At 49.0% G+C, this 134187-nt stretch overlaps 7 protein-coding genes and 1 long non-coding RNA gene across 14 annotated transcripts; 4 read left to right on the forward strand and 4 right to left on the reverse strand.

Moving 5' to 3' along the window:
• Window positions 1-16888: 16888 nt before the first annotated feature.
• Window positions 16889-18413, reverse strand: HOXB13 (homeobox B13). Its single transcript, XM_037411559.1, has 2 exons — window positions 17933-18413; window positions 16889-17145 (listed from the first exon to the last, which is right to left on the reverse strand). The coding sequence occupies exons 1-2, from the start codon at window positions 18411-18413 to the stop codon at window positions 16889-16891; spliced, it is 738 nt and encodes a 245-aa protein (XP_037267456.1).
• Window positions 18414-42418: 24005 nt separating this feature from the next.
• On the forward strand, window positions 42419-50112 carry LOC119158791. Its single transcript, XR_005107960.1, has 2 exons — window positions 42419-42628; window positions 46814-50112. It is a non-coding gene; the product is annotated as an uncharacterized LOC119158791 (long non-coding RNA).
• CALCOCO2 (calcium binding and coiled-coil domain 2) lies at window positions 49370-62707 on the reverse strand. 3 transcript variants are annotated; one of them, XM_037411138.1, is made up of 14 exons: window positions 62089-62707; window positions 61613-61729; window positions 61090-61133; window positions 59060-59248; window positions 58607-58709; window positions 57803-57936; window positions 56941-57078; window positions 56348-56475; window positions 56146-56236; window positions 55233-55355; window positions 52632-52727; window positions 51809-51947; window positions 51362-51399; window positions 49370-50852 (listed from the first exon to the last, which is right to left on the reverse strand). In XM_037411138.1, the coding sequence occupies exons 4-14, from the start codon at window positions 59237-59239 to the stop codon at window positions 50676-50678; spliced, it is 1347 nt and encodes a 448-aa protein (XP_037267035.1). In that variant the 5' UTR covers window positions 59240-59248; window positions 61090-61133; window positions 61613-61729; window positions 62089-62707; the 3' UTR covers window positions 49370-50675. The 3 variants fall into 3 exon arrangements, with proteins under 3 accessions (XP_037267035.1, XP_037267034.1, XP_037267036.1); XM_037411137.1 differs by lacking the exon at window positions 61090-61133 and having other exon boundaries at window positions 62089-62705; XM_037411139.1 differs by lacking the exons at window positions 61090-61133; window positions 61613-61729 and having other exon boundaries at window positions 62089-62706.
• Window positions 62708-62935: 228 nt separating this feature from the next.
• Window positions 62936-65583, forward strand: ATP5MC1 (ATP synthase membrane subunit c locus 1). Of its 2 annotated transcripts, none has more exons than XM_037411141.1 (5): window positions 62936-63033; window positions 63586-63634; window positions 64222-64299; window positions 64586-64761; window positions 65347-65583. In XM_037411141.1, the coding sequence occupies exons 2-5, from the start codon at window positions 63596-63598 to the stop codon at window positions 65459-65461; spliced, it is 408 nt and encodes a 135-aa protein (XP_037267038.1). In that variant the 5' UTR covers window positions 62936-63033; window positions 63586-63595; the 3' UTR covers window positions 65462-65583. The 2 variants fall into 2 exon arrangements, with proteins under 2 accessions (XP_037267038.1, XP_037267037.1); XM_037411140.1 differs by having other exon boundaries at window positions 62977-63084.
• Window positions 65584-67188: 1605 nt separating this feature from the next.
• On the forward strand, window positions 67189-79377 carry UBE2Z (ubiquitin conjugating enzyme E2 Z). 4 transcript variants are annotated; one of them, XR_005107987.1, is made up of 8 exons: window positions 67189-67612; window positions 69406-69478; window positions 71263-71450; window positions 73394-73505; window positions 74104-74216; window positions 74759-74849; window positions 76677-77057; window positions 79188-79377. XR_005107987.1 is itself a non-coding variant. In XM_037411213.1 (7 exons), exons 1-7 carry the CDS (start codon window positions 67290-67292, stop codon window positions 76845-76847), a joined length of 1071 nt encoding a protein of 356 aa, XP_037267110.1. In that variant the 5' UTR covers window positions 67189-67289; the 3' UTR covers window positions 76848-78193. The 4 variants fall into 4 exon arrangements, 1 of the variants encoding a protein (XP_037267110.1); XR_005107985.1 differs by lacking the exon at window positions 79188-79377 and adding an exon at window positions 77205-78193; XR_005107986.1 differs by lacking the exon at window positions 79188-79377 and adding an exon at window positions 77402-78193.
• A 103-nt stretch (window positions 79378-79480) lies between these two features.
• Window positions 79481-83837, reverse strand: SNF8 (SNF8 subunit of ESCRT-II). Its single transcript, XM_037411214.1, has 8 exons — window positions 83743-83837; window positions 83189-83239; window positions 82492-82630; window positions 82001-82105; window positions 81199-81271; window positions 80407-80548; window positions 80166-80240; window positions 79481-79727 (listed from the first exon to the last, which is right to left on the reverse strand). Exons 1-8 carry the CDS (start codon window positions 83794-83796, stop codon window positions 79590-79592), a joined length of 777 nt encoding a protein of 258 aa, XP_037267111.1. The 5' UTR covers window positions 83797-83837; the 3' UTR covers window positions 79481-79589.
• A 963-nt stretch (window positions 83838-84800) lies between these two features.
• Window positions 84801-89901, reverse strand: LOC119158831 (gastric inhibitory polypeptide). The gene is made up of 5 exons (XM_037411216.1): window positions 89831-89901; window positions 88634-88780; window positions 88181-88312; window positions 85927-86019; window positions 84801-84949 (listed from the first exon to the last, which is right to left on the reverse strand). Exons 1-5 carry the CDS (start codon window positions 89899-89901, stop codon window positions 84940-84942), a joined length of 453 nt encoding a protein of 150 aa, XP_037267113.1. The 3' UTR covers window positions 84801-84939.
• Window positions 89902-102362: 12461 nt separating this feature from the next.
• IGF2BP1 (insulin like growth factor 2 mRNA binding protein 1) lies at window positions 102363-131822 on the forward strand. Its single transcript, XM_037411284.1, has 15 exons — window positions 102363-102746; window positions 103829-103889; window positions 124394-124442; window positions 124954-125005; window positions 125789-125852; window positions 127507-127788; window positions 128464-128598; window positions 128841-128963; window positions 129427-129562; window positions 129658-129780; window positions 130098-130214; window positions 130403-130477; window positions 130746-130877; window positions 131069-131182; window positions 131598-131822. Exons 1-15 carry the CDS (start codon window positions 102572-102574, stop codon window positions 131688-131690), a joined length of 1731 nt encoding a protein of 576 aa, XP_037267181.1. The 5' UTR covers window positions 102363-102571; the 3' UTR covers window positions 131691-131822.
• The last annotated feature ends 2365 nt before the right edge of the window (window positions 131823-134187 follow it).

A 134187-nucleotide genomic window follows, 5' to 3' on the forward strand; every position in this document is an offset into this window, starting at 1 on the left:
CTGGGCAAAGTCCCATCTTAGCCATCACCCAGAGAGCTATAAAGAGGAAAGGGGTAGATCAAGCAAGCTGATGAGTGTTTTATGCAATGCAATAAATCCAATGTCCAGAGCAGCTCTCTAATTCAAACTTCTCTTTCAATTTTCTTTTTAAAGAAACAATTCTTTCAAAAATAAAAGAGAATCATAACAATATAATCCAGTAATATTATAACAATATAATCCATGTGCACCTAATTTTGTCACTGTTATTAATAAAAAGAACTGTGGTAGCTACGTGAGGCCAAACTCTATTGGGGACTTGCAAAAGGATTGCAAAGTAGGAAAAAAAGAAATTCCAATGACTTTTAATTTTTCCCCCAGTTCAAACCCTTTGCGAACACTGAGTGGTGAATCTCTGCAAGTAACACAGCAATCTCTCCTTTTCTGTCTAAGTGCAATGAGTCCTTGCAGATCTTTGGATACCTACTAGTCTAAAGAAGTAAAGTCTAAAGATAAATTTCAGAGCATTGCCCAAATAATATGCAGAAAAGGAGGCAAGACTAAAGTGTATCATGTTCTTTGATTTCATGGTGGACAGGACAAGAAATGATGGGTTTAGATTGCAGCCACGAAAACTGGTATTACACATTTTCAAAGATTTTGTATTTGCAAGGAGCAGAAAGGATGGATTTAGAGTCTGAAGGTGGTGGGAGATCTCTGACGCTGGGTGGATACATGTCACTGATAACACGGTAAAACCATCTGAGCTCATGTGGCAAGCTGAGCCTGGGGCTCCAATCTTACGCAGAGGGTAACGAGACTCATTCTTACCACTCTCACCTCCTGTTTTCCTTGCAGAACATCTTTATTGGCCTCCGATCCGATAAGCCAGGAGCAGCTGATTAGTAGATTACAGACCAGCCCTGGCCTGTCCCCACTTCCCCTCCTGCTTCTGGCCTTTGGATCCCAGGTCTGCTCTCCAAAAGTACAAGATGAAACCTGTCTGGAGGAAGCAGGAGGCAGCACTTGGCTGCACGAGTCCTGCCATCTGTGCACAGTTTTGGCTTATCTGCACAGATCAGGGAAAATGAGAGATGAAGCAGGGTCCAGAGAATCATGAAACACTGATCTGAGAGTTGCTAGCAATTCAGCTCTGTTTGGATCACTGGTGTTCAGAGACATTTTGGGAGCAAGAAGAAAGCATGCAGCCAACATTTTTGAAGGATTCTGGGCACTCCCCTCAAATGGCAGGTGCTCAGCCAGAAAAAATGACTCCAGTTTAACACACACCAGAACAAATATGATGTCTCCAACTCAGAGGGGCAGAGCTTAAAGGAACAATCAAACCGAGATGCTTTGAAAAGACAGAAACAAGTGTAATACGGAAGCAAAGGCAAACTAATGAAAGTCAGAATGAATTTATGAGGCACCTTAATGAAACACGTGGACACACAGAAGATGAATCCATGATGTTTAAGCTTTTAAGTCTGCAGATAGTATGGAAATCACATGATTGGAAAGGTAATAAATTTCCTAGCAAATGGACAAGATCATATTTGCACAGAGAAAACCTTTGCCCAAAGCAAGTGTGTGTGGTTAGTGAAAGCTTCAATTAGGCTATTTAATGCCAGTTGCACAACTGTCTTGTTCAAAGACTTGTACTATGTTCTGTCAAAGGCTGCACCCCTTACAGGGTAACATTTATGGATTAAAGTCGAGCAGCTTTGCTCTGCCCAACAGATGGGTCTTGTTGCTTTGAGGAAAAAGATCACAAGGAAAATGATAGACAAATCATGTCCAACTCCATACTCATAGTGACAGAACATATATAATAAATGTTACTTTTTACTTAATTACCCAGAAAATGCTCAGACAATACAGGGGCTGCAAGCGGGACATGGAACAGCTGCGCGGTGATCAGAAGCCGTCAGCATTTATTAGCCGTCCTGCAGCAGCCCCCCTGCCCAGCTGCGGAGCAGAACCCCACCGCAGTGCTAGGCAGGCACGACGTGAGACCCCCCCCAGGGCTAGCAGGACTGGCAGCCCGGGGACCCCTCCCCAGCAGGCACCGGGCTGGGCTGCCACAGCCCCCTGCCCTCGGGGCCGCCCTTGAACCCGGGGCCGGCAGCACCGCGGAGAGCTCCGCGCCCCCGACGGGGCGGGCCGGGGGCTTCGGGGGACACATGGGCTTCCATGTATGTACACACACCTACACGTTGGGTGTCTATACGGAGGCATCGTTCCCTCTGGGCGTTGACATCCACAGGTTCCCTGAACGAGGGTTCGGCGCGGCCGCTCCACCACAGAGCTCCTGCCGCCCCGTCAAGCAGGGCTTGGATTCTACCTTTCTCACGAGCTTTGGGGCTTCTCCTTTCCCAAGTCAGTCCTCTGAAAGGAGCCCAGGCTTCTCCTTTCCCAAGTCAGTCCTCTGAAAGGAGCCCACCGGCTGGGTCCGACCCCCCTCTCTGCGACAGGCAGCGGACGCTAACGATGGGTATGATCAGCAAGAGCTCTACTGGTTGTGCATCCTCATCGGTCTACAGCTGGGAAGGGTCCTCCCAGGTCTGTGTATGGCCACGCTCTCCTGAAGGAGCACAGAGGTTAAGGAAACCTAGTTAGTCGGGCTGGTATTTTGCTTTTCTTCCCTGCATTTATTTATTTGTAGCTGTGCATGCAGCTGCGCAAAGTCACTGTGCAACAAGTCAGAAACATCACTGATTTAAATTCCAGGAGTAAAGTAACCCCTCCTGGCTGAATTACAAGAGTCAAGTAAACCAAATAATAACAAAAATTATTCAAACGCCTTCAGCGGTATTTAACACAGAGGGACAGAAAAAATAACTTCTTGCAGCAGAGGGGAAAAAATTTTGGAATACAGTAGTAAAATAAAGTACAATAAAGGTAGCAGAGTGCTGCCAGGTATTTGTGCTTTCTACAAGCTGATCAGGTGCTTTGCAAATGGGCAGGACGAGCGAACTGGAGCTTGGGCAGCCCCTGTGCGCGGCCCGGGCGGCTCCGCTCCCCTGCGCTGTCTTTAAAATACATTTTCTTGCAGCCAAGACCTGAAAAACGGCGAGTGTCTTTGTTTGCCAGCCCAAGAGATGCGCAAGGAAAATTACCAAAGAAACGGTGGTTTTGTGCAGGGAAGACAGGGCGCTTTTTTGTTTTATTTTGTTTGTCGTGGCTATAATCACAACTTTCTGCAAAACAGAAAGCGAGGATGGTGCGAGGTGGCAGCAGGAGCGGTTACAGGGCAAAAGGAACCCGGATCCTCCCCACCTTTCCCTCACCAGCGGCGACAGCGACCTTCTTTTCCCTTTACTTGGGAAACCTGGGGCTGCAGGACATTTCTTATCTTCAGTTACAACTTTCTATTATCATTAAACTTCGTGTATCCGATTCACTTTCCTCTTCTTCAGTCAGGCAGCGAGCAAAGAAAAGCCTTATGCAGACAGAGAAACCGGTATGGATAATTTAATTGACATATAACCGCAAACAGAGATAAATATAAATTTGTAGCCTAAAAACTCGGTGTCCAGATGTAGGGAGAGTTTATTTCTGATTCTGGAAGAGTAACGGTGAATGTGGGTGTGAGTAAGTGCAATATTTTGTACAGCCTAAATGGTTAATACTAGCACGAATATTTTTTACAGAAATATTTTCAAGGTTGAAACTTGCATTTTGTAAAATCGTTACCCCAGGAGAATGCTATTATGTTCAAAATGCTGCCTCGTTATTTGCTATGTGTGTAGGGGAAAAAAATACCAAAATAAAACGAAAATAAACAAACAAAAAAGAGGCTTTTACAGAACTTTTGCAAATGTGCGGTGGCGATGGGGCCGCAGGACGCGGGGAGCCGGGCTGGCGCGCGTAGCCCTGGGACACGGGTTTTAAGGATTTGCGGCAAAACCGCACTTGGAGCTTTGGCTTACGGGTTTTGGGTTGGGGGTTATGTATGTAGAGTTGCCGTTGTCCAAAATAAATGAAAATCGGCATAATCTGAGAGTTTCGCTGTTAGACTAAATTCGATGGTTTTTGGTTTTGGGTTTTTTTTTGTTTGTTTGTGGGTTTGGGGTTTTTGGTGGGGTTTTTTTTGGTTGGGTTTTTTTTTTTTTCCGCTGCATTGATTAGTTTATTCAAAAAGAAAATGAAATTGGGTAGTTTCTGTGCTTCTAAACGTCAACACCACCAACTGCCCGGGTTGTTTGGGCGGTGGGAGAAGGCTGGTTCGCACCCCACGTTTGCTGGGTGCACTCCACCCCCACGCTGCGGGATCCCCGCTAAACCCTTGTCCTGGGGGCAGGAGCCCTGCCCGCCGCCCCGCTCGGCCCCGGCCCCGTCGGGGCTGCACCGGAGCCCCTTCCCCGCCCCCCCCTCCCAGCCGGGGGACCCCCTCAGCCCCTTCCCGGCAGCTTTTTCTTCCCCCAGGTTATTTTACCCGCAGCCAGTAGGTGCGGAGCCCCGACGGGGCCCCCGCTGCCTCCCTGCCCGTCGGTGCAGGGATGTGGCTTTGCCATCGGAACCCTCGGCCAGGGGAAGGAGACCTGGAGGCGGGATTTGCCGGGATTACCCGGGATATCAATCTCGGCCCAGAGCTCCCGGGGGAATCCGGGGCTCCCAGCGGCAAACCGGGCTGCACCCACCACCCTCGGGGGCAGGGCCTGGCATTATTTCATTTATTAATCAATCATCCCCAACCCCTTTCCCTCTCTCCCTGGCTCCTTTCACAGGAAATGCCCCCCCGTTTTTTCCATTCCACGTTTTCCCTGCGCGGCCGCGGAGCCGAGGTTGGGGCGAGGGGGGGGAGTGGGTGAGGGCGGTGAGGATTTACGATCCGGCCCGTTGGAAACTGAAGCACCGGGATTTACTGTAAAACGTCGCGGCGTCCTTTCCCGGAGGGGACTTGAGGCGAGAAAGTCTGAGAATGTCACTTAGCCAGAGTTTGTCGCCAAGAAAACGTGCTCTTGTTCGGGCGGCGATAAATTTCCCTCTGGCACGGAGCAAATTGAACCGCGGCGGGGGGGGGGGGGGAGAGGCCGAGGAGGGTTCACTGCTGCAGCCCTGCAGCCCCTCAGTTCTTGGCAGCTTTATCCCTGGGGGCCAGATCCAGCGCCGCACACCCCCCACCCCCCACCCCACCCCCCGCCCAGCCCCCGGTAATAGGACTGCTGTAGTGCTGTGAACCCCCCGGTTTTGTCAGCCCCTGCAGCCACGGGCCCTCTGATGGGGAAGGGATCCTAATTTCTATCCAAGGCATTGTTGGATTGAGTTATGCTTCCCGAGAGGTGAGACGAGCCAAACACACACAAGCACCCCCACTCAGGGCATGGAGGGGGCACGGGCATTTGGGGTGGGCTTGGATGGACTTGGCCCCACGCATCATCGTGGGCTCCATCGTGTAGAGGAGCACAGTGCCTTCTGCTCTCAGTGGAGGGTTTGATGGTGAAGTGAGCAGTGAGGGTGAGAAATGCTCCAGCAAGGCAGAGATTCACAGGAACATAAGGGGAGAGAGAAGAGAAACTAGTGTCCACAAATCCCCTCAAATAATTTAACCATCTCACTTCTTGTCCCACTTGCATTTGACATTTGCAGCAAAAGGAAAAGTAAAAAAAAAAAAAAAAAAAGAAAAAGAAGGAGGAAAAGGGGTAACTTCCAGTGACTGTGGTGTGTTCTTTTATTTTTTAAGACCAAACAGGGAGCCAGGAATAAAAAACACCCACCAGATCTGGTGTGCAGAGATCCCTAATTCCTAATTAATTTCTTCTTCCTCCCATGCAGGCCCATTCTTGGAGGTGGCCAGACGCACAAGTGGTGACATGAAGCCCCCAAGGAGCTGGAGGCTGGGGCTGGCAGAGCTGTGCCCACTGCCTCTGCACTGCTCAGCACCAGCGATGCAGCTCTGCTCAGGGCAAGGGCTGCGGGGAGCAAAGCCAGAGACACTCTGCTCTAATTCCTGCGGCAGAGATGGGAATAAAGTGCTTTTCTCATAGAGTCTCATAGAAATCCCACTTATTAAAGCAATCCTGGTCTGCAGGGTTTGGCTGAGGTCTGTGTTGCTGCTCAGGCGTCGGTGACCTTGCCCCACATCAGCCTGGCGAGCCAAGAAGAGCTGGGGTCAAACTGGCCTTTTCCTCTCAAAGCCTGACATGGGTTTGAGAGTGCTGAATTTTGGAGACTGGTTAAAGGGAATGATTAAACGAGGTTTACATTTTGGGAGAGAGCAGCCCTCTGACTGTCCTCCAGACTCCTGGTGGCCCGGTCCATCGTGCAGCCGTTCGTGCTCCAGCCAGTGTGGCCCTAATGCCTCCGTTCACACAGCATCTCTCCAGCCTTTTTCTGAACTCCGCTGTCGGCCAGGCGGGAGGACCCCACGGGTTTGCCAGATTTCACAGGGCTTCTGGGCTGCTGCTGGCAGACCAGCTTGATGCTAGGCAGATTTTGGAGGATTTCTCTGCATCTTAGACTGTAAATGACATTGGCCCTTATATAGCAAAGATCCACAGAGATCTCTGCATCCTTTACAATGGCTGTAAGAGGTGGAAATAGAATTAGAGATGATGGTAAAACCAGAAGTACAACTCAAACCTCTAAAGTCCCAGGGTAGTACCCCAGCCACTGGGCTCTTGGGTCTTCTGAAATACATTAATTTCTTTACAGCAGAAGCCGTAAACCAAATGCAAACCAAATCTTGGGATTTTTATTTAAAGCACTCAGTCTTGGGCTTTGAATTCATGCTGAGAACAGAGACGAGCCAGCATTTATTTTTGTCTTTGAGAAATCCTAGTCCTGAATGTTCCTCTTTTCTTCTAAAAGTTGGGTGGGGAAGAACCAGCTTGATTCTGGGAAGGATTTTGATAAAGAATAGCTACACTCAAATTAAAACCCTCCAATTATTTTATCAATGAGATTTTCTAATTCAACTATTCTACCTCTTTGTACAATTTTTGGAACACAGAAGAAGGTAGCAGCAGCGGTGGGATGTGACAAATACCAAAAGCCTTGAGCGCGTTTCCAGTTCTGCTCCATACATATCGCATTGTTTCATGTGTCTGTGTAACCCTAGGTTTAGTGGAATGTGCCTGAATGATGGTTGAGCACAGATGTAGGAAAAGACTGCCAAAAGCACTCCAAGAAAGGACATGGGACTGGCAATAAATAGAGCTGCATCAGCAGGAATGGAGGCTATGAGCCCTGGAATCTCATTCCAGATTTCACATCCTCTACGGACTGATGATGGGGAACTTGGGAGAGGGAGAGGAAACTGGGTGGCTGGTGTCCCAACACCAGCAGCTCAGGCATAGGGTCAGCAGTAGATTTAGCAACAACAACAACAAAAGAGCAAGTGGGAAATCAGAAGTAAAAAAAATGAGGGTGGTTCACTGTTTTGCATTGAAAAATGCTGTCTTAAACCACTGATTTACAGTGATGGAAGCTTGGCCCAGGGCACAGAAAGCACCATGCAGATGGGTAAGGAGAATGGCAATTCCCAGGTGCCGGCTGTCCACGATGCAGCCAAATTCAGACTGAAGGGGTACAGCAGAACAAGCGTAACCGTAAGGTGAATTGCTCTCACACTTGATGGTAAGCTATCCAGACTGGGGGACTAATAGGGCCCAGAGAAGGGCTTGTTATGCCTGACTCTCCCTTTCCTCTCAGAACTGGGGCTGTGCAAGGCTGTAGGAATGAGCTTTGTCCTTTTTTTCATTTGCACTAAGCTGAGTCACTGTGGAGGAAAAGCCCATTTGTTAATGAGAACAAAGTGATTAAGTTGAGACCAGAATCTCTCTGGTTGCCAGTTAAAACACACCCCGATTTCCCTGAGGTTCCTCTAAAAGCCACAGCTGAGATTCCCAGCCTTGGGAGCCCTATCAGTCCCCTCCTCGACTGCCAGCGGAGCTGAGGGCAGCAGCCTGCTTGGCTCCAACCGTGCCCAGCCCATCTGGCCAGCCAGGCCAGTGCCTGGGTCTCTGCCCAGGTGCCACAGCCAGATGCTGCAATGGGCTGTGCAGGGTGCACATAAACACCCCCCACCCTGCATCACCTGCCCAGACTGCAGACAGAGCTATAAGGTACCATAAAGCTTAAGATGTGTGATTTTGATGTAAACATTTTATTTAGATGCTGGTTCTTTGGTCTGCGCAGGAGACTCTACCCGGGACACCTTCACTGCTGTGTGCAGACCTTTATCTCTGAAAACCCTCCTAAATGATGAGCACTTGGGATTAAGGAGTGAGCGAGTTCGTGAAAATAGGAATAGAAAAACAAGGGTCTTTATCAGACACGGCAACATACATTAACCAGGGATTCCCATAAAAATACCACCGACCTTCCTCTGCTTGTGAAAGTCTTACCTCTGAGGAGCTGCTGCGACACCACAGTGCTTGCTCCCCCATTAACACAAAAGCACTTTTTATTTTAATGTCGTGGGGAGGAAGGTCCCAGGGCTAGGCAAGGAAGGTCCCAGAGCTGGGCTACCACACTGCTGTGGGGGGCTGGAGGTGAGAAAATTGTTTCTGTTGGTTCTGGAAAAATATACTGAAGCTATTTCAGTGCTAAGTGCCGGTGCCTGACTGCTTGGAGGGAGAAATAGGAACAAAGTAATCGTTTAAAGCCATCTATATAAGGCTCAGGTCTTTTCAGGAAAATAATCTGAGATCCGGGATAGGCTGATATGGCTAAAAAGAAGGGAAATGTCAATATTTGAAAGTATGTTCAAGAAATACAGAGATGTTAAGCACTGTTTTATCATCTGGGGGGAGATAGATGGTCGTTGCAAAAAGGGTGAGCCTTCAAATGACAGGAAACTCACCCCAACCTGCCATGTAATTCACCAGAGGAATTTTAACAAGAAGCACCTGCCTGTCTCTTCTAGCTCAGCACTGGCCTTTATGGCTTTACACACATTGTTAAATTTAATCAAGCACATCAGTTTATATATTGTTTCTAATGATTAAACTCTGCTGCTGGTTTTTTACATATTGGTGAAGGTACTAAGGTATATTAAATTTTTTTAAAAAATCAATCAGCCAAAAACGTGAGAGCTGTTTGCATGCCGTGCCCTGAGTTGGGAACTTGTACATTCTCGGCACCAGCACCCAAGAGCTCCTGCAAACTCTTGAGGAATATCACAGGCGAGAAATGATGAGATGGTAAAGGCATTTGACTTAACTGATGTGTGCTCGGTGACTCTGTGACACTGGTAGAAGCATTAGCCCAGCAAATGGTCCTCATGGGTAGCCCAGTGCAGTGGCTTGTGCTGCTGGAGGACTGGTACACAGTGGGTTGCCATGTGTTTGCCACAATGCATCTCAAATTCAGAGGTGAGGAAATATTTTGCCCTAAGAAACATTCTCCAGGGTTAAAAAATAAGCATCCAAAAAATGGGAGGAAGTTAGTTAGGGGAAGGAAGGACAGTCAGGGCTTGGAAATCCCCAGCACTAAGAGGAGGTCGCAGACCACACGGCACATTTGAGGGCACTGGACTTGCTGCCTGAGTACTCTGCACATAGCTGGCTCGTGCGTAGTAGGTCCCAGCACGTCCCAAATGCATCAGACTCACTGACCTCCGTGGAGTTAATCTATTCCTACTTCCCTTTGTTCCCTATTTCTGGGTGTCAAAAAAATGTGACCAAATTCTTTTTCTCCCATCAAGGCAAAATTTCTTGCTGGATGAAGAGAACAAGTTGTGAAGCCATGAATTCCCACTTCTTTCTCAACTGTCTGGCTCAGCCGCATCTTCACAGGCCCACAGGGACCATTTCTGGGCACACATATGAAAGAACACCAAAGCACATACTACTTTAGCCTGTTGCAGGTCACGAATTTCTTGTGCATCTGAAAGACATTGTCTTAATAGGCCACTGCTTGCACAGGACAGATGGAGAGAAGGGAGAGAAACCCACTGGAGGAGCAGGAGTCTCGCTGTGGAAGGAAGCAACAGCTCCATCCCCAGTAGATCTGCAACATCAGGTCGGTGTTTCAGCAGCATTGACTAAGGGATATTGTGGAAGGACACGCAGGAGAAGCCATAATAAGGTGACATAAAATAGCAGCTCATGCTGTAGGAAGGCTCTGCTTCATTCCTCACAAATGTGCATGAAACGATGCTCCCAGTTTCCTCTGCACTAAACTTGAGGAGATTGCTTTGAACTTTAATGCATGCAATGGACTGCACAATCTTCTGGTGCACTTTTAGGGGAATTGCTATTGATTTATATCAACATCAGACCAGGAGCTGGAGAGAGAGATGGGGAGAGGTGCTGCACTCAGGCACTGCTGCAGAAGGAAAGGCTCATCCTCATCCTCATGGCTGGCTGTGCTGGGCAAGGCTGAGCGAGCTGCACCTAGGCACAGCTCCCAGCTTTTTGGGGCAGGTTTAGATTTTCTGCCCTGGATAAAAGCTGGAAGCTGTTGTTCTCAGAGCTCACAACACTGACTGAGCCCCTGTGCTTGCAAGCATTACACTGTGCAGGAAAAATGGCATTTAACATAATTTAGTTATGTCCCACTTCCTGCCTCTCCCGTTTCATGTGGTAAACTGCTAAAAACCAAAATATGTGAGAAAAGAATATGGTTCTTTTTTTTCCAAGACAGCCAATGCAATACTGATGTTTCTGATAAACTTTATAAAAAGTGTGTTCCTGGCTTTGTGTGTGGATGTGAGTGTATATGCAGGTACCTGAGCCCATGACTGCTAAGGCAAAAGGAAATTTATAGCACTTCATTAATTTGGGGGGGACAGGAACAAGATGAAAGCACATGGCTATTTTAATAGATTAAGGACAATTATTTTGCAAGAAGAGATTTCTTCCAACTAGCCTTTTCCTGGTGGGATTTTCCAAGCCAGAAATATTTTCCTCCTTTCCCTCATCTGCTAAAAGCCCTTCAGGTGAGCCATGACCATCCCAGCACCCTCAGTTATTTACACCCACAGATACCATGACCATTGCAGCTGCATGCGGTGCAAGGAGGACAACCTTGGGAGTCCCGTGTCCCACAGGATGCTTGAAAGCGGCCTGGTTTTAAGCCAGATTAAGCTCCTGTGTCTCATTCACCCACTCAAAGTTGTCACTGAAGTATCCTGCTAAACTGAGATTTTAATGAAGAAATGAAGCCATGAGTGCAGGTGACTTTTATTTTTCATAAATGATTGTGTGCTGCTGAAATGTATGCATACAAACACAGACCTGCTTCTGCTTCCATCCCTCTCATTTCCATCCCTCTCCAGCACTTCAGTGCATTTCAGTGGGAAGCAGATATGAAAATCCGCCCCCTCATTTTCCTTTTTCGGCAGCTTAGCATCACTGCAAGCTCCGTACAGCTCCTCTTGTGCAGGCTTGGGTCTGACCCTGACCTTCCCACATCTCATTCCCTTTCACTTTGGATATCCTTGCCCGTACCTGGTTTCTGGGTTGCAGACCCAGAACAGGTCCCTGATGGTTTCAGGGCTGTGCAGGGGTGGGTTGGGGTTGGAGATGAATTTTAGTGAATCGAGTCTTTTTGCTGTTCTGATAAATGCTCCCTGGAAGGTGACCCAGGTGGGACCTGGGTTTCTTCTGCCCACTGCACACACCAAGTGTTCTGTCCCTCAGTGCCCTCAGCATCCTCGCTAGCCTCATACCTATGCATCAGTCAGGAGTTAATGGCATTAAACCACAACACATCCTTTAATTCAGTTGCTTTATACAGCTAAGGATAAGCACCACTGGGATTTTCTTTCCCTTCTCTGTGCAACACACACCCCCCCACACCCATAGCCTCATAATAACTGACATACTGATTTCCACGTATTTTTCTTCATTAGGTAGTACCCTTCCTGTGGCCGTACAGAGGCTTCCTTACTTGCTTATAAAAATTAAAAGCAAGTGGTTGTAGCCTGAAAAAATAAAAATTAAAAAAAAAAAAGAAAAAGAAAAAGAAAAAAAGTCTGGTTTAGCCTTGGGTGTACCCTACAGGTACTATAAAAAATCTGTGAGGCTGCAAATTGCTCGAGGGGACGAGGGCTCTTGCAAGGTGAGCTCGGGTGCAGCCAGGGCTTCCCTCTCTCGGTGGAATTGTTCTTTAAAAGTGATTTTTCCTTTCTTCCGTCCCCGGGGCCGCCGCCGCTCCCGATGGGACGGGTCTGGCGTTCCGGGTGTAACCTCAGCTGGAGCAAACGTTTGCGGGACCGGAGAAATCGGGTTTTCCCCCTGGTTTCTCAGCCAGGCTCTGGTTTCTCCTTCTGCTCGACGAAGAGCAGGAGAAATCGCCTCTTTCTTGCACTTTCTTGCACGCAAATTGATGCCGAAGCGGGTGCTGGAGGCTGAGGGATGCGGCGAAATGTAAATGGGCAGCCCTGGGTTTCTGGTCGTTCCTTTATCGTCCTTTAAGGGGAAAAAAAAAGAAAAAAGAAGTGTTTAGCGTCAGAATAAAGGCAAAATGATGCTTGAAAGGAATTGAAAAGAGTCCCTTTTCCTCCGTCTTTTGGTTGCAACAGAAAATAGCAGACGGATCTATAATGCGGATATTTCACAGTTTACAGTGGACATTAACATTCAACACACGGTTCTCTGCAGCAGGGATGAAATGGGTTTGAGTGCGAATGAACGAAAACCCATTAGAAACCCATGACTGTATTAAATTTCAGCTCGGAAAATTGAAATATTTCTCACTTGGACGCTTACTTCTGTAGATTGGAGCAAAAACTCCAACGGAAAAGGCGCTTTGGTTGCTCTTTAGGGAATATTTCATCCCAGTGGCACTTCCAGAGTGGCATGAGACCCATCAGTGGCGAGGCTACTTGCAAACAATAAACCTGTTTAATCTTTTTTTTTTAAAATAATTTTATAAAAAGCAATTAAGCCATCTAGCAGAGAAAGATAACATTGTTTCGGGTGGAAAATTAATTATAGTTTGCCTTTGGACAAAGTGTAACACTGTAATATAGCAAAAGGGCATTTCCCTGACAGTGCTTGAAAGTAACGAATTTAGGTTTAAATTTATTGGATGTAACTACAGTGAGGAGTTTTCCTGTCTTGTTTAGAGGTCTGAAATCACATAGTGATGTACAGCAGCACACACACTGCAAGATCACATCGGCTTAGGGTTTGAAAAAATAATGATTAAAAAGATTTAAAGGAAGAGAGGGAGCGAGGCAGAGCTCCCTTTTGTATTGTATTTTTTGACTCCGATTAGGAAACAAATGGATGTAGGATGTAAAAAAATGTACCTTTGATTCTGCTGAAGAAGAAGCAGGGAAAGACAGAGCAGTCTGAGGTCCCTGTTAATGACATCCCGTCAAGACGCTTGTAAGACCCAAGAATGTTTACAACGTGGGCTCAAGTTCAATGACAAAATCCTTTGAAGGGGAAAGGGGAAGAAAAAAAAAAGCAGCCCAGACACTTTGTGCAGTGGGCATGAACTTGAACAAAAGAAAGGAGTCAAAGGCTGGGAAAGCGGGGGAGGCATGAAGGAAGGGCTCGGAGAGGTGTTCGCACTGCGCCTGTTGCTGCCTTCCTTAAGTTAGTAGGTGGATCTTTGGTAGATTTTAATTCGGTTTAGGGGGAAAAACAAAGGTGGGAAAAAAAAGAAAGAAGAGAAGAGAAGAGAAGAGAAGAGAAGAGAAGAGAAGAGAAGAGAAGAGAAGAGAAGAGAAGAGAAGAGAAGAGAAGAGAAGAGAAGAGAAGAGAAGAGAAGAGAAGAGAAGAGAAGAGAAGAGAAGAGAAGAGAAGAGAAGAGAGGAGAAGAGAAGAGAAGAGAGGAGAAGAGAGGAGGGGTGCCAATGCCACCTCGGTGCAGGGCGGCTGGCAGATGAAAGTGCCACTCCAGTGACCGTTTTAAACTCAATTTTCTTACCAAAACCACCCCAAAGCGCCCACCCAACCGCCCAGCCGGGACCTCCCAGGGCTGCCCTGCCCCAGGTTTGGGGCTGCTCTACCCCAGGTTTGGGGTTACCCTACCCCAGGTTTGGGGCTGCTCTGCCCCAGGTTTTCTGAGTTTCAAGTTCAACGGCAAAGGGAGGGGGCGGGACCCTTCACCTGGCCCGGCGCCCCCCGGCAGCGGCTCCTTCCCGGCGTTTTACGAGGATGTCAGGCCGTTCTCGCCCTTTGCTGGGGCCGCCGTGTGAAGGTTTTACAGCTCTCCCCGAGACTCGCCTCCTCCCCTTCCCATCTGCATTTTCCGCTTCGGATTCGGGGCTGGAGCTGAGGACAGGGATTGGGGGCGGGGGACGGGGCTTGGTGGTGGTGGTGTCATGTCTCCCAGTTTCAGCCCGGTTTCCCACTGGGGCGGGTGCACCTAAGTGGGCTGGAGGTGTCTGGGGGTTTCCAGCCGTTCCAGTGTGGGTTTGTGGACATTGGGGAAAGACGTCGGGGGGGAAAAAGGATGGGGAGGAAAAAAAAAAAAAAAGATCTCACTAAAAGGATTAACCCTTAAGGTGCCACAGAGGGGAGCTTTAAGAGGAGCGTCCCTTTCCAAACCTGTAAACAGACCGGGTTTATTTTGAAGTCGGTCTCAGACACGGGCCATGGGACACCACAACCGGATTTTTTTAAATTTTATTGGATTATTTCTTTTTCTTTGGGGGACATCCGAGGGGCTACCTCCTGCCGGGTAAAGCTGCTTCTGCTTTACAGCCTCTACAGCCACACAGGAATCGGGGCGAGGAGGTTCACTAGTGGTAATACAAGGGGACAGAAAAGCAGATTTTGAGGTTTTCATCCATCCGCCTGTTCGGGAAAGCCGGACAAACATTCCCAGGCGCCTTCCAGCGCGGGAGGGATGACAGGGCCGGCCGGTGCCGCCGCGATCCTCCCCTCGAGCTAAAAACTAAGAAAATAAACCCGAAATGGTTCAAGGCCCAGTAATTCGGAGCAGGATCCGGATGAGGAAGAGCAAAGTGTCACCGGTTCCTGCACGACAGCGCTGCCACCCAGCTGCGGGGCGACCCATCACCGCTGCCAGAGGCCGGACGAGCATTATAGACGGGCACGGGAACCTAAAGCCCGCCCTGGGTCCGCACACGCGGGGCTGCGCGGTTTCCTACGCGCTTCTGCGTCAACACGGTCCATATCGCCCCTTTTGGGGGGGGGACCGGAGCGGCCGTCGGGTGTCGCAGAGCCTCCCCGCAGCCCCGACGGCTCTCCCCTCCTGGGGCGGGGTTTATTGCGTCTGCCCCGCCTCCCCTGCTTACGTCACCGCTCGGAACGTTCACTCCGAGCGCCATTGGCTGTTCCTCTCCCGAAGCTTCTGGCGTCACGCGTGACGTCACGGGCGAGTGTCGCCCGCCCCGACGGGGAAAGGCTGCACCCCGGGGTGCCACCGGCACCTCCTGCAAAGCGCCGGGCGAAAATATCTGGGGAAAACGGGGAAAAACAGGGGAAAATCCGGGGGGAGAGCGCCTGGCTGTGCTCCGCCCCCCCGGGAACCCGCCTGCAGCCAAAGCCTCAAGTATTTAAATCCATCATTAAAGAAGAACCAAATCACTGTGTAAACCCATCGTCACTGAGGGCGCGCTGCGCTGAACTCTTCGGGTTCCTAAACGCAAAGGCAGAAAAAGGAGGCAGGTTTGGGTTGTGGAAGGGTGGGGGTCATTGGCCCTTCGAGGGGCTTTTTCAACCCGACGTTGCTGCTCCGCGTTGCAGAGCCCTCTGCGAGCCGCAGCCTCGAAACACGGAGAAATTAAACAAAGACAGGGCGTGCGTGGGGTCTGCGCTTCCCGGAGCCACAAATAACCCGAAAAGAGCGGAGAAAAACGCCCGCTGGAGTATATTGACTTTCACCCTATTTATTCTGCTGAAAAGGATGTCGGCGTTTCTTAGTAGTAACCAAGCTCATTTAGTATTACACGGGGATTACTCAGCACATGCTACGGAGCGTCTCGCTATAATTCTGTATTAGTAGGAGAAGGAAAATATGTGTACAAATACACGTCGATTAGCACAAACGAAAGCGCGTATGGAATTATACGAATTGCATTTACCTGTATCAAAATATAGGCATGAACAGACATATAAGTATGTAGAAATGTAAGTATGCAAACACGTGTATATACACCTTTATCTGAGTATATATTTATATCCACACATCCAGTACTATATAGCATGTATACGTGCATACTTTTGGGTAGCTGGGTATATATAAACACACGAACACAAATATCGTATATGACAAAAGGTAAAATATTGCTAAATATGTGTTTCTGCATACGTATATGTATATTTTATATATAACCGAGCAAAGAAAAAAGTAGTACGTGCCTTCATAAATGTGTGCCTACGGGTATACATCTGTCATACGCATATATACTGTACATTCACGCAAACCCACGCGTTTATGCAAACAATTCACGTGTGTTTCTATATAACACACCCGGACTTTATTTATTTTCCCTTGGACGCGCATTTTGATACTTCTGCCTCAATTAAGGAGATTTTTTTTCCTGCTAGAAGTACGGCTGCTTGTTTCTAAAGACCAAATTCCCTGTGACCCGCCCCTCCCTCCCGCACCCCCGGACAGCCCCACTCCCGCCGCACGCAGGCGAGCCGGGAGTTACGTATTGGGGTTTAATTAATGCAATTAGACCAGTTTTTCTTCTTTTTTTTTTTTTTCCAAAGCGCTCTGAGAAGGCTGTTCAAACCGAAGTGGTGGGAGACGGTGGAACACGACGTGGCAGCGGCGTTGTAAGGCAAGAGTAAACTGTACAGGGTCCTCTGCGTGCAAAGCGGGCAGGGATGGGGCACCTCGCCAGCTCGCCCCCCGTTGGGGGGATGTCTCACCCCGCCGGAGCAGCGAGGAGCGGTGCCCAGAGCCCTGCGCTGCCCGACGGCGGGGACGGCTCAGCCGCTGACGGTGCCGGAGCACGGCCCCCCCCCGGGGAGGGGGGTTGGGGGGGCAGACGGGGACCCCTTCGGGGCTTACGGTGGCCGTGTCCTCACGGGGTGCTGCTGCTGCTTTTGATTTTGGCGACGACTTTTTTCTCTTTCACCCGCCTGTTCTGGAACCAGATGGTGATCTGTCGCTCCGTGAGGTTGGTGGCGGCCGAGATCTTCCTCCTCTTGTCGCGGGTGATGAACTTGCTGCTGGCGTACTCCTTCTCCAGCTCCTTCAGCTGCCCCTTGCTGTACGGGACCCTCTTCTTGCGGCCCCGGCGGAAGGAGCAGCCGTCGGGGGGCAACTGCCCGGCGGAGTCTGGGCGTGGGGAGAGACGGGGCTGAGTGGGGCTGGGGAAGGGGGGGTCCCCACGCACCCTGCACCCACCTCCCGTCACCTTCCTGCAAGCAGCACCCCCTCTCCCTGCTCGCCCCGTTTCTTCCCTCCAGCCTCCTGACAGCGACGATATTTAAAGATATTTAAGTGATATATTCTCCCTATTGATATTTAAAGATTATTTTTCTTCTCTGAATTTGTTTCTAACTTTATTTTTGTGCAGAAGTCCAGGTATTGGCAAAATAGCGACGTGGGTGAGCCCCGCGCCGGGATTAACCTGCGGACTCGCTCCGCGGTTCCAGCGCGGTTGCTGCGCGGCCGAGCGTGGCGGGGGCAACTTCGACCCCACCGGCGCGGGGTGGGCGGGGGTGCGTGGGAAGGGGCCCCTCGTTCACGGCCCTGCCGGGGTGGGCTGTAAGCATCCCCTGCCCCCTTTAAAGCAGCCCGATCCCGAGAGCTGCTTGCGGGCTACGGCTGGCACGCAGCTGCCGTGACCGTGTCTGAACCCGGATAGTATCACCGTCTGAACCCGGATTGTATCACCGTCTGCCTCCCTGCTCGGCGGGCGAGGAGTTGCAAAGGGCGGTGTTCATCTAGATTATTATTTTGTGAAATCGAATTCGTGCTAGCTCGCAAGCGTTACTGGATGGCAAGAGCAGGTCCCCAGCAGATTATCTGAAGCCCTGGTCCCAGTCCCCCACGGCACGATGCCCCCCCCCCTTCCCTCCCCCCCCCAGCCCCCTCCCCTCTCCCAGCGCAGGGATTTTACCTGCAAAGGCGGATTTCAGGAGGTACCCGGCCTGCCCCTGCTCTTTGGGGCAGCACATCTGGCTGCTCCAGCCGCCGCCCAGAGCCCACGGCTGGTGGTAACCGTCCACGGGCAGCAGAGTCTCATGCCGGGCCTCCCCCGGGCCGCCCAGCCCCGGGACCACCGACACGTCCAGGTAACCGGCGACGGGCTGGTACGGGGCCCCGTAGCCGGGGTAGAAGGCGAACTCGGCGGGGCGGCTCTGGAAGTCCTCGCTGCCCCCGGGGGGGTCCAGGTATTTCTCGGCGGGGAAGGGCCCCTGGGCCGGGCCGGCTTTCAGGGCGCTGCGGGCGACGCGGCAGGAGTAGTAGCCGCTGCCGAAGTATCCGTAGGGCAGCGGGGCGGAGGCGGCGGGCCCCGGGGGGGCGGCCGGGGGCGGTGGGGCGACGGAGCACGGCTTGGGCGGCTCGGCCGGACCCTCCGCCGGGTAACCGGGGTTCATCCCGGGGGGAGGCGACGGGCCGCCGAGGGCCGGGGGGGGAGGTGGCAGCAGCCCCCTGCCCTGGCCGCCTGCGAAGCCGCCGGCTGCCAGGAGCCCCTCGAGGCCCGGGGGGCCGCGGGGCTCTGGGGGCTGCATGGGGGGCGGCGCGGGGGCCGGGGCATGGGGGGAGCCTGCTCGGCAGCACCCGGGCACTGCCCGAGGGGGGTCCCCGGATCTTTTTAAAAGGCTGCGAGCTGCCGAGAGCTGCCTTTCCCCGCCGGGCTGCCCTGACGCAACGGCCGGGGGCTGCCTCATTGGCTGCCGCTCGGGGGAAAAGGACGGAGAAGGAGGGAAAAAAACCCAACCCCACACAAAAAAACCTCCAGCCCCAATAAACCCTGGCTGCAGAAATTGCGAAAATACTTTTATTGCGACGGGAGGAGGAGGGGGACCCCCCCGCACGTGACAGGCGGGTACACGGGAGGCGCCTCTTGTGCTGCGTCTTGGCCAAAAAAAAAAAAAAGGGGGGGGGGGGCAGAGGGGGTGGGGGGGAATGGGGGGACGAGGGGAGGGAAGGGAAGGAAAGGAAGGATCACGAACGGTGCGGAGGAGCAGTCCCCGGTCGAAAAATCCGGGCTCAGATTAAAACCACCTTTTTACTTTTTTTTTTTTTTCGCTGTAGCCCCTTCTTCCCACGCGGGTCCGGGGGCTTCTGTCCTTGGAAAAGGTCATGCCCAGCCTGAGGGGACCCGGGGGGGGCCCTCGACCCAAGCGGGGTGGTGGTGGGCAGTCATGGGGCAGGGATGACCCCCCCAGGGGCCGGGGCCTCCCCTCCATCCCAGCGTCACTCTGCCCCTGCTCGGGGGGGTTTATCCCACGCACATCGTTGTGCACCCCAACTTTCAGCTACAAAAGGCCATAACCTGTATCCTTGGGGAAAGGGACAGGGGATGGCCCTAAAAGCAAGGAGAGAGAGCAAAGGGGGTCCACGGTACCCCGAAAAAATAATTACAAAGGAGGGGACACACAATTCTGCAGGCATAGAGCTGTTGCCACGCATGGCCCTGGACCATGTCTGCCAAGTCACTGTAGATCCCGCTAGGAAGCATCCCAAAGGGAAAGTATTTGGAAAAGGGAGGTGGGAAAATAATCCAGAGAGTCCCTTTGGGGTTAGGAGCATGGGACAGGTGGAGAGACGGGCAGAAGAGGGGAAAGACGGAGGGATGTGGCGATGGTCTGGAGAAGTTTGGGGTAACACACTGAGGCCTGTGTCCGCGTGCATGCCAATTATATTATTCAGGTACGTGCATTTTTAATCGTCTGTACACATGGTACAAACACACACCGTCGCGTTTCTAGCTCTTTTTTCTCTCTGGTTTTCCCCAAAGGCCTTGTCTGCGGGAAAGCTTTGCTAGAATTCCCTCAAAGGCCACTGGAGCTCATGCGTTGTTTCCTTCGTGCAAAGAAATCGAGAGATTTCTGCCTTCTGACTATCAAATCGCAATAAAAATTCTCCTTCTGCCACGTCTTTGGGCCACCAAAGCAACGACCCATCTGCCCAGAGGAGCCGCGACAGGCTTTAACACGTAAGGACAGAAATCCCTGTGGAAAATAGGGGTTAGAAGTGATGATAGCAAAGCTCTCCCAGGCGGGGAAGCATCCCGTTTCGCTGTGGGAGGTAGCTTCCCCTCTCACCCCCACCCCCCCCCCAAAAAAAAAAACCAACCCACCACCCCAACAAACCATCCCCGGCTCCTTCCAGCTTTATGCCGGGCTGTCTCGACGAGATCCTGTCCTGCACCCCATTCTCTCTCCCAGGGAAACAAATAAAGCACATCCCGAAGCTGCATCTTCACTCCTCGGCCCTTCTCGTCCGTTAAAAATCCCGGGGTCTCACGGAAACCAACGTTTTTCTTTTTCTGGAGAAAGAAAAAAAAAAAATCCCACTGATTTTAGCCTTCACCTTTCCGCTTTCAAAGCTTCTTTCTTCCCTTTCCGTAGTTTAACGACTGCACTTCTTCTTTGATGCCCTTTTTATGCTCCCCCACTCCTGCCCTCTCTCCATTTGCTTCCAAACAGCCCGTAACTCGGGCGCTGGGCACGGCGGCCGCGACGGGCGGCCGAGTGTTTGCCGACGGGGCCGCAGCTCCCCCGCGTCTCACCCTGCTTCCTCCACAGAAAGGTCGGGCTTAATCCCGAGGTCAAGGCCAAGTTGAAAGTTAAGAGCCTGTTGACTTCGGGGCTTCGCTGTGGCGGCGGCCGTCGGGGCGGCCCCGGCCCCGCCGCCCCCCGGAGCCCCCCGGCGCGGGCAGGGCCCGGGCCCCGCGGCGCTAGGCAGGGAGAAGAGTCCCGGCTTGAGGCTGGAGCGGGATCCGCGGACAGACCGACTTGCTGCAGACTTTCCCGGTAGTTTGTATCCCTTTATTTCTTTTTATTATTTTTTTTCTTTAATTCAAGCGGGAAAAAAAACAGGAGGAGTGGGGTCCGCGGGCAGAACCGCTCGGCCGGTCCAGCGTGCCAGACACCCCCATAACCGAGGGTACAGAACCGCAAATTTATGGAAAAATGGGATTTTATTCCGTGTCCCAGGGCCCCTGGGGCCGGCCGGTGCGTGGGGCTGCAGCCGGCGGGCTCAGCCTGGCAGCCTCCGCCGCCGCCTCCCGCAACGCTGCCCCGGCAGGGACGGCGTCGGGGCGCGAGGGGGGATTCACCTATTTCACCCCCCAGAAATCCTGCACTTGGGCTGATTTATTTACAGGCATTACCGATTTCCAAAATTGCAGCCCACCTCGTGCTTTTTAAGCCCGCGCTTCCCTTCGGTTCGTCTTTGTAACACGGTCGGAAAATTTCGAGCAGGCTTTGCCGTGGAAATAGTTTAAAACGCGACTTCCAAACTGATGTTAAGATTTCCGTTCCTTGACAATTTTACGGAGAAAATTTCAGTGTAATATTTCAGGTCACGATAAAGCGAGAGGAACGGGGTTATTTTAAAGGGAAAAAACCTGATTTGTTTTACCAGTTCCTCTCTCCTCTCCATGATCGGGCTTAAAATTACCGAATACTCATTAGTTTGCAACTATACTTTTATTATATTCTCGATAGGATCTATTTAATATTTATGCCATCTGGAATCTGAAAAAGCCGTGGAATAACTTTTTAACGGTCTGTGATTTTTTAAAGCAATTGAATTTGAGGCCGCCGTTACAAAATACAAGGAAAAAAAACCCTCAAAACCAACCCAAACCCCAAAGCAGTTTGAAGGGGGGGGGGGGGGGGGGGCAAATTGGAACTACTTAAAGACTTAACGTTTGGAAATAATCAATTGTTGGAAAATTGAATTCTGGGTCTGGAAGGAAGCCCAGCTCTTTGGTTTCTGATTTTGGCAATATTTCTGGGAAGAAAAAATCAAGTAAAGGCAAACATTTTGATCTTTTATTTCTTTTTTCTCCCTTCGCCGCCGGCCCCTCCTTTCCCACCCCACAGGCATCCCCGGAAGCCCCGGGGATGTAGGTGCGAATATTTCTCTCCCTGATGCCTGGAGGGCCAGAATCTGTACTTTATAGCACATTTCTAGTGGATCCTTTGAACAAATCAGCTGGCATGGGAACAGAGACCGTGGCCTGTCTTTGCTTTGCTCTTTTTATCCCTGCTCTGTGCTGAAGACCCGGCGCTGCGATCACTGCAGTGCGCTTCTGACACCACCCACCCCTAGCTGGGGTGAAATGTGGGGTGATTTCAAACTCGGTGTGTTGTTTTTAATCTGATTCTCACCATCCCTACATGTTCCAGGTTTCCTTTGCCCTCCCCGGCCTTGACTGGAGGCTCCTTCCTTGCCTTTTAGCTTCTTCTTGAGAAACTGGGAGGGCCCAGCTGCACCTCAGACCACCGGTGTGTTGCTCCCGGGCTGTCCAACCTGAAACCTCCAGTTTGGGTCTCTCCCTCCTGTTCACCAAAATGGAAAATGAGACACTGTGGTGGTTTCCTGAAGGCCATGGCTGTGGGTGCCCTCTGCTCCCAGCCCCAAAACCCTGCCCCTCCCTTGGAAAATGCCCCTCCATGAGCTCCCTTCCCACCTCCCGCATCCTCCCCTCCAGCCCCAGCCTCTTCCAGCCCAAGCTCCTCAGCCAGGGAGGTTGAAACCTCAAAGGGGACCAACCCTGACCCTGCTTCTGCCTCTGGGAGGGGAAGAAGCATGGTGGGAGTCCGCAATGGCTTTACCCACAGAGCAGAAACCTGGAGGGGATGTGGCCTGGGGGTAGCTTATGAAGCAAACGTTCCTGCCTGGGAGCAGAGACAAAATAGAAAGGTATTATAGGTATGTCTGTGTTTTATCTGTCTGTCTACTGCAGATAGAGATGTTTGCACATCCTTGACCTGGAAACAGCCATATGAATGTAGCTGGGCGTCCCTGCTTGCGTTGGTTCTGTGTACAATCCAGCTCTCCAAATGCCCTTTCTTTAAATATGGCAAAGTGTGCATCACACTCCTTCCACACACCCCTAGATGTGCATCGCACACTGGCTGTGCATCCCGTCCATCCCACCCAGCCGCAGCAGCTCTTTTGCCTGAACACGTTTCCCTGTCGGCGCCAAGCCCAGCAGCGTGCGCCCATTGCTGCACGCACCAGGGACTAGCTCTGTGTTCCCCAAGTTCCTGCTCAGCTAAAGCAATTTATTTCAGCTGTTGTGGGAGAAAAGGGGAGTTGCTTTGTGCTTGGCTTTTAAGCCCTGCTTCTGATGTTTAATTTGTTAGGAGCCATCCGGATCCTTCGGGCTTCCCTGCTGCTCCCTCCACTGCCGGTGGGAGCCTGCAGCCGGGCGTGGGTTGCGCAGGCAGCCTGTGAGGGGGTGCAGCGTGACCACACACATGGAGGGGCTGGAGGTGAGCCCCGTTTCTGAAGGAATCAGGAGAATTTTGAGGCCTGTTCTCGAAAATGTGCCCTGCAGGAGACATATCTGGTGGTATCCAGTCAGGGCAGGAGCAGCTCCCCTGTGCCAGGCATGTCACTGCTCCGGAGGTGGGAGCCGGAGAATCCCCTGCCCCGGTAGCATAAACTGCTGAGCAAGCCTGTGAGCTGGACATTGCTTCTGCTTCAGCACGGCTCTGCTGCACGCGGTGGGTTAGCGCTCTCTTTTCTGATCTTTCTGGTAGATCAGAGATTTCTCCCTAGGGCAGAAATCCAGACATGAGGCCTTTGTCTTTCGGACCCAGCCGCGGATACGGCAATCTCCACTGAGGGCCAGGTCCTAATTCCCATGCCTGCCGTGATTCATGCTCTAGGCTCAGGGAAGTCTTACTGAGCTCAGTAGGATGGATCATAAATCACAGGAAGATGAGAGATGGCTGCTCCCAGTCCCAGGCACAGAGGTGCTCAGGCCAGCAGGATGGTGACTGAGGTCTCCGTGTCTGCGGTGACCACTGCAGTGAGAATTATGCCTCCTCCTATTCACAGCAAAACCTCTCCAAGCCTTTGGGGCTAAGGCCTTCAGAGCAGGTAAAATATTGGAGATCTGAACCTCCTCATGGCAGCCACACTGTAGAAATGCCCCATGGAGGCATCTGGGAAGCAGCATTGCTCCTTCTCTGTCCAAATCTTGTGTTTCTCTCCTGTACTGCAGGGAGAGACGTGTATATCCGAATAGTAGCCAAGTGATTCATTCAGGCTTCTTTTGCCTTCCTGAGCCCAGCAGTGGATCTGGAAAGCCTAAAAGCAGTTGCTTACAGGACAGGGCTGGGCTCAGCATTGCTTGGGCAGAGCAAAGACCATAGCAAATGTGTTGGGAGACTTTGCAATTAATACATTGCCAGGGAATTACTACAGCCTCTGGAAGATGGTCTGTGCATTGCCCTTGCCACTGCCAGGCCAGCTCTGGGGAGGTCTCTTCTGTCTCCCCCTGCCCACTGCACTGTGATTCCCAGTGAGGAGGGATGGATGCAGTGTGGAAAGGCACCAAGAATCATGCCTGGACCATCCCAGAGCTCTGGTGTGCCCTGGGCTGCAGCATCGTGGGGAACAGGGAGAGACATCCCTGTCCTGGCAGGTTTTAATGCATTTTTATACATTTCTATTTATTCTGTTCAAGGGTTGGAAGCAGGGACTCCTCCCTGTTCCCCCTCCCTCAGCCCTTGAATCCAGCTTGAGATCCCAGTGTGAGGTGGGATGAGCGATAGGGAAGGACTGAGAGCACAACACGAAACGTGCATCTCTGGACTCTGAGACCAAGCTGGGTCCGCAGAGCTCCTGTCCCCTGCCGCTGCGCTGGTTTTCTTCGACCCCCCGGCTCACGCTGCCGGGGAGGTATAAAGCCTTGCGGTAAATGGTAAATCAGACGGAGCGGGCAGCAAAGCCCCCCCGGGCACCCCCGCGCTTCCCCGGCCTCCGCTTCCCACTGCCTGCGCCGTACCTGGCTCCTCTCCGCAGAGCCCACGGGAGGGCTGGGGAGGGCAGGGAGCCCGGTGGGTGCCCCCAGCTCTGCCCCCCCGGGGTGGCCCAGAGCGCCGGGCCCGCCCCGGCTCTGCCCGCAGGGTGCCTGGGTCCCCGCCGGGCACGGGCGGGTGCCGGGGGAGGGGGGAAACCGGGAGGGGGGGGTTCAAAGGTCGCCCTACCCCCCCCACCCCCTTCCTTATTGTAGGGGCGGCGGCCGGGGCCGGCCGGTGGGGAGGAGGATGGGGAGGAAGGCGCGGAGGGAAGGAGGCGGCCGGGGACGCGCACACACACACACGGCTCCCGCCTCCTCCCCGCCCCGGGCTGCAGCCGGGGCTCTACAGCTTTTTAGCCTCAAATGGAAAACCAATTCTAAATTCAGGTATTTCCTGGCTTTTTCAAGGCTGAACTCACAGCTTCCCCGGCGACACCTTCCCGGCTGTTAGGACCAGCCAGCTGATGCCGAATTAATTCGGTGTGGGGAATAAATGCGTTGCTGTGAATCAATGAAACGCCCGAACGTTACTTGCCAGTGGTGGAAAAAATAACGCCAAGTCGGTGGGCGAGTGAGTTATTGGTTTACAAGAAGTGCCAGACTACAGTAAATCCCACGCGTGAATACAATGGCGGGATTGTTGGTTTACGAGAAGGACAGGGTCGGATGCTTTGTATTCTACTTTGCAGAAACATAATTCCATCCTTTTCCAAAGGGCAAAACACAGGGAGACCACATTACCCGAGTCCGACGTTTGCAATGGCTTTGCCTCCCCTCGTTTCCAGCCTGGGAGGGAGGATGGGGGCTCCCCTCCCCGACACCCACCCACCCCCACCCCCAGCTTTGGAGGGATTCCTGAGGTACTTCAGGCCATTTGCACTCAGGGACAGTTCAAAACCCCGCAGGTTTCAGCAGACACCCGGGGGAACACCGGACTGGCAGCTCGGGTCGGGTGACCGAAGCCACGGTTCTTGTGGATGCAGGAATAATTGCTTTAGGACTGAAGAAATCACGGCTGAAAAGTTTAGCACAGTTACAATTAAAGAAAAACGTAGCTGTCCCCGTCTACACGTCAGACAAACGCACCACTGAACTAGTGTCGGTCGAGGCGCAGGAATTCCCATCTCCCTCCTCTCCGAGCGGGATAAAGGTTTTAATATTCCCTAACCTTAAAGTCCTCCGGGTAAATAAGGACGGCGGCAGAGCAGCAAGGACGTTGCAGGGCTCAGACCTCACGTCACCACAAGCATCAATGCCCCGGGCCATTTTCACTCGTTTTCCCTAAAAATCAAGGACATTCCTTGTATTTTCCCTTCGCCGCTGCGGTGCAGAGTAACACCCCGGGCGAGTTGTGTTGCAAACCAGCCGGACCTATGACCACGGCCAGATCTCTTTTTTTTTTGGGGGGGGGGGGACGGGGACGACGACACTGAATATTTTTTTTTGGCTCAGTACCGGCTCGACTCGCAGCGGCCCAAGGACCCCCCGAGCCCGCTCCCCCCGGATTCCTCTCCCGGCACTTGCTGGTTTTCCTGGTGCTGGGGACACGGAGCAAAGCGCGGAGCTTCCCACGGAAGGAAACCCAGTGCTTTCCCTCTGGCCCTTGGAGATATAGTAATTAAGAGCCTCCAATTATAATCGAGACTCGATATCCATTTGAGAGCTTCCCTGAAAAGTTTAAGTAACTGAAATGCATTTATCAATATATCAGTAAGTGTACTAATATTAGCATCAACCATTAAGTTACTGTTAATATTAATACAGTAATAACTATATTGATAAATACTATAATATTAATGCATACGTATAATAATAATCGTTAACAAAATATCATCCCTTTATTTAATCTTTTGATTTAATACCTGTACCCACATATGAACATCTAAAGGAGCCGTCAGGGCAGTGCAGCGTCGCAGGCTCCAAGGGCACCGCGTTACTCAAGGCACAAACACAATTTTCTCGTTTTCTCTGTTGCAGTCACACAGCTGGTAGGAAAGGTTTCTTTCCATTCCTTTCCTTAGTTTATTCCTACATCCCAAAACGCAAAAAAAACCCCCAACTCAACAACCCCCCATCAAAAAACCCCACCCCAAAACTCTGACAACAAAGTCTTGAAGTAACATTATAAAACAGAAAAATAATTATAAAATCGGTTAATTTTTTTTTTCCTCCACTTAGCCCCCATGTTGCCTCAATTACCCTAATTCCTGCAGGGAGAGGAGGTTTCCCCTTCCTCCCTCTCTGTAATATTCCAGCATTACCTGTTTTTTAGCTGTTCTGGGAAAACGGATGATTTTTCCTCTCCCGTTTTGGTGCCACTTATTTTGAAGCTCCCCCCCCCGGGGCCTGGCAACCCCTGCTGGGCTTTGGGGGGGACAGTCACCCTCACAAACCCTCCCCCGGGAGGGAAGGTGTGCTGGGAGGCAGGGAGGTGCCCGCTAATAACCAGCTGCTCCCCCCAGGGCTAGTAGAGGGATCGAGCTCCCATCCACGGAGGCAACGGTTTTATTTTACGTTAATCATTGGATTATTAAAAATGAGCCGAAGCTGAAGGTGCCCCCAAGGTGCCCAACAAGGTGCCAATATAGTCATTAATTTAAGGAGAGGTTTGTTTGTGAACAGCTCAGCTGGGACCACCTCCACGCCTAAATTATGTTTTATTTCGGTTTCATTTTCTTCTCTTTTTCTTCTTCCCGACAAATTTACCCTGCGGGGTCCGGGGGTCCCTGAGATCCTGGCCATGAGCAGGGTCTGGCTGGAAAAACTCGAAACTTTCCCTGTTGAATCATTTGTGTCCTCATGAAACATTAATGGAAATGGAATAATAATTTTTTCATCAACCTTTCCCAACCCCATTTATACCTTTTCACATCTTAATTTCCAGGCGATCTCTACAGCTTCTTGTCCTCCAGCAAGGGAAATCAATTTTCTTTCTTAATTATCAAACAATCAGGATGTAAAAAACCGAAACAGATTACAGTGCAACCATAAATTAAAAATTAAACACACGTGCATGGTGTCAGGAAAGTTAGATACAAACTAGACATTTTTTCTACCATTTACCTCTCTTTGCACCTAAGTTATTTTTCCTTGCTCCCGCTGACTGGCACCTTTCCCTGACCCAGAGACACTTCCTTGTGTCCATGCCAGGTGTTGGGAGCTGACTGCAGATCATGGTTTCCACTCAAAAATTCCTCATTTTCAGAGTTCTGATTTTTAAATTATTGTATATATTTTTTTGTTTTAGCTTGCACAGTATTCTTTTAAGTCTAGAGATTGAAACAGCCAGCACCATAATTTTCAGAGCAGGTTTGATACACTTGGCTTCAGACACCTGAGCTGTTCCCTGCCTCCCCGTGGCGATAACTCACAGCCTCCCTGGGGAACCTGACGAGCATTTTGGTGGTCTTAGACTATATTTTGCCTTCTTACTTTAGTCTAATCCCTGCTGCTCATCAGTGCAGTTGGGGAATAACTTGGATTTCCAAAACATAACACAGGGGGCAAAAAAGATTCATGATGGCAGGGTTATTCACTGCCTAGAAAGTCCTTCAAAAGAGATTTTCAGTCATTCCCTCTGACAACCGTCCTTCCAGCGTCATCCGGAGTTGTTTCTTTACAGCAGAAGAGGCAGACCACGTGCAGACACTTGCACACTCACACAGCAGGAGATGATCTGGCCAGCCATCCTCTTCCCATTTCCAAGATAACCTAGACTTTTCAATACCTGTGCCCACACAATTTTATATTCTCCAGAAGGAGGGGCAGATCTGGGTTCTCCCTCCTTGCGCAGTGTATACACATCAGAGTACTTCCCAAGCACCTGTCTGGCAGATGGTTCACGATTAATGTTGTCTTTCCACTGTTATGTACAACTTCTCCTGCTGACTAGTCACGTACCGCAAGACATCAGGCAGCGCTGGATCATTTTATGAATGCCAGGACCAATAAATACTGCTTGCTGGTCCTTGGTGGTTGTGAGCAATGTTACCACCCGTGTGACTTAATGTGATCATATATTTCTGCACCCAGGCCCCAACTGTTAAAAGCAGGGGGTGTGACGTTGCCATCAGTGGCTTCGTATTTCCCATTCATTCCTGAACACGTGTCCAAAATGCTATCAGTTGTTGCTTAAGAAAATAAATTAAGAAGTAAATATTGTTTCCTCATGGCTGGCTTACTGTAATCATCTCTTCGCTTGAGCTCCCCCTTTTCTACTGCTTGTAGAGAAGACATTTCCCTCAGATCTATATGGCTGGTATCCTTTTAAAAGGTAGAGGGGTTTTATCTTGGATATTCTAAAAAATCTGTATTGGCTCCCCCTGATCCCTACACTTCTTGGCTATAATGGCCCAGGGATTTCAGACACAAAGCCTCTTCTGGCTCTGCTGTGAGGAAGGAAATCTAGAATTAGTTTCAGCAGAAAGGAGTCAAAGCACTCTACAAGCTACATCCCTCCCTGTCTCTGCTAGAATATAAATCTTCAGATATATGTTGTAATGAAAGAAGCCATCCCATATGCACTGGAACTAATTAAATCCCAATCACATGTTCCCAACAGAGGCGATGTGCCTGGGGAGCAGCACAGCTCCTCCATGCAGAGAAGCGGAGACTTGCACCTTCCTGTCCAGGCTGGCAGCTGGGATTACAGGCCCCTGAAGGATGCAGAGCTGATGTTTTGGCTCCTGACCCGTGTTAAGCCTCTGTTATTCTGGGTTTGCTCCTATTGCCCTAAAGCTGGGGTGGGAATGGTGGGTAGGTCTTCTGCTGCACTCACATTTCCCTTTGGTACGTGGTTTTATATCCCGAGAGCCCTAATCCTGCAGCAGGTGATCCACATGGCTTGTGCTGGACTGCAACAGTTTATGATAGGGCTGTATTAAAATTGTATTAAGTGATGGCATTGGTAGGACGGAGGAGGACTGACCGCTGGCAACTTAGCCTTGGCAGACCAGCTGTCTGAGATGGGGTGGTCTGAACTCAACCCAAAATGGACCCAACTGCCCCCAGTGTACCATTTCTTTCAGGGAAGAAGGAAAAATGGAAGCTGAGGCTTGTTGTGCCACTAGCTGTTGAAATGAAGCTATCAGAGGACAAGTATCTACACTGGCTGAAAAGCAATATGTATGGAAACTGATGCAATTTTCACATGCAGATAAACCCTTTAATCTCATTTTGCATAATTGTATTGTTGCAAAGGGATTATGCACTATTGAAACTACCGATATTCTCTAGCCTAGATAATTTCTCAGAGCCTTTAGTTGACAGTATTGCTGTATATAATAATTATGGCTCATGATCATCTTACTTTGCCCAGCTGTTATTGATACAACTCATCAGCCAGACGTTGTTCTAAAAACATACTACTAATAAATGCCACTGAAACCTGCGTGCATACAAAATATGATGGAGTGAAAAATAATAAACCTGCTACAGTGAATGATCAGAACAAAGCAATAGTCACATATAGTGAGACCTGAAAGCCTTCAAGGCAGAGACATTTACTGGAATTGCTTCCAAAATACACAATTCAAAGTGGGCAGAACAAAAGAGGTTTGGTTTATCTCAGCAAGGAGCCAATTTATACCAGAGAAATCAAGGAGATGGTATTTGATATTTGTACACAATGGCATATCTTAGCTGTATTAGCTCTTGGCACCTCAGATCCTGAGCTCCAGTGGCACCAGAGGGGTGAGGGTGTCACTGTAGTCTATAACAGATAAAGCTGCCAGCCTGTTCTTTCGAGGACCTTCCCTACAGAAATACCCTTTTCCCTAAGCTTTCCTGTAACTCCTCTTTGCTACCTCCCATTTCACCAGAGTTAAAATGAAAAAATGGCATTAGCTTCCTTCTCTGCTAATTGGACTATTAAGTGGGAAGCACTGAGAAGTCAGCACCATCCTGTGCTCCCCCCTGGGACGAGCAGCAGGGAAGTGGCAAATGTACAAGCGCAGATACTGTAAAACACTCTTCCTAGTCAAATGAAGTGAAGACAACTGAACCTGTACTTGCCCTTAGCTGAAGGGCAGTGTCAAAACTTCATTTTCTTTTTGATTAACCCCCAGATTAAGTAATTTAAAGGGAAGGAAAGTGATTCTGCTGAGTGACACTAATTTCAGTCTGATTCATTTTACAGTGTTGTAAAAACAATTATGTGCCTGGCACCCTCCAGAACATTGAACACTGTTCAATAACCATCAGATCTACTGAGATGAAACTGATACAGCTTGTTAGAGCATAAACTTATTGAAAATGTGCTTTGCAACCAGACCAAGTGGACAGTGGCTTTTTTTTTTTTTTTTTTTTTTTTTTTTTTGTAGTATATGAGCTTGGCAGGTTTTCCTCAACTTAAATCAAAAGGCATGATTGCTATAGTCACTTTCGATCAGATTTCTAAAGAAGTCTAATTCTCATTTGGGCACTTAATTGGATTATTCTGATTATTCAGAAGTATTAAAAACATGTGGGATAATGTGTTAGGGGCTTTCAAAAGGGCTAAACTTTTGTCACAGCTTGGGACAGATTTTTAAGTATTTTGTAATTATGTAGAAGCCAGAAATGGCCAGGTTCTATTTAAGTTGTTAAATAAAAAGTACATTCCCAGTGCAGTTGCTCCCAAGGATATCCCATCCCGTCCTAACCCATGGGTCAGGGCCACACACAGCACACTGAAGAACTTTCAAAAACCCAGTTTTTCTGAAACTACTGCTTTGATTTGCTGTTTTCTGACTACATTTACAGATCTGGCCATTTTAATACCTAAACTGATATCACTGTTAAACCAAAAAAGAAAAGAATTAGTTCTGTATCCTTTTTCTTTTTCCACACTGACACAAGAAAATGAAAAACTGTACAGCTCAGAAACTTCCTTTTGTAGACATAGAACCTCTTTTATTGAGAATCTGCTATTGAAATAGATGACCTGAAAAAATAATAACTCAATGAAATTTACTTTTCCAGAATTAAAAGGCAAGAGGTGATGGATACCCTGAATATACCCGACAGTACCATGAAGGTCTGCTATCAACACTGAGAAGGTCAGAACAAGGCTGTAGAAATGAATATTATGGGATCTGACACTTTCCAAGAGTCAGTAAGAGCTAAAGCCCCTAAGGGTTATCTTTGCTGTTCGTTCCAAGCCTGTGCCATTAATAGCTGGAGCAGGGACCAAAACCAGGCCAAAGCTACCAAAAAGTTCTACTCCACATTGGAGAGAATGAGATTCGATTCTGTTCCTCACTCTGTGGGTCACAGATAAAGTTCCAGAGAGGTCCAGTGACACAGATGATCATCTCTGCCAGGTAGCAATGGGCTCGGTGCCTCAGTTTCCCTATCCACAATACCACTGCCATAATAATATTTTCCCAATCCATTAGTGGTGCTTTGTACAAGCAGTATTTCTAATACACCATGCTTCATTTCTTCACGTACATTTGGCTCCAGAAATGAAGGATGAAGGATAAAAGAAAGAGGTACTAATTGCCTTGATTGCTGCCCCTCAAAGTTTTTTTAATATGCTGTTCAATAATATACATAATATGAAACGTGCTTCTCCCTTCTTTATACTAAAATATTCTTCCAGTATTTAGAAGGTCTGAAATTTTTCTCTCCACCTGCCAGATCTCCTTTCAACTCAGAAATCCTTCTGCCTTCCACTGTGTGGGTGCTCACACGGCAGTGAATCACTGTGCTAAGAACCTAGCTACTAGAAAAAAAGCAAGGAGGCAATCCATGACCCCTTCCCAGGCTCACATTATCTTCCTCGCAGTGACCTGATTAACTGCATCTCATGTATGTGGTAGTTTCCAGTGACTTACATTGTATTGTATTTTTACATAGGAACAGTCTTGGAATGGGTAGCTTAATTTCTACCAAAAAATCCTATTAAAATATATGAAAAGATTCATATCTTATTGATGTCCTGCACAGTAATTATCTTCCTTAACGCAGACACATCTGTCTCACAAGGCTAAATAGCTTGTATCAGGAGCCGGTTCAAAGTCAGATTGATGGTACAGACTAAATTCATTCTTGGTGCAACACTGCTGAGGTCTGTGAAACACAGAGCATCAGCCCAGTCTATGTTACAAAATTGGCTACTGTTAAAAAATGAGCTAAAAAAAAAAAAAAAAGTGAGGATGATACACTGGTTACCTTTTAATTTTGTTTCATGTTGCTATTCTGCTGGGGCAGAGGTTTTCATCCCTTGCTCAGTCAGCTGTTCATTCCCCACCTTCCCTCAGTGACTGCCCACTTTCAACTAAAACAATTGTAGCTACCTCTGCAGTGGATCTGCAAAGTGCTTTTGTTAAAAATCACAACAAAACATCAGCATTTTCCTAACATAATTCCACAGGTGAAGTTCAAAGTAGGAGTGCTGAACACCAATCTGGCACAATTAACAGCAGCAGGCTCCAGACACACGGATGATCAGGCAGAATGTTTATATTTGTTCTGCTGCTGGTAGAGGAACCATGAAGCAATAGCCTCAAATCTTTCTTTCATCAAGACAGATGTTGTGAATGCTTTGGACTGGGACAATGCCTCCTTACCTAATTTTGTCAATATGTTGTAAACAAATGTACATTTTCTGAAAATGAGGTTGAAAAAGAAATTGCCTTATCCAATGAAGCAATTTGTCAGACACAAGGTCTTTTTGCCTCTCTAATCAGATGAAAACTAGGCCAAGGAAGGGCATATCTATGAGTAGTTGAGTGCTTTCTTAACAGGGTTAAGTGCAAAATGAATGACTCTCAATGGAGCACTATAAACAACAAGGCTTGCCAAACCCCCAGACTTACAAGATCACAGTTGGTGTTCCTCTTCTTGGCCTCTTCCATCCTTTATTCTTCACAAGTCTCAGAAGTGAGACTGCTATACCACGTTAATGTATTTATTTTTATGCTCTTTACAGTCTTATGAGAGTCACAGATGTACAGGTTTGTTTTAAACATATCTTGCCCTATGAAGAGAAAATTTTCAAGATGTGGTGCAAGCACTCAGCCGTTCAGCTGAAGTTCAGTACAGAAAACTAACTTCCCTCACTAATGATATTCCACTAGGTAGATCAGACACTGCCCTGACATTCTTAGCAAAGGATTTTTCATTGAGCAAAACAAGAGCTGGCAGCAACCAGATACCATCATAGCAAGCATAGATACATCAAGTTTTGGTACAAGAGTTTCACATCAGGACACCCACAAACTCCTGACATTTCTTTTTTAAAGGCAAATTTCCCACATCTATTGATGGATGTTATGTGCTAGCAAAGCTGTGAAAATGGAAGCAGTTGCCAAAGAGTATGTTTAAAAAAAGAAGCAACAAAATGGTTCTGTCAGTTCCTGATTCACAATATTGTCTATAGAAAACAGGATCTCTCTGATTTGGGGAAATAAAATCTTTGGGAGTAGAGGTTTGCTAAAGCCCCATAAGGAAGGAAATAGAATAATTAGTAGATTAAAGGTATGTCCACACTATAGGCTGAAGCTTTAAACAAGCTAGTTCATATTCTGGAAGCAGTATAGCTAAGGCAGAGCTGCACATGCATTGCCAGTTCTCAGTGAGTAAATTAAAGATAGCTCAGATATTGCTTCACAAAGGGGTTCCCAAATTAGGTTGCTCCCCATGCTACAAATTTGCATGCAGAGGAGCGTTCCATTATTTTAGTGGTACTCACTTGTCATTTTAACCGACCTGTGTGCCATTGCTCATAAAGGCATCAATCACAGTTTGAGACCAGTTACTTCCTACTACCACTACAAGACTGCCCAACAGATACACGCTTTGGAAGCAGATGGAAATCACACACTGAAAGAAAGCACACCCTTCCCCACCAGCTTGGGACATTCTTCCTACAGATGCCATTAAACCTGTGCATGGGTTTAATGATATAACTGAACAACTTGCAAAACAGATCCTAAAAATCCTCTACCTGGCAGCATATTTGTCCTGTATTGTTTCCAGTAACAACGTGATGGTCAAAGCGAAGGCAGCAGAAGCTAGCACCTTCCTTGTCAAGGTTTTCCCTTCCCAATATAGCTTCCATCAAGTCAATATATCATTTCTGAGGCAGTTATCATACACTGAATATTTCTGATTAATCATCTAGCACACAAAGCAAATCGATTTCCCTCTTTGCAGTGCTCAATCCTTCATTCCCAATCACTTTAAAACTAAAATTAGGAATTTTTTGCTCTTTTTATACTTAGCCTTAACAGCTATAAATAGTATACTGAGGATATAATGCTGAGTCAGAGAAAGAAAAGTCACCCACTGAGTGATGAGTAACTCTCATCTCTCCTTCCTACAGTGTGAAGTCAAACCTAGCAAGTGATAAGGCCCACTGAAGTGCACCATTGTTCACAGAATGCAGTTCACTCCTGGCTGGGTAGGACCCCACTTTTACAGAATACTTCTGAAAGGTGATAGTTCTTGGACACATAGATGTTATCACTTAGTTTCTCCTCCTCCTCTTCCTTTGTCCTCAAATTTATTTGTAGCTTCCACGGTTTGTAACTTAGGACACACTATGCTATTCTTTGTGTCAGAGAACTAGTATGCTGCGGCTACAAGCCATTTGATATTTTCATAAGGAGATCAAGGTTTTAGAGGACTGGAATTAGCTAACAGAAAAAATACTGTGACTATAGACCTCTGAGTTTTTTTACTTGCTAATCTGACTCTCTGTTCTGTTGCAGGGTGATGAACACAGACTGCATGGTCTCTTGGGTCTGGATTGGAGTTGTAGCCATCCAGCATCTCCAAATCTTACTTGACATTTGCTAAAAATCATATCCAGCCTGAAGCAACAGAGACAATATTGTTCAGCATATCATAGCTCACAGATGGGCTGAAGAAATAGGTTTATACCACATCCTAGGTGTAATTACAGGCACCCATACTTGCCTAGAGTTGAACTGCTGTGGTATTGAGTGGCTCCAGGAAATGCTAAAGGAGAAATTGTGAGCCCAGTCTATCCCTTTGCATGGAACTTTTTGCAGAAAGCAGAGCCCAGGCCCCACTGCCTTAATTACTGGGACTGTTAAGATACAATAACTGATATGAAAGCCCTTCCTAGAAGATCCCTCACCTACATACCTCAAGCTGCATATAAACCAAATTCTTGTGTGATTTGATGGCTACCTAGAACACAGTATACATGCTGTATTAGGAAGTTAAATATATCTTACAGGTGACAGAGACTTGTGGAGCCAGGTGAGGGGATGCACTGTGCTTGATCCCAGCATCTAAGATCAGAGATAAATAACACAGGAAAACTGGAGGTTTTGCTGCTGGTTTCAACGAGGAATTGTGAACAAGTCACTTAAGCTGGAAAAAACACCCACCTTACCCAGCCTGTTCTTGGTGAAGTGATGCCAGCTCTTTTTTATATATATTGCAAAGAGGCAAGCAAATCAGTAACACCCATCAGTTTGAAATTGTAGCCTCAGGTTGAATGCAGAGTCAATACCAGTCTAGCATGTGCTGGCAGTAGAAGGAACTGGCATTAACTTGCTGTGCTCTGAGAACCGCAGTCTGCCCCTTCCATTGCCAAGTAGCTGCCACCGAGGGCAGTGGATAGGGCTGAGATACCTCTGTGTGCAGAGAACTGGAGTGAAGCTGGACGCAAAGGTGAGGCCACGGCGGCAGGCAACGCTCCCCACGAGTGCCCAGGAGCGCAGCAGCAGCTTTCCCACCGATTCGGTGTAGTCTATCCCCCTCTGCCGTCCGGCCCCGGGAAGCTTGCGGGAGATCTGCAAGGAGCCAAAACAATCCGAAACTGGGGGTAAGGAAGAGGCTGATGGTAGCAACCAGCTGGCTGACACACACCACCAGCCCCCCTACCACCCCCCAGCCCCCCAAAGCAGTCAAAACGTGATTGTACTGCAGGATCAGGGCCCTTAAGTAACTGGGGCTTGGATTTGTGATTCAAGACAACATCAAACACGTGTATTTCCAAGTGAGCACTACCCTGGAGTAATTGGGGGAGCAGATATGATGGTTATGTTTCATAATAGCCTGTGTTGTTACCTATATTTTAATAACATCTGCTATATGCAGCCACATCTGGCTGGTAGTGCAGCCCTATTCTGCATGCAGTTATTAAAAGTGGACGATATTCTAGAAAGGGCAGATTTTTTTTGATAACAAACACAAATGTGACTGAACTGGTATGTTTCTACCCTAACATTGCAATAGTTCAACCTGTGTACAGCTTCTTTATACCATTATAACTGTATGCATGCCTGGAACCTTCTGTTGCTCAAATTATTACTGAGTTAGAGCAATCCCATTTAATAGTATAGGAAAGGATTTAGGAAGCAAAATGTAAAGAAGAAATGTATACTTGTGGACCATCTTTTAAGACTTATGCCTTGCACAATCCCAGCACTGCAGCTGATTTCTTTACAAAGGAATAACACAAAAGGAACATCGCAAGAGAAATGCTTGCAATAGGGAAAAATATTATGTCTGGGTAAACATAAACAAAAATATAAAAATGCCTATCACAGCTGATGAAGATAACAAATACAGTGAAGAAGTAGAACTGTGATAGCATGATGATCTAAGATTACAAGCAAAGTCTGGAGAGTGGTAACATCTTACCAGACAAATCAGTGTACCTAGGAAAAGCAGGCAAGCATTTAATCTCAGGACAAAACTGAAACAAATCCCATTTATGCTGTCAAGCTGGAGTACAAACTCCCCACTGTGGAGTTTTCTTCCCAATTTTGGTGTTCAATTCTGTTAATCATCTGAGTTTCTTCACTTGATTTATTCAACAGCAAAACATTCAGTGCATTGGGGAAACACAAAGAGATGCTTTGAAGACTTACATCAAGCATATGGAAGATGTACAAGACAAGGTAAACACCACCCCCTCTGGGAGTAGCTTAGAAATGTTCTCTCCTTTTTACCTCTTACTACCAGTGTCTTTTTCTCTGGCAGAATTAACTCTGTTCTTGTTAATGAAATAATTTGTCAGATGCATGCATACATTATCCTGCAAATGAATGAACAAGATGCAGGGTTAGAAAGGTATTAGCCTCCTCCCTTCTTCTCTACATGATCCTGGTCACACTGCATAATGTACAAAGCATCTTAATTAAGCACAGAAGATTTAATGGCACTAAATATGATCAGCCCTATACTGATCCCATTACTCTAAAGAACCCAATAAATGAGGCTCAACAGTTTCAATTTCACTTCACTGCAATCTCATCAGCATTCCAATTCCATCACTTCTGAGAAATCAGCAGTTTCAATGGAAGATAACCCTCTTTCCCAGTCAAGTCCCATTCTACAACCACTTATTAGTAGAGCTAATTCTGTGTTGGAATGATCCAGAACTGCATACCAGAACCTTTTCCAGCCATCAGATAAGCCACGACTACTTTTCATAAAGAAGTAAGCCAAAGTATCTTAGCATTTAGGACCTTTTCTCCTCCCAAGATTTCCTTTAACTATCCTCCCCGCCTCTCCCCACCCCAATGCTTCATGAAAAATAGTAACAGAATAATACAGAAAGTTAATTACACGTGTATTTATAGAAGTACTAACTGTGCCAAAACTTGTCTGCAGCACTGATTTGGATAATATAACACATGCTGTATTCTACTGTAGAATTTGCTCAAATATTTCACGCATAATTTTATTTATGGCATTCAGATACTACAAGATTAATTGCCAGTATTATGAAGTGCTTAGAGATTCTCAAGAGAAAGATGCTACGGACAGTCGAAACCATTACGATTTCTCCATATCTCTGGTTGCTATGTATTGAACTGTCATTAACTTCTGCTAATAGGCTTGTTTACTTACCAAGCTATTATGCAAAAGGTCAGAGGATGCTGAAGTAGCAAAATGTGTAAGGCCCTCATTATAGACAAATATCCTCAGAGGGTCATGGGATGTCAGCAGCACATAAATCCTCAGATCAAACTTTAATCTACCAAGAATAAAAGGCTGGGAAGGAGAACATGAAGCCAATTTGCTTCTAAACTTCCTTGGAACACCAGAGCAACACTGTAACTCATTAATCGCTATAGCAAAGGCAACAAGGCTAGCTGATGTCCCCACTGAAGTACTTTCTAAGCCAGAAATACACTCTAGCCTGGTGCTGAGGTGGGAAGGATACTGTAAATGTCTCTTACTGGGGTGTAGTAACACCTACCAAACTAGAGCTTGTGTCTGCACTACAGCAAGTGTTCACGGGTTCTCCACTTAAATTTAAAGCCATAGCTGGTCATCGTACAGCTCAGTGAGTTTGAAGTTTACTTAAAGCATGAATGTTTGAAGGAATGAAACACGAACAACAGAAAAGGAGCCTGTTGGTCAGTCCACCCTACCTCCTGCTTAAGAGGATCCAATTTCCTACTTTCTTTTTCTCTGAGCAGAGGCTCTGTGTGTCCTCCTTTCCATTCCATCTCTTATTTTTTTCCAGACGTTCATAGACTTTCATTCTTTCCTTGGAACATTCCCTAAAAAATAACAATGAGGTCAATGCAAAGTCAAACAAATTTAGCCCATAAAATAAAGTGTGACCAAAGGTCAACAATAAACCAAAGTAAATGAAGGTTTTGCTCCTCAGATTATTAGAAGTCCAAACAACTAGAAGCTTAATGAAGTTTTTATATTAGAACTTAATTAAGGACATGACTTAAAAGTGTCAATCAAAAACACTGTGGTGAGAAACTTGTTTGGAACAGGACAATAGGGCTTAATGGGACTCCTGAAAAATAAGTATCTTTTTAGTGCTCATTCATGGATGAAGGATAAAGTTTTCCTTGTTCAGTTTATCTATCCTGAATGCCCTGAATTCTTGTCAAGGTGATTCTGCCGCAAAATATTAGAAGTCATTTCTGAACAAGAGTTTACAGAATAACATATAAAGTAGACATTTTTCTTTTGACAGTGATGAATTCTTTTGACAGTGATGAATCTGAAGGAAATGACCAGTGGACGCTATTTATGGCTGACTGACCACATCAAGGCAAGGCTAAACTGGATATTAAAACACCAGCTCAGTGACAAAGCAGCACGGAATGGAGGGATTACCCTTGAGATGTAAAGCTGGCAGATCATATCCTGTCTGGGTTTTATGTCGTCCTCAGATTTGTCTGCCCTGACAGGCAAGAGTCCAGTTTACAGATACAAGTCTTGCGATTACTTGATCCGCTGTTGGGCTACAAATTGTCATGACTATGAGGAGGGAAACAGAACAGAGGGACACTATGAAATAATGAAATGATTGCATTAAAGCTGCTTTCTAATGTCAGTTTTCTAGGCTTGAGTTTTTAAACAATTGCAAGAATTTTGCAGAAGCGTAACTTTAACTGTAACAGCAAATAGGATTGTAAGAATTTTGTAAGATTAAAGAACAAGGACTACTTTCCTTCAGCCCTCTGCACTTAAAGTTTTAAGTGACAGTTACTTAATTTTCCTGATTTCTTTTCTAAGACTAATTTCTAACTAGCCTAGCATATTAATCTTCACATAGCATTCGGGAGAGGCTTCTAATATGCTGGAAGTTAGCTCCTTCTGACATACAAATAATAGAATTTAAATCCAATGCCCAAAAAATAATTGTGCCAAGAAGAAAGCTTTACTCTGCAGGAAGACACTAAGAAAGAAGTTGAATTATTTTGGGAAGAGCTTTACCACCCTGCTTATGTTCCTAGCCAGCAAAAATTTCCTACATACCTTACTCCTTCCAGGGAAGTGGCTAATTTTCTGGGGAAAGAAGTCCAGGGGAAAAGAAAAAACCAGAAACAAATATTTTGATCTTCACCTTTCTGACTGCAAAAGAACAATAAAGGGATCATCACATGCGTATAGCCTAACCAACTCACTCTCACAAGCAGTTGATTATTTTTCATTTCCTCTAATCGATCTGCTGAGACATCTGTGCAGCATGCTGTTCGCTCATTATCTCTTGCTCCCCAAAAGCCATACCCGCTAGCAGCTCCACACACAGCATCGCAGAGCAGAAGCAGTTTCAAGAGAATGAAGATTTGTAATTTCAAACTCTCTGCTTGCACTCAGAGGGACATGTGGAATCTCTGTTCAATTAGATCTCGGCAATCAATCAAGGTGGATTGCTTTTGCTGGCTGTGGATGTATTATTTACAAACTGTCCACTTTAGATAATAATCTGGGCAATTAGTCATAAATGACTACCAAGCAAACAGACAAATTCTTACTGTTTCAGAAGCTTCATACTAGCTAGCAATAACTGCTAGAACAAACAGTTCCATTGACGTTTCTGATGAGTGGTGAAAAACAAAGATTCCTGGAATACAACTCTGAATAATGCTTTATTTGGATTGGGAACGGAGCCATTTACAGTGTTTCTTCATGTTCTTCTCTGAAGGCACAAATCCAGAAAATACTGGCAAGAGCTCACAGACTTACTAAGTTTTGACTTCTTGCCTAACTTCAGTCATTATGAGAGAAATATGCATAATGATCACAAGCTAGTACTTCAGAAAGATTAAACATTAGGGATAGCACATACACACAAAGAGCAAGTGTTACAACAACAGGGGACACTCCGGGGCCAATAAAGAAACACTCGAAGGACTGGTAGCACATGCCTGAAGTCAACAGCGTCAGTGGGGGAATTCCAAGGACAGGCTGCCAAACTGCAAAACAAGGCGCACAGACACTAAAGCTGTTGATTTCTAACAATTCAAGTGATATGTTAAAATAATGCTGACCCTCGTGCAACTGTAAATTTACTAGTCCTTTAGGAATCGACTCCACCACAGTTATTTTGGCTTTCCCAGCCAAGACGGAACAGAAACGCTTTCCCCGTGCTTCATCCTTGTGCCAGGAGCAGACTCTACCACTCAACAGACCCATCTATGGCTACAGAGCAATTTTTGAAGCATTTTTTTCCTCAGGGTTTCACTCTCACACCTGTCACGCAGCCCCTGGCGTTATTTCAATGCCAGCAGGAGAATCCCGGGGCAGGAACCTCACAGAGACCGCCACCCCGGTAACGGCCCTCAGCAGGCCCGGAGGCACGGCTGGGCCTGCAGCACAGGGAGCTAGGACCCCGCAGCCCACACACCGGCAGGGCCAAGCCGGGAGGGCCGGTACCCCCGCGGGGCGGGCTGGCGGGCTGGCAGGCTGCGCGACCCACCCCCGCCAGCCGCTGAGGCAAAACAACAGGGCGAGGCCCGCAGCAGCCGGGCGGCTAAGGGGAGTGCGCTCCTACCCTTCCCCGCCTCCTGATTGGGCAAAACAACCTGCCTGACACCCCTCTCGCCCCGCCCTCTTAATAACATTTGCTGCTCCATTGGGCTAAGAGGCCAGGAGGGCCTCTGGTTGGATAAAAGCAGCAAGGGGCGGGGGAGGTGTTGCTAGGGCAACAAGAGGACGCGCTAGCGTCACGGGCGTGCGCCGGTGTTGCGCGTGCGCATCCAGCTGCCTCCTTTCCCGCCCCCAAACCAACGGCCACTAACGGCCCCGCCCCGGCAAGGAAGGCGTGGCTTCATTTGAACGGCCACAGCCAATCACAGATGGGAGGAGCGGGCTGATTTGAATATTCAGGAGGCTGCGCAGGGGCGTCTTGGGGGTGGTTGTGGGGTGTTGTCTGAGGAGCTGAGCTGGCCGGCCAGCAAGCGAGGAGGCATGGGTGGCGGGGCTTGTCCCCGCTCCTCAGGGCCGGGCGGGATCCTGTGGTACAAAAACGGTCCCTACCTCAGAGCTCTGCTCTCCGTCTGCGGAAAGCTTCGTGTGGAGAGCTGGAGGCGGAGGGCTCTGCGTTTGGGCTGCTGTAGGGTGTAATTCTGGGGGGCCAGAAGGAGGGAGGTGAGTGGGTGTGAGGCCTGCAACTTCAGGTGACTTGATGTATTGAAGTTCTTCACAGGGCCAAATGTTGATCCCTAAACAGCAATGGCTATGGATGATCTTCCCATCAAGAATTTATTTGTGAGGCAACGAGTTCCAGACTTGCTTTGAAACATTCAAAAGTTTGCAGATTAGTCTGTACCAGATCTGGCCATGCTTCCCTAACTCTGGGCTAATAGTGCACAGATACTACAGCAACCTTGTCTTAAATCTTTAAACCAGCGCAAAAATAATGCGATTAAAATCATAATGAAACAAAATTATCAGCTTTGGGAAACTGAAATTAGACTCTGAGGTCGGCTGGTGCTGCTGACACAATGGGTAGCACCATTTACAATCAGAATTTGCAACAGTTGTATGAATTCAGTTCGTGCTGCCATGGAAACAGACTGACACGGCTAAAAATGGAGCAGGTTGTTCTGAGCTAATTGTTCGACACACACAAAAAAGCTTGGATTCCCTTTTCTTTTTGAGATACTGATTCCATTAAACTAACCTGCTCCGTTTCCATGGCAGCCAGCAGCAGATTTACTAGAATTCATTTTAAATTTTACAATCCTGATATGTGTCATAAGGTTAAGAGTTTTCCAACACTTTCTATAGAATTAAAGATCCAGTGAGCTCAGATTTATTTGAGCAATCTGTAGCATACTCAATAAGATGCATTCAAGTGATATATAGGTATATATTGCTTCTACATTACAGCAGTGTATTTTTCTCTTCTGCTGCTTGTAAGTACAAGGATTGGAGCCTTTACTGGAACTAAAGAAATTTTCATTTAGGATCCCGTAATGATGCATGTAGTCTGTCTTCTGTCTCTTGTTTGGCCACATGTTTTAGGATGAAGTGCAAGAATCTAATGTGTAGAGGTTGTCTTAGAAAAGTTCACTGAAAAATATGATTTAATAGCTCCTTCAAAGCTAATATATCTTCCAAAACATGTGTTAGGGTTGTAACTGTGAGTATTCTTATAAGATCTCTTCCTTTAAGAGCAGAGGGGCATTCTAGTAGGTAGCTTGCAAGGAAATTTGAGTGTTCCCATTTTGCCTGATTTGTTAAAAAACCCACCAGCATAAGGCAACCATAACACCTCAAGGCAAACTTTCTAAGTGTAGTTCCGAAAGGACAGAATACAAGTCATTAAAATTATCTTATGCTAACAGAGAAGGAACTTCCTGAAGGTGTAAAAACCACTGAGCTGCCTAAAAAAATACTGATGTTCTCGGTTTCATATAATGAAGAGTCCATCTTCCAAACCTTTCCTACCTTTTGGATCAGATCTATCCTAACAATAGCCCTCTTTAAGGAAGGATTGTCAAACCTAATGACTCCATTAAGGCAGGCATGGGTTCATATATACTGCTACAACCAAGTAATAACTCCTAGGAATTAAAAATCCATATGGTGCTCTCAGCTGTACTACATAACATGTGCAGCAGCTGCTCTCAAAAATATTATAACTGTTATTTAAAAAGGAATTAACTACACTGGATTGCTTATGAAAGTGCAATTTACTATTAAATAGAAAAAAAATTAGTGTAAAAAATGTTCAGAATCTTCAGGCTGACCTTCTCTTTTGTGTTTTTCGTTGTCACTGTTTGTTTCTGGTTGCATTTAGATGCCATAATCATGACCAAGGCCCCACAGGAATACACATTATAAAAGCACATGCAATATTCTAGTCTCATCCTGTTACTGGGGAAGGGAAGCAGGCAGGGGATGAGCCGTACAGATGTAAGTGCCTCAGGGCCTGAGTTATCAACTCACTCTCCAAGCAGCTGCTCCCACTGGCAAATCTCTTATGGATCAGTAGAGGAGAAGTAGAGTCTGATGAACCCCACCAGGTTTTTCAGGCTGGAAAAACCATTGGGAAGGGTTAAAAACTCCCTGGAGTCTGAAGGGCATCAATCCCTTTTGGCAGCCGTCCATTTTTTCTCCATCCTGGCTCACTTCTTGTGCTGTTCAGCTTTTCTCAAAATGAATGTTAAATCTGGCGAGGGAAAGGGGGATTATGTTACAAATTTTTGGAGTGACTTTGGCCAAATTCCTTCATATCTGCATAACTGTTTCCCTGTCTGTAACATAGGGGTAATATTTAATTAGAACATAAGTCTCCTAAGGCCTACTTCTTTGGAGCTTCTCATGTGAAGCTGTAATGTGAAAGGAGCTATATTTAACGTCATTAATTTTGGATCTGTGTTGCTGATGGCCTTGCTGTATTTTAGACTCTCAGTGCCAGACTAGTAATTACACAAGACTATAAGCCCTGGGCACTCTGAAGCTAGTTGAAGCTTTGTCACCGATGTAATTTTTTATTTATATTACATGGTAAGCTGGGGTGCAAGCCTACATTTAAGCCTAAACTGACCTTGCATATAAATTTTAAAGAGCTCTGATGCCTCAGAAGGCAGAGAGAGTCCGGATGATCTCTTAAATAGGCCCCCGTGCAGTCCTGCCTGCTTTGTGAGTGGGATGGGCACAAGCGTGGCTGTGCATAATATATTCCATAATATCATATGGCCAATGGAGAATGGACGAGAGAGCTCAGGTTCCTTCCTAGAAGGCTTTAGTGTTGTACACAGCAGGTTGCTGTGATCTAAGCAGGCAACTGAGCTATGGATATTTGGGGCATGACTAAGTCAAGGGCGATAGTTTGTAGTAACCCCGTTTCTGGCCAGATCCAGTGAACTACAGAAACATTGCTGTTTCGATCAGAGTTTTCCCTGCAGGTAGTTTGGACTGGCTAGGAAGGTTCAAAAAAATTTGTCTTGGAAAGTCCTCTTTGCCAAACAGCAAGAGGCATCCTGTGCAGTACCACTGCACTAGCTCTACCACTTAAAATGTGATCAAAACCTAACAAAACCCTCTACTTGCCGAGATTTACTGCTTCACAGACCAACGGAGCGAAATGTAAACTGCAATACATCCGTCTTTATTCCACAAGCATCCCTGGTTCTGTTATTCCCCTCTCCGGTCCCCCTGGATGAATAGCCCTATCCCCTCGCTATGCTGAATAGGCCAGGTGACTCCGAAACCGGCCACCCAGCAGATGCTTCTGCAGTACCAACTGTTCTGAATCCCCCACCCCATCTCCAGCTTTTTTTTTCCTTCTTCCCCCGTGTCCTACCAATCTAGGCTGCCTGGCACAAGCTGCAAGCTGCAGTCCCACTGGAGTGATATTGTGATGGAAATGAGGGAGGGGATGCAGGCAGAACTGCACAGATTTACAGCACTCTAAGGGTTTCCATTAAAATCCTTGACAACTTGTTATTTATGAGTAGACCAACAGCTCTTCTAATATCCAGGGCCTAGACCCCATTCACTTCAATAATGCTGGTTTGGAATAAATGAGCCAGAGGATGGAAACCAGTTCTGTTAGTATAATGGAGGAGGCTAATAGCTGTTTAGAGAAAACAACTGATGTAATTCTGGGACCCAATCCTTTCACGAACAAAACAATAAAGGTTCGATTCTTCAGTGCATTTCACATAGTGATTTAATTCAGTACAAAGAGGGTGATAAATGGCAGCGTTTGGATTTCGTGCCGTTATATACCCGCTGAGCACTCTCTATTTGTACTAGTGCACTAGAGATAAAGGGACTCATTGACTCCTGTGCAAGCGGGAGTAGGTCAGTCTGGATCTCCACAGCAGAACAAAGATAAACAATGTGTCCTTACAAAATAATACAAGTGACCAAAAAAAAAAAAAATCCTCTGTGTAAGTGTGATATCTTCACTTTTCCCTCCGTCCCCAGGTTTTCCTGAGCTGCCCACCTAAACCAGCATGGCAGTCTTAAGTGCATTTTAGAGCATTTTTTTCCACCATTCCCTTCTGTGCTGTCTTCCCCTTCCTATCATTGACACAGCAAATACAGAAGCACCTCCACTTACTAAGTGAGCACAGGATTGACGCCTGAAATAAGTACTTTGACGATCAAAACACTTTAAACCCTAGATGTGCATTATGCTGCTGTAAAGAATTATCGATCTCTTCTGCCGTGTCTTAAAATCAAACTGACAAGTTGATTACTGAGTATAACCACTCACTTGCTGGCTTATACATGGCTTTCCTTTTCCTCCTTTGTTCACCTGCATCTTGTCTATTTACATTCCTTTCTATCAAGAATCTTTTTATTATCTTTCAGCTTGCTCTGCTCTGCACTGGAGCCTTGTTAAGGTGAAGAGCAGCAGTGGCAGCGCTCCCAGGCTGTGTTCTGTGGAGTGAAAGGCAGGGAGAGGCAGCACTGCCAGATGGACCATGCTCTGTGCCTCTGCCTCCCTTCGTCCACACCCTGAACCTCAGCAATGTGTTTTTGGAGGAGGCTGACGATGCTGAAGGTCCAAATTGTTCTGCAGGAAGAGGAAAGAAGGATGGACAGGTGAAGAGGAACCAGGAGGAGAACAGGTGGAGGAAAGAGGCTGTTAAAGTGGGGAAGTGGACTGTAGCTGTACAGTTCAGAATCACTTCTTGAGAGAAGCTGAGCCACCAGTCAGTTATTTCAGCATCCTTTCAGATTCTCTGTCTTTGGAGGCTGAAATAGTTTGGGCATCGGGAATCTGTAACCATCTCCCTTGCAGCCAGTCTTTTTTTCTGCACCAAAAATAACTTTTTGCAGGCAAAACAATGCTCTTTCTTATGAAACAAACTGACATCAGTCAGTATGTGATGCCTGCTGTGACCATGGTTATCAGCGTGTTTTTGCAGCTGAGAGAAATTATCATCTGGTTTGCATTTTGCACACACAGAAACACACCTATTAATGGGAAAATGATGTGCCATGGACAGACATATTAAAAATATACTCTGTGTGAATGGGAGAGAAAGCCTAAGAGAAGATCAAACTTCCTGGGGAAGGCAGGCAGAGGGTCTGACAAAAATGAGGGAGAATCAAAAGGACCAAGCAAAGGGAAGAAGAGCTCTCTGAGGCTGAGTGGTTTTGCCTGGACAAGAGAGCAGAAAATGCTGTGCTTCACCGGAGCAGTAATTGCTGATGGAAAGCAAACCGGGCTAGTTCCCAACTTGGACCAAATTGGTAAGCCCTGTAAAGGTTTAAAAAGATAAATAATCACAGAGATTTGGCCCACAAAGTATGACTTCTTCCTTTCCGATACATTTCTAACGAATACTCATTCAGATGCTACATGAGTTCAGGTATAAATTGTGCCAAACCCCTACAGTCCCTTTTGCAAATGTATTTCAAGGTCCTTATCCAAAACATATCAATGTAAATTGGAGCTCATCCAAAATATAACTATATGTAATTATCAGCCATTTGAGCTACTTCTGTATTAAACCATAAAACTGAGATAGGATTGAAACCTCTTACGATTCCAAAGGCTAAATGCAGCAGTAACATAAATAATACTGTAAATTACAAACAAAATGAAAACTTGGTCAGAAAATAGATGATGTAATTTGTGCTTAGGGGTAAATTGGTCCCTGGCTGCCCAGGATAGGGAAGGTATGACCCGTGTCAGGCCAAAGTATATGGCTGGGAGTGTGAATCTTGTGTCATTATTACAGAAAAAAAAAAAAAAAAGACTTCAAAAAAACCAGCATCCTGGTGAGATCTGTTGCAGTCTGACCCCCTCTGCCGGTCGCCCGCTTGCTGCCTGTGCCCCAGGGCCGGCACCTCAGCACAGGCAACGGGATCTGCAGAAAGACAGGAGCAGGCAAATGGACAACGATAGGCACCAGTGCCAAAGGGATGGAGAGGGGGGTGCTAGCACTTGGCACCGGTAGCTCAAGGACGTAGGCAGTGTCATGACAGAACTCCAAACCCAGGTGGCCGGGTCTGACTTTAGGATAGGCGGTGGTAAAGCCAGTACCAGCCACAGCGTACAAAGGAAAGAGGTCTGATAATAGGCGTTTGGGTGAACTACCAGGGTTTTAGTAAAATTTACTTTTGCATCTCTCGACATCTAATCTGCTTCTGTCAGGATACAAAGCAGTAAAAGATGAAAAATATAGTTTAGAATAAGGACGTATGGGAAAAGGTTGGGGGCCAGGGTAAGCATTTTCTTGAAAAACAGTAGGGCTTCTCCTGAGGAAACAAGGGTTCAGTTAAAAATGAGCCTCATTTTGGGGAATGTTTGATTGTCAAAATTGGGATAAAGCTATGCCAGGAACGTTGAGATGGACTACAGTAATCACTGTCAAAATATGTACAATACCAAGTAGTTTTTAAATAATATTTTATCATCCCAAGCGAGAAGCTTTTCAGCTTTTTCTGCTAGCCTAGGGAAAAAAGGTGTTGATATGCTGGACTTTCCTATGACACAGAAGAAATTCAGCCAGCTCTAGGTATTTAGATGAGCTTTACTGGGAACAGATATAAACAAATAGATCCCACACAGGTCATTTTACTTTCCTGGATTTTTTTTTTCCTCATTATCCCATACTATCCTTTGGCCTTTGTGATATATTCCCATGCTGTGAGAAGCCACTGAGGATCAACCAGTTAAATATGTGTTTTCTGTTGAACAGAGTCTCGCTACCCTTAGGGATACTGCTTTGCATGCTAAAAGTTATTCAGAGAGGTGCTTAAGTACTTTGTTATACAGAGCTTCAGCAAGTAATTGAAAGCTTGCAAATAGCTCCCTGAAGAGCCCCCATCAATTCCTCCAATTTATTTAGGAATGATCAGACATAAACATCTTTTTCAAAGATTTTTCTTTGTATCGCTTTTATTTTTGTTTGCAGTTATTTTCTGTTACAGGTTTTTTTTAAATAATGCTTATCAGTATAGTACATCTCAAGACAGAAATACTCTATTTAAGTTTTAAGAGATTGATAAAAAGGTTGTGTAGAATCAAAACAGTCAAAACATTTTGAAGTCTTTGTTACTCTAAATATTCTTAGAACTGTGTAAACTTAGGATTTTCTATTGCTTCAGATAGTCAGCAGGAAACAGTCTCATATAGCTGGATAATAAACCTTTAACCATTAGTGTTTGCATGGAAAAAAGAGCTGTTAATCATAAATTGAAAATCCTGAAGCAGAAATTAAAATAGTAACTGGATAATCTATGCACAAAGCATTGTAATATCCCAAGGCACTTATTTTTGAATCACATTGTTTTGGTTTCAGAACAGGCTCTTCTTGGTAAATCCAGAAGGTTTAGAAATATAAAAGAAATAATCCAAATTAATAGTTTCCTTTAAATGAGGATGCCCAGTTTCTGACTAAGAGACCATTTATCCTCTGTGCTGCTGAGACAACTTGGCTACTGCTCTCCTGTGGGCTCCACACCACACCGACCTTCCCTCTCTCAGAAACATCAGGTTTTTCTCATTCTCATCCCGAGATGGATGGAGAAAGTGTGTGTGCCTCAACCTAGAATAAGCTGTGCTGCCTACTTTGCTAGAAGGACAGCTCTAAACCTTCAGATCTGCAAATGGATATTTGGTCTCTATATAAATAGATCTCTTTCACTTGCTTTACGGCTGATAGTGAGATTTGTTTTTATTCAGACTTTTACTTATTAATTATTAATTCTGCATTCCAGAAGCAGAGCAGGGCTGAAGGTGTGATCCTAAAAGATTATAAAATGTCTCTGGTCTTTGGTTAGCAATCACAGTGCTATATTAAAGAATAAACCCATTATAATAGAGATGTATCAGCCAAGTACAGAAAACTGCTGTACCACCTCCCATCACCTGGCCCATAAACAGTTACATGGCCAATCCTGTTCTAAAGAACTGGTACCACGCTCAGCTACATCACCAATTATAGGATTTGCAATTCATTTACCAAGCATATATCCTTATCCAAGACAGAGAACTCAAGCTTGATGATGGTCATTCAGTTTCAGGATGTGGATGTCTGACCTGATTTATGTGTTGGTCATATGCTGCATGGAACAGAAGGATCAGAATTACAGTACTAGTGGCATAGTCAGTCTTGTCTGGGTGATCTTAGCATGAATTAAGCCTATACAGTGACTTTGGTCTATTCTATACTGCGGCCTCTGCTACCTATTCTACAGAGCAGATACGAATTCAGAATTATTCCAGGCCATGACAAAAAACATGGTCATCAAACACCTGCTTATTGGACTTTTCAAAGGTCTCACTGCAGAGTGGGCACTCCAGGAGATGGCTCTGCACATGGGCCTCATACTGGCTTGTTTCAATGTCTTCAGGAAATACTTCATCACACATGGGGCATTTCCTTATAGAAGCCTGAAGTACAAAGCAAATGCAAATAAAGTCAGTTTAAAAATGATATTAGAAGAGAAGAAAAAGAAAAGCTTAGTAGTCAGCTATTATCACTTTTGGACAAGTCTTTCTGACTTCTTACACCCTCATGTTTTCCAAATGGCTCCAGGCTTCTCTAAATAGCACTTAGAAGTCAAGAGCTTCTGAGAGGTTCTCGAACGTTCCATCCCACATAGCACATGTCCATGTCTCCAATATGAAATAAGGTGTTTAGCAGCTGCATGCTGCTTACTCTGACATTGAGGACCAGCTCTTAGCAGTATCTAGAGATTAAGGTCAACAGAGTTTCCTTTCTTTTCCTTAAGACATATAACTCTTGTTAATTCCACACATTAAGCATATGTGGATCCACTTTTGTTGTCCGCTGTCTTACTAGGACTAAACCAGCAAGTAGACCATTGGCCAAAGAGCTGAACTTGGAGCTTTTTATTTCAAACCAGTAATTCATGTCCAGTTGTGTCCACTTTACTTACTATGTCTGCATCTCCTGCCCCTGGGTTTGTTCCTGCAGCTGGAAAAAAATAATATATTAATTTAGCTGCAGCAAAGTTATTAACAATGTAATGTGATGATAACTAGTGATTCTTGAAACATGAGGATGTGGTTCTGCATCTAAACCTCTATATTTAGGACTATGGAAACTGGATATAAGCCACAGAACTAGCTGTCTCACAGCTGAATAAACTAGCTAATAGTTGTCTCTCTTGGCAGCAAATGAACAGACAGCTGATCGCTTAAGCCAACCCTTAACACCTGGCAGCATTTTGCAGCTGCCAAGTCATCTGCACACCCACAAAGCTGCACAGAGGTGCTGTTGATAATGTCTTTTCTACAGCATTCAATTTGAGAGGAAGGATAATTTGCCGGGACTTTAACTGCCATGCATTTGCAGTTTCAGACAGAATGCCAAGTAATCTCACCATAATATGGATTTCCAAACAGAAGGCCTCCTACTTCAGGAGCTCGAACTGGAGCTTGAGCTTGTGAAACAGAGAAGGAAGAAGCCTCTGCAGCCTGAAAGAGATGCCTCAGCAGTCTGTTATTCTCTTCCATTAATTTCTGCAAAGGGTAGAATGCATTTCCATTAGCTTAGGAGACCATTTCTGAGAAAAGTCATACCTTGCACTAACATAGATCCTCTTTTGCCAGAATCAAAATTGCTCTAAATTTTTAGGTAGCTCAGCGTTAGTCCTGCTTGACTGTCTGGGAAAGTAAGGTAAGAGTGGGCAAGGATCTGTTCTGTGGCCTGCTCAGAAAGGCAGACAGCATGATCACAACAGAGGAATACACTTTAAAAGACAGAAGGTTCTCCTGAAGTCATGCAGAGTAAGGAACAAAACTGAGCAATCATTACTTAGACTGGACAAAACAAATATGTCCATTTAAATGAGTAAAGTCCACTCATTCCAGTGGTGTCAGAATTAAGCTAACAGAATTTTTTAAAAAACCCCACACTATCATGGTTAAACCAGCCTATTCTTTGGTGGGGGAAAAAGGTGCAAGTTTTGGGACCCTTCCTCTTAGGCTGTACAGACGTGGCAGCAACACACTGTGAGTGTACACACAGAGTCATTTGTACGTGCCTGCAGGCAGCCTGGCAGCCAGCCTTCAGGTGATGGCCCACGTGCAGGCACAATTAGTGATCCGTATGGTAGAAAGGTTAATGGAACTGAACACTAGACCGAGAGATTAGTGTCATATTCAATACAGGAAAAAGGCAAAGGAGTTGTCCCAAGTTCTCACCTGATTTTCTTCATCAGCTTCATTCTTTTTTGCCTGCAGAACCTGAAACAAACACTTCTGCTCCTCAAGTTCTTTCATTAAGTTGCGGGTTTGTTGCTATGAAGGAAGAGTGGCAATCGGTAAATCATGGGAAACTGACACATAAAATGACGACAGCTCCAAGCACTGGAGCTCTCATACTAGCTGCCTCATGCTGCATTTTTACCAACAAATAACCCTTCCCTTTCAGCGGGAGTCTTACCATTTCATGGTTTGTCACCTAGGTATCTCCACATCCCACTCATTTACACTCTGTATTTTCATTACAACATGTGAGATGACACATGACCTTTGTAGGGGACATACAGGAGGTCAAACTAAGAGGGACGTTGAAGAAAAGGAGCTCGTACAGCTGAAAAATCCACCCTGGCAGGTGAGAGCTATCCGAGTCTGTCAGGCTTCCTGGTGCTGTGAGACTTGCATTGATGGTGGGTAGCCAGTACATCTTTAGGAATTAATCTTGTAGCTGACTCTTGAATTAAATCAGTAAATTAGATAAGCTAGAGTACTTGGGGATTCTGCAGTCATTCTCCAAGTATCACTCTAAGAATTCTGAACATTTGGCATCACAGCAGAGGTAATCACATCATCTATTTTAGGCATCCAATCTCCAATGCCAAAGTGAGAGTACAGCCTGCAAAAGCTTCCTGAGCACCACACACAGAGAGAAGCACCTTTAGAAGGTCACTCAGGGCAACAGGCTAAAGACTATATGATGGCCTCAGTCACTGCCAATGATAGTTTCTTCAGCAGAAAGAAATACCACAGCACGCTGCCCTTTTATATACTTCACATTCCTTCAAGGAGTGATTTCCACTGCTAAGGTTTGTGGATTCCTTCTAAAAGGTCTGCAGAAGTTACCTCAGAAAAGCAAGCCTTTTTGTCCATAAACTTAGATTTGTTACACATATAGTCATCTGTAACATCATGGGGAAACTGTGATGGTTCTGCAAATCGGAAGGAGGCAGAAAACAGTGCTGTCAGTGGGCCTCAGCTCCCTGCACAGGTACCAACAGGTTCCATGCAATACAGCAGAGCTCTGTGCTCAGCACTCAGGACCACCTCTCCAGCTGCTCTCCCAGAAATGCTGGGCACCTGGTCATTCTGCAGGCAGTGGGACAAACAAAAGTGAGAGTTTGGCCTCTGACCCTGTCCTGGTTTTGGCTGGGACAGAGTTAATTTTCTTCTTAGCTGCTGCAGTGCAGTGGTTTGGATTTGGCATGAGAACAATGTTAATAACACACTGAAGTTTTTAGCTGTTGCTACTTAACATTTATACTAAGTCAAGGACTTTTCAGTTTCTGAGGTTCCACCAGCATGAGGGCTGGAGAGGCACAAGAAATTGCAATGGGACACAGCCAGGACAGCTGACCCCAACTGGCCAAAGGGATATTCCATACCATAGGACATCACACATGGTATAGGGACTGGGGGAGTTGGCTAGGCAGGCCGACTGCTGCTCAGGGACTGGCTGGGCATCAGTCAGCAGGTGGTGAACAATTGTATTGAGCATCACTTGGGTTTTTTTCCCTTCCCTTTGCATTTTATTCTCCCCTTCTCCCTCCTTTTCATTATAATTATTAATAATTATTATTGTTGGTTTGGGGTTTTTTCCTCCTATTTTTAATAATTAAATCGTTCTTATCTCAACCCTTGAGTTTTACATTCTTTTCTGATTCTCCTCCTCATCCCTCTGCAGAGCAGATGGGCAATGAGCAAGCAGCTGCGTGGTACTTAGTTTCTGGCTGGGGCTAGACCACAACAGATCCTTTCAAGATTTCCATTCAACGTTCAAGTTCCTTATTTTGCTCCTTTTTCACAGAAGTCTCATATTTTCACAAGAAGAATTGCAAAGAGGTATTGGAGAATGATGTGGGGCAGAGCACCAAACTGCAGAACAGAAACTTTGTATTGTTCACAGCTTATTTTGTTGTATTCTGAGCACATTCCATCTATTTTACTGATTATTAAATGGTAAATTTGAGATATTAAAAGATGAGAAAGATACAAAAACATCAACAGGGAGAAGACCAGCAAGGCTGCCACCTCACACCAATTACTAGTCAGCTTCCTGTTGGAGGTAAAGTTTACAGCATATAGTCTGGGCAGATTTAGGGTAACTTGTTTTATTTATCACTAAATGCCAGTCCTGGAACAATTTTGCTTAGCTGCAGTTACCTGCAGTTACCTGCAATCAGCTAAGTATCAATCCTGATTTCCCACTGATTTACTTTATCCCTTGAGCAGACTCAAGGGATCAAGACAGAGGCTGAATTTTCCTGCCTCAGAGAATCAAAATTACAATGTCTAGTTATACAGACATTTCTTCCAAAACTAAACCATACGTGTATACTATAAGAATACATACTATACAAATCTGTCAGATGGCATGTTCACAGAGCCACCTATGTGAACACCCACACCACCACAGACATTTCTCTGTCATGGAATCCCTTAGACTCTTGTAAGATTGAGCAATATTTTTACTGCTCATCACAGAGGATGCCTCTGCTTCCCTGCCCTGGCTCCCCCAAGCACCACGATACTCAGGGACAGCTTTACCTGTTCAGTTCTAGCCATGCGTAACTGGCTATTCTCTTCCTTTAAACTTTCAAGCTGCTCTGTCTTGTCATGGTCCCTATGAGAGAGGCTTTCTACTTCTTTCTCATAATTCAGCACTTGAGACTAGGGAGAAACAAGGGTGTGCAAAAAGTGAAAATCCAACAACTCTGAGTGAGGAGCACAGGCACCTTTTGCTGTAGAAGGCAAAGCTCTAGAACCCACCAATGATTAATTTTTTTTCCTGAAAACATTTTCCCATTAAAGCCTTTGTAGAAACTGAGACTGGTTACATGGGAATGCACTGGAGCTGATGTATTCATCAGAACACAGCATTCATTCAGACTTTCTCTGAAGAGCTAGGTTTCAACACAACACTTCTCGTCTGGGAAGTCAGAAAGCAAAGAGAAAAACAGAGACATACAGCCAGATGGTTAGCCCATGGTTCTGGGTCTCCCACATCCCAGACGTAACCACCAAGCTATTTTCAGTCTACCTTCTCCCTTCACATACCTCCCAGCTAGAAGTCTTGTTTTCATCCAAGTACTGAACATAGTTTTAGAATGTTTTTCTAAACAGAAGTGTTTAGTGCCTAGATCCTTAGCTAGCAGGAGGTAAACAACAGTCTGACTTTGGTCAACTTAATGAGCATGCAAAGGGAACATTTTTAAGGAATAAAATCCTTACAGTTTCTCTTAGCACACTCCCCTCTATCCATCATTCCAGAACACAACTTTCTTGAGGTTTCCTGGAGGTCAAATCATATCAAAGGTTGACACTTTCCTCAAGAGCCCAAGAAATCAAAAAAGAAACTCATACACCACATACTACACAAAGTTGCTCAGCTCTCTGAGCAAGGGAAACTGATTCCATCAGAGACAGTTCGTAAAAGCAAAGGAGGGCAGCTGTTTGCTACCTGCAGCTGGTCCACGTGATCCAGGGCTGTTTTCAGTCTGATTTCCAGGCGTTCCTTGTCAGAGGTCATGTTCTGAATTTGCTCTCTGATTCTACTCAAAACAAATCAAAACACACCATACTCTCATGGATGGAAATTTAACCCCTATAGGCAAGGTGCTTACACAAAACCCTACTTTGAGAATTGCTGTAAATACACTTACTGGAGCAGTTCTGTCTCTTTGCAGTCATCCCGCTCCTTTAGATGTTCATTTTCCTTTTTCAGGGAATTCAGCTCCAGTTCCAGCTTCTCTGCATTGCTCTTTAGAGACTCTAGACTATCCTGCAGCTCCTGAAAATCACAGTAAGGTTGACAGGAGGTAAATGGGGCCTAAGCAATAGTCCTGCTCTGCACTGGATGTGCAAAAACCCTCAAATGCAACACTATTAATCAGCCCCTCTGAAGAAGGAAAATCTCTCCTTTGCATCCTGACTACTCTTTCATAATATCAATGAAATGGGGTCTGACCTAAGCAAAACTGAAGGAAGGAAAGATAATGATAACGTGATTTCAGGACAGTCTACAAAACATTTTTGAACACTCCCCTTTACATATGTTCCTGACTCCTGTGTCTGAAGATGTCTTTTGTTCATAATTATTGTTCTTATCACAGTAAGTGATACTGTACTGTTGTGCTGTATGATTTGATAAAGGATTAAACACAATATGGGGAGAAACCTCTGGAAGTATACAGTGGAACAATACCTAACTTAGTCCCTCTTCATCCTTCAGACTTAAAGGTTCTGAGTTACTAACCTTTTTGTTTACTTGCGTCTTCTTAAGCTCTTCCTGCAGATCACTGTTTTGTTTCTGCAGACTTGCACAGCTTGCTTTCAGCTCCTCGTTTTCTTTATGCAAATTTTTGTTTTTCAGTTCAATCTCTTCCACTTCTCCCTAGCAAGCAACAAAGTTTTCGGTCATAACAGAAGCACTGAAAAACTACATTCCAAACAGCACAGTGCAAAGAAAGATGAGCTCTGCAAAAGGAACACCACGTACCTCCCCGTGCTTTCACTAGCAGCACAGACCAGACTGCTGCTTCACTCTCCCTAGCCTGGCCAAAAATGACCATCAACCCAGTTCTTGAATACTGAGCACATATTACCCCTGATCTCTGGAGATGCTCAATGCCTTCTGCATCTGCAGAAGTCAGCGCAGACAGAACTTTGGGCTTGCAGCCCCAAAATCAGTTTGTTAGATTAGGACCATGAGTGCAGTGTAGTTCTTAACAAAAGGGCTGCACACAAGACACTACAGAAATAATTCTTAGCTTCACAGAACCTCATTATTGTCCCTCCACATCCCCTTACTCCCACCTAACGGCAGGCTGTTTCCATGCAACTAACATACACATTTAAAAGTATTCAAAATGCCCTGAAATGCTATATATTAAGTTGCTGTCTGTTACAAAGAGCTCACCAACTAAGTGGTAAGTGGCAGGTAGAAAAACAAAGGCCGCCCAAATTTGTGTGACAGATCAGTAGCAAAGCCAAGAACAGAATCCAAGTCTGCTGAGTCCCAGCTTAGCATCCAGGTTACCAGATCACTCCACATTAGCAGTAAGCATATGCTAACGAAAGCAGAGGCAGCAAAAAGCAAGGGAAGAGAGGGCACATACCTGCGTGGTAACCACCAGGATATCATCCTCAGTCTCTGCTCTGAATTGGAAAGGCACACTGGCTCCCCGGACCACACCATCCTGGTCGACATAGCAGAATTGGTAATATTCATCATCTTTCGGGAGATAGTAACCTTCAGACAAGCACAACAATCCATCATGTCCAGCCTCTAATTATTCAAGTACTTTTAATGTTGCAGCACAAACAAACTAGCTGGCTGCAACAAGGCTTTTACTGTTGGTCAGATTCTACCATCCATGCTGTTTCACCTTCCTCCAACAGTCAGACCACACTAACTCTCCCTCTGCCCAATGACCTCTCCCACACTCCTCAGGGCTATTTAACTGCTTAGTGGGACAAGCTACAGCTGCACATCGTCCAGTCAATCAACTCACTGCCTTCGAGGCAAGGCCACAGCTGCATATTATCAATGATAATCAATCAACCCACTGCCTTCATTCCTCTACATCTTAACTATACAGCACAGATAGTGAGAATCACAGAAAACCACGACATCCTAGTTCAGTATTGTTCTTGCAATGTTATTTATTGTTATTAATTGTTAGTAACCCCTTGTGCCAGTAATAAGAATGCAAACCATATCACTCAGGATGGCAGAATTTAGCAGATTCAAAACGTTGTGATTTATTATGGGATTTGAAATAAAGTCTCCCAAAGCATGGTCCTACATTCTGTAATTCCAAATGTAGTGCCTATTAGCGGCACTAAGGCATGAGTCTGTGCGCATGCCTGTGTGTGCATGTGTGCATACATCGCCTCAGTGACCCAAGTGCCCAACACACCTTTGAACTGGATCTGTTGCTGCACAGCGGTATCACCGTGGACGTCACCAGGCAGAGGGGCCCACATGAATGTGTAATACTCCCGCGTTGTTTTCCATCCCACCTGCAACAGCAAAATTGTTACATGGCATCACACAGTTCCTGTTTATCCTGTGGTCATGGGACTACATTTCCACATAGATCAGTTACTGGGAGGAGTTTTCCATTGATACCGACTTTTAAGAGCTGTGGTCTATGCATGAAAGGATAATTGGAGTGTTTGATTAGCCTTGAGGCTGCTCAGGTCACAACGCGTCTGGCACTTTGTCCCTAGGCACAATAAAGATGTTCCACTACACAAGGTTATTACTGAAAAAATTCCCCAACCCCGTTCTATCAAAGCCCAAGCTATTTGTTTCTGCCTGCTGCTGCTTTCTCATACTTGGCACATCTGGTTTCACAGTAGTCACTTACCCGGAAGATGCCCACCCAGTCCTTCCCACGAGGAACGATGTTCTGTGTGAGGGTATAGTAACAGGTTATGTCTCCTCCGGGAACGTAAAACTTCTCCACATTGTTAAAGATGACCTGGGAGAAGTGGCAGTTGTCCAAGAGGACCACGGAAGTGGGAGGCTCATCGGAGGTCTCGTCCATCGTGGAAGTCTATAAGAGGAAAGGAGGGGGGCATTATCTCATCTCCAGATGCTGCCAATGCAGTTGTATCCGTGAAGGGTATGAACAGGTACAGCTTGGGAATGACGCGGCTGTGAGGTCCAAACCCCCTAAGCACATGCCAGGGTTTCTCAGCGAGGCACGTGAGCCCACTGGTGTCCCTGCCACTGCGCCCAGGCTGCTCCGGACATCCATGGCAGCTTGCAGATCCTCTTTAGCAGACACATGCAAGACTTTCACCTGACTGCCACTTCCCAGCCACAGAGCCTGGCACTCTGAGGCTGCTCGTATGGCACAACAGCCTCTCTCCTTCCATGAACCAGACCCACTGACTAACCTACAGATCTGCCACACGCGAGAGGCAGTGGTGCCTTGCAGCAGCAGGAGAATGTGTGCCGGCTGGTGGGATCCCATGCTTGAAGACCCTGCTGGAATGCCGGCTGTCCCCACATGCAGCCTCACATCATGTTTTTAATGTGATGTGATACTCCGGGCACACCCCCACCGTAGCTAGTTAATGTGGGGGTGCATCAGCTCTTGTGAAATCTGGACACAAGTATGTTGCTCGAGAAGAACAGAGGTTTCACTGCATCAGTAAAATGCTTCAACAGTAGTATACAACAAAAATAGCAGCTTACAATCTATCATGCTAGGAGCTCCACAACTTGTGCATTCCCAGCCCTAACATGCTCCACCTTCACTGGCTGACCGTGGTGAGACACACAAGACACAGTCATGCTGGTGACAAGCAAATTCAACAGCCTCCCTGTCATCTGCATTCAAATCCGATGCAATGAGTTGACCTCCAAACATAGTATCTTTCGTCTTCAGCTTCCTGGCTTCAAGGGAAAAGAGGTACCTTGCTAAGCTCGGCTCCCATGGAAAAGCAGAAACAGAGGAGATCCTGGTGAGGCAGATCGTCGTACTTCTGTCTCACCAGCCTGCGTCATGAGGCTATTATAGCCTTGCTACTCGTGACTGCTATGCTGAAACTGCAAGATGATTCTCAGTATCGAAATGAATATGTTGCATGACAGCAGGGTCAACAAACAGCATTAAAGCTTTTGTGTGAGTTATCTATACAGGAAACTTTGCAGTGCATTGTGACACTACAAATCACACAACATAAATCTGTACGAGGTACATTGATCAAAGCAGTATGCAAACTGCCAGGAGCCTAGGCAGGACTGGAAACACAACAATAAATCACCCTCTTTGCCATGAGGTCTTCTAGGCAGAAAGGCTTCAGCCCTGGCAATCTGTCAAGGGGCAGATCACTGCTGAGAAAGCTCTGCCACCAATCCCAGACAATTCAATTCCAGGAATCCAAAGCAGAACCTTCTCAGCTGATTTTAGTGACAGCAGCAGCAAGCAAGGATTGACCTCAGAACAGAGGGAAAGTTCATCATGAGCAATCATCCTACTGGAGCATTTCAGGTCACCTCCAATCCAGAAGCTTCACATGGAAATAAGCTCCCAGGAACCCTGCTCTTTTTTTGGGCATCATCCAGGAGATCACCTGTATTCTGTGCCAAATAATAGCCTGACAATCAGGCAGAAGTTTAGATGGGGACTGTGGGGCTGCACTCAGAAAGGAAAAGGTATCCAAGCTGGAAAGAGCAGTGATAACTGCACTGACATAGGCTACCTTGGGAGGGGAATTCCTCCTGCTGGGAGTAGAAGGCAGGGCAACCCCTACAAATGGATGCGGTGCAATCCTCCAGGACACCCAGGGCTGCAGCGTACTTTTAGTTATTTCAGTAAAGCGTTGGAAATGGTGTGCAATTCACCTAAGCCTCAGCCTTTATCTGGCTCTTGTCAATCTTTCCTACCTTGATGTGCCTTATGATTTGCAGTTCCCAAACGCAAGGGATCTCTTGACAGCCACCAGATGGAGGAGATAAAAAAAAAAGAAAATAGATGTAAGGACAGCACCTTAATCATGTTATTGCATTGCTTTGCGACAGGACATGAGCCCCTGCTGCGACAAAGGTTAAAGAAAATGAAGACTCATTGGCTGGATGCAGAAAAACAATAGGCCTTGCTGAAAGAAGAAAAAAAAAAGCAAGAAAAGATGCTGGTTTTGGTGAAAATACTTGTAATCTTGAAGGCAAACAAGCCCAGAGGCTGTGCAGAGCGTGCTGATGGCAGAGCGTGTGATTCACTTCCACAAAAAGATGACAGGAAGTAGAGGGGAGAGGACATTTTATTAACGTTCACATTTTTGTTACGCCAACAGCTTCCAAGTCATCAGCGAAGGCAGGAGAGGCCACGTGAGGCTGCTGCCGCCTGAGGGTACTGGGACAGCCACACCTTCGGGGTGTTAATGCCTAACGAGGTATCATAACAGCTCACCCTGAGCAGAGCAGAATAAATCCCGCTTCCTCTGGTGCTTATGGCCCAGCCTCTCTCCGGGAAATTCCTGGTTTTTTCCCTTTTCTTTCGCTGTTGCCGTTTGCTTCTTTCATTCACCTGCAGCGTCCCGAAGATGTAGAAAAACATGGAATCATGGAATCCCCTTTCCCAAGCGAGACCAACTTCCAGCTGCTGTTGGACACCCGATGCGCCGGGCAGCCCCCACAGCCGGCAGCCGGTGCCCGTTAGCATCCCCGCGAGTGGGGTCCCGCTGGGGAGAGGACCAGACTGTTCCCCCCACCCCATAGGCCGGACACCCCCGGTGCCACCGCCGGGAAACGAAAGCGTAAGTGTCGTCGCCGCTTCGCAGGATCGCCCCCCCCAGCCTCCCGTACGACCCTCGCGGGGGACATCAGAACTCCGGGCCGGGAGGGGTACAGGGGACCCCGTCACATTCCGCCCCCCGCCCCACTCACCGAGAGGCACCGTTGGAAACCTCCGAGACTGCGCGGAGAGGCGGAAGCCCAGGAAAAGGCGGAGGCCCCCGTCCCCGTGCCGCCTGCTCGGGATACCTCCCCCTGGGCGGTCCCGGCCCGCTGCTGGGACTTGTAGTTCGATACGGGATCCCCCCGCCCCGATACCCCCGTTCCGTGCCAGCGCTCCGGTTACGGGGTGGGGAAAGACAGATAACTCCGGTACCGGTTGCCCTGGGCCGCCAGGCTCGGGAGGGGGTTGAAAAAAAGCTCAGGGAGGTTAGCAAAGCGGGAGCGTAAAGCCCTGGTAAGGGGCTGCAGGCCTGGGGAGGGCCCTCCGGGACACCCCGGTGAGCGGGACACCGGAGGCCCCGGACGGGCCCACTGTCTCTCCCGGCTCACCCCGGCGGCAGCCCCCGGGCACGGGGCACGGAGCCGGGCCTTGCCCACGCCCCACGGCCTCAACCGCGGCTCCAGCGACGCACGGACCCGGCGCGCAGAGCGGCCCTGAGACTGAACCGGGCACTGCAATAAAGCACGGGAAGACGTTTAAACATTCAAAATGATCTTTTAAAAGAGACTGGGGAGGGGGCGGGCGCAGCAGCCGCCGGCACACCGCAACCAGCTGCCCCGCCCACCCCGCCCCTCCGGCATCACCGCCCGGCCTCTATGGTCACCTCTATGGTACAAGAGCAACCCCACTGGCCTCATGGTCCTCTTGAAGACTTCCAGGCCGTCATCCAATCAGCAAGCACCCAGTGAAAATAACTAGCCAATAGCGGCCCGCGTAGTGACACCGCCCTCCCGCCCCGTCCCGCTGTCCCGGATGCTGGCGGGAGGTGCTCGCTCGGCCGCAGCCAATCAGGAAGCCGGATGTTAGCCCAGGATGCCGCGCGCCGCGGAGGGCGGCAGCCAATGAGCGCGGAGGACGCGGGGGCACACGGCAAGGTGAGCCTCTCGCAGCCGCCGCCGCCGCAGCCCTGAGCGGACCCCGCGCAGGTGGGCCCCGCTCCTGGCCCGCCCGGCCCGCCCCGGGCCCCGCCGCGCCCCGGCGCCAGTGGGGGAGGTGCCGCTGGCCGCGGAGTCGTGCCGGGCTTGGGCGGCCCGCGGGGTCGGGGCCTGGCCGGGCCGTGCCCTTTGCTGGGAGGCGGCAGCCGCCGAGGGCGCGACAGGCGTGGTGGTTCCGCTGTTCCCAGGCCCCCCTAGGGCATTTTGTCATTTTGGGCTCGGGCTGGCACGGCTGGCCCGCCGTGGGGGCGCGCCCCGTGCCGGGGAGGCGCAGGCTCAGCCCTGGGAAGGCTCCTGAGGAGGATTAACTGGGGGAGGGAGGCGGGGGGACACGGAGCCGCGCGTGGGGGCGGTGGGGAAAGCCTCGGGCACGACTCGGCGACGGGGCTGCAGGTAGCCGTGTGGTGGGCCAGTCCCGGGAGGAGGGTGCTGGCTGGTGGCGGTAGCATTGGGATTCCCAATTCCCTTTCTTTTTCTGTTTATTTGTATTAGATTAAGCAAAATGCAGGCTCCTTTGGCTCTCCTCAGCTCTCCAGCTCTGGTAAGTCGCCTGTCTTAAGAGGAGTATAGTAATGCTTAGTGGGCGTGGACGATTGTGAAGCTTTTCGGTGTGTTGCTTGGTTCAAAACGCTGTGCCGACCACCCTCAGCTGAGGTGGGACTGCGCAAGCTGGTCATACCGAGGATTTATCAAGGAGGGGAAACAAGGTGACCTCTGGTGACCAGAGTGATACCTCCCATGTTAATAGATGTGCGATGAACTGTAGGCCCAAGGGCGTCTCCAAAGATAAGCTAAGTGATTGTCACAGAGGTAGTCGGCCACCCCTTTCATTCCAGGTATGAATTAGGAAGAAAAGATAGGGAACTGTAGTAATAACTAAACTGCTGTAGCAGGTGTGACACTGTGCTACATTGGGTGGTCTGTGCTAGTGTTGCTTGTGGACTTAATCCAGCTGGCTAAAACAGAAATATCCCCCATTTGCACGTGCCTTTGCTTTTTAGTCTTATTTCATACTTAAGATGTTTTCAGGAATTTCTAAGACTGTTCTTCTTAAAATAACTGCTCTTCCCTGAGGGTTAGTGCGGCCACATCCAATTATAGGAGTTAATTGTCTGTGTTTTGCTTCAGTTCCGGTGCTGTTCCAGGGCCCTGGCCAGACCAGTTTCAGTGTCTGTTTTCAGCAGGCCGGAGGTTCAGACTGTACAGGTGAGACTTTTATGTGGTAAACTGGGTCCTGTGTTTCTGTACTCGCTGCCTGTGATACTTGATGGTTTCTCCTGAGATGGAGGAGTAAGTTTGTGTATCTAGAGGGTGGGTAATATGGGGACATGGGGTAATATGGTGGCTTCTAGGCCAGTTTAGAGATAGCTTAGCAAGCTTGGCTGGTCTTCCTCTGCCTTGAGTAGAGGATAAATGGTGAGCATGTTTTAGTAAACTTTTCTATTTATGATTAAAAGTGTCATTATTATGTTTCTTCTCCTATGCCCTACAGCCAGCTGGCATTTCCTATCCACAGCTGACCCGCCGTGAGTTCCAAACCAGTGCCGTTTCCAGGGATATTGACACTGCTGCTAAGTTCATTGGTGCTGGTGCTGCCACAGTTGGGGTGGCTGGTTCAGGAGCAGGCATTGGGACAGTGTTCGGCAGCTTGATCATTGGCTATGCCAGGTAAGTAAGATGCTAGGCTGGCTTGAATTTATTCCCTTCTCCCAGCACTAAATTTGGTTAGTAGAGTTTTCTTTGCAATATATGTCCAGCTCTACACGCATAGTATATATAAGCAGATACTGTGTTTAACTGAAGCAGTCCTCATTGGACTATAAAATAGTTGTTATAATTCATTATTCTCTTGAAATAAATAGTAAGAAAGCACATGAATTGTTTGAATCCACCCTGTAGTTACTTCTAAATGATGCAGCTGCTCTGTGGAGCTCTGTCTGCCTCTAGAAGAGATGAAGCACTAGTTGTTAGCAGGAACTGTTGCTTGGTACCACCAGGGCACGTGAAGCCAGCCTTCGGGCTTCAGTGTGTCTACATCACTAAAACCAGGGAAGAATTATGACTTTCTCATTCCAGCCAGTAGTTACCTGCCATAAAGCTGGTTTGTACTCCAAAATACGTTGCCTGTGTGACATAATCCTGTCTTTCTGTGATACAGGCTCTGGTTTGGTTTTTTTTTTCTCACCGTGGATCTTTTTGTGTGTTTGTTTTTCTTCCCTCTCTGGTTTGTTCCCCCACTTGTACAACATACAGGAATCCATCTCTCAAGCAGCAGCTTTTCTCCTATGCCATCCTGGGCTTTGCCCTGTCTGAGGCCATGGGTCTCTTCTGTTTGATGGTGGCATTCCTTATCCTCTTTGCTATGTGACAACTTCTGGTCCTGGCTGCGGCTTCCATCACTCTGTCCTCTGCGGTTTGAGTCTGCTTCCATCAGAGCGTTCCAGACTGACAATTAAAGAAAAGATTTCTCTAAATAAACTGGTGGCTTTATTTTTTTTTCTTAATTCTTTTTTTTTTTCTTATGTTCTGGTCCAGTGGTGAGGAAGTGTTTAGGTGAGTTGATGTATTGGTTGAAGAGGGTTATATCCCAGGTAGGGGAGGCACTCGCTGATAAAGCAAAAGGGGAGTGTGAAATGGTGGTGGGAGGGGACAAAATCTAATGTGAATTCAGTTAGAATGCCCTTGAACAGCTCAAATCTATACAAAAAATCCCAGCAAGTATTGTCCACAGTGAAGCAAATATGTCTAGATGAGCTGACAAAGTGGTTTTTCCACATATTGTTGAAAATACTGTGCACCTTTTTTGTCTGAAAGGCAGTATGTAGAAAAGGTGCTGGGTACAGGTGAGTGTGCTTAGAAGCTTATTAATGTTGTTTGCATAACTAAACTACAAGTACACAAGGATAAGCACTGGCATATCATCTGAATTTTCTTCTTTTGCAAAGAAGAGTCGGTTTCAAGGTCACACTATTCATGTGCCTCCTCCAAGCATCAGTTTACACAAAGAACCACAGCTGAATTTTATTTCTTTTTTTCCCCCCCAACAGTTACGTGCTTCAGCTGTCTTAGAGATTGGAGTATACTAGGGAGGAGAGATACTAAAGTCTCACCTGAGTCTTAGACCTCGTGGTAGGACAGCTGTGCCTTTGAGGAAGGTAGGAAGGTGAGCACTGTGGGAGGTTATCTCCTTTAGGTAATTGAATTAATGCAGCTCCCCAGTGTTCTTAAAGCCCCTGGAGCAGGATTGTGGCCTCCCTGGGGATGTGAATGGGGTGCAGGCAGTGCTCTGTCCAGAAGAGCTGCTTATGCCCTGGCGAGGGGAAGGGCCTGCGAAGAATTTGACTCAAACTGTTCTGCGACTTCTTGGAGAAACAAAAAAGAGCTCAAGGGAGACTTGCTGGTGGAACTAAAAAGGAAAAATCATAAGCAGGTGGCCAGGCTGGCTGCTGGGAATGAATGTGTAACCCTACAACGGTAACACTGTGCTTCGGGAATCGTCGTGGGGCGCAGTGGTCTGCGTGTCTCAGGAACACAGCAGTTGCTGGTAGCACAGCACGTTGCGTTTATTCTCCCTGATATGTATAAAAATGGGCATAAACAACTTCTTGTACCCCTGGCAAAGCGACTGTGACCTTGAAACTCAAACCGTTTGCGTGCAGCCGCAGTGTGCTGTAGGTACCCGAGTGTCTGGCAGGCGGCGCGAGGGTGAGGGGCCCCAGCGGTGTCCTACGGGCCACGGCGACCCCCCAGCGCTCCGGGCGGGCTCTGTCGCTTCCTGAGGGTGCCCTGAGGCGCAGGAGAGGGCTGGAAGGCGGCCCGGCCATGCCTGCGCAGGCTGAGGCGTGCTGGGAGCGAGCCTGTTGCCGCAGAACGATTGTTTTTCCGCCCAAAAAGCCGCAAACTAGGATTTGTGCCGCCTCCAGCCCCGCAGACATCCGCCGCGGCAGAGGGCGCGCTGCTCCCGGTGGGATACTCTAGCCCAGGGTTACGCGTCTCTGTGGAAGGGGCGCTCTGGCGCCAGTGCAGAGACTCTATGGTGGCTGGGGGGAGTTTGCGCCGGTAGTGGGAGGGGGTAGCGGGGGCGGTGCCGCTCTGGCCGGCGATCGGTGGTGGAGGCGGGGAGCGGGGGCCGCTCTGGCCGGCGGACTCGCTGGTGCGGAGTCCCGGAAGCGGCGTTCCCCGAGGCCGGGCGCGGAATGGCGGAGAGTCCGGCCGCCGAGGAGGCGGCCCCGGCCGCGGTGCTGGCGGCGGCGGGTAGCGGCGGAGCCTCGGCCGGCCCGGGCGGGGGCGCGGGGAGCCCCGGCGTCTTCATCCCCGCCGAGTTGTGGGCGGCGGCGGGCTTCGGTGCTGCGACGCCGGGCGCCGGCGTGGCCCCGGGGAGCGGCGGGGCCCCCATCGCGGCAGCGGCGGCGGCCGCGGGGGCCGCGCTCCTCACGCACTCCGCCTTCTGGGACCCTACGGTTAGCGGTGACTGGGATAGCGAGCGGCCCAGCCCGGCCTGCCTCCTGCGGATCAAACGGTGAGAGAGCCTCCTCGCCCTGGGCCCGGTGGCTGGGCCCGCGGCCGGCTCCGCTGGCGAGCTGGGGGGTGGCCCCGGGCCTGGCCAGCTGTGTGGGCCGGGAAACCCCCGGGCCCTGCCCCGGCTTGGGCTCGGGGGGCTGCCCGGGCGGAGGGCGGGCACGGGGCAGAGGCTTGTAACGGGGCAGAGACACCTGGCTTGTCCCCGGTAACCTCGAGGGGGTAATGGATCCCTGGGCCTCACCGTCCCCTCACCAACAGGCCTGGAGACCTGGAGGTGGGCCTGGGGACAGGCCCCGGTTCCCCCCTCACATGTCCCGGGGTGCTCCCGGGGACAGGCCCCAGGCCCCCACTTCTGTGTCCTGGGAACAGGCCCCAGTCCCCACTGTTCTCCGGGACTCCCCTTGCCCAGGTGTTTGGGTGACGATGGAATCTCACACTTCCCTTTGCCCTGGAGCCGTGGACCCCTGTATCACCATCCAGGGTCTCTTTCTCCATCTGCAGTTTCTGGGGTGTTTGGCAGCAAAGCTCCTTGGTGTGTGGCTCCGATCCTGCCCTCGGGATCGCTAGCAGCTCCTTGGAGGTGCTGTTAAATGGGGAGGGGAGCAGGTTTGTAACTCCCATTAACGGTCAAGTTTTTTATACTTAACCTGCCTGTAGTGATCCTTCTTCCTGCTGATGCCCATCCGTTTGGTTGCTCTGACTTTTTAAAGGTTCATCTGGTTAAACCTGGTGTGTCGATAGCCTTTAATATAACAAGCAGTCTTGTATTGTTAGAAATGCTGGCACTGTTTCAACAAGTTCTTCCTCTTCCTTCAGAGCAAGTATCGCTGCCTGCCAGGTTCTTGCTCATCCTTGTTCTAGAGCTTGTATAATGTCTTCCGAAGATGGCACCAGCTATTTGGGCAGTTTCCAATCCAAATGCCAGAAGCACTAACCTTGTAACAGTAGGCAGGAAGGCGAGGCTCTGCTGTTGCTTTTGCATTTGTTCTCACCTTGAAACCTCTGAGCTCTAGTTGCTTCCGAAATGGGAAGGTTGAGTGGGAGCTTGTCCTGGAGCTCACTGCAGCTCTGGTTATGGGAGGGAGGTTTTGGGTGATGGAAGGTAATAGGTGCCATTCGATTTATCTGTAAATTGCATGGAGTTGTAGGTGATTTATTGTTTTTCACTTCATTTGGTTTGAGTTCCTAGAGAAACAAGGCCGTTGTGATCAAGCTGTGTGTGTGCGTGCATTCTCACTACTCTTGAACCTGCTGTCTGATTAAACCCAAATTTGTCAGAGTGGTAACGTTCTCAAAGGCAGTTGAGTCATGGTATGTTTGGGGAAAACCAAATGACTGGGTATATAAGAGGGATCCTGTAAATAGTCTGAGTGTGGAGAAGGAAAACACAGGGAGGAGAAGTCATCCTTTAAACAACAAACTTCACCTAGAAGAACTTTCAAGTGATTACTTTAGGGGAAGTTTATGGTTGAAGTTCTACATGCTGGGGCTGATCCATGGTGAAATACAAGACAGCAGTTAGTCAAGGTGCACTTGTTCTGATGTCTTGTGTATTGTTTTCCTGAATGCTGCTCGTGCCCTTGAAATGCCTCAGCTGTTCTGGGGGGTAAGTTGAAAGAGCCCAGCCAGAAAACAGAGGCAAAAGAAAAATGTCTAGCTCTTTACAAGTTTCTGTCTTAAAAGTCTGTCCCTTTGCATCTGTGTGCAGATTTGTCATCTAGAACGTTCAGTGCTTCAAGGGCTGATGAACGCCAAGGGAGATCTTGACTAATTCCTGTTTCCTTTGTTCAGGGATATCATGTCCATTTACAAGGAACCGCCCCCGGGAATGTTTGTTGTGCCTGATCCCCATGACATGACCAAGGTAAGAGAAGATTTGGAGCTGCTTCAGCTTTCCACTTCTCTATATGTTGCTGCTGATGGCTGCTTTAAGGGTGTACCCAAATGGAGTATTCCCTTCATGTTTTGAGAGAAGTCAGGGCGAGTCTTGCAAAAGCATAATGAAGTTCCAGTTTTCTTGGTGGCATTGCGATGGGCTGTATTTATAATGGGAGGAGGCTCTCAAGGAAACTGGCTGTGTGGAGAGATACCATCACAGGAATCCGAGGAGCTTCCACAGATAAAGCCAGCTCTGCTTTAGAGGCCCTGTGAACCAGTGGGGTACTGATTCAGCTCGTTTCATCCTACTGATGCTTGAAAACAATCAACAGAGCAGCTCAAAGGAGAGCTCTGTGGAAAGCTAGTGGCCATGGGGGGCTTCTCAGAGAAGCTAGAAATGAGAAATGTCCATTAGCTACAAGCAGTGCTGGAGTATCTGTAATCCACCTGCGGAACCTGGAGATGTTTAATTGTTGTGAGCTGGCAGTGAGGTGCGTCCCTGCAGGCGGGCCCTGTCCTGCTGCGGAGCTGCCGGCTGGGTTCTCACAGGTACCAGGGTCGCGTGCAGGTCTGACCCACGCTCCCACCACATCGCTGCCAACAGACCTGCTCTCTAGGGACACGGGCATGGCTACGGCTTCTCCTGCCCCAGTTCTTCCCCTCCTGGTTCTCGGGTTTTTCCAGGACTGGGAATTTCCAGTTATGCCAGAGAGAATGCAGTGAGCTGGGAGGCAAGAGGTTGCTCAGTGTTCTTGATCCAGTGTGTTTCTTGGCTGGTGCTGCCCTTTCTTTAGCCAGTGTCACCCGGTCTGGCCATGCTGGTTTCTGGGTGTTGTATGTGCGTGTGTGTGAGGTTGCTTTGTTTTTTCCTCTGCTGCACACTTCTCCCACCCCCCTGACAAACGTGGCATCCCCTAAATTCCCCCTCCGTGTAAGTGCCTGCCCAACTTAGTGCCCCTGGGGTTTTGGAGGTAGCACAAAGGGAGTGTCTCTGCACAGCCAGCTCCCACCTGGGGCTCTTACTGCTGCTCTGGCTTCCCTGGTGTAGATAGCTGAAAGCACCAAAATGCTCTTCAATGGAAATGCGGGTTTGTAGAACACCAGCCTCAGGGCTTTTAACTGAAATCCTGGGGAGGTAAGAGGATCATTAAAGGAGACTGCTTGGATCGCTTGGGGAACAAGCTTCCTTAATAGCCCAAAGGGAGTAGATTTCCTGGTATACAATTGGGATCTTGGAGGGTAATTAGCATGGAGAGAATAGGGTCTCAATTTTGGATCCTGGAAGAGGAAATTGAGTGATTGGTTTTAATAAGACCAAATCAGCACAAGACCATAAAATTGAGGAATGCACAGAAATTCTGAATTTTTTTTCTTTCTAAAATTAGATTTTTTTTCATGTTTGAAATCTTTTTTTTTTTTTTTTTTTTTTTTTTTAAGCATAGCTTACCACCTGAACTGTGATTCAGTCTGGTTTGGGTTGTATAGAGATGTATGGGAGGCAGCTGTTGTGGACTGTGGCCAAACTTCACATTGGAAACCTGCTTTGCACATTGAGTGTGGCAGAGGGGAGAGAAGTGCACAGCAGTGGCTCTGGCTAACGAGGGAAGGAGGGAGGGTTAAGTATGGCCTGCACATGGGTGTGCTTGTGGAAGATGCTGCCTCTGTGCTGTTGCCTGGGTGGAGGTTTCTTGCCTTTGGTTGGCTTTGTTGAGGATTTGACGGTGCTGCACAATTTTGAAGTGGTGCGCAAGACGGGCTTTTGTTTTCCAGATTCATGCATTGATCACAGGCCCATTTGACACGCCTTATGAAGGGGGTTTCTTCTTGTTCCTGTTTCGCTGTCCTCCAGATTATCCCATCCACCCACCAAGGGTCAAACTGATGACAACGGGAAATAACACAGTGAGGTTTAACCCCAACTTCTACCGCAATGGGAAAGTCTGCCTGAGTATTCTAGGGTAAGAGGAGACTTTGGCTGTTTTGATGGGAGATCAGGAGGTGGCTGCAGGCTGTGTTCTGCCTCACGCATCTTTCTCAGCACATTGTGCCTTGATGTTGCCCCAGACGCGTGCTTGGATGCACCTTTATGCTTCTGCGAAGTCATGTGCAGAATCAGAGTCTTAAAGCGGCACAAATTCCTCTACTGACGTAAGAGCCTAACTTGTGTTTAAAAGCACCTGAGAACAGAGCAGGGGAAGCATGAAGTTCAGTGGATGCTGCCGCTTTTCTCCTGCTTCCCCTTGCAAAGCCTCGGACCAAGCACTGCATTTCTTCCGCTTTTGCGCTTTGCAGCCTGATCCTTAATGTTCTTTGAATGTAGGTTTTTGTGGTTTTAATTTCCTCTCTCTGTGTGAGTTTGAAAATAAATAAATAAAATTAAAAGCCACTAAGAACTTCCTTGAGAGCCATTTGACTGCTCTGGGCTTCCACTTACACGTAGTATGTGGGGCTGAGCGCTGTGTGTAATGATTTACAAGCGCTGCTCCCATGATGCCTGTTCAAACAGGCTCCACGGCTGCAAATGCTCGTTATTCACCTGCCTGATTTTTAAACATGTGTAAGTCTTGGCTGATTGAATGGCTCTTACAGCTCTGCCAGAGGAACCCAGGCCACGGTGTGATACTCCCAACCCCAGCTGCAACAGTTTCAGTTGCCAGTAAAGAAAGGCTTTTGCTGAGGCTCTGGACTGATGCAGCTGGGTTGTGAGTACCTGGTTCCTTCTGCTGCAGGGAGGCAGTAACAGCGGCCAGGTGAGGAAAGGGCAGCAACAGCTTGAATTGCTGTGGGGATTTGATCAACCAGCACAGTCTGAGTGCTGATGTGGTTATGACTGCCTTTGCTGGTATGGTTTCAGCAGTGCTTTGCATGTGCCGCTCACACCGAAGTTGGTGCAAGTAGCTGATACCAGTCAGCTGATAGGTGCTGGTCCAGGGCTGGTCGAGGCACATGGTGCTGGGAAATACCTTGCTCAGTGTAGAAGTCTTCCTGATCCAGCGAGCTGGATGCCAGCACCTGCAAAGCACTGAGGTGTGCAGGGCACGTCCTTATCTTGGAGGTCTGAATGCCCAGCAGCTCCCGCACAAGCTGCTGCCTTGTGGCTCATGCAATTGTAGCCCTAGCATGGAAGCTAAATTATTGAAGAGTGAACAAAGAGCTTCGGCCTTAGCAGAAATGGGAAGCGCAGAGGGAGCTGCAAATGAAAGGATTTAGGAAGAGCATATATGGGTCAGCACATCCTTGTTCAGCTCACAGGGAGACAGGTCTGTATCTGGAACTAGGATATTAAGGGCAAGCAGCAGAGCAGCTTTTTCTGCTTGTGCTGTTCTGTGCGAAGGTTTTTGCTACCCTGCGTGTATGAAATGGGCATTCCTATACTTATTCCTATAGTAGAGCATCTGTTAGTGCTTTTGATGGCAGTCCTTGCACTGAATGTCTGTATTACAGACTGCACAAGTCATGGTCTTGTTTGAGTCTTGAAAATCAGATTTTAGTTCTTGAAAATTGTTGGGTTTGACTTATGGTAGTGCTGGGAGCTTGTGTTGCTCCAGGCAGCTGTGCAAGATGATAGACATAGCTTTAAAGTTCCCTGTAAAATGCTTGGAAATGTGTTCTTCCTCAACTCGTGTGATGCCCTGTGTGTGTTAGCAGTGGAGTGGGGTTAGCCAGCCTCTTGTCTTGCTCAAGTACTCATTTGGTTGAGAGAATAAACTACTTTGACCCTGAAAACTTCCTCAGTGTCCAGTGCTTCCCATATCTGTAGCAGCTGTTTCTTTTTCTGTTGCATTTCTGTAAGAAGTAAATGTGGTTTCCCGAGCTTTCTGATCCTTGGCCGTTGGAGGGGTGATGCTCACTGAGCCAGTCCTGCATTGTTAATTGATGCTTTTCTGTTTTGATGCTTCAGCACTTGGACCGGGCCTGCATGGAGCCCAGCACAGAGTATCTCTTCAGTCCTCATCTCCATCCAGTCTCTGATGACTGAGAACCCTTATCACAATGAACCCGGCTTTGAGCAGGTGAGAGTTTGAGGTGGATCTCTCTGGTTCTGCAGCTATTTCTCTTTTCCCTCCACATCTTGCTCCTGGTGGCAAATCCCATTCTGGAAACTGGGACAAAAGTAGGTTATGCTGCTTGGCTCTTTTTCAGCTTGCTCTGCCTCTAGTCAGAGCTTGAGGGGGAGTTGCAAGCCAGCTCTGAACCAGAGGCTCCTTAGCTCGCCTATATGTAAGGTAATAGAAGAACACGAGGCATTTGAGAAGTATGGGATGGCTCTTTGTTTCTCTGCTACATGACTCCTGAAATGGCTTCCCTGGGACATTTAGTCATGCGGGAACCAAACTACTCAGGTTTTCATGGTCTCCAGCATCTCAGAGAGAGGCTGATTTCTGTGCTAACTTCATCAGTTGACCTGTCTCCACAGCTGTGTGAGTCCAAGGCTCTGGAGACAGGTAAAATCTTGCCAGCTTTTCATTTGCAGTATAAACTAGCTCAGCATACACAGAGCAGACAGAGCTGTAGTGGGTTCATGCACCAATGAAATTCATCAGGCCCAGGAGGGAGAGACGAAGAGCCATTGCAGTTGCGTGGACTCACTGGCCCAAATTCTGTTTCCAGGAGAGGCACCCTGGGGACAGCAAGAACTATAATGAGTGCATTCGGCATGAGACCATCCGAGTAGCAGTGTGCGACATGCTGGAAGGGAAGTGTCCCTGTCCTGAGCCGTTACGGTATGGAAAAGAGGCATGGAGGGAGCATAAGAAAGTGGTGTAGGGAAGCAGGATAAACGTACCTGGCTCTTATTCCTGAGATCCTGAGAGTTGCTTCAGGGAAGAGCAAGTCTTTTAACTCTGCTTGGTCCTGCTAAGAGTTGTTTTGTTTCCCCTGAAGTGGATGGCTGTGTCTCTGTGGTGCCCAGGAGCTGTGCATTGACAAAGCCTGTGTTATTGTGCACAATGGCTGCATCCTCTGACTCGTGTTTGAGAATAAATGTGCCTTGTCTTATAGAGGAAAAAAAAAATATCTTGGGCTGGGGGGGGGAGCACAGCTGTTGTGGAATCACGTGCAGGCTCTCTTCAGCTGCAGTGATGCTGCAGTTTGTTTCACTCTGTGTCCTGCCTCACTGTACCCTGTTAGCTGACTGGGACACACTGTATGGCTGTCCATGCTGACAACGTGAACTGGAGTTCAGTGGGATGGGGTGACCCTGGATGATGATGTGAGTGTTATAACACTGTCATTTTGTGTTGATCATTTGCTCTCTCGCATGCAGGGGCGTGATGGAGAAATCCTTCATGGAATACTATGACTTCTATGAAGGGGTGTGTAAAGAGAGACTTTATCTCCAAGGACAGACAATGCAGGTGAGTGGCAGACAGTTTTCCTGTTGATAACACGCTGCCTTAGATAAGGCTGACAAACAACAATGTGCGGCACATGGGGTGGATCTGGATCTTTTCTGTGAAATATGTATTCCAACTTTGTATCAGCCATGAAACTGAGACGTTCCTGTGGAAGAAACAGTATAATTCTCAAGTTCAGAGTATGCACACAGTTTTTCTGTGTTAGATTTTCAAGGCTGCTAGATTTCAGAGTGCTGGACCTGACACCCTCCCCAGGCAAGCAGGTACTTCTCTCAGCGGTGGAACTGGCACAGTGTGTGTTCATGCGGATTTGATGTTAAGCAGGGAGGGTGCGTGCAGGTTAACCAATGCTGGTGGCAACTGAACTTCATTGCAGTATTTTCTTGTTGGGTTGCTGCTAGAGTTTCTCGTTTTCTGAGGTTCTTTTGCTCACACAGCAGGTAGCAACTTTTCTCTGACACCCCTAGTTCTGTGAGATGAGATTGAAAGTGGGTGACTGAGTCAAGTTACTGAGGAGGGAAGGAGTGGGGGAACACTGTCAATATAGCAGACACATCTAGACAGGTTGAGTTACAGGAGCTTGTTTCTGCAGGAAAGTAGACATTAAAGAATAGATTACAAAGCTAATTTGCATATGAATAGGTGTGTCTTCCTCATCAGCCACCTCTTGTCTGACTCGTTGAGAAATTCCACTGCTAAGGAAAGATGGAGGTGGTTGATTTAATGATTTTGTCTCTGAGCCCTTTTTTCCTGCCAGTGCATTGCTGGCTGTGTAATTCATAAATTGAAAGGACTCCCAGAACAGGAGAGTTCATGTTTGGAGTGACAAATTCCCATAAGGAAGGTCTGTGCCTGACTTACAGCTGCAGAGAGTACTGAACTGAAGGCAGCGAGTGAAGTTTGGTGACATTAGAGGATTGTCAGGTTTGGTTCCACTCTTGTCTCTTCTTCAAGGAGCCAGGACTCAGTTGCTTTTCTCCAGGGTTTATGAAGATCACTGTGTTGTGCTCGGTTCCCAGAGGCAGTGACTGCCATGGCTGGTTTTCTGCTCGCTTGTAAATAGTAGTGCAGGAAGCATGAACACGTGCTGGAGAGATGGTTTTGTTGTCTTCATTACCCTGTTTTTCAAACTAAGTCGCTCCAGGCTCAGTATCAGTTAAGTGCATGCAAGACGTGCTGTCTTGTTAACTTTGGGGCCACATGTTGGCTTGTACTGAAGATTCCCATCAGGTAGGACAGCGTAAAGTGCACCAGCACCTTATATAGCCCTGGCAGTGTGTCTTTGACCTGGGAAGGGCGTGAAAGCAGCAAATGCTAAATAATCTCCAAAGACTTTCTGCCTCTGACTTGGCTACATCTCAGCTGGGGGGCTTGGTTTAAAACGAAATAGCGATGCTTTCATTTGGACAGGGTCTGTAGCACTAGTACAAAGTGTGGTCAAGTGTTCTGGCTCCTGGATTTTAGAGGCTTTCATTTGTAATGTTTTCCCTGCCTCCCTGGAGTGGTCTTGAGACCAAATCTTTGAAGTAGTTTACTTCCTCAAATCTGGGAGTAGAAATTCAACCCATGTCTGCTTGGCCTTTCATCTGTTTCGGAAGTTTGCTTAGGTTTGTAAGGTTTCCCAAAAGAGACTCCACACAGAAGTTATCAGTCTTCAACCTCTGCCACGACAGTGGGAAGTTAAGGGGCCTCTCCATCATAAGATGGAATTTAACCCTTAAGCCTTTGATAATTTGTTGCCCGATTACTATGCAGCTCTCTCCTTTGTGCCTCTTGCCAGACGGATAATGGTCTGTATTAATGGGCTTATCTATGGTTTTCTTCCAGGATCCTTTTGGTGAAAAACGAGGCCACTTTGACTATCAGTCCCTATTAGTGCGTTTGCAAGGAATTCGGCAGAAGGTGCAAGAGAAACACCAGCAGGAGAATACAGAAATAGACTCTGAGAGCAGCTCCTCCGAGACAGAGACAGACACTCAGGGTTGCTCTAAAGCTTAGAGCTACGGTAACAGTGGAGAGGCCAAGCCATGGGGATGTTCTGTCTTCACACTCTAGAGTACCCCTGACAGACTTGACAACCAAACCAATGCCAGAGCGGAGGATACTGCGGGATATCTCCTGTCTCCTTGTACTGCTTTGGTGGATAACGCTGAATGAGAAGACTTCATGCTAGACAAAGCCAAGCTTGTGACAGGCTACTCTTAAAAGGTACTTACTATGCTAGAAAGCCGGAGCATGTGGCATCAGGTTATTTTTTGGAAACACCTACACTGGTTGGTTTTTTTTTTTTTTTTTTTTTTTTTTTTCCTCCATTTGATTAAAGAATGAGATCTAGACTGCAAATCCTCTTTACAGCTTTTCTGTTCCTAGACAGTGAGCCCTTTCCTGGGGCCACGCTGAATGTGGAGCTGTAGCTGTGGGAGCGCTTTGATGAGTCCAGGGTATGACAGGGCCCACGCACTGTGTGCCCAGGCGAAACCTTTTTGTGCGGGTTGGGAGAGATGGAGCCTCTCTGCTCTGTGGAGCCCATCTACTTGATGTCTTTCTTCTAGACACTGTTCTAGACAGACCAAAGATAAAGAGCAGTGGTGGAATCTGGGCTCCTTTCTGAAAGCTTTACTCAAGCCCTGGGTGACTTCGTCCACTGAGACTTTGGGCACAGAGGGGTGGATGCAAAGTGGAAACAGCAAGAATCCATAAATCAAGTGCAGGTGTGTTCATCCTGGCATTTTGGGGAAGGGAGGGTGAGAAAATCATTGTTCAGAGATGGGGGGAGCACTTAAAAATAAGCCTAGTTTGTGTATTTGATTTGAAGTTAGCATTCTAGAAATATTTTATTCTGGCTGCTCTGAACGGAGCTGTTCTGTGTCCTTAACTGAAGTACTCTGCTTTCCACCTCTCTGATCAGTGTATTATTTTATTTTCCTTCCTTCTTCCTCCTGCCACCTCACTCGCTGCTGCTACCTTGATCCATCAGATTGAGATGCTAGGATAAGGGGCAATTCTAGCTAAGGAAGCCACTGTTCACGGGCGGAGTCCTTCGGAGGTGTATGCCTTGTTACTGATAAATTCCTTTGCCAAACTTGGCTGAGTCCAGGCGAGCCGAGTGTTGTAAAGTTTAACACTTCAGTGTATTTGACCGTTCTAAAGAGCAACTTTTTACTGAGTGAAGGCCACCCTCTTGGAGAGGTGTCTGCTGGCTGTGAGTGCCATTACATCAAAGATGTATTCAGTGTAACTTGGGTGGAGGTGAATTACCGTTTCTCCAGGCAAATGAGCCTGCTGATTGATTGGAGCAGTAGAATGTTTTGTTGTTAAAGAGCTTAATCTATACTTTTTTTTTTTTTTAAATAATTTTTATGGGAGCTTTGCTAGAAAGCTAAGCACAAAGTTGCACATTGTCCTGGGCCCTCTCCCAGTTCCCTTAAACACCTTCCCACCAGCTCGGCCCTGTTTCAGACTCCTGATGGTGGTGGGAGAACTTCCAACGCAGTCATCTTCTAAAAAAAGTGCAGAAAGAGGGGCCAAAAGACCCCTGCTGCGTGCTGTACGAGAAAGGCAATGCCCCATGCGTCACTGAATTATTTTCAGTCTCTGTGATTTGTATCAACTCTTGCAGAACTCAGAAGCCTGCACACTGCTGCTTAAGCAGCTCTGAAAAGCTGAAAGGTGGAAACATTTCTGAATTATTTAACAACTTGAGAACCTTTTTTCCTTTTAGCAAGCAAACTCCCCTGGGTCTGTCATTGGCTTGATTTAGACTTAAACCCTGTCATCCCTCAAGGGAAAGCTGAACTTACATAGGACTCACTCAACACATAACACCAGAGGAGAGTGACTAAAGTGGTGTTCAGCTTGCGATGAGGTCTCGGGGAGGCAGGGGGTCTCCCGAGAAGTCATGAGCTGTGTGCTACTTTACCGCCTCTGTAATCCCATTGTAAATGTCACGTTGTTTTTCACCATTCAGTAGCATTGCGGGTAGAGCTGTGACTCTGCTGCCTTCCCAAGGCAGAGCTGGTTCTGAAATCTGTTTGTGATGCATGTGGCGTTACCATCCACTGATACAACGAAACAAGAAAATGCCTTATTGTGGACACTATTCACATAACTAGCATGTGGCTGTAAAAGAGAAGCATTAGTTTTATAGCTCTAATGTTGTCCTACCATTTCTGAATGTTTCCATTTCAAAGTGACAATCCTCAAATGACTGCTCTAGGCAGAGATGTTTTAGCAACAGATTTTTAGACCTGATTTGAAAATATATGCACAAGAGTCACTCTAAGATACCTTGTTTATATACTATTGTACATAAGATTTTTTTTTTTTTGTGCAATAAAGTTTGTTTTGGCAGAATCTAGGCTGTGGTACTCCTTAGTGGAACAACGACTCATTCACAGAGCAGAGAGGACTGCAGAACAGTTTCTCAGTGTCACTGCTGGCTCCAGGATTCTTTAGCCAGAGTCACATTTGCATCGTCTGAGACTGCAGTTGCAAAAGCAGCTTAGATAATTTCCTTGTTGCTGTGACAAGGTATTTAGTTGCCTGTAATGGTAAGTGGCATTTCCACCCACAACAGAGGGGAAAATTCAGAGGTAAGCAAGTATGAATTAGTCCTGGTAAACTTTTCAAGCTAGACACTTTTTACAAAACTTTTATTTCAAGTCCACTGTCCCTGTGTTTCAGGTGATATGCAAATAACCTCACAGGAAGAATTATATACAGGCACAGAACATGTAGCAGTCAAGGTATTGCCTCCTTGGCTTCCTCTGGAGTGATTTCCTGAGAGTACAGCTCCGTAAAGAGAGCGGGCAGCCAGTACTGAGGTTCTCCTGCTGCCTGCATATCCAGCCAGGCCATTCCTTCCTTCAGCAAGTGTTCCTATACAGACAGAGCGGAAACTGTGAGTGAAACTTAACTAAATGGCTGAGAAGCCATTCACAACAGAGGCCTGACCCCGTATTTATTCGAGGGTAAGGGAGAGCTTAGAGTTTGGGCTACAGTAATTTTTAGTCAACTTGACCAGGAGAAATATAGTTCAGACATCCAGCCATGCCCATGTTTGTGTAGGACCTGAGCTAAGAAGATTCAAGTTTTAATGGAGCTTAGCAAAGCCACAGGAATATATGCAGCTACTGAGATTCCGCTTTCCTCGCTCTGCTTACGCAGCACGTACTCTGCCTTTGGTCAACCAGCAGGCTTAGGATCCCCTGTGTGTGTTGTGATAACATGTCCCCAGCCAGGTGTCTGCTGCAGGGCTGCGCGAGCAGTCACTCTACACTGTCATTGAACTCCGTGACGTGAGACCTTCATACGTACCAGCACTTGCTTTGCACGTTCCGTCTCCCACTTAAGACTGGACCTGATCTCACTGACTGTTACATAGCCCTTTTTCTGAAAAAAGAAGAAAAATACTCTCTGCTTATAGTCAAGAATTAAGTCCATAGTTTAAAAGAGTGTGGACAGTTTTGCCTGCAGGCCTGGTCTAATCAGTTTCTCATCATGGAAGCAATAAGGTTCTTTCAAGGTGGTTGTATTTTAAAATCTCCTGGCTCAATACCTCTGCCAGCTGCAAGACGACAGTGTGATCCATGTTCAGTTCAGCTGGCACTGACTGGATCAGGTATGTTCCGCCAACAGGGATAATCCCAAAGCCGTTCCCCAAGACCTTCAGTTTCTTGATGGCACGAAGGAGATCATCCCTGAGAAGCAGAGGTCAATGCAAGGCTTTAGAGAGCCTCTCTCAAACTGCACACTACATTCTGTAAATGAAAGCTTGATGTGCAGAAGCTATGAGCAAGAACAGCCCCTTGGAGCTTGCTCCAGTTTCAGCTGAAACAGCTGAAAATTTTTTTTATAAAGCAATTTAGAATTAGTGTTATTATATAAATACATATATTATACAGATATAGTATATCTGTGCCCCCCTTCAGAAGTGCAGACTTGCGTTAGACACACACTGGTGGCACCGGAGCTGCAAGTGTTAAACTTTAAGATTCAGCCCCAGTTTGTGATCATGACAAGTTGTGTCCTGAAGTCTGATTCTGTAATGATACCCGAGTCCCTCCCTTACAGCTCGGGAGCCCAGAACCGCTCCAGCACATTGTGGCAGTAAGAGAGCTGGATTTTCAGGGAACCAACTGTCTCCAGCTCAAGGCAACAGTCCTTTACACCTTAGGGCTCCCAGAGAAAGCACACTGCTGCTTTCTGAAATGGTTAAGTCATTAAATGTGGATCATGTGTAAGTGACTCCATTGACAGAAGTCAAATTTGGAGTCCCATCACAGCTGGAGATCAGTCACCCCCTTTTCTTCCCCAAATCTACTTGATTCCCCTTTACGCAGACACTCACTGGCTGACATCCTGAGCAAACTTCCCCCTTCCCTTCAGCACTTGCTGATGAAGTTCTTCCAATGTTATCAGACCTAAGAGTCAACAAAAGAGGACAGGAAAGCATTACTGCATAGCAATACGATTACTCCAGCAAGAGCAGTCAAGGGTCCTTCGTGCATTTGCCACTGGCTCACCCCTGCCTTCCATTTTACAAGTGGCTGTTCATTGTTCCCAGAATCAAGCACTGGGTGGGATAAGCACTGAGTCCCTTCTGTTCCCAGGACTAACATGCGGCAGTCAGCTGTTGCCTTTTCCCACAAGACTCAGGCTTCAACTGACTTTGCTGTAGCCCAGTCCTGGTCTCAGATTGCCCCTTTGGAATGAAGAACATCTACTACCTTTTCATTAGGCACTTATCACTGGTATTCCAGCTCTTCTGAATATTGCTGTGATCCTTCGGAGACAAGCTTACTGCCAGGTTCAAAGCAGTAACCTGGCAGTTTTGTAATCCTTCAGGATTGTCACTGACCCCCGCTCCTTCCCCATGATACTGTGAGTTATGGTTTTGTTACCTAAACAGGGCAGAGCTCGTTGATTTCTGTAGGAATCACTAAAGCTGGCTGATTATCAGTGGTAGCTGTAACGTGTTGTAGAAACAAAATGAGGCTTTTGAGGAACAAGGAAGACTTAACTGCCATCTTGGTAATTTGTGAGATCTAGTAAAGAACACTACACAGAGCGATGCACCTCATTTTCCACAGCAAAAAGGTATCTGTCCTCCTATTAGCTGTATCTCAGAGAAACCAGAGTGGGATCCTCACCTCCATTCCTGTGTTTCAGAGCCAAGCAAACTTCAATGATCTGCACACCCAGCTCGTAGTAAAAGTCTCCAACTCCCAGCATCTCTGACCAGAATCCTTTACCGGCTGTCAAGTGAGAAAGGGGAAAGCAGTTGGACCACTGGGCAAAATATTCTTCCTTAACAGTTACTGATGTGAAGCAGGCTGCTCACAAACCTCACTGTGAGGACTCAGGTCTGTTAATGAAAAGTCTCCACTTTATAGAATCATAGAATTGTTTGGGTTGGAAAAGACCTTTAAGATCACCAAGTCCAACAGTTTTGGTTATCTCCACCCATTTTCCTCCCACCCTTTTAAGTAAATAGCACCCAAAAGTACACTGCACCAGTTCACAAGCCCTGTGAGTCAAAACCCCATCAGCTTCGCTCGGGGACAGCTGCCACCAGCTTCAGTGCGACCTGTTTACAGTGAGAGATCAGCGAGGTCGTTAACCCCCCGTGCCTGTTCCTCACATGCCAAAGGATCCACTCCGATGGTTGCACACATATCCTGGAACTGGACCCGGAACTCGGGGTTTTTACGGATCTCTTGCTTGTGCTTGCTAGCAAACTCTTCTAAGTTGGTCTTAAACATGTCCAGCTGCTTAGACATCTGAAAGAGAATCGCAGAGAAGCGTTTCTGTGTTCGCACTTATTTAATGTGGTTTTTCTGCCAAGGCAGCCCCCACAGGCACTGAGTGAGCAGAATCCTCAAGAAACACTGAGGTCTCTGACGTGCTGCCTACCCAGTGCTGATGGCCCCAGTGGTCTTAAAGGAAGGAAACAAGATAAAAATCACTCAGTGAAATCAGAATTCTCCACATGCACGCTTTTAATACTGAATACAAACCAGTATCAGACCACAGTGGAGATAAGACAAAGCGAAGGCCAAGAGATAGGCTTGAGGGGGGCAGCAGTGACTCAGTGATGTACACAGAAGCAGTTCTACAGAAATGAGATGTTGCCGAGGTCTCGAGAAGGGAGGCAGTGCAAGGCTTGCAGCAAACACCCCAGCTCTGTGAGGGAAAGGCAGCCTAACGGGTGCCATTGTTACCCACGCTGCTCATGGATAACGCTCCGGACACCAAAGCAGAGCGGGAAGCAAAGGCCAGGTTTGGGCTGGGCTCACAGCCAGTTATTGCTGCTGCCGGGGCAGCAGGGGATCTCCCACCTGGGCGAGCTGGTCTTCGGCCAGGACCGTCCCTCGCTCCTTGTACTTCGCCTGCAGGAAGAAAACAGGATGATGGAGGCAGTGCTGCAGGTGGACCAGAAACCAAAACTGGATGAGGGAGATGCTCCGTAAGGATGGCTGAACCAGGAGGACATGCGGACCAGTGCCCTGGGCAAGCAGGGAGTCCACCGGGGATGGCAGATGTGAGAACAGGGATGGCCCCACACCGAGCCTGGCACCCCCTGCCACAGGGCTGAAGGGTCCTGGCCCCCCTCACAGGGTACTAATGGCCCTGGGCAGCTCCCACCACCCAAGACCGGGGGTCCTGGCCCCCCTCACGCGGGACTAATGGCGCCGGGCAGCTCCCTCCACCCAAGACCGGGGGTCCTGCCCGCCTCCCCAGGGGCCCGGAGGGTGCTGCCCCGTCCCAGCGGCTCTGGTACCCCTCCACGGGCCGGGGCCGCTGCCCACGGGCCTGACACCCCCCGCACCGGGCCCGGCCGCCGCCCCCCCGATCCCGTCCCCCTCCCCAGCGAGATCTCGACGCCCCTCACCTCCGCGAGCTTCTTCTTGGCGATGGCGCCGGCGCCCACCCCCCGCCGGTGCATCCCGGCCCCGCCGCGCCGCGTGACGTCATCTCCCCGCGACGGGCGGGGTGACGCACGGCAGGGGCGGGGCCGCGCCGCGTGACCGGCCCCCCTCGCGTGACAGGGCCCCCCCGTCACCCCTCCCGAGGGCGGGGGGGGGGGGGGCGCTGGGGGGCCCAGACCGCGCGGGGGGTCCTTGTGTGTGTGTGCGCGGGGGGAGGACGAGACCCTGCTGGGGTGGGCCCCCCGGGGGGGGAGGCCCGTTTGCGGGGGGACGCTCCGTGGGAGGGGTCCCCCCCGGGGCGGGGGGGTTGCCCTCACTGGAGGGGGGTTTCAGGCTCCCCCGGGGTGGGGGGAGCCCTGTTCGGGTAGGCATGACACCCCCCCCCCAATAGATTTGAGTCCCTCTTTGGGGGGTCACCTCTTTGGGGTGGGGGGAGTCTGCCTCTGGGGTGGGGGGAGCTCGGTTCGGGTACAGGTGGCCCCCCGAAATGGAGTTAAGTACCTGTTTGGGTAGGCCCCCCCCCCCCGGGTTGGGGGTAGCCCTCAGTGGAGGGGGATTCAGTCTCCCCCGAGGTGGGGGGAGCCCCCCAAATGAGCGTAAGTCCCTCCTTGGGGGAAGGGGTCCCCCCCCAGGAGTGGGGGGCTAGCCCTCAGTGGAGGGGGGCTTCAGCCTCCCCCAGGGTGAGCCCAACTCGGGTGAGCCCAACTCAGGTAAGCCTGCCCCCGCAGATGGAGGTAAGTCCCAGTTTGGAAGGGGGGGGTCCCCTCTGTGGGAGGGGCCCCTCCACGCTGGGGGGTCAGGCGGGAGGGCGAGCTGGGGGCGCCTGTGTTGGGGCAGCCCAGCTCCCAGCCCGGTTTGTTGGGTCCCGAACACCGCAAATCCTGTGTGGGAATCCCGCCGGCCCCCTCGCTGGCACACACGGTGGGTGACTCTTTAACAACCTTGTTTGAAAGGACATACCTATTTTTTTTAACTCATATTTTATAGCCCATCCCCAAATTGGTTCTTCTCCGAATCTTACTTCAGCTTCAAACCCAACTCTTTATTGCTTGCATTAGCAAAACGGACAATATGCACAGAAGGGAGTGAATGTAGGGTCCCTTCCTCCTCCTCGCGGGTCTTGCTGGGGTGAGGAGAGCGTTCCCTGGGGGGTCCTGGAGCTACGCAGTCCTAACAAAGCAGAAGTGGGAGAGAAAAACATCAATTCCTGCGGTGTGGCGCTTAACCCGTTTTCATTTGGTTCCGATAGGAAACAAGGCACAAGTTCTCGCCTTCCCTAGCGACCACCCCCCCGGATACTTTGCAAATCCATTTTGATAGCAAGATGTGACTCCAAGTTAGTATCTAATAGTAAGTACCTACAAGTTTTGAGGAAAAAAAACCCCAAAACCCAGCCAGCAGCTGGGTAGAGGAGAGAGATGCAAATCAGTGTTTCTCCGCAGGAAAGGCTGCAGTATGAGCTCAACAGTTATTTGTTTTCCCTGGCCGGCTGGCCGGCCACTCGGCTCATATTGTCTGACCAAGCTGCCTGGAATTGTCTGTAGCACAGAGCTGCCTCTTATTTCCAACCTACATTTATTCATGGCCAGTTCATCCCTTTTTGTTCTTATGCCAACTTTTGCCATTAGCATAAACAGCTCTTTTCTCGCTTGTTTTTTTTAATAGATGGTGACTTTGTCTTACTCGGCTAAGCATAGGATGGGCTTGCTGTTCCCTGGAGCCTCCTTGGGGCCCTCCCCTGCACCTTTTGCATCCTGGTTACTTGTGTTTCTCTCTGAAAGCCTTTCGTAGCAGTGTACAATGCACAGGAAAAAAAAAAAAGACACCTCTATTTTCTCATTAAAAAGAGGGGGAAAGGCTTTACTAACCTCCCTGCTCTATAGACAGCAATTTTTTTGCAATCTGTCTTTCCCCATCTTTGTTGTATCAATGAGCTGAGGATACTTTTGCAGGACCAAACTCTGGCCAGAGCCCTTAACTCTCCAGTCAAATCCAGCTGAGCTGTGCCCTGTAAGCACTCAGTGGTTATCTAAAGAAATCCTAAATTCCTTGATTGAGCACTGCAGCAAGTGGCTTTGGGGACGAGGGCTGGGAAGAGTTCTCTAGGGATGCTTGTAACACCAGGAATGGGTAGAACAGCCACTCACGCTGGTCTGCAGAGATCAGTCGACATCAGCCATGTCAGAAAGTCCTGGTTCAAAACATCCTTCAAACCTTCTGAACCTTCCAGAGAAGTAAAACTGCAAGAAACGTGCCATGCCATGAAGACAGAGGAGAGGCAACAATCCAGATGCAGTACATAACAGCTTCTTTTCCCCATCTCCTCAAGTTCACAGGGATATTTTATTTTCCTCGTCTTCTACTGTCTTTGACTGAGAGAAACCCACAAAAAAGCTTTAACCTCTCTGACATGGTGAGCTCCTTGCACACAACAGTGCCTTGATCTTGGCGTGTATGGGCTGCCTGGCGGTGAGCATGTCTATCCGGCTGGGGGGACGAGCGGGAGCTGTGCAGTGACCCCCCCTGCACCCCACCTCCTCCTAGACCCAGCAGGCATCAAAACAAAGGCAGAGCGTGGGTGAAGCGGCATCTACACTCCCAACTCACAAAGGAAAGTCTTTGTTTCCGAGAAGGACTTTCCCCCCTGCAAGTCCTGTTTTTTATTTGCAATTAAGGAGATTAAGGGAGACACTAGCAAACAATTTTTTTCTAAATGAAGCTAATCAAGCTGATTAATCTCTAGCATCAAAGGTTTCCCTTCCCCCCTCCACCTCCCCCCCCAGAACAGGTTAGACAAACATCTGTCAGGAACAGTTTAGGGCGAGTTGATCCTGCTTTGGAGCAGAGGTCAGACTGAGTGACCTCTTGAGATCCCTCAAAGCCCTCATTTCTTTGATTTTGTATTTTCAGTATGACTAGCGATTCTCGGTGTCTGATTTTCTGAGTGCTCGGCCTGAGACACCTCTGTGAACCAGAACTCTGCTCGTTTCCCCCACCCCGGGTCATCCCCTGCACCCTGGTTTCTAAAGCAGTTTTCATGCAAAGGCTGCAAAAGACAACAAATGCCCCCAGATTCTTGTTCTGGGTGACTGTCCCATGACTCCCTGTAGTTAGAAATTCCATTTATTTTGCCAGAAGAGGCTAGGATTGTGCCTGAAGGATGTGGGCTGTGTGCGGTAAGTGCTTTTTTTCCCTTCTCGCCACCATTTTAGGACTAAGCAGCAGCAACCTGTTAGGTTTTGTAAAATCCCCTTCATGTTACAGAAAGGAAATGTATCCCTCATTCATTTGTCAGTGGTTTGTGTGTTTTTTTTTTTTTTTTAATATATAAAGTGCCTGAGAACAGATTTTTCCTTGGACTCGTGTCTAATTTGCTTTTTGAACATTTGTGACATAAGCTAAGACTGGGGGAGGTGAAACAGGCTATTGACAGGCTGTGGATATGCTGACACAGCACAAAGCCGCGCAGGGCTGAGATACACAAGCGTGCTCACAGCCAGATGGCTTGGGAAAGGCAGGCACGAGCTGCAGCACCAGAATGCTCCATATGGACTCGGTTACCTTGCCCAGAGGTACCTGTTCCAAGTGAGCTCGTATCGCCATTGTAACCGTGATGATTTTAAGATAATTACATCTTAAAAAAAACAAAAATCAAAAAAATCTGTGCCTTTAACTGGGGATGCTCAGATCAGAAACAAACTGGGAAATTCCTCCTGGGTCAGGCAGGCATCTCTCCTGCCTGGTTTCGCGTTTAGATGACAGGCTCTTCATAATGAGAGCTTGTAGCGGTGATCCAAGGAATGAACCGTTTTGTTTCTTTTTTAGAAAATGAACCGGTCAGGTGCTGAGAGTGTGAACGAGTGGGTTGGGTTTGTTTTTTTTTCTTTCCCCCCCATGGCTTGATTTGATCAAATCAAAATGTTTTGTAGAAATGTATCAATTTCATCTCATTTTCGCTGGGGAGTTTTCTTTTGAGAGGGCTTTGTTTTGATTAGGTCAAAGCACTTCATTTTGACTTCTCTGTTAGGGTGATGTTAAAGGAGTGGATGCGCTTCAGCCCTGTCAAAAGTCTGCATCTTGACCTTATCAAAGCGCTGGGGTTTGATGAAGCTGTGCTGACATTTGCAAAACAAAAGATGACCCAAATCATCTATGTTTTTGTAAATTTGGGGTGGGGGTGGGGTGTGTTCTGAGAAATTTAAAATCTAGAGAAGCTTTTTTTAGTCTTTGTTCTTTTCCTCACTCATGAGGCAGAATGGCGAAATGTGAAATTTCCTTTTGAAATCAAAATCCTCTCATTTTCCTACTTGACACTGTTACCATTGACACCTGCCCCCAAACTCTCCAAAACTCTTGGAGACCTCACCCCTCCCGGTGACCAGACCTGTTCTCCAGTCTCACCTCTGGTTTTTCTTGGCTTTCAGCAGCCAGGTGAAGAAGTCCTTGGCTCCCTGAGCGCCCAGGTCGAAGCTCTGGCCGTCCCCAGCTGGACCTCGGGGCTCAGCTTCCCTCCTGCGCAGCTCCGCGGCGCTGCTGCAAGGGCGGAACGGGGCGATGCCGGGCGGCGCCACCAGGGGGCGCCACAACGCCGCGTTCCCCGCACCCGGCTCCCTCCCCCCACCACCGGCAGGGCGGGCGGCGGGCTCGGGCAGGGAGCGGGGTAGCTGTGCTGTCTGACAGAGCAGAAACGTTATAGGACTTAGGAAAATACAAGAAATAAAGAAAACCAGCTCCCTGGAGAATCACTGCTGCGGTCCAGGAAGAACCTCGGCTCCCCATCCTTCTGTAGCCATAGGTCGGCTGACAGCAGCTGGCGGTTTGGACCGTAGGAGCGCTGGGAGTCTACGCACTTACTCGCTTTTCTTCTCCCGTCTGGCCAGCAACCACTCCACAAAGTTCTTCTTCAGCATGGTGTCCATCGTGCGGCTGTAGTCGCTTGCCAGGGTGGCCTCGGAGTAGCGCCGCTGCACTGGTCTGGCACTGGGGATGCTGATGCTTAAACTGGGGGAAGAGCACAGAGGCAAGAGTGAGTCCTGCTTCGCCTGGGCTGCCCCAGTGGCCCACGTGCTCCCTACAGTCCGCGAGGTTTTGTGATCACTTTGGATCCCCCTTGGAGCCGGTGACTGTTCCCGCACTGAGCTCCTCGTGGGTTCTGCTGGCTGCGAACGCGATGGCAGCTCGTGTCTGACCACCCGGAAGGAGATGGAGGAGCAGAGCTCTGGGTGTTTGCTGGCAGCCTGGAGTCAGGGAGGCTTTCCCTGCCTGATCCTCACAGATCATGGCTCCGAGCTCAGGCACCCAGTGTGCTTGGGCTGCCTCTGGCCAGCCGTGCACCTCGGGCCAAGGAAACCTGTCCCCGCATCCTCGAGAGGCTCAGGGGCGAGTGGCAGGAGACCAGGGCTGACCTTGAGACCAGAGCCAGTCTGACAGGGCAGACAGTTGGTGGCTACCTACGTTACTGAAGGATTTCAAGACAGATCCTTTTATAGTACTGCTATCTGGGATTGCAGCAAGCTCTCCTGCTCTAATAAGGGATCTTTTGGATCTTCTCAGGTGGTAGCTGGAAATTTTGTAATAGGAGTCTGAGAAATAGAGGGAAAGTCTTTATAATATACCTCCTTGATGTAGGGAAAGATAGGGAAAGTCTTTATAACATACCTGCTTTATGTAACCAGTCATCTTTTCAGACTATTTCAAATACTGGGTGCCCCCACCCTCATTCATGCGAGAGGATTACATCTTGTTTCTAGTTCTCAGCCAACCTTCTTCTCCTGGTTGACTTCCAGCTTGTTCCTCCTAACCCAGAGCCATGGAGTTTGTAGGGAAAACTTGGGAGTTCCTGGCTCTGGCTCAAAGGCTCAGGGCTTTAGTTTGATATCTCTCTTATCATGTGCTCATCTTTGTATGCTTGGCTGTCTCTATTATCTGAGCTCTACCTCAGGACTCATGTTCTCACCTACTCACCAAGATGCCAATGGAAAGAGTCCATTTGCCTCCAGTGAGGAGCTGGAAGAGTCTCAAAATATACTGTGAGCTTTCCAAAACACTTACCCTGAGACGTTCTCTTCCATCAAAACAAACCCCAGAGATGCGAGGAGCAGAGAGAGAACTTTGAAAGACATCATTTTCTCAGCTGGTTTCTCTGTTCAAAAGCAAAGGGCAATCCAGATGTCCGGCCCCTACGAACACATGGGACATAAGTGACAGGACAGTGAGCCCAGGAGGATGTGTGGTGGCTGGGCACGTGCCTGTGCTTGTAAATGTGTTTCTTCAGTCCTTGTGCTTCGAGCAGCCTTCTCCATCCTACAAAGCCTTATTCTGCCGCTCCCAGTTAAATCACTTTTTCAATGCCAACGCTCTTTCCCACCCTGGTGTCTTTTAATGTTGGTTCCCTATACTTTTATTGTAACCATCAAATTCATTGTGAGTTGCACATTCCTGGAGGCAAGGGCTTTGTCTTCCTCCATGTTTACAAGCTGACCCTGTGGGTACCTCATTGTGCTTTAAGGGTCGATTCAATCTTGAGTATGTGAACGGGAACCTACGTTGGATCAGACAATTCAGCAGCAACGGCATCCCGCTTATCCCACGCTGCAGTTCCGCAGGATTTAGGAGCCTGATCTAATTTCTGGGACAGTTTCTGTTGGGGTGGGTAATGCCTTATGTAGGGACTGGAGCCAGAGTCAGCGAATATCAGTTATGAAAAACACCGCATGGACAGTGACAGGATCGGATTCCAAGATTTATTAGTTTCAAGCTGTTCCGAGTCTTCATGTCCACAGTTCGGCTCAAAAGCCCTTGGACATTTGAGCTCTTTTAATTACTATTCCAGCTTTGCAAACTCCGTACAAAAATGGTTCTGATCATGGCTCACAGATATGTTTTGTTGTCCCTCACCTCACTCTTTGTCACAGCTATTTCTGGAAACAGCACTGCGATGGAGAGCTGCTGTTAACAGGAAGGATAGTACAGTAACAAAACGAAAAAGGTCTAGATCAGGACTCAAATATTCCATCCTTCAAAAATTTATTCATACATCTATAGAACTTTACTCCTTTAAGTAGTAATTTGTATTCTTATGACAGCCCAGTTCTTATTTTGGAGAGACCAATAATTTGCAAGTTGGGATGTTGTTTGTAATTGTGGCATTTTTTATTTCTGGAAAACTGTGACATCTTTTACAAATGTTTTCATTTTCATACTGAATGCATTACATTATCTCAGATACATCGAGTTCTGAGGAATGCTCTTAAAAGCAAAGGTGTAATGTAATGTTCTGAACACTGGCAAAATCCCTAAAATACTTAGAGCTAAAGCAATAAAAGACAAATAGTTACAGAGTGTGTTAACAGCAGAAATAAATTCCATTATACAAAGAGCTGAGGAGTATTTTAAATAAGAACGGGAAAAAAACATCATGATTAAATAACTGAGGCTTTCCCTTTTATTTGCTTTTCATTTCATATATTGGCGATATAACTGAGGGTACGATGATGGATCTGAAAATAGCTCAGTTGTGCGAAGAATATTGTTCTGCTTAGGGTAATTATTTATGATACTAGGAGAGAAAATGCATTGTAGCCTAATTTTAAGGAAGGACAGTTCTCCTTCTCTGCAGAATTTACCCAGACAGGGAGGGAAAGCAATCCACATTTTCAGAGGCTGTTAAAAACCCATTTTTTAATTAATACAAGACCCCTTTGCCTGCGTGACACTGAACTGGGGTAGTTGAGCTGTGCTAGCCCTGCCTGGCACGGAGTTTGCTGTGATACCTACGCTGTTTTGATCCTGTGATTTGACTTGTTCATCAAAGGAGGAGCAACTCCTTTGTATCTTTGCAACGTGAAAGTTTGGGATCTTTGCAACGTGAAGGTCTTCCAGTCCCCCATACAATACTGTCTGCTTTGGAAGAAACATTGCCCCTGTTTTATCCATAGCTGGGAGGTCCCCAAAAGCAACCAAGAACCAATTTCTCCTTGTTTCCCTGTGCAGGTGCAGATCCCAAACTGCTATTTGCCACATACTGAATCCTCCTCTGAAAGAACCATCGTTCCCTTTACAACCCAGCAGCCACGCTGCTGCGGGTCCTTCCTGCCAAAGCTACTGAGAGAGTGGCTAGTCCTGTACCACTTCAGGAAACCCTGCGCCAGGGATACAGGCTGCTCTGCTCTGCTCCAGCTCCTGCCTGATGCTCTCAAACTGCTCGCTCCCACTGTTATTTTAGGGGGGGGGGGGAGGAAAGAAAGTAAAAAAATACAACAAGAGAGACTAACATAGAGCTGCTTACCTTTCTCTGAAGCTGCCCAGAGGATTTCAGTTGGTTCTAGCACTGAGGAGACCTTCCAGGGCTTTTATATATGTGAGCTCTGCAGGACCAAACCCACTCCCATGAGGTAAACAGGAAATCAGGCACCTAATCAAAGCAATTCAAACCCACTTAGAGCTGCTTCATTAAGTCTATTGACCTACAGAGCAGGAAAATAACCTTTTAAAATTTGTTTACATTAATGGCAATTAAACATTACTCTATCACAAAATCAAGAATGAACGTGGATTGTGGGCATAAGACATATGGCGTTGGTCTAAACCTTAATTCCGCATAGCACCTCCTTCCATGGCAAAAACTTCCTTAATTTCCATCTTTTCTTTTGCCAAGTGTAAGTGCTGTCTCAGAGAGATCCAATCTGCTCCTTGTCTTTCTTACAGAAAGAATATCTTTGCTACAATCAATAGCTTCTATCATTGGGATTTTTTGGTCACCATCAAGCCTGGGCATCTCAACTGTGGTCTGAAACCCTTTGTGCAACCCCCCCAAATACTGAAAACAGCATCTGTCCCCCAAAACATGCATTCTAAGAGAAGAAAACTTGGGGTGGAAGGTGGCAGACAGGACTCTAGTAGGCAATGGTGAGGCAGCATTGGTTAACGAGGTGGATGGTGGCGGCACAGCAGCTGCCTGTAATGGTGAGGGGTGGTAGGGGGACCTGAGCCCCCATTTGGGCTTTTTCTGTCCTGAGTAGGTGATGGAGTGTTTCCTGGTGGCTCTGCAGCTGCTGGGGACATGGGTCAGTGAGGCCACCACCTCACCCTGCCCTCGCACAGCTGGATCTAGGACAGCAGATGTTCTGCAGATGTGAATTGTGCCATCAGAGTAGGAGGGGTGAACCCACCTTCCCATCAGCTCTGCTGTGACTACGTGCCCGGTAAGATGTTCTCCCTCGTGCTTGACTTGCCTGCTTTCCCTGAGTCCCTCTGGGAGAGCTCGACCCATTGCATTTTAGTGTGTAAATCTCGTTTAGGGACTGCTACCAGGTGCTGCTCTAGGATCCCCGTCACACCCAGCTTCAGCTGCTGAGGGAAGCAGAGCAGGATTGTGCCTGTGCCAGCCTAACCCAGGGGCTGAGCTGCGCTCGCATCGTTCCGATGCGTGGCAGTGCCCGTGGCTGGCTCATGGCACGGTCCCGTCCGCAGCTCGGTTCCCCCGAGCAGCCTGAACTTTTGCAGGAGGTTATCCAAGTTACAACCTTCCCCTCAGGTCTGCCAGCTTTTTTTGATTATTATTATTTATTTTGTGGAGCTCAGCAGAGCGGCTCAGAGCAGTAACCCTGCACACCTGGGTGTAGGAGGGGTGCGTGTATCCTCCCAGGTTTGTGCTGGCTCAGCTACATCAGGGATTTGTGTGGGAAAGAAGTAGGATTTCTGGTTGACAGGGCTGAGCAAGAAGCAGCCCTTAGTGGAATTGCAGTAATAATGGCAAAATTGGAGTGTCGGTGGTTTCGGCGTGGGAGAGGGTTTCGCTGTGCTGGCACGGTGCCCCTGGTGTATCTCATCCCAAACACATGCAGAAATCCAGCACGGTGAGGTGCTTCTCTCCACGGAAAGGCTATCCATTTTGTAGTTCCTTTCTATAAAGTGTCTCTTTCTGCTCTTCTGAGAAGTGCTGCTGGGACAGAGCATCGGATACAGGCTGGTTTCAACCGCTACCTGTGTTCCTGCCCCCAAAGACCACAGGGTGCAGAACAAACGCCGCATCCACCTGCCCCCGGCGCAGGCAGAGGCGAGCTCTTGCTGCGCTGCAGTTATACAACCCCCTGCCCAACCAGCCTCTCCAGCAAAAAAAATCTTGCACCTATATTGCATCAAGATAAAGGCTCAGAAGGACATTATTAGTGTAGATTAAGAGTTCAGTGCTATTAGGGAGTAATTACTACTTTCACAGGAGCTACTTAACATGTGGCTTCGTCCTTTAGCTTGCAGCGCACAAGCGTGCCAGGGTCTCCAGAGCTTTTCACCCATGCAGGAGCATTGTGCCTGCTGTAATAAATGATGCACTATAATAGTTACAAGTAACCAATTTGCACTCCTAGCATAGCTGCTAATCAATAAAATAGAATAGTTTAGCCCAGTGTCTTTATTATATGTATTCTAGGTACTTTGCTCCCAGCCAACTCAGATATCTTGTTTCTCCAAAGTGCAACCTATTTGTTTTCCTCTCATTAAGTGCCTCTGTAGGGTATAAAGTTAATAGGGTGAAATAAATGTCCAGCAACATGAAATGTTGACCCAGAGTTCACAATTACAGTTATTTTGGGGCATCCACTCATGACGCAGTTCAGACGGCAGCATCACTCCAAAATTTCTGCCAACCTTTCATGCAAAAAGCCTGCAGAGGAGCAGGAGTTCCGAGGGCAGGTGGGCACTGCCTGCGTTTCATCCTGCCCTGTGCAGTATCCACTGGTCGGTACCTGAAGCGCCGAACCTCTGCATGCCAGTTTGGGTCTGGGAAGCGCCCAGGGCAGACCTAGGGACCTAGAGAAGGACCACACGCCCGCATCTGCTTTCTGCCCCCTGTTACAGGGGGTCCAATTAATGATGTCAACCTTGTTCTTCTCCAGCCTCAGCCCATCCCAGCCACAGCAGCTCTTCCCTTGTAGTGCTATCTGTGGTCTGCTGCCTTCTCTGATAACACGAGTCATTTCACAACCTTCCGCTGCGTCCTAGCTTGGGACAGAGGACACTTTAGCTTAGGTTTCACCCAGCTGCAGCATTTGTCTCCCTGCAAATTAAACGGGAGAGGTGGAGCTGCCCTGCTTCATCCTACCCTGCCAGGCAGTGTGGAGTGAGCGAGCTCTGCTCTGCTCTGCAGCAGACCTGACTCGAGGAGTTGGTGTTTCAGGAATTCAGGAATGCACTGGGAAGATCACAGCTGCGCTACTGAAATGGTCCTTCTGCTCTGCTTTGAGACACCGAAACATCTCAAGGGCAACTTTGATTACAGAGCATTTCAAGTATTAGATGTCCCTGTAATCATGGAAAAATAGGGCTTGAAGTGACCTTAAGAGGTCATCCATTCCTTCCCCTGCTCCCAGGCAGCCTCAGCTCCATTTAGATCACTCTGAAAGGACAAGTCTGATCCGTTCCCAAAAGTTTTCAGCAAGGAGAATGCTGCAAACGTCTCAAAGAATTTTCTTGGTGTTTAGCTCTAACATCTCTCCTTCAGTGTCACAGTTTACACCTCTCCTCTTCCCAATGGATTTGGTGAGTAAGATTTTCCCTTTCCCATCGGAGCAGGGCTCTTCAGCTGCTGCTCTGCGTGGCGCTGCTCAGGGCACCTCAGCTCTGCCAGGGATGGATTTCAGGTGCTGCCTGTCCCAGATGAAAACAGCACGTTCTGCTCCATTTTGTGTGCAAGCATTGGGCTGATCTGAGGTTCCCAACCGTAGCTGGCTATGATCGATCGGTGTTAGCATTTGCTCGGCTCCTCAAAGCACAGGGAAGGAGGAAGAAGGGATTTTAGAGTTTTTCACCCCCATCCTCTACCTGAAATCACATGCAGTGGAGCATCATTCAACTCTGGTCTTGATTCAGGGCTGATTCTGTTCTTAATTCAACTTTGCTGCTGCCAAAGGTGCAAGAGGCTCCAAGCTTTTTCTTGGGAGCTTGTTTGTCTCCCTAAAATACCAGCAATGTCTCGCAGAGGAGGTAACTCTTACATGCTTTATTCTCACTCACCCTTTGCAGAGCTCAAGTCCTAAATCTGAGCTTCTTTCCCCCAAGCCCTGACCCCGCAGCCCGTGTCCAGCCTTCCCCTGCTTCCCAGGGCTGCCTGGGGTCTAACGGCACCTTCTACCCGTCGTGCGGCGAGGGCTGGTGCTGTTAGGGGGGGAGAGCACGCACCCATCCCAGGGGCCAGGACCCTGCCAGGGAGCTCAGGCTTCCCGAAACGTGGTGGCAGCAGCTTGGGCTCAGCTGAAGGCAGCGAGGGTTTGCCTGGCTCCTCGTCCCATCCCCTGCTCACGTGGAGCTGCACCGGGGATGCGGATGATGGGCTGGATGGATTTCCAGGGCATCTTTGGAGGGCTGCACGCCGCTTCATCCTCTCTCCTGGGTTCAGACCTGCCTCCCCCTCCAGTGCTTGCGGGGATTGGAACAGGTTTTTTCACGATGGCAAAATACCAGATATGTTTTTAAATGCCAATGTTCTCTTTTAACTGCAGACAAACCCTAGGGCCTTTTAAGGCTCCAGCAGTTGTTCTTGACTAATTCAGCTCACTGGGGCGGCTGTCTCGGAGCCTTCCTGATTGCCAGTTCTTTGCGAGGGGAAAAAAATCCACAACAACTAAAAATGGGAACTGCAAAACACAGGGAATACGGACTTTTTGCTGCATCCTCTGCTTGTTGGTTTTTTTGGTTTTGGTTTGTTGTTTTTTTTTTTTTTTTTTTTCTGGAACGCTTGTCATATCTCCCAGCAGCAGGGACCTACAGGACAGTAACTGCCGTAACAAAAAGCCTGTGACAGCACCTGGAACATCTATGCGGGGAAGATTTATTTGGACCATTGAGCTGCTTATAAGAATCTCACAACTGCAACTTTCACCCCTGCGTAGTGAGCACCATCACAGCTTCCCGGGGCTGGAGAGATGATCTGGACTTGCTGTAGCGTTAGAACTACCTGGGCTGTACCCTGTTAGCGCTTTACCCCGTTAGCACTTCACCTTGCGGCAGCAATCGTGATGTGAAAGCCATCCTTGATTCCCCTTTTGAGCAAAGATAGAGCCAGAAGTCACCAGCTGGGGAGATTAGAGTGGTGGAGCTGCAGGAAAGGAGAGGAAATAATCAGTCCCGCTAAATCCCAACTATGTACCAGCAGGACGAGAAACTAGACAACCCGGTCCACGGCAAGGCGCCTGCCCAAGTGGCTGGTTCAGTAACGTGGAATTATTTCTATCTCGTGCCCTTGCTGCTCTCCTAACATCACCTTTCCGGCAGCCCAGCGGTGCGGGTGCCCCGGCGCAGGCGGTGGGGTATGGGTCAAGGTTCCGATTGTGAAATGACCTATATTTTTTAAAGTGACCCACAACAGAAAGTGTTGCTGTGCAGCTTCCCACCTCCCGGGATACACTTGTTTTGGGTATAAAGAATTAGGCAAAAATGGAATGGTATTAGCGGCTGAGCCTTTCGTTGCCTCCTGCTACAGGGAGTTTAAAAAGTGGAGGGATGAAAAGCAGTGAGTGCTGGAGAGCCTGCTGTTCTTTGGGGGATTTAAACGGTGACTCGGAATTATAGGGCCCCCAAATTTGTACTCACAGAGCATAAATCTGATAGAAATTGCATTTATTTCAGACTGGAGGAAATCTGATACAAATACCTACAGTAACTGAAAGGAAAACATTTAATCTGTGCTATATAAGTGCTGCAAATGTTTGGAGCGGGGTTCAAAAGAGCAGCTCCTACTTGAAATAAGGTCAGGGGGAGTTCAGCAACGGCAGGATTCATCCCCCACCATGCTTTCTCAACTATGTTAGTTTAGTTTATCATTGTACCAAGACCAAAACTTTCCCCCACCGCTCCAGCCATCCGTAGGAGAAATGGCTGCTCCAGCTATGTGTCCAGCTGCTCCGGCGATTTTTGAGGAAGAAAAACTGAATGAACAGGTTAGCAAGGTCTGTTATAAAGAAGTGGCGGCATATTCATTTTGGAGAAAAATTGAAAATTAAAGGGACTATCTGAACAGCAACATTTCAGGGCTTGTTCTGATAAGCCTTTTCCTTTCCTCCCCTTTAGAGTTTACTGCTTACCCAAAGAAAATGACTGCAAACCCCCAAATTAACTGTTTCCATTGGTGGGGGGATGGAGGGGAAATCTGTGCAAAGCAGCTTTGTTCAGTTGCAATTTGAACATTCCTCTGTGTGTTTGCAAAGCCCAACGGAGAATTCAGGTTGTTGCTCCAGGAGACCTGGGAAGCGCACCCAGCCCCAGCCTTGTGCGGCGCTGAGCACCCTGCCCTGGTGGGAGCCCAGCAAGTGCCAAGCAGCAGATGTGGAGGAGAAGCAAACAGTTGTTTGGTTGTGGTTTTCTGTTGGGTTACTTTGAAAGAGACTCCAGCTTTTTTGTACCAGAACGAAAGGATTTTTCAAGATGGGAGTTGATTTTGAAGCCAGAGTTTATTGCAGTATTTGCTTTGTTTTTAACTGAAGCACTAAAATGTTTAGGGAATAGGCAGATCTTCCAGCAAGTTCCAGGTTTAACCATTTCCATCTTCAGCACTGCTGCTTCTGAACCTCCCGCCCTCCAGGGAGCAGAGGGGCATTTCCCATCACTCAGCCCCTTCCTTGGGGCTGGGGATGCTCCGGGGCTCAAACAAAACCTCATTTACATGCCAGGATGATGTTTCAAATGCACAGAGAACCAGGGGATTACTAATCATCTACCTCAAACCTTAATTTTGTTTTAAAGCAAACTAGTCATTTCATAGCAAGTTTGATTCTTAACAAATTTATCGACACGAGCTTTAATCAACTGGATCTTCTTAGATATGAGCTGATTTTTTCCAGTCATGAATATTTTCCATGTAATAAAAACTGAACAAAAGGTGGTTTAAACTGGGATTCCACTTAAGTAAAAGGAAATATTTCCCAACTGTAGCCCTCACTCTTCTTGTTCTGTTGAATTCTCACCTGTGTTTCAAGGACAGGCTTGTTCCATATTCAGATTATTTCTGCTAGTTGACATTTGATTGAAACAGATTATATGAAAATAAAATTTTTATTTTTTTCCTTTATGACCTGTGTATTTTACTGAAAACTTTCACCCCATATTTATTAGATAGTAATTAATACTTATTTTCAAACTTTCAAAAATGAAGATTTTTTTCAAAGTTTCTGGGGTTTCTAAGTACATCTTTAATGTTGTCCAAATTAAATACCAGTGAGATCACCAGAGATTTAAAAAAAAAAAAAAAAAAAAGAGAGAAAAACAAATTAAAGAAAGATTCAAATGATAGCTGGTAGAAAAATAGCAGAATATAATCTGTTCTTGTTTACTGCTAATCTACCAGTAAAAAATATTTCTATTTCAGAGATGTGCTGCCTCAGATCAACAACACTTCAGCAGGCTGCAGTAATTGCACCCTCTCGTATCAAAGCCCCATTCCGGTGAAATCTTAGCTGCACTATTTGCCACCCAGCTTCAACCTTCTCCCTTAAGAAATTTCCCCAAACTCCTAAGTGGCAACAGTAACTACTTGAACTTGTAGAGAAATTGTAAAAACTCATTAAGACCATTTCTGCCTGATTCCAATATTTACATTTTTTAAAAACTCCAACTTTTGGCCAAATCAGATTTTAGGTATTAAATCAGAAGCAGCTTTACATTGATGAGAAAGTGAGGCAGTAAAATTTGAAAATGTTTGTAAATTCTCTCTCTCTCTCTCACACACACAAATCAGCTCCTCAAAGTGAATTTTAAAACTACAACTCAACTTGAGAAAATCCTGGGGGAGCAAAAAGGCCACAGAGTTTTTTCCAAGTGACGGTGCCTGGGTGCAAACTGTTGCTCAGCCTTTCCCTGGCTCCTGGTGACATTGAAATCAGGGAGGGCAGAACTGTTTCCCTTGGTGGGGGGGATGTTGCCCTGGCTCAGCCTGGGCGGGAGCAGTTTGGGGTTGGGGGGCAGCCCCCCAGCCCCTGCACGGGGTGAGTGCAGCTCGGTTACCCCCCAGCAGATCAATGATTTAGTCTCTGCTGTTTGCATTCTCTAAATACCTTGCATCTGGAATGCTGCAGCCAAGGGAAGGAGGTTGACTGATAGTCTTTCTTGTTTCAGATCTAAATTGAAGACTTCCCTCTTTGTTTGGATTTTTTCCTTTTTTTTTTCCTTTTTTTTTTTTTTTTTTTTTTTTTTAAGGTTGGTTTCCTTCATTTCATTATTGCAAAGGCTGATGTTACATGGGGAAGGTACTGGGTAAACCAATAGAAACAACAACAAAAGATTCTGGGCAAGATCAGAAATCGATCCGGAGCAGCCAGCGGCTCATTTATCGTGGCGGTGGGGGGGACACACGTAGCGCTGGAGGAAGGCGCACGCTGGCGGTTTCAGGCAGGGGAGGCTCGCAGTGAACTTTCTGAGCTGCAGGAACTTTCTTTCCCAATTCCATTGCTCTCTGCTTTTCACCTGTGGATCTGAAGGTTGCGTTGCGCCCCGCAGGGCTGGGGGACACGCACGTGGGCGCAGCAGCGCTCCCACAAAGGCTGCTCGGGCTGCTTTGGTACTTCAGGAGAGCCAAGTAACGCAGCTGGAAGGATGGGAACCGAACTTTCCCTGGTGAGCAGCATCTCCATGCTTCTAAGGCAAAGATCCCGGGATAACAGAGTGGATCGGATACAGGAGGGAAAGCTAAAGGCTTTTCGCTTGAAATGACCGTTTCCCAGGATTTTTATCATTCACTTTAACGAGATTCCTAAGAGGCTGCAGCACAGAGCACTACAAATGTCCTCGGGCATGTGCATCTATTTCTTCAGGTTTACACAACTTCTGATTCCCGACTAATATCAAATTTATTTCCTAACAAATTTTCCACGTGGCTTTTCCCCACCCGGGAGAAAAACAGGAATAATAAAAAAAAAAATCGCTAATAATTAAAAAAAATAACTCTAGCAATAGAACGCAGCACATCCCATTTGTGTAGCACCGAGGAAACACCCAGCTCTGCCAGTTGTGCTGGGGGTGCCGCCGCCCCCCAGACCGGGGTCCCGGCCCCGCGCACCCACCCCGAAAGGCGGGGGGAGGGGGGGAGGGGGGAGCGTAGAGCGGAGCCGGTTGCGCGACCGCGCAGGGAGCGCGGAGCTGCCCGGGAACTCCGCGCCCGGGAATCCCTCAGCCGAGCCGCTCCCTCGATGGGCAAAAATAATGTGTTAGCGATTTTTTAAATTATTATTATTTTTAAAACATTTTTTACAAATTTTTCCAGGGGAGGGGGTGCACGGAGCCGAGCCCCGCGCCCGGCGGGAGGGGCAGGCGGGAGCTGGTTTCCTCGGGCGCGTTGCATTTAATTGCAGGCGCGGAGGGGCCGGACCGTGCCTCTACTTGCAGCGCGGCGGGCGGGGGGGCGGGCGGGGGGGTGGGGAGCTGCGGCCGCCCCCGCCCCTCCCCGCCCGGCAGCATCCCGGGCCGAGCCCCCAGCGCACCGGGGCTCCCCCGCCCGCCCCGTCGAATAGGCAGGAAGGCGGGGGGGTGGGTGGCGGATTGGGGCCGGGGGTGGGGTGGTGGTGGGGGGGGCTCGCTGCTATTTTCAACCCATCTTGAGCCTAAAAATAAAAGTCTCCAGAAAAGGCAGGCGGGGAGGGGGGGGCCTGCGCCGCACACGCCACATTGCCGACGGGGCACCCCCCCCCCCTTCGCAGCCCAGCCCTGGCCCCGTCGGGGAACGGCCCTCCTCCACCGTGGGGCCCTTTTGTGCCGGGAGGAGCCCCCCCCCCCCCGCCCCCTTCCCCGTAGGCTTCCGCGGGGCTGCACATGAAGGGCTTAAAACAATGCCGGGGACAATACCGCCCCGGGGGGCTCCCCCAGCCGCCCCGCCGGGCCGGACCAGCCCCGGGGGGGCGGGCGGGCTGTTGCCCGCCCCCCCTCCCCCCCCAATCCCCTGGCGCCAGGGGACCTCCCGGCCCCTTTGATGCCTAAGTTTTTTACACCCAGAAAAATCCCATTGAGGCACCGGGGGAAAGGGGTGGGGGAGGGGCGCGGTGGGGGGAGGGGCGCGGTGGGGGCGGGGGGCTGCAGCAGATGGGAAAGTGCCTTCGACGGGACAGGGCTGGGCGGTGGAGGAGGTTGGGGGGGGGACACGACACCCACATGGGACGGGGGGTGGATGCGCCCCCCGCTCGGAAAGGAGGGAGGGGGTGTGTGCGTGGAGGTAAATAACGTAGTATTTAAATTAAAATAAATAAATAAGTGGCGGCCGCCCCCTCCCCCCCGGCCCCTCCCCCCGGGGGCCGGGCCCTCCCGCATCACCACGTGGCTTCCTCCAGCAAACATTTTCACTCATTTTCCAGGTCGGTTTTATTTAGAGGCGGTGCCCGGCTGCCGAGAGGCGTCCGGTGACACTCCAGTGCCACTCCGCCGACTTGGGGGCCCCCGCAGCCGGCGCCACCGCCCTGCCCGCCGCCGCCACCCGCCGGAGCCGCCCCCTCCCCTAGGAGCCCCCCCTCCCTCCTCCAGCAGCCGCCGCCCCCCTCCTCAAAGGAAAAAAAAATCCATCAAAAAAAAAAAAAAAAAAAGAGGAAAAAATAGGGGGAAAAAAGAAAGAGGGGGGGTAGGAAAAAAAACCAAACCCAAGGAAAAAAGGGCAAGAAAACAACAAGCCCCCCCCTCCCCAAGCCAAGCCCCCGGCCGGCTGCGGGGCGGCAGAGCGCGGCCGGAGCCCGACGGCGCGGGCGCACGGTGGAGCCCCCCCGGGAGCCGCGCTCGGAGCCCCGGCGCGCCGCCACCGCTGCCCGCCCGCCCCCCGCCGCCACCATGAACAAGCTGTACATCGGGAACCTAAACGAGAACGTGACTCCGGCCGACTTGGAGAAAGTCTTCAACGACCACAAGATCTCCTTCAGCGGGCAGTTCCTGGTCAAGTCCGGCTATGCCTTTGTGGACTGCCCCGACGAGCAGTGGGCCATGAAAGCCATCGAAACTTTTTCGGGTAAGCGGCGTTATCTCGCCTGCCCTCCCCGCCCGCTTCCTCCTCTCCCCTTCCCCGAAACGCTCCAGACCCCCCCAGCTTCCAGCCCCACCCGCCCCCCAAACCCGTGCCCCCCACCCCCGCTCCGTTGCGCCCCGTCGGGGCTTGCATCAGCGGGCGGCGGGGTGCGACCCGCTTTCCCTCCCCGGCGCTGCCCCCCTCAAAAAAAAACCACAAAAAAACACCCCCCCCCCCAGCGTTGGGGGGAGAAGAGCAGGGGCCCCCCACCCCACGCAGCCCCCCGCCCCGCGTGGGCCGCCCCCTCCCCAGGCCCCGCTGGTTGCGGGGCGGCCGCCCCGGCAGGGCTCGGCGCGGGGGTCCCGTCGCGGCACGGGCGGGTGGGCTGGGACTTTGGCCATTTTGATTTGAAACTGGGTTTCCTGGGGCATGTGATGTGTGGAGTAGCGCGAAGGTCGCCATGCTGCTCGCAGGGAGAGAAAAAGCTCCCCGGGAAGCAGATAATTTTTAAAATATTTGAATTTCCCCCACCCCCCCCTTCGGCCCGGGCTCCCCCCGCCTCCCGCCGAGCTCTTCCCTTCTTCTCCCCCCTCCAAAAAAAAAAAAAAAAATCATCGTAATAAGCTAGCAGCAAAGAAACCCACTCCATTTTCAAAGAGAAATCCATTTCTGCCATGGAGTTACAATTTTTGAGCCTTTTAATGGGGGGGCGTGTGTGGGGGGGAATAAATCAGCCCAAAGGACTTCTTCCAGGGATTAAACAAGACGGAATTAAATAAAGGCAAAGAATTGGTCTCAAAATATTATTCCTCATTTTTTTTCACTCCAAGCAGGATGAACTAAGGAATTAAATATTCCTAAGGAACATTGTCCAGACAGCTAACTCACCACTCCCTCCCACCGCTTCCCATTTGAAGCCAGTCTTATATTTAATAAAATGCACTTGTAAAGGAATCGGAAAATGTATTTGTGCGTAGTTCATCGTAATTTGAATTAAATTGTGAGCTTTCACGTGATAGTGTGTTATCCAAAGCTTTCTGACCACTCCACCCAGATTTTCAAAAACAGACACATTTTGTTTTTAGGGAAAGTGGAGCTTCATGGAAAACAGCTAGAGATTGAACATTCAGTACCTAAAAAGCAAAGGTAATACAGTGTTTTAATTTCTTTTTTTTTTTTATTATTTCTGTTGGGGGAAAAAAATTGAACATAAGATAAAAGAGACAAAAAAATTATACCCAAATATGTGCATATAAAATTAAAGATGTTGGTGATTTGGCTTTAGATACCAGCGAGGTGAGAGGCAGTTTTGAGGCTCAGCGTTTAATTCCTTTTTTTTTTTTTAAAAAAAAAATAGAAAACTTCCTCTGTGAGCAAGTTTTTTGTTGGTTTGTTTGTTTTGTTTTGTTTTTTTTAAAGAAATGGTTGAACAATTATCCAGCAGCTCACCCAAGGTGATTGGATGGCTGAGGCATTGGGATTTTCAAACTTGTGGCACTGGAAGAATTTCCCAGCCTTGCTCTGTTCCTCTGCTGTGAAATGAGCAAAATTTTTTTGTTTTCCAATAGAATCGTAAAATGAAAAAAAAAGGTATAATTTTTTTTTTTTTTGGAAAAAAGTGCAATTTGTTGGGATTTGATGGTGAGGGCTTAAAGGAAAAAACAACAACATGGGGCCGGTCTCCCCGTGCCATGCCGGGAGTGATTTAAAACCCAGCGAGCGCGGGGCGCTGGCCCAGCTCCCATCCAGCGGCAACTTTTATTTTGGGGCAAGAAGCGGGTTTCTTGGTGGTTTCCCTCAACCTGCCAAGCAGCTTCGCCCGCCGCCGCCGGCCTTGCCCAGCCCGGCCCTCTCCATCTTCTTGGCCCTTTGTTGCGTGCCGGGCTGGCGTGCCGGACGCTGGAGCAGCCCCCAGCCCCGCGCTCCCAGCCCTGCCGGGGGTTACCTGGGAAATACCAAGAGCTTTTATTTTTGGCAGAGGTTTGCCCCCCTCCCCAGCTCAAGGAGGGGCCTGTGGGGCTGCGGGCGAGCGAGACCCCAACCCCAATAGTCCACGTTGGATCGCGCAGCCCGAAACCCGCGTCGGCCACGTGACGAGGCGGTTACTTCAACGCCCGGGCGGAGGGAGGAGGCGAAGCCAACGCTGCCTCCCCAAACTCTCCCGATTCCTTCATCTTTTGAGCCCCCCCCCCCTCAGCTGGGGCGTGGGAGCCCTTTTTTAGGGTCACCCCTTTATGCTTCCATTGTAGGGGGTGGGGGAGCTGCCAAACTTTGCAGCCCTGGCTGTGGCAGAGGGGCTTCCCTCTGCTTGGGGTTGATCCCAACAGCAAAACCCAAATCCGTGTAACAATTTCCTAGCCAAGATTTTGACTCTTCTTCTTATTAATTAATTTTTTAGCCCCTCGTGGCAGGGTGAGCGCTGGTGCTGGTTACGGCGTTGGGTGACTTGCTGGGGGTTAAACAGCAGTGGGTGAAGGGGGGCTGTTGCAAAGGCAATTACCCTCTGAAGGGTAACATAGTAACACTCCAAAAAACCCTAAACATATATATTTTTTTTCTTACTGCTGCTGGATAATCGGTAGGTTGGGGGGGAGCCGCTCACGCCCCCCCAGGAGGCGCGGGGAGAAATTCACTGGAAATGGGACTATTCCTCCGGTGCCTGGAATTCAAAGTGCTGGGGGGGGGGGGGAACCGTACAATAGGTGGAAGGAAGGTCGGTTTGCATTTCTCCTGGATCTCCTTAAATCGTGCTGTGCCTCGCTTTTAGCTGCTGACCCCTTTTTGGGGGGCTGGGGGGGTTTAAATGAGGCCTCCCCCCCCCCCCCCCCCCCCCGGGTGCCGTTTGAAGCGGCAGGAACAGCTTTCGCGGGGGGGTGGGGTGGGGGCTGCAGGGGGACCGGGGCCGCCGTTACTTTGTTTCACTTTGGGAAAAGTTGTTTGTGTTTCTGTGTCGGGAAAAAAATAAAAAAGGCAACTTTTTTGGCAGCTGCTTGTAAACTTGGCAGGTTGTTTGCCCCGAATGAGCTTTTTTTGGGGAAATTTGGGGTATTTTGCTCCCCCCCCCCAAAAAAAAACCAAGAAAAAAAAAGTTTGAGATATATGGGGGCTGCCTCAAAGGATACTTCATATTTTTTCTTTCTTCTTCCCTTTCTGCTTGCTTTTAAGACTGGATTTTCCAGTTTAAAGGCACATAGAACAGGAAATGGTTAATTAAGTGTGAGCAGTGAGGACAAAATCAGATGAGTTTGGTGGGATCTAAACCAAACAACCTCCCCCTCCCCCCCCAAACCTGATATTAATTTTTTTCCCCCTTTAGAAATGTGGGAAAACAAGTCATGGGCATTGGTGCGCTTCCCAGCTAATTTATGAAATAATAATTACAAAAGTTGGCTTTTTGGTTGTGTTTTCTTCTCGTTGAATGTGCGAATAGGAATGCTCAGGAGAACTGATCAGGGATGGTTTTGGAAACGATTGTGTCTGGTGAAATTGCATGTTGTAAATAAATCTTTCCTGCTGGTGGATTGCCTTCTTCAAAATCTTTCCTGTACCTAAACCCATCATCGAAATAAATTAAAAAATGCTCCGTGTGTTCATATGGCCCAAGAAGGAGTGGCTGGTGTGTGTAGCTGCTGCACCAAAATAGCCAAGAAGAATAAACTGATTTAGAGTTGTTTTAATTACAGTGATTCTTCAAGTAACACTTAACACTGCAAATTATGTTAATGATCGTGGGGAACCATTTTAACGAAATACTTTGGAAGTATTAGACTGTAAAGAAAAGTCAGTGCTGATAAATGTATCGTTTCATTAAAAAAACCCAGAGGTTTAAAGTGAGTTTAGATTTGTTTAAAGGATCTCATTGCTGTTTGGGAGTTATTTTTTCTTTAACTTTGGTAGAAAAACTTGGAGAAACTTAAGAGGATTTTTTAAAAAAAATTTCAAGATTATTGCATGCTTTATTCTTCAGAAGGTTAAAAGGATTCTTTAAGGAAAAAAAAAAATTCGGTTTTCCTACTTAAGATGAAGGATTGGTTGTGGGGGGGTGGAACTGGGAAGCTGAAAAGCCCGAAGTCGATGGGGTCGAAAGAATGAATGAATGAGGCGAGGAGGAGGGGTGAGGGGGGAAAAAAGTGAATCCATCAAGCAGACATTCCAAATATGAGGAATGTGGAAGTGAGTCGACCAGAGAGAATGAAACCAAGTAATTGGGGGGGGGGGGGAGAGGGAGTTGGGTTGATAACAGCCCATAGACTGAAAACTAAAAGGGTATTTTTAAAGAGAGGTTGTTCCCGAGCAGCTCCTGGGTTTAGAGGCTCCATGTGCTCCCGAGCGGAGGTGGAAATTATTAAATGTTGTTAATGATGTGAGGATCGAGTGTAGTACATAGAAATGGATGGGGAAAAACCTTCAAATTGGCTTTTTTCTCCCCTAGACTTTGCTTCAAATTAATGTTTTCACACCAGAGAACCATTCTTTTTGCGCATGCATAATTGTGTGATTAATTGTTCGTAACGAAATATTTTAAAATTTTTGATCACAGCGAGTGTGATTTCTTTCTTTGTCAGCATTAATCAAAAAATGTGCCTTTCTCCCTCCTGGTGGTTGGGTTGTCTGAAAATTAACTGAAAAAAGTTTGGTAGTTCTTTTTCCATGTAAAAGAAAGACACTGTCTTGAATGTTGAGATAAAATAAGCTTTTAGTCCAATCTTAAGATCCTTCTCTTCTCCCAAAACCAGGTCTGGCTCACAAGTTATAGTATCATTAACAAAAATTAGCAACACCCCTGTTTACTGCAAGGCTTGAAAATTGCAAGGCAGGATGAATGCTCCTTTCTCAGGATGTAGAGTTTAATGGGATTTGGTGTGTTTCTACTTTTTTGATTACCAAAAAGGGTAATAAACTTGAGTTCTTCTTTGCTTTAGTTCTGTGAGCCCCCAGCCTTGAGCTGTGAGCTCTCTGCTGCTGGTTTTATACCTCTGAGAAGGGTAGTTCTTTGGAAATTCAGGTGTTTTGATGATTTCCAGCTAGAAAAACCAGAAATACTTTGCCATTCAATTAGTCATTAATAATTTGTCAGTAGATTTCATCTGTGAGGTTTGAAACTGAGATGATTTAGTAAATTTTAACCTACCTGGGAGAAAGAATATATTTACCAGTTTACAGCCTGAAGCGAGAGAAATGCCTTTATTTCCCCCTTTCCACGTAGGAGCCATAAGTGGCAAATATGCCCAAGAAATTGCAATTTAACTGGAAACTCTGTAGCTTCAAGTTTTGAACCCATAGAAGATGGAGCCTGTCCCATGTAGATGCCCTTTGTGGAGTTTGATGATTTTTTGAGATTCAGAAGAAAATAATAAATTGAATTCCCTAGAGAACCTCAGTGGCAATCGCTGGGGCTGAATCTGCCTCTCCAATTGAATTTGGTTCTGTCTTTGCCTTTTAGGTTAAAAAAACAAGCAAACAGAGATATGGCGAGGGGAAGCTGGGGTTAAAGTACTCGCTTTGAAAATCGAGACCTTTCAGAATTAAAAAAAAAAAAAAAAATTTAAAAAATGGAGATTTCTGCCCCCTCCCAGCACAAGCCCCCAGTGATGTTAATGTTTTCCAGAGTTACTGGGGAGGGGGGTTTGGGGGAGCTGAGGCTGCTGGGGATGGCCCAAGTTGGCCCAAGGGGTTTGCAGCCCCAGGCTGGAGCAGGAGGAAATGTCTCCAGCCCCTTTTCTCTGCCGGGGTCACCAGCTCCAGCCCCTGCTTTTCCGCTGCCTTCCAGATTTGCTGGAATTAGGAATGGAAGGTACCTCCATCGATGCTGGCGGAAGGTGGTGGGTTTTTTTTCTGCTTCTTTTAATGATGCCACTGGTTTTATAGAACAGTTTTGATGGGGAGAAGTGGGAGGCTGAAGCAGATGCATAGGGAATTGCCTGGGGGATGCTGGTGTCTCCCCCTTCCCAAAAGTTAAGGAGGGGAGTAGGAGCAAACTAAAAAACTGAGGAGCCTGAAACCTGGATGTTGCAGGTTTCTTTGGAAAAAAAAACTTTTAAAAAGGTTGCAGAGACTTTCCTGGTCTTTTTTGGGTTTTGGGTGTGGGTTGGGTTTTTTTTGTTTTTTACCAGAGAGGAGTTTTTCAAAAGTTTTAGGTGAAACCTCTCGTTTTGGCTGTGACTGCAGGCATTTAAAAACTTTAGCAAGGGCTGAGCACTCCAAAATCACCCCCTTCTGAACAGCACTGATGGCTGCCTCTTTGAGGGTGTGGGTGAGAGGGGTTCCCAGCTGCCGGAAGGACCCTGATAAACTGGAGGATACTGGGGGGTAACCGGCAGAAGTATCTTGCAAGGTCTGCCCATCCTTCTCAGTGCCAGGCTCCTCGCTGACTGATGGCTTTGAGCCTTTTGTGCACCTTTAAATTCTTATTCTGCCCACGTTGAAGCCTGGAAAAGATCCAGGAGGGTCCTGCACTGAGCACCGGGGGGGTGTTAAAAAATGCATTTGCCCAGCAAAGTTTAAAAAGTTCAAGAAAAGAAGTGATGCAGGAGAAAATGGATCAGTGACAGGGCTGATGTCCTACAGCATCCTGCATTGGCTTGGGATGGCTTCTAGGGGCTGCAGGGAGAGGTACGGGGAGCATTGCAGAGGCAGTTAGGGAATTGTCTGCTCACCAGGAAACTTTTTCTTAACCTATACTTTATGAAACAAGAAGCCCAGACCCACGGGGGTGTTTGTCCACTCCAGAGATGTGTGTGGTGATTTATCCCAGCTGCCTTCCCAGGTCGTCTGCTCATTACCAGTAAATGTGTGAACCCTGGGGGGAATTAAGCTCAGAAATCTTTGCTGGGGTTTACCTGAAAATTGCAAGTTTATCCTGGAGGTTGTGAAGCCGGGGGGATTGCAGGGGTCTTGGCTGGAAGGTTTTCCTTCTTTCTGCAAGGGGGTTGCTGGTGTCTCTGTCTGGCTGTCCTCATCCTTGCATGTTTTCTGGTGAACTGTGAGATGTTCTGCCTGGGCAGCATTGAGACCCATGTCCCTGCAGAGGGGATGTGCTGGGGGAACGCTGGGGTTGGCCAAGGGGACTTCAGGGTGTCCCTCCCCACCCGAGTCCTGCCCTGAGCTGAGAGTGGATGTCTCGGACCAACGCAGGCTGGAGGTTTTACACCGCTCCTGTGTTGGTGGTGCCCCTGGGAAGCTGTGGGAAAGTTAACGTAAGGTGTTGTTCTAAGCTGGTTTCCTTAAAACCTGTCTGCGTTCTCTGCTTCTGATGGAATAACCCATGGAAGGGGAGTGGAAACCAGTTCCACATTGGTTCATGTGTGGTGCCCGTAGCCTGCTCTTGAAGATGCTGGCGTGGTCTTCATGGTTTTAAGTATATAGATTGAAAAGTCATGCTTTAGTTGAAACCCACTCGGTTTTCTCCTCTGGTCAGTTAGCAATGGATGGGGCTTTCTGGGAAGGGTCTCGGGAGGGTTGGGGTCCTGCAGCCTGTTTCTGGCCCCTGCCAGCCCTTCCCCTAGGGGACACTGCCCGACTCTTGTCCCCTTCCCTGGGCTTTGGCTTTACTTTAAGAGCAAACCAAGCCGTGTTTGGTATCGCTGCAGCTTGTGGGTACTGGTGCCTGTTTGGAGGGTGGTCTGCGTGAGTTGGGAAGTGCTTTGGGAAAACATTCGTCCTCCCTGTGCTGCTGGCTGGGGCTGAGCCCGCTCCGGCTGCCCTTACAGCCCCTGCATGGGAGCTTCCCCAAGGTGGCTAATAAAACCCGAAGAGCAGGGGGGACAGTTTGTTGAGATTTTGGCTGGAGGCAGGGGCCAGGAGCTGGCAGAGCTCGGCAGGGGGGGAGCAGGGGATGCCAGTGGGCATGGTGCCGGGGATGGGATGGGATGGGAGCAGCTGGGAGGGCGCTGTCAGGGCAGCAGCACATGGGTGAGAGCATCCCTACTCTGCTCCCACCTCCTGATGTGAAAAAGCAGGGGAGCGCAGTCTTCCCGTCAGGAAAAAAGAGAAAATAAACAAACATAAAAAAATCTGTCCGTCCGTCTCTGAGGAGCCCTCGCGATCCGTCAGGAAATGGGTCATTTATTTTATTGTAACTGACACTTGGGAGCCCTGACATGGTCAGAGCTGAAATTTCACACTTTTCTGGCTACCGTAATTGTCTGGTCCATACAGAGCAAACCAGTTTGAGAAAACAAAACCCTGATCCACAGGGCATCCCCGGCAGAACTCGGTCCACGCTTTATTTTGAATAGTAATCCACCAGGTTGGATTTAAGATACTATGAACACGGTCCACCTATAATAAAAGCAGCAGCAGCCCCATGTGCTGGGAACCGCTGGGAGCTGGCAGGGCTCCACGCAGCGCGCGGCAAGATGCAAATCCCGCGCGGTCCGGGGGTATTGCGATGTGTAAACAGCACTTGAGATTACAGGGAAATTGATTTGCACAAAAAGGAGAAAGTTTTGACTCTGACGACAACGGTCCTGCTGCAGTTTCCTTTTTCTGCAAGGTTAAAAGCGGAGATCCTGGGGGAGCAGCCTCCCGGACTGGAGTGTAAGAGACAGGAGAATTGTGATCTAGAGCCAAATAAAAGGGAAGAGAATAATGAAAAAAAGGCTCTCAGGGCCAGATTTTCACCCACAATTGGAGCCAGATTTTTCCAGCTTGCATTTAAGCGTCTAAATAAAAGCTCCGTTTTCAGAAGCGATTAGCGCCTGATGTGCTGAGCACTCTTGAAAAATCTGTCTGTTGGGATTCCTGCTTATTTCTTGAGATTTGGATCTGCCACCTCACACCTGGGAGGTTTCAGCAGTTCCTTCCTGGCACCCCCCCCCCCTCCCCCCCCCCCCCCCCCCCCAGCCGGGTCCTGCCACTTCACCCCAATGATGCCACGGAGGCAGCTGCTGCCCCGAAGGAGGGCTGGGCGCTGCGGACACGGGCTGGCAGGTCCAGGGGCGTTGCTCGTCCCTCTGCTTTTTAGCTCGTAGCTGCATTGCGAGCCATTGTGTTTAGTGCTTGTGGCAAAAGGTTTGTCGAACTCTTTGGGAATTCCGGGAGCGTTCGTGGACAAGGTGTTGGGAGCTGTGCATGAGGTGCAGAATAAGGGGCACAGAGCTGCTGAACAGCGAGCTAATGGAGTGATGCTGGAGATGCTCTGTTCTCCCTTTCTAGCTCCATGTTTTCTGTGGCATTTCTCACCTGCCAAGTGCTGGCTTTGCTTAAACTTGTGCACAATCCAAGGCTGTGGGATCAGACCTGGTTGTGTTGCTTGCAGAGAACTACCTGAATTAACTGATGCCCGTGTTAAGGTATCGCAAGCAACCTTAAGCCAACCTTAAAACAAGTTTACCTGTGAGGTGTCGGGAAGTGCTGCATCCTCAACATCCACACTGCCTGGGTGGCATGAGCTCTGCAGTTCTGCCTTATAACCAGGGCTATCAGTCTGATCCAAATTATTCCTCAGTTATTACTGGTCACATCCAAGCAGACTAATCACCTGAGTGGGTAGGGATGTGTGTGTGTCTATATGTACACGCATATATACGTGAGCGTATATGTTTTCTTTGCTATGAAGACATTCGTGTGTGTTTTGTGACCTCCTGTGGTTCAAGCATCTGGTGTAAAACTATTTACAAATGAATCGGATCAGATGAGCAAAGGCAAAAAGAAAATTGGGATCTATGGAAGGAGACCTTGTGGCTGCTATAGGTTTTTATGGAGCTGCTTGTTGGGGTGTAATTTTGTGAGAAGCCAAGGACCTGGTATAAATGTTGTGCCTTTAGGCTTGGATTCACAAGGCTCCTCCTCAGGATGTGCTTTTAAACAGGGAAGCCATTCGTTTGAAGTTAATGGGGCTGCTTCGATGATAAAATGAGGCATGTGCTGAATTTGAGCCTAAATATACAACTTTCTATGAACTTTATATAGTCATTGTTTAGCATTCAGTTACAGCTGAACTAATAATGCAACAAATTTCTCTGACATCTGTAGCCTCTTCTTGCTTACAGCAGAGATGCAAAGTGGCTGTGACTTTTATAAGTGATAGCTATCGGGGGCAGAGAGTATCTGTGACTTTTTCAAAGCTACAGCGTGAATGAAGATTTGCCCCCAGTGAGCCTTTATCCGCCTGGTGACATTGTTCCTGTTCCTTGCTGGCTGCACACCCCTGCATGCCTGCGATGAATATTTGCACAGTGCGAATTTGGTATTTAGTTTCCCCAAATACTCGTTCATGCAACTTCGAAAGCTACTTGCTGCCGTGCCGTAAAACTTGGCGATGCGAATGTTTATGGAAGGCAGACAGGAGAGAGGGCACAAACATGACTGAGGGGAATTCACTTCGGAAGAAATCCAGATCAGATATTGGGGCAGCTTTGTGCTGGATTTCACTAACGGTGCGTTGAATTTATTTGCTGTGTTTGTTGTGCTGGCTTTTCATGTTGCCTGTGCCAAAGTAGCGGTGGGCTTTAAACAGCTTTGCTTCGGCACCGCTATTGCCTTTGTAACGAGCTGAGTGGCAGTGGAGTAGAAAAGCTCCATCTTTGCTGTTTTGCACCTCCTGTCCTGTCCTATCCGACCCTCAACCTTTTCCTTTTCTTCTCTTATTCATGAACCCCTGGCTAAAAAAGCCCAGCCCCAGACTAGCAAACATAGGATGTCTTCCTCGTTTGGAAACTTTACATCTCCTCCACTGCTGGTCCAGCTCTGGTGGGATGAAGGAAGCGGCTGGGGGTGTTTAAACCCTCTCCCAAACCCAAGTAGATGCTGAAGGAGGAGCATGGCTGCATCTTTGTGGGCTCCGTGGATGCCGCTGGCTTCCTCAGCTGGGCTGCCTGCGGTGGACTCGTGGGCGTCTTTCCTCCTGCCCCAAAGGGTGATTTTGTGGGCTCGGCGCGAGAAACCTTAGTTTCTCATTTTTCAATGAAAATGCTAGATCACGTTTTCTTAGAAGAGTGTTGCTTTGCTGTTGCCTCCTTTCTGAAGAGGAAATGCAAGAGAAAGGGAGTCTGGCTTCAACCAGATTTGTTGAAGGACTCGGTTCTTCTATTTAATATTTATGCTGGAAATGAAGATGAAGAAGAAGAAAAAGCTTCACTTGTACTTTTTCATCTCAGTCTGTTTCTTCAGACAGAAGAGTGGAAACATTTTGATTTCACTTGCAGTTTTCAGTGGAAAATACACGGCAGTTGTAACCCAGCTGGGGCTCAGCCGCAGCCCGGCTGTGACACCAAACGTGCCGCAGATCTGTGTGTCGTCCTTGCCTGGACCTGCCTATGCCAGTGCCAGGGATGGAAGGGGCTTTGGGAGCTCCTCTCCGGCATCTGGGCTGGGATTTGCGCCCGACATGATGGGGACAAGCATGCTGCTCGCAGCCTGTGCTGCTGGAGGTCTGACCCCCCTGCCCCCTCCCCACCCAAACTGGGAGGACTGGCAGGTCCTGAGTTTTAACTTGAGTTTTGGCAAAAGGGTCTCCACCCTTGAATCAAGTTCAGAAGATAGTATAATCCATGTTGTAACTTCTGGATTCTCCCTTTACGCATCTGCTTTGATCTGGAAGGGCTTGTCTGCCTGCATTCGCTGCACTGGTTCAACCTGATTTGGCTTAGAACAGACTGGGTGCCACAGGCACAGAGCCCCATGCGGGGGCTCCTGTATCGAGTTTTGATCCAGTTTTATGTGACAAATGTGCAGCTGCCTGGAGCGAGGGTCTGCGGCATCGTGCCGCTCTCCGGCACTGGAGCAGCGGAGCAGCCCTCCAAGCCGCTGGTCCCTGTGCTGCCTCACGTGCTGCCGCCTCCTCCTCCCGCCACAGACCTCAATCCGAAAAACCCTCAGAAGTCACAAACAGTTTTGTTTCCTCTTCCTCTCTTGTGCTGGCATGTGCTCGTGCACCTGAAATGGCTGGGGCCCTGGAGCCTGGCAACTCCCCTCAGCTGTGGTGATTCCCTCCTGATTTCCCCCGCTGAAGGGCTCTGCATCCACTGAAGGGCCAATACCCCACTGCCCGGGGGCTGAAATACCGAATGAAGCTATGTCCCTGGCCACTGTCTCTAGGCAAAATTATATCAAACGTATCTGAATGACACCTGTCAATCGCCCTGGTAATGGGGCTTAGTTATTGAGAAATTAGAGTGGTCTAAGACCCACTCAAGAGCGTGTGCTGATGGGGTCTGGGGCTCCTGCTGACACCGATTGTGTGGGAGCTGCCCGAAGCTTCACTTGGCTGCTTTGCAAAGCCTGAACTCATCTCAAAGCACCCCTGAGCCCATAGCACCATCAGAGCCACTGGAAACCAGTTAGGAATGCATGCTGGGCGCTGGAGGAGGGCAGAGGTGCCCTCTCGTGGCAACAAGTGTGTGAGAGGTTCCTGGGCTGAAGCCCCTTCCCCAGCACCTAACGAAGGGCGGGATTGGTGTGCCCGTGCTGTGCGTTGTTGGATGTGGGGGGGGATGGCAGGAGACCTGGGGACTGGACTGATTGGGACATCGATGTCGGTGGCTGATGAAGCTCCTGGAGGCAGGTGGCTCAGTGAAAGTCCATGCTTGGGAGCTTTTCTATTCACAGTTGGCCCCAGTGGGTGAAAGAGGATGCTCTGACATGTGGACAATGCACCAAAATGCAAAATATACTTTATCTTCTATGTGCTTTTATTCAGGTGTTTATATCAGCATCAGGGATGGAGGGAAGCTAACAGCCGAGCCGAGGGGGCAGTGCTCCCTTCGACGCAGTGAGAACACACAGATAATGCTGCATGCTGCCTTGCCTGGCTACCTTAGGTTTTGTTGCCTTGTGCTGTGCTCTGAAGTGATGGTCTCAGCAGTGCTTTGAGGTCCGTGGGTAAAAGATGGGGTGAGGAACAAGTCCCACTTCTGCCACCTCTCCATGAGGAATGGGCTGCAAGAAGATTTGCCTTTAAGCTTCGTATTTGTTGGCGTGTTCGTAGTCCAGCCTGTGCCAACTTGGGGCGTCAGGTTTGATTTAAGGTCAGTTTGAGAACTGAAATTTTAGGTTTTTCTGAAGAGATGAAAATCTCTCAACACATCTCGCTGGTGGCTGGGTCACGGTGGGACCGAGCTGCCCTGTGGCTGGAGGTGGCTGGGAGGGGTCTGGGGCAGCTTGTCCTGCTGAGGTTTGGGGTTGGGGTGCTGGGTTGTGGGAACCCACTGAGTTTAGCTGGGCTTGGCTTTGGGACATGTTCAGAGCATCAGAAAGAGCCTTTCAATACGTGGCAACCAGCCAGCAAATTAGAATGGAAAGATAATGCAAAATGGATGCATTGTATAAAACTCATCCATCTTTCCTCTCTATTACTTACTGTTAAACTTGTCCTGTCCGCAGATACTTGATGTATTGACTTTGGCAAGGACTAGCTGCAGAGGGCTGGGGGATGATGAGAGTATTCCCCTGGGCAAGTTGAGGATAAGGGGGTTTGAGATTTCTTCACGATTTTTTGCATCTTTTGAAGCACCAAGTTACTGGCTCCTCTCGGAGGGTGGCACTTACATGGGTGGATGTGGCATGTGCTCCATGCCAGCACCATCCACGCAGGATCAGTGGGGAAAATGAGGAGTTGAAGGGCAGCACAGCAGTTTAGTAGAGGAGGGAATGTGGCAGAGCATTTTTCCTGGCTCTGAGCATCAACCAGTCCTTTCCCTCCATGCCCGAGATACAGCAGCTCTTCTGAAAGCAGGAGTGAGTTCTCCGAGGCTTTCAAACGGGATGTGCGTGGACAACTCATTCTCAGCAGCTTCTTGAAAAAATCTCATCAATTATTAGGCGTGATTCTCCAGGTATAAAGGGGTTCCGAAAAAGAGCTAATGGGGAGAAACCAATTAGACAGATTTATTAGCCCAAGATCAAATTCTGGTTGCTGGGATGATTGATGGAAAGGATTAATCATGTCATGCTTGCTTGCCAGAGATAACTGGTAGCCAGGGCGAGTGGGTCTGTATAAGACGCTTGCATGGATGATGTATTTCTCCAAAACCCAAGGCCAGTTCATTTCTGCATCCCTCCAACTGCAAGAAGCCAAATGTCTTGGTTGGTTTGGCCCAATCTCCTCAGGAATGGCCTCTTGGATCACTTCTTTTCAGCAGATGAGCTCGCTTTTCTCTCTGCTTTTCTTTCTGCTACTGCTGCTTTAATCTTGTCATGACACATATTTGCATATTTCTTTCTCGACCTCCTCTTCTTTTTATTCCACCCCCAAATCTCTTTCCCATCAGCCACCCAGCAGCTCTGGCTTCGCTGTGCACAGGCGCAGCTGGGACTCGCCTCTCTTGCCCTGGCCAGGTCCCCCAGCCAGCAGTGCCCACTGACCATGGAGGCTTTTCACTGGTGCGTGGTTATAGAGAAGCTGTTTCTTCACGAGGACTTAAGATGTGAGGGCAGGTGGGTCGCTGGGGTTGGAAGGAAGGAGGGTGGCAGCTCGAAATAGCACAAGATGCTTTTAGAATAAAGGGTGTTAGAGTTTGAGGGTTTGTTTCACTGGTGACATTTAAGTTGAGGTCTGGTGGGAGAAGGTGTTTTGGAGGCAGGGGATGGTTCCCTGGTAGACCTTTGCATTTTCTTTATGGAAGAAACAAAAAGTCATTGTTTGAATTGGTGTTCCCTGAGCAGGTTGCAAGCTGGGTCCCTTTCCAGGACAAGAAAAGGGATGCTCTCCTTTTCCTGTTCCATCCCTCTTGCATCCTGTGCAACTGTTTGGGGCTTTTTGATGGGATTCTACCACTTTTTTTTTTTTTTTCTTGCTCTGTGGGACTGCCGGACCTGTCCCACGTCACAGCCCAGCTCATAGTCCAGATCTACCTCAGTCACAGCTTCAGCAGCGAAGCCAGGCTTTGAAGCAACGGGCCCAAGAGGGGTAAGGTGAACCTGGGCCATGCTGCAGTGCGGGGACCAGTGATGAGGAGCAGCATGGCGGAGAAGGCAGTAATGACCTTAACGCTGGGAGCACGATTCAGTGCTCTTAAAAAAAATGCCCTTGATTTTGGGCTCACCTGCCAAACTCTAGGAAATGCTAGCCCAGATCTGTGTTTTTTTAACTTATATGCTCAAATTGAATATTCTTGATCATTGAGACATTAGTGCTCAAAACAAATGCGATGCCTCCAAATCTCAGAGCTCTGGTTTTAGGCTTTTTGCAGAGTCAGGGGAAGACTTTTTGTTGGTTTCTCTCTGTCCCGCATTGAGTTTTTTCTTCCAAACCACAAAGGTTCTGAATGTCCGACCTGGACCTGCTGCACCTCTGGGAGGAGCTGGGTTGGGAGGTCTGGGGTCAGAAAAAAATATTCAGATATCTGTCTCTGCTTAGGTGCGACTCAGACCTTAGTAGTGCTGGGTTTGAGGAGGGAATTGGGATCGCTGGCCTTGCTTGAGCATCATCTGGTCAGTTCGGCATGTGGCTCTTCCCTGCCTTGCCAGTGTGTCAGTGCTTCCAGCCGGGACCTCACGTGCCTGGTCCTGCTGGGATGTCCGTGGGTCAGTGGGTTTAATGGCACAACCGCTGACCAGCACGTGGGGAAGCCCAGGGATGTGTTTGGCTTGGAGGGCAGCGCGGAAGATGGCAGCTCAGAGGTGGCGTGGCTAAAGCCTGGGGGCAGATCCCGTCCGCTCCACGCAAGCAGACGGTGCTGGGTTGTGCTCAGAGGTGTGGTAGGAACCTGCTGTGGGCTTCTAGCAGGTGCCTCCTTTTTTTGTGCTTTTGTTTCCTTGCCAGTGAAGGGAGTTTAGGGATAATATTCCTGCTTCGTGGAAATGCCGGCAAATTGAAAGCCTATCAATTTATAAGGGAAAAGCAAGTAATTTCTGCTACAACTTTTCTCCAAGTCCCCCTGGCAACGTTTGTGTCTTAGCAACCACATTTTCCTATTTAAAAATGTTTAAAACATTAAAAAACAACAACAACAACACATTAAGCACAGGATTAAGTGCTTTCCTGAATCAAAGCCTAACTAGATAAATGAAATGCTGTTAATTGAATCAGGGATGCACTGTGTTTTCAGCCCCCAAATTTGCATAACATTTGCATTTGATTGAAAAGCCATCATTAATGTTGTTCAATTCTAGTATGTCCCGCCATGTCTCTGGCTTTGGCCGTCCTCCTCCTGCCCCAAGGAGCTGCATAAATGGTTTTGGTGGGAGATGGCCAGGACAGGGTTGGTGCTGGGGGTAGGGGAGAGCCCTGAGCTTGGCCGTACCTTGCCATTGGCACTTGGTCCCTCAGCATCTTGGTGCCTGTAGTCACCTCTGCTTTGAGGAATACATGGTAGGGGACAGAGAAGGTCCAGGAGGTGTTGGATCTAAGGGAGATGCTGTAGCCAGCATCCTGCAGAGAGTGTCTGGGGTGTGTGTGGCTCTGGTGTGACTGCAGAGCCATTGCTGACACCCTAATGCAGAGCAATGCGGGGCAGAGGACCGGTGGCTCATGCTGTGGTGCTTGGAGTTGGTCCTTTCTCTAGCAGAGGTTCGCTAAATCAGCCCCTTGCTTTGGGGCTAAAGAGAAATCAAGTTGTCCTGACAAAACCTGGACAGGTGGGGGAAGAGGAAGGAAATCTGTGGGGCTGGCTGTGCTGGAAATAGCCACGCTGTGGGGCTGTTTCACTGCTGAGGGTCCCCCTGTGCATGGGGGCTGTTGCCATTCCCTAAAGATGAGTTTTGCTGAGCATCGTGCACTGGTAACGCAGGCAGCTGTGGGTGTTCCCTGCAGATCACAGGGAATGTTGTTCAGGGCTAAGCGCCCAGAGGGCAATAGCTGGGGTGACCTGGGCACCCTGCACCCTCCGTCCTCCTCTCCTCCCGTGCCCACTGTGCCAATCCCACCAGCCGCCTCCATCTGCCAGCACCAGTGATGCTTGACATCAAATCCCATTGGCAAAATAACGCCAGTCCGTCGGCCAGCCCCTGCCTGCGCCACGGGGCTCCGTGTGCCGCGAGGCCAGGGAAGGAGGCGCATCCGCGGGGTGCGAAGGAGAGAGGCACTTTTATCCCCTGCTCCGCTGCCAACCCACCTAGCGGCTGTGGGTGCGGGGATGCTCCTCTCCGGACATCTCTCAGCTTTCTGTGCTGGGCGAGAGCAGCTCTTGTCTCGGCTGGGACCTGTGACCAAAACTTTCTTGGGAGGAGGTGACAGCACGGGTGGCAGGGGTGTGCCGGTGCTGGTGGTGCAGCGAGGATCGAGGATCAGCTCTGCCCCTCCAAAGCATCGCCTCAAGCACCCCATGGGGCTCATGCAAGAGGGAGGGAACCCTCCAGCGAGGCCGGGCTGTGCGGATGCTGCTTTGCCGATGCTGCTTTGCCGTCGCCTTTGGCTCGTGGCGGCCAGCCCCAGCCTCCTGCTGGCCCCCGGCCAGGCTGCCTGCTCCTAACTAGCTAGTGCCCCTTTCTTGGGTCCCTGCCACTGCTGCCACTGTGCCAGTCTGCTCCAGGGAATTACCAGCAGATTCTTAATTAAGCGGGAGGCTCTGGCCACCCTCTCGAAGGCGATCTCTGGGGATGCATCCAAGGGTGAGAGAAGGTGGATCCTGATGGCTGAATCCGCACTTGGATATTTCCCAGTGAGATTTAAAAATTAAAAACCAAAACAAAAAACCCCAAACCACCTCAAGACTTAATGCGGGATTCTTAGTGACCATTTTGCCTCCCTCGGTGATGAGGGTTTTGTGTGAAGGCAGCTGCAGGTACCACTCTGTTCATGCTGGTGATGTGCCATGAGCACCCGAGGGTGCACAGCTCTGAGGATGTGGCTGCCGACGTGGCACCGAGAGCCAGCGATGCCGTGTGGGCTTGGGGGGACTCCAGGTGCGTTAGGGACACAGAGTGGTTTCCAGCTGGCTCCGGGGCTGTCGGAGACCAGCAGTGGGTGTTTTCTGAATGAACGAGGCTTTCCTTTGCTGCTAGTTTTCCCTGTTTCAGCTCCGTTTCTCCCTTCTGGAGAAGAGGTTCCTCCTGGTAATCTTTGGGTTTGACCCACATGGTATCAGTGGGTGCAGCGTGGCGGGGTGAGACATCTCTGCAGTGCCCAGGTACTGCAGGATCCCCAGTCCCTTTCCTGGATTCTCCCAGTTTGCTCCATGGTGCTTTGCTCCATCCCTTTGCTCCATCCCTTTGCTCCATCCCTTTGCTTTTTCTCCCAGTGAGGCTTAACCTGTTGGTGTGTTGAGCTCTTTAAAGAGCTGGCTGAAGGAAAACCTGAGGGAAGCCTTGGATGGAGCAGATTTGGGTGATTCCCCTGCTTGGGGGTAATGAGGGACTGACCCAGGATGCTCATCTGTGGTGTGGCTCCATGATGTGGGTCCTACCACCACCTCCTGTTACAGTCGGGGTGCCCCGGGGTGGGTGGTTTTTTCTCCCCAGCAAGCCCAACACACGTCCAGGGAGGGTTTACTGGTAGTGTCAGGAGGTTCCAAAGGTCTTGCTTTGCCTGCTCAGAGAGACAGCAGGTCCGCACGGGGCTGCCGGGCATGTTGGCAGGTTTTTGAGGGTTGAAGAACAGACGTAGCAGGATGCTAAAATCCGATTATCCCAAATAGCATCATCGGCACGGAGCAGGAGGAGACTAACACCGGGATCTGTCCCTGGGACCCGTGGGTCCTCTCTCTCTCCCTTCCAGCCCTGCAGCTGTTCGCCCTCCTCTTCCTCCCCTGGCTTTTTTTTTTTTTTAATGAAAAAAAGCCACCAGCATGTGCAGGAACTGGCCGGATTTGAGAATAGACTTTTTTTTTTTTTTAACCAGGTTGATCAGTCTGTTCCAGCTCACCCCCAGGATCTGGGAGGCTCCTGCCTTCGGTGTAGGATGAGCATTGTCCAGCAGAGCTCTTGCCTCCTCCTGTGGGCTGGGGGTGCCGGGGCTGGTCCGTGGCTCCTGCTGGCCTGAGGGGCACGAGTGCGGGTCCTGGCTGCCAGCTGAGGTCGGTGAGCAGAGGCTGCGAGAGCCCTTCGCGGCGCGGGAGGGAGTAGCGCCTGCCTTTGGCACATCATGAATAAAAACCAGGGAATTGCCGTCTTGCGGAGTTATTTATTTGGAGTAAAGCTCTGCTTGGTGCGGAGGTGGGAGCGGGCAGAACCGGGGCTGTCGTGTTTGGTGGTGTGAAGAGCGGCATTTTGCGACGAGGATTTAAATACAGCAGGACCTGCTTCTGGCAAAGCAAATAGCGGGGTTTATTTATTCATGACTTCCTCTGTAATTCTAACCACAGCCACTGCCGAGTGCTTGGACGGAGCCAGATTCGGCTGCTCGTCGAAGGGGGAGGTTTCCACCCACCGTGGGGCAACGCTGTGTCGAGCCGGACCTCACCGAAGGGTGACGGATGCGGCCCCGATTCCGCCCTCCCTGGGGCACGGTGGGCACCGATGGAGATGGGCCAGGAGGGAAGGCTCCAGGCTGCCGGCTCATCCTGGGATTTCGGGGGAACCTGCTCTGTGCTGTGCAGCTCAGCCCGTTGGGCTGAAAAAAGACCCATCTTCCCCTCTCGGCGTGGCCTCGGTGGGATTTAATATCTGTCAGCGATGGAGGCTGTTACGAGCTGGAGGCTGTTACGAGCGGCAAATAATCCCAGTGGTATAGTCGCGATGGGAGGAATTACCGGTTAATTAACATATTAATAAAAGCACAGGAGCCCTGGCGAGGCGCACAGCAGCCCTGCACCTTTCCTGGCCGGCGCGTATGTGGGTGATGCTCTGCCCGGGCAGATGCTCCAGCAAGCTCAGAAAAGGAGATCGATTTTTGTGTTTTTTTAATTATTATTTTTTTTTTTTTTAGGGGGAGACAATTAGATGCCACCAGCAGAATTACGGTGTGGGAACATAAACGGCTCTTTTCTCTCCATAGCACGTTTGATTCTGGTCACGTATGTGCAGAACACATGCTCTGCCCATGCAGATGCTTGTAGCTATCTGGAGAAGTTTCCGTGGCAGGGGTGGGCGGTGGGAGACCTACGGGGTTTCCTCTATCACTTCAAATCCTTTTGACCCTCCCTGGACTGTGACATTCTTTGCATTCTGAATTTCTTAATCTCTCTCCCATTCATTTTGGGATGCGGATTAACATGTAAACGAGAGATCTGGTTTCAGAGCATCCCCCCCCCCAGCCTCTGCTTTCTGCAGCCCCCCCCAACACACTGTGATTTTAAGGCTGGTTTGGTTTCTTTTTCCTCACCCGCCTGGTCTGCATGTGTTGTAGCAACAAATTTTGGTGTTTCAGAGCCTTCCCAGCGGCTGAGCTGGTGGGACCGCTGGAAATCTTTCTTTTTTGTGCTCATTTTGACTTTTGGAGGGGAGAGCCACCCCAAATCTGGCCATCCCATCCCTCTGGTCTGAACCTTTGGGAAGTCTTTGGTGACTTTGGGAAACGTCAGTTCTGGTTTTGTTTAAAACCAACTGGCCAGACCAGCCCTTTCGAGGATTTTGATGTGTGTGGGTTTGCATTGGCAGCGCGGATCAGAGGGGATGCTCGAGGCAGCTGCTTTTACCTGGCGGGATGAAGGGACTGAGGAGGGATCCTTACCTGCGTGGCTAAATCACACCAATGGCTTTCAGCCATTTCATGCGGAGACGATTTCTTCTCATTGACAAATGAGCTGAGCCACCTTCTGAAGTTGTGTAATTAGAAGATAAGGATCTGGAATCTCATTTTCTCTCCTTTTTTTGGATTATTCCACGCAGTCATAAATACTTTGAATTTGAAGCCTGGGTCTGTCGTGAGCAGGTCCGAGGGTATTTACCCAATATAGTGCTGCCAGCGCTGAGCTGCCTGCCATGGTCATGGCATTTATCTTCCTTTTCCTTAGGCATCTTAAAATTCAGTGGTTTTGGTTATTCGTGAAGAAGAGAGGCTGGTGGGGAGGACCAGCCATCCTTGGGGGTTGGCCCTTGTTTGCAGGCGAGTTGTGCCTACAAAGCTGCGTCCTTCATAGCTTTGGATGCCTAAAGGTGTCATTGTCTTTAGGTGGGGGCTTTTGCGGTGTCCAGCAGCACGTTGGGGTGCCGGCAGCCGTGGTGGCATGGCTGTGTGCCGGTGCCGCCGGACGAGCCCACGGCTGCTCTCAGCTGTCTGCAGCAGCTGCACGGTGAGGGGTGGGTGGGGGGACAGCACCCCCGGGGCAAATTTGGCATCAGAATTAAAAAAAGAGTTTCTATTTTGGGAAAAGTGAGGTTGGGAAGAGCCAAAAATGTGAGTGGGGAAGCAGCCTGAGTGGGGAAGCTGTGATGCCCGTGCCTTGGCCTCCCCGGTTAAAATTCAGCCGGGTTTTTGGCTGCGGCAGTGATGCTCCAGCAGCTCCCGCCAGCGGTTGGTGGCATCCCAAGGGTCGTTCCTTCATGCCTCCGCTGCAGGAGGGCAGGCTGCATGAGCACACGGCTCCCTTTTTGTGTACTAATCCTTCTATTTAATCTAGCTAAAGTCTCTGCCTTTCCAGCCATGCCCGCATTAGGGCTCCAGCCAGTCCCGAAGGGTTGGGGGGATTTTTGGCACATTGTTCTTGGAGAAGCTCCCGGCATAAATCCAGCACCGACCGGGCTGGGTGTAATTAGCCAAAAGCCATCAGAAATCCTGGTAGTGTATGGAAATGCAAAACTTGATTAGATACATCAATGTGCAACAGCTCAATGCAAGACAGCCACGTTTCGGACACCAAATCTGCTTTTTAATCGCTTTTCATTTATTTCAGGAGCCGGAAAATTCAAATCCGAAACATCCCACCCCAGCTGCGATGGGAGGTAAGAGGAGCAAGTGGAGAAGTGTAGGTCAGATTTACAGACTAATTCCCTGCCTCAGGTTTCTGTACTTGGGATTAAAGTCTATTTTTCCTTTTCTTAGTTGTTAATTTGGTCTAATTATACTCAGCCCTTGCGTCCACGTAGCTTATTCCTCTTCCATTACAGGAGTAAATTCAACTGGTAGAAGCAATGTAAGCTACACCAACAAAAATCCCCATTAATAACAGGGATATATGATTTATCTATTGTATAAGGAACAAACCGGATCCTTTCTTCCTGCTGGCTGCTGGGACTTTTCCCTGACTCTTTTTTTCTTCTTTTCTTCTTTTCCCCCCCCAGGCAGGCTCCAAGGCCTCTTGCTCCAGCGTCCTGGAGTAGGCAGGAGCTTCCTTCATCTAATTGCTTGTGAAGTCTTAATGATTAGAAAGCTGCCTTTATTGATTGATTGTATTTCCTTGATCTGTCCTGACAATCCCAGCATAAAGTGGGGTTTTCTTGCTCCTTTTTCCAGGTTCTGGATGGCTTGCTAGCCCAGTATGGCACTGTAGAAAACTGCGAGCAAGGTAGGACTGAAAAAAAGAAGCTGTATTTAAGATATTTTCTGCCCCAGCTCTTTTTTTTTGGGAGGGGGGAGAAGGGCGAGGATGGACATGTGGTTTTCCTTTGTCAGCAGAAGCCGTGGCTGAAGATGTCAAGAGGTCTCAGCCTGGTTGCTGGGGCTTGTTTTTTGTTCCCTGTTGCTAAAAGATGAGTCCCGTGAGGTGGCTTTGGGCAGCTCATGTGGGTGTCCGTCCCTGCATCGGGTCCGGGTCAGCATTGTTCCCACCGCACCTGTGGGTACCCCCCTGCAGCTGCTTTGGGGGAAGATGCGGGATGCTCTCCCGAGGCTGCCCGGGGACTATCTGTCTCCACTCGGCAGATTTTATCTCAGCCTCTAATGGCGATCAGTTGAGACAGGAGGTTTAATGTTGCCCGTGGGATGTTTAATGAGAGTAGAGTTACCATAACCCTCCTAGAAATGGAAAGGAGGGCTTGGAGGAGCTCCTGGGACCCTCCCTGGGCTCCAGCGAGGGATGGCAGGGTGGAGTTGGCTTTGGTGGCTTTGCTGCAGGGCGCAACGGCACATCGGGATCCTTCAAATAAGGCAGGAGGGTCTGTGCTGCCCAGGGTGAGTCCTCGGACACTCTTCTCCCTTGCAGGAGAAAAATGTTCGCAAATCCCTGGGGAGCCCTGGAAGGGACTTGTCTGAGTGGGGGCTTGTCTGAGACGGTGTCTCAGCTTTTTCAGGGGGCTTTGGTCAGAGATGTTTGCACTGCCTCTCTAATTTCTGCCTCTTTTGCTCGCAGTGAACACGGACAGCGAGACGGCTGTTGTCAATGTCACCTACGCCAACCGGGAGCAGACCAGGCAGTAAGTGCCCTGTGCTCCCTCGGGAGCTCGGGCTGCCCTCCCTGCTGCTGCTCTGGCCCCTTCCCTGCCTGCAGAAAAGAGGATTTCCAGTGCTGGGAGTCAGATTACCCCAGAATTCCTCCATTTTGGCTAAAAATGCAGCAAATCTTTGAGGACACCCTCCCCGAGCTCTGAATTCCTTCACCTTCAGATGAACACCCGAGTTTTTAGGCTTTTCTCTGCAGTTCAGAGAGTAAAACCGTAACGTTTTGCTCAAGGAAAAGTGGAGATTTTCTTGTACTTATATGATTTCAGGGATTATGTCTCCAGAAAAAGTTAATGAGAGCAAATATCATAGGAGCTGGCAAGCATCAGGCAGCACGTGTCCTCTCAGGCTGATGGCTCATGTGGAGACTTGCAGCTCCCTTCCCCGTCCTGCCCGGGGAAGACCGGGCTTTGCACTAAATGCAAATGGAAAATTAATTGGGTTTTCACCGCTGTTTATTTCGCTTTCCTTTTGCCCCACGGAAGGGCTCTGGAAAGGAACGGGAGCAGCGCTTTCCTTGGAGGGCAGCCTGGAGGAGAGCGGGGATTGATGGATAGGTTTTGATCCGGGAAGGTTTCCGTCGCTGAGGCAGGCGCGTGTCAAATGTGGCCGCTGTGGCCGCGCTGCTGTCTCCTGGGACGTCGCCTGTGGTCACTCTGCCAAAGCGTCAGCTTCCAAATGGCCGCCTGGCCGATAATACTTCAGCTGTCAAACCCAAATTTGCTGCGGTTGCTTGTGTGACCGCAGCAAACCATCACGGCGGAACCGCTATCGTGTTTTACTTTCTGTAAGGAGATGGGGCAGGGTCTGGCCATGGAGCCCAGCAAGGGGAACACTCCTGGTTTGTCCTGTCACTTGTTCATCCACACCAGCCCTGCACTTTACACCCCATAAGATGAAGTATTTTGAATTTCTTTTGCCAGGAAGCACTCAGCAAGAGTTTTGTGCAAGTAGTTTTGCTCTCAGATCTGCAGCCCTTCCCTCTGGCTCTTTCCTCCTCTGTGGATATGTGTTTCATTGAGCATCTCTGATCCCTGCATGTCCTGCAGAGATGGGGCAGCTAGCAGGGACAGTCTCTTTCCAGCCAGATTTAGGGTGGGGTTTTTTTTTGTTGTGTTTTTTTTTGTTTGTTTGTTTTTTGTTTTTCTTTTTTTTGCAAGAGTTGAGTCACTGACCACTTTCTGGAGAGCTGCAGTTTGGGTTGCCTCGGTAGAGAGCCGGGGAGGTTTGAAGGAGCTGGAGAGCGGTGGCCAAAGCCGTCGCTTTGCTCTTGCTGCCAGCCCCATCTACCGACAGCGTCCAGCCCTTGCAGTCCCTGAAGTCCTGCCAGGGGACGGCTTTGAGATACCGGACAAAAATCATACGGCTGAGGAGATGCGGGAATCGCTCCCTGCACAATCCTGTCCTTGCCGTGGGTGCTCGGAGAGGGTCCCTTCAAAATACTTTGGCTCATCCAGGCTGGGTGGGAAGTCCTGCCGGGTCCCCACCGCGTCAGTGATGTCTCCTTTCCCCACTCCGGGTGCTTGCTTGCCAGGCGTTACACCAGGGAGGGCTTGGCCCATTCTGGGCTGACCTGCTGCACTGCTGCTCGGTGTGGGAGCATGACCCCAACCCCTTCTCCCCTTCCAGAGCCATCATGAAGCTGAATGGGCACCAGCTGGAGAACCACGCGCTGAAGGTCTCCTACATCCCCGACGAGCAGTCCATGCAAGGGCCGGAGAACGGGCGGCGGGGCGGCTTTGGGGTGCGCGGTGCTCCCAGGCAGGGCTCCCCCGTCACTGCGGGGGCACCGGTCAAGCAGCAGCCAGTGGATATCCCCCTCCGTCTCCTGGTGCCCACCCAGTACGTGGGTGCCATCATTGGCAAGGAAGGGGCCACCATCAGGAACATCACCAAGCAGACGCAGTCCAAGTGAGTCCGTTCTCCTACGTGCTGGTTTGTGCCTTGTGGTGTGCACTGATTTAGGAGGCTGGATTCTTATCCAAGAATGGGCTATTTGAGGCCACTCTGGCTCTCCCGCCGGGTAGGGTGGCATGTCCAGGAACCACCTTCCCTCACCCTGTCCCAGCCAGGCTCTCTGGCTGTGCTTCCCTGTGTGTCTCCGTTTGCCAGGGCTGCCTTGGCTGGGACAGGACCCAGGCAGGTGTGCGGGGAGGTTGCTGCTTCAGCCAGTCTCATTTAGTCCAAGCTTGTCGAGCATCACCTGCTTGCTCTGGCATTTGCCCCATGAACTTGCTGGCTATGGCTCTTGTCCCCCAAGGAAGGCTTTATCTAAGACGTGAAGTGATGGACAACCCACCCCGTCCCCCAGGCACGTGCTTGTTCCACCACTTAATCACTCCTGTTGCTTAAAATAAGTAGATGCTGATGCCTTATTTGGATGTCTGTGATGTGACCTTCTAGCTGCTGCGTCCATGTTGAGTGTCGAGCCCAGAATTAACTCCTCTTGCCTTCCCTGGGTGCATATAACCTTACAGTCGAGTGTGAGCTCCAGGCGGTTCATGGGGAGTGGAGCAGTGGGTGCTCACGCTGCCGGCAAGCCGCAGAGCTGCTCCCCCCACCCCAGCGCCCATCCCGTGCTTGCAGGATCGACGTGCACCGGAAAGAAAATGCGGGAGCTGCAGAAAAAGCCATCAGTATCCACTCCACCCCTGAGGGCTGCTCTGCCGCCTGCAAGATGATTTTGGAGATCATGCAGAAAGAGGCGAAGGACACCAAGACGTAAGCTTTCCCCCTGCCTTGCTGTGCACCCGTGTCCCATCTGTGGCTCTTCGCTGGGCTGTGGTACCATCGTAATGCCCAGAGCCGTATGATGCTCCCAGGTGTGCGGGAGCTTTGGTTTGGGGGACCCAAGGACTCCAAGCAAGGGGATCTGAGCTTCCCCCACCCCTCTGTACCAAATCCCTCCTCTTCTGGCTGTACTAATCCTTCACGTTGGATTTTTTCCCCATTCTTCTCTCAAGAGCTGATGAAGTGCCTCTGAAAATCTTGGCCCATAACAACTTTGTGGGGCGCCTGATTGGCAAAGAAGGACGAAACTTGAAGAAAGTGGAGCAGGACACGGAGACAAAAATCACCATCTCATCGTAAGGCTCTTCGCTCCCTTTGGGGAAACCAGGACAGCTTTTCCTCAGCCTGGGGAGGATGGGGAGGATGAGGGGATGGGTAATGTGATGAGTCTGTCAGCTAGAAGCCAGCCTGTGATGTGGGTGCTTTACTCCCCAAAGCTCTCTTGAAAAATCTTGGCTTTATATTTTCTGTATTCCTCTCCCTGTCCCTTTGGTGTCCCCTCCCCATCTCTTCAGGGCTGCAGAACTCGGTACTGGCTGGGCTGATGGCCAGGACTGGGGTTTTACTCATAAGCCCTGTGTTTGGAGAAGGCAGAGTGGACTTTGCAGTACAAACCATGATGTTGGCCCCTGCCCTGCCTGGGACCAGTACACAGTGGCAGTGGCATCCTGTGTCCCCAGCACCCCAGTAGCACCCATCAGAAGGACCAGAGTACCGGGTGTAGGGCTGGTGGGGTGCTGATGCTGGCTTTCCCATCAGCTTGCAGGACCTGACTCTGTACAACCCTGAAAGGACCATCACGGTGAAGGGCTCCATTGAGAACTGCTGCAAAGCGGAGCAGGAGATCATGAAGAAAGTGAGGGAAGCCTACGAGAACGACGTGGCCGCCATGAGTGTGAGTGGGGTTTGGTCCAGCATCTCAGCTGATGCGGGCTCTCCAGGAGGATGCCCTGATCAAAGCAATGTGCATTTGTCTGCTCTCGCCCTCAGTTGCAATCTCACCTCATCCCTGGCCTTAACTTGGCTGCAGTTGGCCTCTTCCCTGCCTCCTCCAACGCGGTACCTCCTCCACCGAGCAGCGTCTCTGGGGCCGCGCCATACAGCTCCTTCATGGTAGGTGAACACCAGACAGCTCCAACTGCTTCTGCGTCAGGCTTGGGGATGTCCCCTGCATGGAGGAGACCCTTGCAATGGGCAGGGTTATGCCTCCAGCACCCCCTGCGCTCAGCAGGCAGGTCAGGTCCAGCATGGGTGCAGGATCTGGTCTTCTAAACTATTGCAAACGTGGTGAAGGTGCTCAGACCCCACAGGGTCTGGCAGTGGCTCAGCCCTGTGCCCTTGGGAGAGGTTGAGGCATCACTTGGAAGGGGACTTGGATCCTTGATCCCGGTGGTGGTACTGAGCCCTGACCGGTGACACTGTACCTGCAGCCTCCGGAGCAGGAGACGGTGCATGTCTTCATCCCCGCGCAGGCGGTCGGTGCCATCATCGGCAAGAAGGGCCAGCACATCAAGCAGCTCTCCCGGTTTGCAAGTGCCTCTATCAAGGTAGGGCTGCCCGGTGGAGAACCCCCCTCTGCCAGCACCTCCGGAAGGCAGGGGCTGGGGAAACCACCTGGAAAACCCTAGGCGGTTGGGCTGGGGGCCCGATCCTGTAGTGTGGGGAAGGGAGGGCATGGCTGCCACCCTGCCTGTGCCACTCCGTGCCGCAGCCCCCATCTCTCTCCCCGCTCCAGATTGCCCCTCCAGAGACGCCGGACTCCAAAGTGCGCATGGTCGTCATCACGGGCCCTCCAGAGGCTCAGTTCAAGGTGCCCCCTGCGCGACCGTCATTGCGGGGGATGCGGGGGGAGGAGCAGGGGGGGTGGCCCCTATTTTGAGCCCCCCAGCCTGTGGCTGGGTAAACCCAGCATCATCTTTCCCAGGGGCTGAGCTGGTTTGAAACCCCAAGGAACTGGGATTTGGTGGGATGCTGTCCCATCCCAGATCTCAGGGGTGGAGACCCACTGAGCCAGTGGGGACACGCTGGGCTAAGACATCTCAGATGGCACCTGATTCCGTGCTCCCTCCCCTCCGCAGGCACAGGGCAGGATTTACGGGAAGCTGAAGGAGGAGAACTTCTTTGGACCGAAGGAAGAAGTGAAGCTGGAGACGCACATCCGGGTCCCCGCCTCGGCCGCGGGCAGGGTCATCGGCAAAGGGGGCAAAACCGTAAGCAGAAGCGATGCTTGGATGGGGGTGGGAGCACCCTGCGAGAGAACATCCCTGGGAGGGTGGCTGCTTTGCGCCAGTGCCTGGGGACATCCCAGGGATGGGTTTCCCGGGGGATGGGCTGGGATTTGCCAAAGGTGCTCGTCCTTCCTGCATGGCACAACAGGGTCGTCTCTGCCCCTTCCCCACAGGTCAATGAGCTGCAGAACCTGACAGCAGCAGAGGTGGTGGTGCCACGGGACCAGACCCCTGACGAGAATGAGCAGGTCATCGTGAAGATCATTGGGCACTTCTACGCCAGCCAGGTACGGCCCCAGCAGCTCCTGTGCTAGTACTAGTGGATTCTCTGATGGCTCATATGGTGGTGTGTCCATATGCGTCATCTCTTGTCAAAGTGTTTTCCACGCCTGTCTGGTGGTGGTTGCAGAAGTGGGTGAGGGTGAGCTGTGCCCTTTGCCGTGGGTGATGGTGTTGGGATGGTGGGGAAGCAGGGAGAGCCATGGGAGAGCGTGCACGTGGAGAGTGTGACCTCCCAAACCCGACTTCTGGAGGAAACCACGCTAAAAACAGGGCAGGAAGGGACTTCCCGGAGCCACTTCAGCCAGCCGTGCTGAACGCGGCAGCATCTGTCACAACGTGCAAAGCCATTTCCCTCACCCCTGGGGTCTGGCTGGCCCTGGGGTTCCCCCCAGCTCCCCACCTTGCTCTTCTCACCCGCAGATGGCTCAGCGCAAGATCCGAGACATCCTGGCCCAGGTGAAGCAGCAGCACCAGAAGGGACAGAGCGGCCAGACACAAGCGCGGAGGAAATAAGAGCAGCACCTACACAAACGTGAAAAGCAGAACAAGCCAATGCCGGGCTTAAGAGTGGCTGGGAATCAGTTACCGTAGACAGATGCTAATTTTTTCATTAACCAATTGAGATTAAAAGGCAGTTTGATTGGCTTCCAAGGTAGATGGCTAGGGTAAGGAAAAAAAAAAAAAAAAAAAAAAAAAAAAATTGGATCCATTTTTAGCTCCACGTGCCGGGACAGCTACTTAAATGAAGCGAGAGGTGCTGCAACACGCCAGGCCGGCTGGTGCAGCGCTGGGTGCGCGGGGATGACGGTGCGGTGAAGCCGTGGCCACCGCGGCACTGCGTCCCCTCTCATGGGTGCAGCATTTGCCCACTCATTTAAGTAGCCTCTGGGGGTCCCGTCCCAGCTGGGGCACCCGGTGGCTGCGTCTCCCCGACCCCTTGCTCGCTCCCTCCCTCCCTGCAGCTGGTGGATATTCCTAGAACGACGTTAAGCCTTTTGGAGCATTTAATTTTGATTTTTTCCCCCTTTTTTTTTTTTTTTTTGTAAAGAGAAATTCCAGTGGATTTTTATGAAATTATTGGTAATGAGATCCACTGGGGGGGGGGGGGGGGGGGTGGGAATAAAAATGATAACCCCCCCACCTTAGCACCAAACGGATTGGGTCCCTTGGGAGCTCTGCACCGCTCCAGTCTCAGAACCACCAGCGGGCAGGTGGGAGGGCAGGATTCCTCCTGCCTGTGCTGCCTGCAGTGCAGTGCCTTGCAAAGCCTTAGAAGCCAGGAGAGCACCTCTATTTTCCAGGATGATTTTTTTTTTTTCTTTCCATTGTTTGAATGTTTCTTTTCATCTTAGGTTAGTTTAAAGAAAGAAAATTTAAAAAAAAAAATTTTTTTTTGAAGCCTATGAAATAATGGCAGAAACGGGACATGCGACTGTTTTTATCAGTGATCTCCGCTGCAGAGGTGACGACCAGTCCTAGAGATGAGGCAAATTTTCCGGGGAAGGGCAGGGGCAATGGAAGGGCTTTTGCTTTTCCCTCCTCCCTTCAAGCAACAGCAATAAACCACCACCACAAAAAAAAAAAAAAAAAAAAAAAAAAAAGCGCAAAGAAAACCCCTGTTTGGTAGGAAACATTGCATTAATTTTCATCTCTTTAGTAATCAGATTATGGGAACAAAATGCTTGCAGAATGGTCGGGGGGGTCGGGAGGGAGTCGGAGGGGTTGAGGGGTGCCGCGGGGAGATGCGCAGCTGCAGGGGACTCGGCTTTGCCGCTGACCGGGGCTGGTTTTGTGCCCAACTCCTTTGCCGTGTCCTCTGCCAGCTGCCCTCGGCCTCGGTCCCCACCCGGAGCAGGAAGATTGTGCCCCCAGGTCCCGCCGGAGCCTGCGGGGGCTCAGCCACGGGGAATACGGGGGTTTTCAATACTGCTGTTAGCAAGCTGGGGAGGTACCAGCCCCCCCAAACTCCCTGGGGCTATTTGTGTCTTATTCCCTCCCCTCCAAATCTCTGTAGGTGGGGAAAAAATATTCTTGAAATTTGGCACATTTTATATCAGTTCATAAAAATATTTTTTCAATTATTTAAAAAAAACACAACAAAACACAACAAACCACCATCCACCACCCTTCTTTCTGCAGTAAGAATAACTGTTCTCATGAGACCATACCAAATATATACGTCAAACGAATGTAATATGGTTACTGATTCCCGTCACTCTTATGTGGATTTTATATTTTAGATATATTTTAATGATTTGTTTTTAATATTGAGTATTTAGAAGGGACAGTAACTGCTACCATCGCCTCTTCCACGTGGGGCAAGGTCTTGTCTCCATGGTGGGGCTGGGGCAGCCCCCAGCCAAGCCCCCACACCATGTTTCTTCTGCTGCAAATCCAGCCAAAATGTGGTTTTATGCTGATTTTCCCGCAAATTGGAGCGGGAGGGTGGAAAAGCAAAATTGGGATTAATTTTAGGGATCCCACACCCACTGGGTGGGAGGAGACCTGGGAGCACCCCCCCAGGTGAGCCAATTTGAGGCTAAAAGGAGGGAATTTGGGATAAAAAAACCTCGCACTGATGCTTTTACCTGTTCATTTTCTGGAGACCAGTCCTCCCGCTCGAGCAGGCGTTTTCCTGGGCGCATCCTCCAAAGCCAAACCCGGCTTGAAAATTCAGCTCATGGAGCATCAGGAAAGCGGGTGGTTCGTTGATAAGGGAACATGGCAGCAGTTACTGTCCGTTAAACCATTGCAACAACAGGGAAATGTGGGGGAAGGCCAGGTATTGCTGTGTGTTTGAGCAATGAGAGAAAAAAAAAGAAAAAAAAAAGAAAAAAAAAAAAAGAAGAGAAAAGAAAAAAAAAAGCTACCTCAAGGTATGAAGTTACCTCAGCAATTGATTTTTTTTTTTTTTTTGGGGCTTGCTGATATTTTATATAAAAGCTGATAGTCTTGAATATTTTATTTTTTTAATGAAAAGAGAAGTTAAGTTTCATAATTTCTTATGAGC

The sequence above is a fragment of the Falco rusticolus genome, chromosome 18, assembly GCF_015220075.1.
Source record: "Falco rusticolus isolate bFalRus1 chromosome 18, bFalRus1.pri, whole genome shotgun sequence".
Lineage (NCBI taxonomy): Eukaryota > Metazoa > Chordata > Aves > Falconiformes > Falconidae > Falco > Falco rusticolus.

What these genes read in the sequence shown, in the direction of transcription:
- HOXB13 (XM_037411559.1), bottom strand. Translation starts at nt 18,413, where the DNA reads ATGAACCCCGGTTACCCGGCGGAGGGTCCGGCCGAGCCGCCCAAGCCG. An exon ending in CCTGAAATCCGCCTTTGCAG is followed by an intron (nt 17,146 to 17,932) that starts GTAAAATCCCTG and finishes CCCCACGCCCAG; the next exon opens with ACTCCGCCGGGCAGTTGCCC.
- CALCOCO2 (XM_037411138.1), bottom strand. Translation starts at nt 59,239, where the DNA reads ATGGACGAGACCTCCGATGAGCCTCCCACTTCCGTGGTCCTCTTGGAC. An exon ending in AAAGAGACAGAACTGCTCCA is followed by an intron (nt 56,237 to 56,347) that starts GTAAGTGTATTT and finishes TGTTTTGAGTAG; the next exon opens with AATCAGAGAGCAAATTCAGA. An exon ending in AAGCTGATGAAGAAAATCAG is followed by an intron (nt 51,948 to 52,631) that starts GTGAGAACTTGG and finishes TACCCTTTGCAG; the next exon opens with AAATTAATGGAAGAGAATAA.
- ATP5MC1 (XM_037411141.1), top strand. Translation starts at nt 63,596, where the DNA reads ATGCAGGCTCCTTTGGCTCTCCTCAGCTCTCCAGCTCTG. An exon ending in TCCTCAGCTCTCCAGCTCTG is followed by an intron (nt 63,635 to 64,221) that starts GTAAGTCGCCTG and finishes GTTTTGCTTCAG; the next exon opens with TTCCGGTGCTGTTCCAGGGC. An exon ending in CGGAGGTTCAGACTGTACAG is followed by an intron (nt 64,300 to 64,585) that starts GTGAGACTTTTA and finishes TATGCCCTACAG; the next exon opens with CCAGCTGGCATTTCCTATCC.
- UBE2Z (XM_037411213.1), top strand. Translation starts at nt 67,290, where the DNA reads ATGGCGGAGAGTCCGGCCGCCGAGGAGGCGGCCCCGGCCGCGGTGCTG. An exon ending in TGCCTCCTGCGGATCAAACG is followed by an intron (nt 67,613 to 69,405) that starts GTGAGAGAGCCT and finishes TCCTTTGTTCAG; the next exon opens with GGATATCATGTCCATTTACA. An exon ending in CCCTGTCCTGAGCCGTTACG is followed by an intron (nt 74,217 to 74,758) that starts GTATGGAAAAGA and finishes TCTCGCATGCAG; the next exon opens with GGGCGTGATGGAGAAATCCT.
- SNF8 (XM_037411214.1), bottom strand. Translation starts at nt 83,796, where the DNA reads ATGCACCGGCGGGGGGTGGGCGCCGGCGCCATCGCCAAGAAGAAGCTC. An exon ending in CGGAGTGGATCCTTTGGCAT is followed by an intron (nt 82,106 to 82,491) that starts GTGAGGAACAGG and finishes CTCACTTGACAG; the next exon opens with CCGGTAAAGGATTCTGGTCA. An exon ending in TTTGCTCAGGATGTCAGCCA is followed by an intron (nt 80,549 to 81,198) that starts GTGAGTGTCTGC and finishes TCTGCTTCTCAG; the next exon opens with GGATGATCTCCTTCGTGCCA.
- LOC119158831 (XM_037411216.1), bottom strand. Translation starts at nt 89,901, where the DNA reads ATGTCTTTCAAAGTTCTCTCTCTGCTCCTCGCATCTCTGGGGTTTGTT. An exon ending in ATGGAAGAGAACGTCTCAGG is followed by an intron (nt 88,781 to 89,830) that starts GTAAGTGTTTTG and finishes CTCTTCCCCCAG; the next exon opens with TTTAAGCATCAGCATCCCCA. An exon ending in AGACGGGAGAAGAAAAGCGA is followed by an intron (nt 88,313 to 88,633) that starts GTAAGTGCGTAG and finishes CCGCCCTTGCAG; the next exon opens with CAGCGCCGCGGAGCTGCGCA.
- IGF2BP1 (XM_037411284.1), top strand. Translation starts at nt 102,572, where the DNA reads ATGAACAAGCTGTACATCGGGAACCTAAACGAGAACGTGACTCCGGCC. An exon ending in TCAGTACCTAAAAAGCAAAG is followed by an intron (nt 103,890 to 124,393) that starts GTAATACAGTGT and finishes CATTTATTTCAG; the next exon opens with GAGCCGGAAAATTCAAATCC. An exon ending in CACCCCAGCTGCGATGGGAG is followed by an intron (nt 124,443 to 124,953) that starts GTAAGAGGAGCA and finishes TCCTTTTTCCAG; the next exon opens with GTTCTGGATGGCTTGCTAGC.